At 39.3% G+C, this 129,698-nt stretch overlaps 3 protein-coding genes across 11 annotated transcripts; 1 reads left to right on the top strand and 2 right to left on the bottom strand.

The window, feature by feature from the left end:
• Positions 1–21,839: 21,839 nt before the first annotated feature.
• Positions 21,840–27,544, bottom strand: LOC115256765 (uncharacterized). Its single transcript, XM_062857779.1, has 2 exons — positions 27,346–27,544; positions 21,840–27,070 (listed from the first exon to the last, which is right to left on the bottom strand). The coding sequence occupies exons 1-2, from the start codon at positions 27,542–27,544 to the stop codon at positions 21,840–21,842; spliced, it is 5,430 nt and encodes a 1,809-aa protein (XP_062713763.1).
• Positions 27,545–29,679: 2,135 nt separating this feature from the next.
• Positions 29,680–75,266, top strand: LOC109406716 (tRNA (32-2'-O)-methyltransferase regulator THADA). The gene is made up of 14 exons (XM_029877154.2): positions 29,680–29,697; positions 32,948–33,200; positions 33,283–33,350; positions 33,410–33,522; positions 33,577–33,822; positions 62,723–64,574; positions 66,255–67,289; positions 67,366–67,490; positions 67,546–67,699; positions 67,757–68,124; positions 69,341–70,039; positions 74,362–74,546; positions 74,607–74,770; positions 74,832–75,266. The coding sequence occupies exons 2-14, from the start codon at positions 33,086–33,088 to the stop codon at positions 75,075–75,077; spliced, it is 5,370 nt and encodes a 1,789-aa protein (XP_029733014.2). The 5' UTR covers positions 29,680–29,697; positions 32,948–33,085; the 3' UTR covers positions 75,078–75,266.
• A 1,819-nt stretch (positions 75,267–77,085) lies between these two features.
• On the bottom strand, positions 77,086–117,592 carry LOC109406739 (uncharacterized). 9 transcript variants are annotated; one of them, XM_062858929.1, is made up of 6 exons: positions 117,437–117,577; positions 116,378–116,808; positions 102,246–102,449; positions 100,160–100,300; positions 97,011–100,099; positions 77,086–78,074 (listed from the first exon to the last, which is right to left on the bottom strand). In XM_062858929.1, the coding sequence occupies exons 2-6, from the start codon at positions 116,531–116,533 to the stop codon at positions 77,993–77,995; spliced, it is 3,672 nt and encodes a 1,223-aa protein (XP_062714913.1). In that variant the 5' UTR covers positions 116,534–116,808; positions 117,437–117,577; the 3' UTR covers positions 77,086–77,992. The 9 variants fall into 9 exon arrangements, with proteins under 9 accessions (XP_062714913.1, XP_029733047.2, XP_029733049.2 ...); XM_029877187.2 differs by having other exon boundaries at positions 116,378–116,944; positions 117,437–117,575; XM_029877189.2 differs by having other exon boundaries at positions 100,160–100,279; positions 116,378–117,027; positions 117,437–117,575.
• Positions 117,593–129,698: the final 12,106 nt, after the last annotated feature.

A 129,698-nucleotide genomic window follows, 5' to 3' on the forward strand; every position in this document is an offset into this window, starting at 1 on the left:
CATACAAGAAAAATGATTTTACTTTTAATGTGGTGGCGCCATCTCTGAGAAAAATAAGCTTTGATTTCTTACTATTTACTCATATTTTTCATCATATACACCCTAGTATACACCCTTAAACGAAAGTACACAGCGAATGAGTAACTTGCGAAAAGACAAAGGATTTTTCACTCATATGTGCGTACGACTGGATCAGCACAAAAAATGTGCTGATCCGGTATTACACAAATTTGCGTATAATTTCACACAAGTTTGCATGAAATCTTTTGTCTTTTCGATCGCTGCGTGAAAGTTACTCCACAGATAACAGATGTTTATGCTAGTACAAATTTTTCGCAGAATCCTGTGTAAATGTTCAAAACGATATACGTTGGCTCACTACCGTCATCTACTCAACTGATTGCGGCATTACATCTAACTTGAATGCAAGAATAGTTCAAAGTTCCAGTTTCATTCAAGATCGAATACAATCTTAAATGTAAAATTGCGTAGTGCATGCAATCTTGAAAGCGATCACTGACTATCGATCACTGCGCCATCTCTAAATGATTGCCACATGAGTTTCAGCTGCTCGTTACATACGAAATGGCTGTTGAGCATTTTTACACACATTGCCAATATAAGCATAAACGTCTGTTATCTGTGGTTACTCCTTGCTCTGTGTACATCGATCTTTCCGTGTAAGGCCGGAACAAATCTCATTTTCTTCTTTTGTCACAATACTCGTTGACTCGCCAAGGGGGAGGGCGATAAATAATAAATGTATTTGTTGAAAAAATACTCAAACAATTCGGCAAAATCTATAAACTCATCGGATTTGCTAAGAAATTTTCTGAGAATCTTTATTTTCACCTCAAAATTTTAAAATTTCTTGAATGATTTATTTGTGTCCCCCCTCAAGGGCTTGTTCACAAATGTCATAACGCTGGAGGGGGTGGGTGGGTGTCCTTCATGGTGTTACAGCCCGAATAAATAAAGTTTTTCCCCATATAAATAGTGTTACGAAGGGGTGGGTGGGTGTCAGGAAAGGCCAATTTTGGCGTTATGAAATTTGTGAATGAACCCCAAAATGTTGAATTTCGACCAAAATTTTCCAAGGGGGCGGTGACAAAAGAGAAAATTGAAATTTGTGTCAGCCTAACTTATTAAGTTGTTTAGTCGTTATTCTTGACATCATCAATCATCATCGGCTTAATCACACGGTCAGAAAATTCACTCATTTTAGAGCTAAAGTGGGACAACGCTAGCGCTGGCCCCAGAGCGAAAATCTCATCAGTTTAGGTCGTATATTCTTGCTGATGTGATTAAATTGGTTGGTAATGCAATTTACTCATTTTTTGAGCCGTTCCAGTTTAGCTCAGTTTTGTGTGAATTTAAGTCGTATTTCTTGTTGATTATACGGCTTAAATTGGTTGGATTTTTGCACTTGGGCCAGCAAATGCAGGAAATGCAAAAGGAAGTAAGTAGAAATCCTCTACATAGAGATAAGCGGAAGTTACATATGTCGATTCGGCAACGCTGTTCATTTTGTTTACATCAGCTGCCAACACTTGCTGCAAAGCTAGATGTTCAAACTTTGTGCGTGGCTTCGTAGTGGTTCAAGTTGTTTTGTTTACATTTTCTAATTATAATAGATTTTTTTTTTCAAAATTTTGAAAATAGCGGAGCAAAAGATGAAATCTGAAATTTATTGTAAAGTGTTAAGCTAAACATATCGGCAGAACTGAAGCAAGAAGCAGCAATGAAAGTTTTTTCGAGAAATGCAGCAACAAAAGTTTCGTCATAAGCTTGAGCTTTTGAAAGCAGAATTAATTAAATTCTATCTTTTGACGTAAACTACGTCTATGGGGAAGGTACGGTACTGTACCACGGCACCGGGTGTAAAATGAAAATCTAAATTTTGCGACCGTCACGAAATTATGAAAGATTTTGCACGCTAATAACTCAGCCATTTATTGACCGATTTTTAAAACTTTGCCATCAAACAATCGCAAAACTATGTCCCTTTCATGTCAAATAGAGAAAACTATTGATTTTCAACAGCAAACTATTGAAAATTGCGGAAATGTGAACCTATGTTTTAATTTTATCCAGCCAATCACGAGCGAGCACATTTTTTGGGTTTTCTCGCTTGGTATATAAGTTATTGTCTTCTTCTCATCTTCCATCATTCTTCCGCGACACCTCGAGGGGAACGCATCGGAGGACTGCTAGCCAGTTTCTCCGCTTGCTTCTCCCTTCAGTATGCTTTGGCTAGCCGAGCGTGGTGGTCGTCGGCTGTTGTCACTTGCTTTACCAGTCGTCGTCGCGTCGCCGTGCGCGGTACCAGTGGGGCCGCCAACCAGACCGGATCAGCTCTGCGAAAATTTTCTTCATTCTGGCTTCATCGGGCGTCCGGGCAGCGCAAGCCAACATTGGAATTAACACAATTATGGAACGCGCTTGCAGTAATACTGCAAGTAAATTAAAACAGCCCTTGAAAGGGCTACGAAAATGTCCCACGGGAGTGAACCGAATAATTTTCTCAGGAGGAAAGCCTCCTTCAGTATGTTCTGCCTAGGCGTGCGCGGTGGTCGTCGGCTGATACTAGTCGTCATGGCAACGCCGTGCGCGGTACCGGTGGGGCCGCCAACCAGTTCGCACCGGATCGGATCTGCGAAAATTTTCTTCATTCTGGCTTCATCGGGCGTCCGGGCAGCACAAGCCAACATCGGAATCAACAAAATTATGGAACGCGCTTGCAGAAATATTGCAAGTATATTAAAACAGCCCTTGAAAGGGCTACGAAAATGTCCCACGGGAGTGAACCGAATAATTTCAGTATGTTTTGTCTAGCCGTGCGCGGTGGTCGTCGGCTGGCTGATGCTAGTCGTCATGGCAACGCCGTGCTCGGTACCAGTGAACCCGGATAAAAAATTACCATTCTTTACATGGTAAATATTATTAACAAATGACTGGTTTTATTGTTCACAATAAAACACATAGTAGATATATTGTTACTTTTTACAATAGAAATCAAGCCCATATAGTTCGTACAATAAGTGAACATTAGCTTTATTAGTGACTGATTGATTCGATTGTTTTTCAATAGTTCTATAATAATTTTAAGTTACTATCAGTAAAAATTAATTTAAGTTGTTTTTAAATAGTTGCAAAAGTGCCTGCAAAGTTCTCATGGACTTTTTATTAAAAAAGAGTTTATTTCTCAATTACACCTAAAAACAATTTGTAACAAATGAATAACAATAAGTATTATTGTTGCTTGGATCATGTTTGTATAATCAAATACAAAATCACTTGACACATTTTTTATAGTTTTCGTTTTAAATTTGAGTACAGTAGATGTTTCGGTTATCGAATGTTATTCGCTTAAACTGACAGACGTCAAGCCTAGGGGCAGGACAGATCAAACGAGAGCAAATCTGTGTTCGAGGTGTTGCTCAGAATTCCTCACAGTTCATCAGAATTTCTCTTTTTTATGCCAAAGTGTGATCTGGCATCAATGTCAAACTGCAAAGTGTTGCATGTGCTGAATGAAAATTGCAGTTTTGGGGATGTCTTTCGACAAATTTCGTCGATCATTGCTAAAAAGAGTTACTCAGAAATTCTCAGAGTTGCACTCGTTTGCACAGTGTCTTGCCCCTAGCGTCAAGCCGTGTTGGCAGAGGAAGCTCTCAATGAATAACTGAGGAAGTACTTATAGAAAACTAGCTGAAAAGCAGGTTTAGCCAAGTGAGGATGTTAAGACAAGAAAAAGATGAACAATGATTTTTCTAATGTTTTCCAATAAATTAAAGGAATCTAGTAAATAGTAAACTGCCATTGATAACAATACAAATACAATTAGTTTAATGGGGTCAATTGAACCGATGTTAAAATAAACATGCAATAATATTTGTTGTTATGTAAACAGATTTCGCCTTTGAAAAACCAAAGAATTCATATTTCTCGGTAACATTTTTCTCCAGTATTTACAGATACTAATGGCCACATGAATTGTGAACGATTTATGGTATGGATCAAGGAGAATGACATATCCTTTTCTAACCGGAATATCCGCATTTATCCGTTTCTAACCGTCGTTAACCGCGTCTAACTTCTGCTCACTTAGCAGCTCGCTTAGCAACGGTTAGCGACGGTTAGAAACGGATAAATGCGGATATTCCGGTTAGAAAAGGATATGTCATTCCCCTTGGTATGGATCATACGACCTGAGGTCTGACTTGTGATATTTGGCAGTTATTTGAAAAGATTGAAGATAGATCTTATCAACAGCTGCCAAGCAATACATACCATACATACATCAGAGTGTTTGATTCTTATCATAAAATGTGCATATCATTCTGGCGGACGTTAGTGCTCGTAAATGCTGGATATAAATGTTAGCGGGAAATATAAATTCTATGGATTTTCAAAAGCGAAAACTGCTTACAAATAACAACATATATTATTGTATTTTTATTGTAACATCGATTCATTTGACGCCATTCAATTAATTGTATTTGTATTGTAAGAACAATGAAAAAACATTAAGATATATTGTTATCTTTTGAAAATTGCCCTAAAAATGTCTCATAAAAACACAATACATTCTATTGTTTTTCGCGAAAAAGTGTATGAAAATTTTCTCAAAATTTTATGGTTAAGATACATAACGACCACCATTTTTTTATTGTAAAAGTGCCATTTACCATTCGCCGAATGGTATAGAACAATAGGGGTGATGGTGAGTGTGTTGTGTAAATTACAATATGTTTAATGGTGAATATTTTTCGAAAAAATGGTGTTGTAACAATAAAATTTATCGTATTTTTATGATACTTTTTATCAGGGAAGCCGCCAGCCGGTTCACACCGGATCGGATCTCTGCTAAAATTTTCTTCATCGGGCGTCCGGGCAGCACAAGCCAACATCGGAATTAACATAATCATGAAACGCGCTTGCAGTAATACTGCAAGTAAATTAAAACAGCCATTGTAAAATGTCCCACGGGAGTGAACCAAATAATTTTCTCATGAGGAAAGCCCGGGACACATAAGTGTCAATCACTATGAGCGCTGTGTGAAAACAATGAGATATTCAATACAAAATTTAATGTGCGAAAACTGTGCTAGTTGTTTGGCAATTGCAAAACATTTTCTTCAACTCAGATGATGAAGAAATCGTCGGTTTCCTGCAATAGGGGCACAACTCAAAATTTGTCATTTTTGAGATTTTGATGGCTTATGATGAAAAACTATGTAAAATTTCATCTCACAAAGACCCGTTCCAAAATTCGTTGTGAAACGCGAGATTTGGGCATTTTCGCCAATTTTCCGCAGTAAGGGCACAACTCAAAATCAGTCAACTTTTTCAATAGTCGTTGAAAAATAGTTGTCAAAAATTCATGAAACAGATAGCCCTTCAGCCCCTTTCAATGATGCAACAATCAAAATTTGTTTACTTTTGTCAAATGATGAGAGAAATAAGTGAATTTGCAGAAGGTACTTCATGATTGCCAATTTTCAAAGGCTTATTCTGAAAATTCACATTTTTTGAGTTGTGCCCCTATTGCAGGAAACCGACGAAATTTTCATTTTGATGAAATGTATTACTCAGTGTTGCCATATTTCAATGTATGTAGGTCTACGCAAAATTCTTAAATGTTCTTTACAATTTTGCCGAAAAATTTACATGATTTATAGAAATTATTTGCTAAACATTATAATTGTGCTGATCGATTTGCAAAAGTTCAATGAGATAATTATAATTCGAAAGCAATTGGTAAGCATTGTGCAAAAATCTGTATGGCATCACTAATTTTCACCTCTCTTTCATCTAACCAATCACGTGCGAGAGGGGAATTTGAACTTCTTTGCCGTACAGCCGTCTAGTATATAAGTTATTGTCTTCTTCTCATCTTTCATCATTCTTTCGTGACACCTCGAGGGGAACGCATCGGAGGACAGCTAGCCAGTTTCTCCGTTTGCTTCTCTCTTCAGTATGCTTTGGATGGCCGAGCGCGGTGGTCGTCGACTGCCGCATCGCTGTGCGCGGTACCAGTGGGGCGCCAGCCAGTTCACGCCGGATTAGATCTCTGCAAAACTTTCTTCATCGGGCGTCCGGGCAGCACAAGCCAACATCGGAATTAACACAATTTTGGAACGCGCTTGCAGTAATACTGCAAGTAAATTAAATCAAAACAGCCCTTGTAAGGGCTACGAAAATGTCCTACGGGAGTGAACCGAATAATTTTACCTCATGTACGCAATAATTGAACAATTATTGTTCAGGATATAGATTTAAACAGCCCTTCTAAGGGCTTCGAAAATGTTTTCCACAAGAGAGAACCGAATATTTTCCAAGAAAGACGCCGGGTCACACAAACTTCTTCTAATCTTTCATCATTCTTTCACACCTCGAGCGGAACGCATCGGAAGACTGCTAGCCTGTTTCGCCGTTTGCTCCTCCCTTCAGTAAGCTTTGGCTAGCCGGGCGCGGTGGTCGTCGGCTGTTGCTAGTCGTCTTCGCATCGCTGTACGCTGTACCAGTGGGGCTGCTAACCAGTTCACACCGGATCAGATCTCTGGTGCGGCAAGAGCGGAAATTTTCTTCCTTCTGGCTTCATCGGGCGTCCGGGCAGCTTCGCAGAAGCCAACAAAATTACACCGCTGAATCGCGCTTTTAGTAAAACAGCCCTTGTAAGGGCTACGAAAATGTCCTACAGGAGTGAAAAAATAATTTTCTTATGACGAAATCCCGGGACACAAGTGTCAATCACTATGAGCGCTGTGTGAAAATTGAATAGCGCTCCGTCGCAACCATGAGATATTCAATACAAATTTGTTAAAACTGTGCTAGTTGATTGTCAGTTTCGAAAACATTGATGACACATGTAATATTTTGAACAAATTCTTGTTCAAACAGCCCTTTTGAGAGCAGTTCTAAGAACAAGTAAACGGTAGATTTTCTGACAAAGTGACGCTGGTCACATAAGTGTCAAAACCGCCGAATTTCGAAAACTACTACTAAACTAAATGCAACAGCTTGTCTTATCATCTGGTCGTGTCACCGAATCTGGCGAGTACGCTTTCTTCTTGTGTGTACAGTGTATAGCTATAAAGGAATTTTTTCAGGCTTTGCTTATGTTTCAAACTTTGTTATAAATATTTCCAACACAAATTCCCAGAATCCACCAAAATCTTGTAGAATTTACATTGTTTAAATTAACGATTTTCAAAACCATTAGGAGGAATTCCTGGAGAAACTCCTAATGGAATTCCTGGAGAAATTCTTGGAAAATTTCCCGGAGGAGTCCTCGGAGGAATTCCTGGAAGAATCCTCGGAGGAATCCTCAGTGAAATTCCTGGAGGAATCCTCGAAGGAATTCCCGGAGGAATTCCCGAAGAAATTCCCAGTGGAATCCTCGGAGGAATTCCCAGAGGAATTCTTGAAGGAATTCCCGGAGGATTCCTTGAAGGAATTCCCGATGGAATCCTTGGAGAAATTCCTGGAGGAATTCCCGGAGGAATTACTCGGAGGAATTCCCGGAGGAATTACTCGGAGGAATTCCCGGTGGTATTCCTGGAAAAATTCCCGGAGGTATTCCTGGAGGAATTCCCGGAGGTATTCCTGGAGGAATTCCCGGAGGTATTCCTGGAGGAATTCCCGGAGGTATTCCTGGAGGAATTCCCGGAGGTATTCCTGGAGGAATTCCCGGAGGTATTCCTGGAGGAATTCTCGGAGGTATTCCTGGAGGAATTCCCGGAGGTATTCCTGGAGGAATTCCCGAATGAATTCCTGGAGGAATCCTCGGAGGAATTTCCGGAGGAATTCCCGGAGGAATCGTCGGCGGAATTTCAGGAGGAATTCCCGGAGGATTCCTTGAAGGAATTTCCGATGGAATCCTCGGAGAAATTCCTGGAGGAATTCCCGGAGGAATTCCTGGAGGAATTCCCGGAGGAATTCCTGGAGGAATTCTCGGAGGAAATCCTGGAGGAATTCCCGGAGGAATTCTCGGAGGAGTCCTCGGCGGAATTCTTGGAGGAATCCTCGGAGGAATTCCCGGCGGAACTCTTGAGGGAATCCCCGGAGGAATTCCTGGGGGGATCCCTGGAGGAATCCCCGGAAGAATTTTTGGGGGAATCCCCGGAGGAATTCTTGGAAGGATCCTCGGAGGAATTCCTTGAGGAATCATCGGAGGAAATCCTTGAGGAATTCTGTGAGTAATCCCCGAAGGAATTCCTGGTAGAAATCCTGGAGAAATTCCTGAATGAATTCCATATAACTACGTGTATTGTGTAGACGGGGCAAGATAGGTCACCCTAATTTTTCGGTATGTTAGCATAGTTTTTGAAAATGTTTTATTTTTCCTGGAAAGGCTATTCTCTGACCTACATTATCAAAGCGATGAGAGCACTGAAAATTTGAGAACATATTTTTTAAATTTTCCTTCAAAAATATAGGTTTTCAAAGTCCGTTTATGGCTACCCGAACAAAAATCTTCTAGTTCTGAGAATAATCTACCGATATGCTTCAACACTTTCTTCATGTAATCTGTACGTCTATGAAGCTTAGATGTATAGAGAAAAACTAGAAGATATAGTATTTTTTGTTGGAGGAAAATCGAGTTTTCTTATAGCTGACCCATCTTGCCCCGTTAAAATGAGGTGGGGCAAGATGGGTAATGTTTTGAAAATTGTTTGTCAAGAAGCAGGTTTCAAACTTTATTACCTTTTTATACTCTTATATCATAGCTGACTAGTGTATCTGAGAGTCGTGGTAGAATACAGATAAATGCGATTTATATTCAGAAAGTTATAGGGATCCATTTCTTAGGTGACCCATCCTGCCCCCACTTACCATACGTATTGCTCGAGGATACTCAGTAAAAATTCATGCTAGTATATCAGAGGGAATTCCTGGGGAATCCCAGATATCTTCCAAAATAGGTTTCCAAAATATTTTGTTTATACCGCAACAGTATTTGGCAACGACCGGTACGCAATCCGGTAACTAAATATAGTAGCGACCGGTGTGGAAATGAGTAACTAAACTAAAATGACAACTCTGTGGGCAGTCATTTTACTCACCCAGATAGTAGCCCCCGGTAAACTTGCTCTTAATCACATCAGCAAGAATATTATACGACCTAAACTGATGAGATTTTCGCACTGGGGCCAGCGCTATAGGTACACCGAGAAAAATTTCTACTCAATGACTGAGTTGGCCTTACTCAGAAATCGAAAAATCTTTTGTTTTCTTACTCAGTTTCGGCTAAAAGTGGGACAACCCATTGGCAATGATTTTGTTTATTCCCGGTTTGAATGAATCTAATTTGCCTTTAATGTGGTGGATTTGATTTCTTACTATTGCATTTCCTGCATTTGCTGGCCCAAGTGCAAAAATCCAATCAATTTAAGCCGTATAATCAACAAGAAATACGACTTGAACTGATGAGATTTTCGCACTGGGGCCAGCGCTAGCATTGTCCCACTTTAGCACTAAAATGAGTGAATTTTCTGGCCGATGATGATTGATGATGAAGAATAACGACTAAACAACTTATGATGAAAAATATGAGTAAATTGCGCTGAAAATACAGCTGTTTTGTGTAGAGTTGAGTTTTGTGTGAGTAACTTTTTCTTAGCGTTTGAGGTGCGTGGAAACTTTCATGCAACTTGTTGTTCCAGATTGAAGCGTTGCAGTAATAATCTAACAATAGATGGCGCCACATTCACATAGTCCCGTGAAAAATATTTCTACACGCTAAGAAAATCTAACTCTAAATTGAGTTTTTACACGCTTAGATCAGTTTACCTTTTTTCCAAAAAGTGCACAACCGCAAATATGCGTAAATGATACTCAAATATAGGTTAACAAAACTCAAATATGGGTAATGTGGACACACATATGAGTAATTGTAAGCCAAATATGGGTTAATATTACCTATAAATGAGGTTGTGCACTTTTCCAAAATATGAGTTTTATTTACCCATATTTGCGTAAAGTTTACGCAAATTTGAATAAAATTTACCTATATTTTAGAAAAATAGGTAAACTGATCTTAGCGTGTAGAGCTTTTTCACACAACTCCGAGAGCTAAACAAAAAAAAAATATACACGCTAAGAAAAAGTAACTCTAAAGATGAGATGAAAAACAAAACTCAAAAAATGAGTAAATTGCATTTCCAGCGATAGCGCTCTCCCAAGTGCAAAAATCCAACTGGTATAGTGGTAATCACGTTCAAATGTATGCGTGTCTCTTTTGTAGATGTAGTAGTGAAACTTGGGGGAAAATATGTGCACTCTTACCCCGGTTGTTAGTTTTATCATCAGTTGGGTAATATTTTCATATGCAATCTGAATAGCCTTTGAATTGGCGTGCATTTTTGTGTATGGAAAAATTCAAGCTAGTGTTCGTGTGATGAAATGTCACTTATCTCTATACTTATACGGCTTAAACCAAGGGGACGGCAACCTATTTTTTCACTATGGACAGGTTGGATTGTGCCTCCTTACGTGGAGCATAAATTTATGCTCCAGCCAAAATATTCACCAGTCGTGGAATTCGAATGTTTACCTTTTTTTCCCGGTGCAAAACGCTTACATCACATTAGATCTCATAAAAGTGTTGATCATGAAAGAGCGGCATTAATGGATCACTAAAATAACTAAAACGGCCGCTATGAAATGAACAGATAGCGCCACCGTAGCCTTGTGTGTTTGACGTAACTCGACTGCTGTCACTGTGTTACCGTCCATATACGGTGGCGCTTTTGTTTTGATGCGGTGAGTAGCAGAAAAGTCGGCTTCAATGATCCATTGATGCTTTTCAATTTCAGAGTGTCAACGTTTAGGTAAATTTTCTATAGATATTTGCTTGTGAAAAGACACACAACACCTCTTTTCGCAAACTTTGTTCGCCAAAGTGCGTTTTCCTTATTTTCTCCCGCTGCTGTATTGAGTGAATGTTGGAATTTTTGGTAATTTTCTATAGATAATTGCTTGTGAAAAGACACACACCTCTTTTCGCAAACTTTGTTCGCCAAAGTGCGTTTTCCTTATTTTCTCCCGCTGCTGTATTGAGTGAATGTTGGTATTAGTGAGCACTGGTTGCGCATTCTAAGCGACAACAAAATCAGTTCACCGTAGCGTGGTGATAAGATTTTTGCACTCGGGCCACACGGAAAATTCACACACTTGGGCCAGCGCTATCGCTGGAAATGCAATTTACTTATTTTTTGAGCTGTTCCAGTTTTGGCGTGCAGCTCATTTTTTGAGCTCAGTTTTGTGTGAATTTTCTGACCGTGCATCTGGCGTGACTTATTGCATGCAACTTGCTAAGAAATTTGAGAATAGAGGGCGCCCCAGTCACATTGAAGCGTTGCAGGAATAAATAAATCCAGCAACAGATGCCGCCACATTCACATATCCAGCTTTCCACGCTCGCCATAATGGCGGATGCCATAAAAAGTTTGACAAGAACTGTGCCCAAAACACTGAACTGAAAATAGAAAAAAAATATTCTCAGCAAGCTTTGGTTTCTAGAAATAACCGTTGTGTTGTTTGCTGTCAAGGATGGGTTTTTCAAAAAGTGCCTCCAAATTGCGTTATTTAAGTTTATTTCTAACAATTTTAATTCTTATTTTAGGAAATGCTGCATGAGACAAGTTATTTGCATATGCCATTTATAATTCTTGAAAGCAAAACGGACTCGCTACATGCAGAATTCTCTCGAACTTGAGATCAATCCGCCCATGTTCAACCGTTCAACATCTTCACTTTTTCATAGTTCCCGTCATCGCACTGCGTCCATTTTCAACTACATCGTGTCCACTCCTTGGCTCTGTGATCCGAAAAAACCTCACTGGAAATGCAAACCTATACCAATAAACACTTGCTATTTGTATGAACCCCAGTTCTATCAGGTTCCCTAACAGTCCGCTACATTTCGGAAGTGATTGCGTGTGACTATTCCTGATGCGTGCTCGACCTATCAAATACAAGACCCGGTGACACAAGACCAATGCTACTGCCTGCATAAGATAACAAGACCTAGCTGCTCCACTGAGGTCCGCAATGTACCTATTCCAAAAATTTACACAAGTTCGTGTAGTAAATCAGTTTGTTATTGGTTCTCAAAACGTCGTCGACTCAGAACCACCTATCCACGTGTCAATTCCTATGCTATCTAACTAGACGGTTCACGACGTTACTTTGCAGAGAGCAATAAAAACGTACAAAAATAGATGGTGTCCTTAGGGAGGTTCCATGGACGTTAGGACATATTAAAGAAAAGCAAATAAATGAATAAAACTCTTTACCAACAGTTAGCAGAAAAACTACTTCTTCGTCTCGAAATTCTTTCCCGAGGCATCAACCTCTTGATTCATGTCTTAAAAAATTCTGTTAATTTATTTAAAATACAATGGTGGTTATTTGGAAAATTGGTTGAATGTTGGTATAAAACCAATGTGAACTTGCATTGAGGTTTCGAGGCCGGGAGCAGGAAAGTAAGAGGCAGTGTTTGATGACCAACCGATTTTTTGTTGAGATACCGAAACAGCTCAATCGAAGCAATCGGTTGAAATTCAAATGTAAAATATAGAATCGCAGCAACCTGTAAATATAGAATAATAAAAATTTTCATTCCACTGTTACTACTCGAAGAAGCAAGTTCTTTTCTTTCAAGCTCTGCTAACAGGTTATGAGCCTTTAGCACCGTGCCGTTTTTTCTCAAGAAGTTTCCGGAAATTCGAAGCTTGGAGCCTCTCCTGCGATAGGATGGATCTGAAGAATTCCACGAAGCTGAACAATTCCAATTTCGAAGCCTGGAAGCTCCGGACTGAAGCGCTCCTGATCCGGGAAAGTCTGTGGACCTACGTCAAGAACGACCCCCCGGCGGCAGGCAGAAGTCAAGCGGAAGTGGCTGCATCAGCGAAATGGGAAGAAGGTGATGAAAAAGCACGTGCCACGATTTTGCTGCTGCTGGAAGAGAACCAGTTCGGTGTGATTCGAGCGACGACGACGGCGAAGGAAGCTTGGGCGGCGTTGGCCAAGCATCACCAGAAGGCAACGCTGTCCACCAGGGTTTCGTTACTGCAGCGGATGTGCGAGACCCGGTACACGGAAGGTGAGGATATGGACGACTATCTCACGAAAATGGAGGAACTGTACACCAAGTTGTGCAGCGCAGGAAAGGACCTGGGAGAAGACACCATGGTGGCCTTTATCCTGCGAGGGCTACCCAAATCGTTTAACGCGTTGACAACCGCTCTGGAAACGCGTGCGGACGATGCCCTGACGTTGAACCTCATCCGGGAGAAGCTGCTGGACGAGGTAAGCAAGCAAAACCGAAATTCGACCGGCGGATCGGCACTGAAAGCTGCTGGTCGTAAATCAATTGTGTGCCATTTGTGCAAGCAACCTGGCCACAAGCAACGTGACTGCAAGCAGCAGAAAGAGACGAGAGGAGGCAAGAGGCAAAACGCGAAAGTTGCCCGGGGCGGCGGTATGTACGCTCTGACCATCGGGAGCGGAGCCACGGTGAACGACTGGATCATCGATTCCGGTGCAAGTTCGCACATGACGTCCAACAGGGATTTTTTCGACGAGCTGGAACCGGCGACAGGTGAGGTAGAGTTGGCCGACGGCCGCGTAGTGGCTATAGCTGGTACTGGGACCGGCGTGATTCAATGCGTGGACGGTTCTGGAAGGACGAACACAATTCGATTGCACCACGTGATGTTTGTGCCGAAGCTGTCAGCCAGCCTTTTGTCAGTGCTTACTATGACCAACCGGAAGGCGGAGGTGAAGTTTGACGGTGAAAAATGCAAAATCGTCGTCAATGGCAACGAGATCGCCATAGCAACGAAACGCAAAGGGCTGTATCGACTCGACAAACCGGAGCAAGCGTTCGCCTCGCAAGTGGCAGCATCTCACAAGCGAGATTGCCAACACACGTGGCACCGGCGGTTTGGGCATCGCGAGCCAGATGCATTAGACGTACTGCTGAAGAAGAAGCTGGTCAACGGAATGACGGTGGCTGATTGCGGAATACGCGAAGGCTGTGAATGCTGTGTCAGAGGAAAGCAGGCTCGAACTCCCTTCCCCAAGAACACCGAGAAGAAAACCAGCGCGCCGTTGGACCTCATCCACTCCGACGTGTATGGACCCCTGGAGACCCCCTCGGTGAGTGGATTTCGTTATTTTGTTTCCTTTGTTGACGACCACAGTCGCTACTGTACGATTTATTTTTTGAAGAAAAAATCCGAGGTCGCCGACCGTATCGAAGAATTCTGCAACTACGTTCGCACCCAGTTCGGAAGATATCCCAAGCGCATCCGGTCAGACAGGGGAGGGGAGTACTCGAGCGAAGCACTGATGGAGTTCTACCGCAAGCATGGCATCCACCCCGAATTCACTGCTGGATATTCGCCACAGCAGAATGGAGTGGCGGAACGACGAAACCGATACGTCATCGAAATGTGTCGGTGCATGCTGATGGATGCCAGGATGCCGTCAAGATATTGGGCCGAGGCAACCAGTACGGCCGTGTATCTCCAGAATCATCTTCCCTCTCGTGTGGTGGAGACGACACCGTATGAGCTCTGGTGGGGACGCAAACCGAACGTGTCGCATCTGAAGGTGTTTGGGTGCAAAGCGTTCGTCCACGTGCCAAAGGAAAAGCGAAGCAAGCTACAGGACAAGGCGAAGGAAATGACGTTCGTCGGCTATTCCAACAACCATAAGGCATACCGGTTCATCGATTTGGCCACTAACAAGTTGGTCATCAGCCGAGACGTCAAATTCGTTGAGGAGGAGTTGGTCCAAGCCGGTACCGACGTTCCAAATCTGGAGGAGGAGTCATACGCGGACATCCTAAATCCGTTGTCCCCTATTGCGGCATTGAATCAAGCACCGACCGAGGAACCCGCAAGCGATCCAGACGATGAAGAGGACGGATTGTCGGCTGCAACCGATACCGATTTTGACTCCTGCGATGAATTCGTTCACGAAGATCTGAACGAAACTATTGTCCGAAGATCCGAGCGGCCAAATAAGGGTGTCGCCCCACAGCGGTACCGCGAAATGAGCAACATGGCGCTCGTTGCAGAACCAACAACTTTCGATGAGGCAGTAAATGGACCCGAGAGCGATTCGTGGAAGGCAGCCATGGATGAGGAGATGATGTCACACCGTCAGAACTCGACCTGGACCGTTGGAGCCCTCCCGGAAGGACGAAAGGCAGTCGGATCGAAGTGGCTGTTCAAACGTAAGCTGGACGAGCACGGACGTGTCACTCGTTACAAGGCAAGACTGGTCGCTCAAGGCTTCAGTCAGAAGTTTGGCACTGACTACGACCAGGTGTTCGCGCCGGTGGCGAAACAGGTAACTTTTCGCACACTCTTAACCATTGCCACTAGGCGTCAATTTTTAGTGAAGCACGTTGACATCAAAACGGCCTATCTGTACGGGACTCTAACGGAGCCGGTATACATGCGTCAGCCGAAGGGATATGAAATCGGTTCACCCGGAGAAGTCTGCCACCTGAAGAAAAGCATCTACGGCTTGAAGCAATCCGGACGAATCTGGAACCGGACGATCGATAGCAGGCTGAAGGAACTCGGATTCATCCAGTCAACCGCCGACGCGTGTCTATACGTGCGTACTAGGGGAAACAAGCAAGTGTTTATCCTCCTGTACGTGGACGACATGCTCATCGTCTGTGAGACCGAAAGCGAGTATGAAGCGATATTGCGAGCCTTGTCGGAGCAATTCAACATAGTGCCTCTGGGTGACGTACGACAGTATCTTGGCATACAAGTGGAGCGGTCATCCGATGGAAACTTTTCGTTGAACCAGCGATGCTACATTCAGCGACTGGGGTCGCGATTCGGCCTTGACATGGCGAAGCCATCACTCATCCCGATGGATCCCGGCTACCTACAAGCAAAGGAGGAGGAGATCAGTAAGCTACCAAACAATGTATCGTACTCTAGCTTGGTTGGTGGTTTGCTCTACATAGCCGTCAATACGAGGCCAGATGTAGCGATCAGCGTGTCATTACTTGGACGGAAAGTGAGCGAGCCGAATACAAATGATTGGACTGAAGCGAAGCGCACGATGCGTTACCTCCTGGCGACGAAGCATTTCCGGCTCAAGTTGGGTGGCAACAATGCTGACCTGAAGGCTTTCGTGGACGCGGATTGGGCTGGAGATCACCGGGACAGAAAATCCAACAGCGGTTTCCTCATCACTTTTGGAGGTGGTACGATAAGTTGGGCAGCGAGAAAGCAGACCTGCGTCGCCTTGTCCTCAACCGAGGCGGAATTCATTGCAGCTGCTGAAGTTGGTCAAGAACTGCTTTGGATCCGGAAGCTTATGGCAGACGTAGGTGAACCGGCGAGTAAAATCCTGCTCTACGAGGATAATCAGAGTGCGATCCGGCAACTGGAGTCGGAACGGCTGGAACGAAGATCCAAACACGTTGATACCAAGTTCCAGTTCACCAAGGACCTCGTTCAACAAGGTGTGCTGACCGTAATCTATTGCCCCTCTGAGCATATGGTTGCGGACATGCTCACCAAGCCGTTGAATAAAATTAAGTTGACGCAGCATCGATCCACGGCTGGTGTACTTCCTGGGCGTTTCGAGGAGGAGTGTTGAGATACCGAAACAGCTCAATCGAAGCAATCGGTTGAAATTCAAATGTAAAATATAGAATCGCAGCAACCTGTAAATATAGAATAATAAAAATTTTCATTCCACTGTTACTACTCGAAGAAGCAAGTTCTTTTCTTTCAAGCTCTGCTAACATTTTTGCCGAGACCGATTAGCACCAAGAGGGCCACAAGACACAATTCCATCCGTGAATACCAAGTAGCGTTTCCGTTTCTCGTTCAAGCATAAATAATACATGCGAATAACTTGTCTCATGTGGCATTTCCTAAAATAAGAATTAAATTTATTAGTACCTAATAACCTGAAATAACGCAATTTGGAAGAAAAAGTGAAAAACCCAGCCTTGACAGCAAACAACAAAACGGTTATTATTAGAAACCAAAGCTTGCTGAGAATATTTTTTTCTATTCTCAGTTCAGTGTTTTGGGCACAGTTCTTGTCAAACTTTTTATGGCATCCGCCATTATGGCGAGCGTGGAAAGCTGGATTGTGTGACCGCGAAAAATATTTTTACAAAAAACTTGAAAAACTATTTTTTTCAGGGGACCGCGGGCCAACGGTCCGTTAAATTTACATCGATTTTGTTTTTCTCATTCCACTCAGAAACTCATCGGAAAAATACGAATACGGTTGGATCGTGGGTGCCGGGAATCATCAATTCAGCATTGCGATGTTGACTTTGAAGTTGAAAAGGCGTCGCAGGTCAGAAAATTCACTCTCTAAAATGGGACAACTCAAAAATGAGTAAATTGCATTTCCAGCGAGCTATCGCTAGCTGGCCCAAGTGCGAAAATCTTAGGTTTTTCGCAGAAGCACGCAAGAATTTTAAATTTTAATACGCTCATTTTTGTGTGAATCTTTCTCAGATTTTTTTTATTTACGGTCAGAAAAATCACACAAAACAGCTGAACAGCTGAAAAAATTTTTGCATTTGCATTTGCGCTGGAAAAGCGATAGCGCTGGCTCAAGTGCAAAAATCCAACTGGCCGTAATAGGAAGCAAGCAGCTGCGCCTATGCTAAAGTGCCGGTAGTGGCGCTTTTCTGATAAATGCGGTAAACGTGATAACAGTGTAAACAAGCAGAAAAGTTTGCGCTACGGAATCATAGACGGCGCTCGTGTTCCATGTGTTTTTCACATATACAGCGGCGCCGCCTGGCACCTATCCACTCGAAACATCATGCGCTACACGGGTGAAAAATGCCAGTCAGAAAAAAAGAAGTAAACAACTTGAAATTTGTATGGTGATGTAATCAATTCTCTGTTACTGCAATGAATCCAGAAGAAACGCGTAGGGATAATGATTTTGTTTCTAATTTGCAACTTTTTGCCCCAAGCCACAAATCGCTGCGATGCGGAACAAGTGCAAGCCAGCGATTTGTCCATACAAGAAAAATGATTTTACTTTTAATTTGGTGGCGCCATCTCTGAGAAAAGCAAGCTTTGATTTCCTACTATTCAACTTAACGGCTTAAACTGATGAGATATTGGCACTGGAAATGCAAATTACTCATTTTTTTAGCTGTTTTGTGTGAATTTCCTGACCGTGTGCGCTGGAAATACACGCTAAGAAAATGTTACTCTAAAATGAGTAAGATTCACACAAAACTGAGCTAAACTGGAACAGCTCAAAAAATGAGTAAATTGCATTTCCAGCGATAGCGCTGGCCCAAGTGCAAAAATCCAACTGGTTTAAGCCGTATAATATTCTTCGCATCATCAAGAATATTATACGGCTTAAACTGATGAGATTTTCGCACTTGGGCCAGCGCTATCGCTGGGAAAAAAATTTACTCAATTTTGAGTTGTCCCACTTTAGCTCGAAAATGAGTGAATTTTCTGACCGTGTAGAATTTACTCATTTTAAGAGTAGCGTGTTGCGTTTGTTTGGCGGCTCGCGATTCTATTAAATCTGCCAATAGATGGTGCTATCATCGAGTAACGGTCGATCAGCATATTCTCAAAGGTGGCGCCACAACCACTAGAAAATAATTAAAATCTACTATATCGACAAATTCCATCATCAAAGGAATCTAGCGACATCTGGCATTTCGCCACAAAACCACACGCTTAGAAATCTTTCACACACACGGTCAGGAAATTCACACAAAACTGCACGGAAAGATCGATGTACACAGAGCAAGGAGTAACTTTCACGCAGCGATCGAAAAGACAAAAGATTTCATGCAAACTTGTGTGAAATTTCACGCAAATTTGTGTAACACCGGATCAGCACATTTTTTGTGCTGATCCAGTCGTACGCAAATATTTATGAGTGAAAAATCCTTTGTCTTTTCGCAAGTTACTCATTCGCTGTGTACTTTCGTTTTAGGGTGTGAGCTAAACTGGAACAGCTCAAAAAATCAGAGGGTTGTGCAAGACACAACCGCATGACGTAAACTACGTAAAGCAGCTTGTTGTGAATCTTAAAGAACTTTTGTTTGCTGTTTTATTGAACAAATCATATTACAATTTGTCAAGATCAACTACCGTTTCAACTTCAATTCAACTTCAATTTGACTTTTTGTCAGCCAACCCCCCCCCCCCCCCTTCAAAAATTTTTACCAGGATTTTGCATATCAAAATATCGGGTCTAGCTAGAAATTCTTTAACAAATCCGATGAGTTTTTAATATTTTTCAGATTAAAACTTTTATCCTCCCCCCCCTCGACCAGGCCAAGAGTGGTGGGACAAAAAGTGCAATAAATATTTGTAACGGCCTTATGATGGCCCTGAAAAGGGATGTTTTGTTTGCCTGAGGGTTGCTTGCTCAAAACTCTAATACCGACAAAATCGGTCGATGGTGGTATTATGCTTTTGGTCGAAATACAAAGTGACCGAACATGCGAAAATTGATTTTTAACCTACTTAGTAATGTCGCAACTCAATTTGTATTAGTGCATATTGTTGCTCTTAATTAGCTTAATGATGCGCAACAGAAAAAATAGAGTCAAATTTACTTTGCAGCTGCATGTGCTTCTAGCGACGACTTTGATTTGGTGGTGCGACGATAATATTGGCACGAACCTTAGCTTCTGCTCTGCATTATATTATTGAACTTTTTCAAATCGAATCTTGAATATTCAGCCGCCAACTTGGATTTTGGACCGCCATCTTGGATATGCTGGTCTCCGTTTTGGACTTCCGACATCTTTCTCGCACCAAATATATCCATATTGCATGGTTTCAGGGCCTAAAACTACATTAAATAGCCGCCATATTGGATATTAGACCGCCATCTTAGATATTCTGGTTGCCATTTTTGGACTCCGGACATCTTCTCCATACCAAACATACCCATGTTGCGTGGTTTTAGGGCCTTAAACTCCATTAAACAACCGCCATCTTGAATGTTAAGCCGTCATCTTGGATTCTGAACCGCCATCTTGGATATTCTGACCGTCATTTTTGAACTCTGGACACCTTTCCCACACCAAATATACTCATATTGCATGGTTTAGGGCCTAAAACTCCTTCAAACGCTGCTAATCTTTAATTTCGAGCCGCCATCTTGGATTTTAGACCGCCAACTTGGATATTCTGGTCGCCACGTTTGGACTCCGGACTTCTCCATACCAAACGAGATACCAAATATACCCATAAAGGATGATACGGTCAAAATTTGGTCGCACAATTTGTTTCATAACTTGAGACTGCCTACACCAAAACAGCTGATTTTTTGACCAGTAATTTTACATTATATGTAGCTTATACCATAAATCCTGAAAACTGCAATTTTAAAATGTTGTACAAAGAGGATTAAAAAATAAGGAACACATTTTTACTCTTTTATTTATAGAACCAGAAATACTGAACCAATTTCAATGAAAATTTTTCTGTATGTAAAGTATACATATCAAAATGTTGTGTAAAAATATCATTCAATTTGATCCAGCCTTTACCAAGTTATATTTGTTTAGGTGGTCAAATTTTGTCAAATTGTGTCAAGTTAAGTCAAATTTTGGTCACACATTTTTTTTTCATAACTTTAGACTGCGTACACCAAACCAGCTGATTTTTGGATCAGTAATGGTCCATTATGTAGCTGGTACATAAAATTTTCATCAAAATAGGTCTAGTATTTGCGGAGATATTGTTGAACCCTGAGATCTGTAATTTTAATATTTTTTTTCACAAATAAGAACACATTTTTACTGTTTTATTTATAGAGTCAGAAATACTTAACCGATTTCAATGAAAATTTTTCTGTATGTGAAGTATGCATAATTTCATTCAATTTGATCCAGCCGTTACAAAGTTATATTTACTTAAGTGGCACCCGGTCAGTTTTTTTTTCATATTCAAACTGCTACAACTTTGAAAGTATTCATACAAAATAGCTCAAAATTTTACTACGAACATATTTTCATAATAGTATTATCACAGACAAACAGACGTAACACTTGCAAAATTTCCATCGACCACGCTTTTAACGATCATTTTAAATCTTTATGGTTGTGATTTTCACAACCAGAGGCGCGCGCATCGTTTTTCTATACATTTGACGTTTAACGCGAGCGCCTTCTGTTGACGATAATGCACAACACAGTGATTCGTGCAACTTTTCCACCAGATGATGGTAGTGTGAACTGGGCGATGGATTTCCATGAAAATCGTTCAAGGTGTTACGTCTGTTTGTCTGTGGTATTAAACTGTAAAATTTTGATAAAAATCGGAGCAGTATTTGTAGTTCTGTTGCGGTGGACGGGACAGAAAGGATTTTCGGACGCCTTTTAGCACACCCGGTATTTCTGGGATAATGCTTTAAGCTGCGGAAGTGTATTTCAATAAGTTTTGGACATATTTTACGCATTATTTCAATAATTACTTACGTTTATAGTTCCTTTTAATCTGTTTCCCTAACTGTCTGTCTGTCCGCAATAGTTTTTTAGATATAGGTTTAAGCTGTTAAGGTAATAAGTAGTTTAAATTATTTTTATTACAATTATAAACTAGGTGTAGTTCTTAAGTACTTACTCTGAATCGAATTCAATAAATGCGAGAAAAAACGTATTTTACAATAAAGATAATTTCTGCCAAATCACGGTGCAATTCAATTCGTTTCTGATCGTCGTTTTGTTTTGATCACCTACCGTTGTCAGCTACATAGGCCGTAGCGAATATGGAAGGTAATCCACTTGATTGATCGGAGTAGTTGTAGTGTGCACGGTGGGCTTACTCGCGCACATTCCCCGACCCGTATTGCTGCTGGCCTTCTTCAGCTATACCACCCACAGCCACGTCCAGCACAGCTACCTTCGTAACCGGCCGCTGCAACACTCCATTCGTAGTTTGCACGTCCACCTTCCTAATTCTGCCATCGTTACCGGGATATACCTTGACTACCTTTCCACGAGTCCAGCTGTTCCGAACACCTTCTTCGACAACCACTACCAAATCTCCAATTTCTACCGGCTTGGTATCGTCGAACCACTTGGAGCGGCGACATATCGTGGGCAAGTAACCCTTGATCCATTTAATCCAGAACTGATCCAGCATGATCCGTATTTGGTTCCAATTAGTCCTTAGTGTTCGTCCGCCATCCGCTACCGGTTCCTGTGGTGGTTGAACTACACCGTTGGAGCTCAACAGTAGGAAGTGGTTCGGCGTAAGAGCTTCATCGTCTTCAGATCCCAACGGCACGAATGTCAAGGGCCGAGAGTTGATAATACCTTCCACTTCGGTTAATAGGGTCTGGAACGTCTCCTCATCCGGTGTTCTGCTGGTTGATAACGTCCGCAACGAAGTTTTCACCGTCCGTACCATACGCTCCCACACTCCACCCATATGGGGCGCAGCTGGAGGGTTGAAACGCCACTGGGTGTCTCGGTTTGTAAATGTTCCGGCTAATGTGTGGTTCAACGCTGCTATTTCTTCCCGTAACTCCCTGCTAGCTCCAACGAAATTCGTGCCTTGGTCACTATAGATCTCCTGCGGTGCTCCTCTCCTCGCGACAAACCGCCTAATCGCCAACTTGCACGACTCGCTAGACATGCTGCAGGCAACCTCCAGATGGACGGCCCGTATAGTTAGGCAGGTAATCAGTACCACCCATCTCTTCACGTTACTGCGACCGATGCGAATCAGAAAAGGCCCACAGTAGTCGATGCCAATATATGTGAATGGCCGCACGTACGGGGTCACTCTCGCAGCTGGAAGAGGTGCCATTCGCGGGGTCCGAGGTGCAGCACGATACACGGTACACCATGAGCAACGCTTGGCTATCTGCCGGACAAGGGTTCTTAAACTGGGAATGTGGAAGATCTGTCGAAGCTCGTTGATCACAGTTTCTCCGTAACCGTGTGCGTACCGCCGATGAAAATGTTCGACGAGCAGTCGAGTAACGTGGTGCTGCTTTGGGAGCACCACAGGATACTTGGATTCGTATGAAATCAATTTTGCTGCCTCAATCCGTCCTTCGATACGCAGAACACCGTTATCGTCGAGAAACACTGTCAGCTTGCGTAACGGGCTACTTTTCATCAACCTTTTGACTTCTCCTGGCAGTCGTTCCTTGTTTTTGAGTATCGTCAACACTTCTTCGGGATATTCTTCGTTCTGCACCAGCCGCCACAGCACGAGTTCAGCCTTCAACAGTTCCTTTCTTGACAGTCCAGTATCGGAAGATTCGGTTGCATGCTTTCGACGACAACGATCGATGAAGCGCAGTACGTATCCTACCGTTCGTAGCAGTCGTTGATATTTGGAGAAGCGTTGATAGTCAAATACTGGTACTAAAGATGCACGATGGTGAGCGTGGATTGGTCGAATTTCTTCTTGGGTGTTTGGTGGCGAATATTCCTGTTCTGGCCACCCTGATTCATCCTCATAAAGGAATTCCGGACCTGTAAACCATCGGCTGTCGGAGTGGAAGCTAGGTCCTTTACCCCACTTCGTTGCTTCATCTGCTACGTTACTCCGTGTTGGGACCCATCGCCATTCTTCCAGACTCGTCTCGCTAAGAATTTCGCTGACTCTGAAAGCTACGAATTGGCGGTATTTCCGCTGGTCCGAACGAAGCCAGGACTGCACTGTCTTTGAGTCACCCCATATCACACGACGACTTATCGGGAGTGAGTGGTTGTCCTGTACCGCCTTCATTAGTCGGACACCGATAACTGCGGCCTGCAATTCCAGGCGAGGCACCGACATTGGATTTAGAGGAGCTACCTTTGTTTTGGCAGACACGAGAGCGCATCGTATCTGTCCTCGATCGACAATCCGGAAATAAGCGGTGCACGCGTACGCTTCCTCACTTGCGTCGACGAAAACGTGCAGATCTAAGCACTCCAAACTGCGGGGATCGTATCCAGGGAAATAGCAGCGTGGAATCTTCACCTGGTTAAGGTTTTGCAGCACATCCACCCAACGCCGCCACTTGCTGACCAATTCTTCTGGAATTTGCTCGTCCCAGTTCACCTTTGCTCTCCAAATGTCCTGGATTAAACATTTTCCGTGCACCACAAACGCTGCAACAAGCCCGAGAGGATCGAAGATGCTCATTACCACTCTTAGCACTTGACGCTTTGTCGGAATGAATTCCTCCGCCAACAGTTGAAAAACTTCATCACGTAGTTTGAGAGTGAACGTGAATTCGTCTGGTTCTGGTAACCACGTCATTCCTAGTACTCGTTCGGAGCCGGTGGACTTTTCTGCAATGAAGCTCTTTGATACTTGTGATGCTTCTTCCCCGACCCGTCGAAGAGCTTGTTTAGAACTTGACAACCAATTTCGGATCTCGAAACCAGCACTTGCGTGAACCTCCTTCACCTCGAGCGCTATACGAGCCGCTTCCTCAACGGAATCCGAACTGTTGGCGTAGTCATCTACGTAGGTGTTCTCCACAATAGCTGCAGCCGCGTCCGGGTATACCTGCTTCCACTCTTCGGCGTTTCTATTCTTCACGTACTGGGCAGAGCATGGCGAACATGTTGACCCAAACGTTGCAACATCCATCACATATTCCTGCATGGGTTCCCTGGAACTGTCCCGCCACAAGAAACGCTGAGCTTGTCGGTCCTCCGGTCGAATCAATATCTGGTGGAACATTTCCTTTATGTCACCCGTAATGGCAACCTCTCGCTGACGGAAACGGAATAGCACGGATGGCAGCGAAATGAGTAGATCCGGCCCCTTCAGTAGCATGGAGTTCAATGATACGCCACCGGTTTTCGCCGCAGCGTCCCACACAACCCGGACTTTTCCGGGCTTGTTCGGGTTCTGAACCACTCCTAACGGTAAGTACCAGACTCTTCTGGGGTCACTGCGGCTGGCCTCTTCATCCGTAAGCTTATGGACGTAGCCCTTCGACTGATAATCGAGGATCTGCTGTCGGACATTTGCGTACAGCTCCGGTTTCTTGCACAAACTCCGCTCCAAGCAAGTCAGTCGCTTTTCAGCCATTAACCGGCTTTCAGGAAACTCAATGCAGTCGAACTTCCAGAGTAGTCCTGTTTGGAACCGCCCAGATGATGTCCGGATAGTTGTTTGCTCGAGAATCTCACGTGATCGCCGATCTTCTTCAGCTTCGATTTGTGGAACTAGCGCCACACCAACGTTTTCGATGGAGAAGAAGTTTTTCACTGCGTCATGTAGCTGTTCGTCGGATGAGCGAGCGCAAATGTGCAGAATACGATGTTCTGGTGTGCTCGAAAGTCCTTCTGCTTTGCCGTAGATGGTCCAACCTAGCCTTGTTTTTGCTGCAACTGGTTCGAAGTACTTCCCTTCTCGCTTCTTCAAAGTCAGCAGCAATTTAGCGTTGTCCACACCGATCAGAATACGGGGTGTAGCGGTAGGATAACTGTCTACGGGAAGACCTTTGAGATAATCGTATCTGCGTGCCATCTCTTCGTACTGCAAAGACTGCGGGGGAAGATCCAAACTTTCAACTGTCCGCACGTATTCCAGTGTGTGCTGTTGACTGTTCCCGGCCGCCGAGATTCCCAACTGTACGTTCTGCGAATCCTTTTCGATTCGTTTGATACTGCCGGTCCACTGCAAACACAGGGGTTCGGCCTCACCTTCAACGCCAAGTTCATCAGCCAACTCCTTTTCCATTAGTGTGTAGGAAGATCCATCGTCGAGGAATGCCAGCGTGGTGACTGACTTCTTTTTCCCGTAAAGGGTAACGGGAAGAATCCGGAACAGTACCGGACACGGAAGTTGACGATGAACGTTCACTGTTGCTGATGTTGTGGGTGTGACCTGGCTTCTCGCTGACGACACTGCTTCGATAGTCGGCGCCTGAGGGTTTCCCGGGTGCAGTAGCTTGTGATGGCGTGCTTCACAGTTGCTTACACCACACACCGTAGCCTTGCACGGCCACTTGCCGTGAGGAATCAGGCAGCGGCGGCAGAGGCTTAGCTGCTGGGCCGTCTTCCAACGATTCTCCAGGGACAAGCTCTTGAAACTATTGCACTCGCGCACTTTGTGTCCGTCCTTCTTGCACAGTAGACACGGCTTCGGTTGGCGCACTTCACTAGCACCAGCATCTTCCGTCTTGACGTCCCGCTGGACTTTCCGTTCCGGCTCCGATGTATGCGCGTTCACAAAACCCTTCTCTTTACCCTTGAGTTTCTCCTGCTTTCGCACCGGCTCTGCGTAGAATGTGACGTTGCTGGCAGCAGATAGAATTGTTGTCATGTACGCGCTAAACGTCCGCAAATCTGCTACCGGAATCTGTCGTTGGTACAAGGCCCAGTCCAGCTTGATATTGGCCGGCAACTTGTCAACCAATTCCTGGAGAAGCGAAGGGTTTGAAAGATGGGCATCCATGCCCATGGACTGTAGCTGACTACACAGGTTCTGAACGACTAGTCCGAAGCTGATGAGGCTCTCCAACTTGTCCGCTTTCGGCGCCGGCGTTGAATACACTTTGTTCTTCAGGCACTTCACAATCAATTCCGGGCGACCGTAGAGTGTTTCCAAGGTTGACATGACTTGTGGCACTGATGACGGATGGTAGAGATGTCCCCGAACTGCCTCCTTCGCATTCCCTTTGAGACACCGTTGAAGACGCATGAGGTTCTCGTCATCGCTATATCCACACATACGCGTTGAGTTGTTGTAACTACTCACGAATAGCGGCCAGTCTATGGGATCGCCGGTGAACTCCGGTAGCTCCTTGGGCACCACGTGTCTTGCGGCGATTTGCTGTGAACTCGGTCCATACGCTGGGACTGGAAGATCACGAGCGGTTCTGCTTGACGGTAGTGGTGTGACGATCGGATTTGGAACACTCGATACACTCGCGACGAACGGGAAGGAAGGAGCACTAACCGAAAATGTCGGATACTGATTGAGAAGATTCGGTTGGTTTGGTGCGTATTGCCCCAACGAATGTCCGGTGGGAGCACCAGACGGAAAGCCGAATGCCGAATAGGAGGATGCACTGAACTTGGTTCGTGCTGCCGCGATGATTGACTGGCGGAAACTACCGGATAGAAACAGCCACCGGCATAGTTTGGAATCCCTAGCTCTGCGGCGTTTGACGAAACCATCGAGCCTCGATGAGGCAACGAATTTGAGTTCACTACAGTGTTCAGTATGTTTCCCTGTGCTACAAACCCCTGAGGAATACTAACATTTGGAGCCTGAGTCCTAACTGGGTAACTAAAGGGATAGTCTGCCTGTCTACCTAGTTCTCGGTCCGTTCGTAATAGAGCTTGCACGTTTGACATACCTGCACTTGTCGTAATACTTATGCTACTAGTCACTGCATCCAACTCGCTACTGCTGATCGCTGTGGGAAACGAATGGCGCTGACTAGATGTTTGATAAATGCTGGCCAACTGCTGCTTCAAATCTCGAATCTCTTGCTCTAAGTCCGCCCTAGACTTGTCGCCGGAGTGAGATGGAGATATGTCCATATCGAACACCATCGGCCCATCATGCTGTGTCGTCGTGGGGGGAGAGATAACTGCTGAGTGATTCGTTGTATGAGGAATTTGTCTCACTTGCTGCGGAGTACTGGATGTTGTTGGTTGCGACGAAGGGAGATTCTGAACAGAATTCGCTGGATGTTGGCCGGATCGAGGAACCAGTACGCCCCACGAAGAGATTTCGTTACGATCGAATGCTCTACTCGCCAATCCGGATTGGCTGGGAATGCCAACCTGGGCAGAAACTTGTTCTGGGGTCAACTTCGGGAATTAGCGTGGCGCTGACGGGGATATGACTTGTCCCGGGTCCGGCCGCCATGGCCAAATCTTGATTGTTCACCCACTTCTCGACATCAGCGAGCACACTCCGAGTACTGGAACGGCTTTTCCGACTCCCACCATCTTGGGATCTCTCCTCTTCCTGCAATACTTCGTATTTTTTACTTAAGTATCGCTTTGCAATCTCCAGCCTTCCCTGCATGATTCGTTGTCTTCGCTCCCGTTCCTCTTCTATCATCTTCTTCTGTAGAGCAGCTTCCTCTTCCACTTGTTCCGCCAATAGCTTCTCCTGGAGTTCCTTCTCTTCCTCTAACCGAAGAAGTTCCAGTCGTCGTCTAGCCGAATTGGTACTGGACGCGGTTGACCTTGTGGATTCCAGTCCATGTCTTAGCGCGCAAGTGACACAGGCAAAACTGCGATCCCTGACACTCTCGTCAACCCTGGCACATGAGAAGTGGAACCACCTCTCACACAGGTCGCATTGGACCATCCACTTATCTGCCACATCGGGGCGGTCACAGGAGGGACAACGGGCGGCTACTGAACATTCTTCGTCCGTAAGCTGCCGGACCACACCGCGACGTTTGCTCGTCGTCCTGTTCGAACCCGACATCTCAGAGATCGGTAGGTTTGAGGTAATAAACCTTAAAGATTGTTGCGGTGGACGGGACAGAAAGGATTTTCGGACGCCTTTTAGCACACCCGGTATTTCTGGGATAATGCTTTAAGCTGCGGAAGTGTATTTCAATAAGTTTTGGACATATTTTACGCATTATTTCAATAATTACTTACGTTTATAGTTCCTTTTAATCTGTTTCCCTAACTGTCTGTCTGTCCGCAATAGTTTTTTAGATATAGGTTTAAGCTGTTAAGGTAATAAGTAGTTTAAATTATTTTTATTACAATTATAAACTAGGTGTACTTCTTAAGTACTTACTCTGAATCGAATTCAATAAATGCGAGAAAAAACGTATTTTACAATAAAGATAATTTCTGCCAAATCACGGTGCAATTCAATTCGTTTCTGATCGTCGTTTTGTTTTGATCACCTACCGTTGTCAGCTACATAGGCCGTAGCGAATATGGAAGGTAATCCACTTGATTGATCGGAGTAGTTGTAGTGTGCACGGTGGGCTTACTCGCGCACAAGTTCTATAATCAAAATTGTGCTTTACTGACCTTAAATTTCCGAAAATTTACTATGGGACGCCTTTGTACAAAATTTTAAAAAAGTAGGTCGATGGTATTATCTATATATCAACCAATACTTAATCGATTTTGATGAAAATTGTATGGTATAAGCTACATATAATGTAGCATTACTGGTCCAAAAATTAGCTGTTTTGGTGTACGCAGTCTAAAGTTATGAAAAAAAATGTGTGACCAAATTTTGACCGTATCACCCTTTATTGCATGGTTTTAGGGCCTACACACTCAATCACGCTTCCACTGTTCGGTAATTTATTTTACGGTGTTTGATCAGTAAAGCGAAAAAAATACCGATACTTTAGTTATTTTACATAAAAATACTGACTCTCAGCAACACATGTCATTTGTTTGTTGAAGACGGTAATTGCTACTACCGGTAGCTCAGTAATACCGAGTATTCACTGAAAAGAGTGAAAAGTCAGCAAAAACAAGTGCCGGCTTTCCAGCATTTACTACGTTTTACCGAGTTTTCATCAAAATTCAATGAAAACAAACTTCGCGCGCATATTGGGCAGCTGTCAAACGAAAATGCTTTTTGCAATGAAGATGGTTGCGGCCATTGAAGGAAGAAACTTTTGCTGCAACTGCGCTGCTTTTAAAGAAGATTTGCCATTGGAGAAATTGCCCTTCCCCATATCTGATTCTTGCTAAGAAAATTCCACAAGGTAAGTAATTGGATATCTCCGCTGAGTAATGCGTTGGTTGTGAGTAAACGACAGCTATTATGGGGATGAAGTGCAAGATAAAGTGTTCGGTAATGTTGTTAGGCAAATTTACTTAGATTCACTTATAGCTTGCTCGCCGGCAAATCTTTTGCCGAAAAAGCGTCTGCCATGAGGAGACGACATGGACATATAAACTAGTAATTCCAGTTCCATGAAGCATGGAGGTTCGGAACAAGGCCGGACATAAATCAAAGCTGGAACAATAGTTAGGAATCTGGAATCAACGGGAGGGCTGGGGACCGCACTGCTGAAAAATCGTAATATCAATTTACCGAAAAAGTCCGTAATACATTGACAGCAGAATTTACTGACTAAATCAGTATTCATTTGACAGCTAGCAATTTAACGCTATACATACTGAGTTTTCGGTAACGAAGAAAATTACCGAGTTAACTCTGTTGTTCAAAAAACCCAGTAAAATTTTACCGACTCCGGTAATCGAATCTTAGTGTGTAAAACTCCATTAAACAGCCGCCATCTTAATTTGGAGCCTGCATCTTGGATATTTGACCGCCATCTTGGATATTCTGGTGGCCATTTTCAAGTTCCGGACATCTTCCTCATACCAAATATAGCCATATTACATGGTTTTTAGACCAAAATTTTCAACCGTCATCTTGGATTTTAGACCGTCATCTTGGATTTTAGATCGCCATCTTGGGTATTCTAGTCGCCATCTTCAATATTGGGCCAATATTGGGGATTTTCTGGTCTCCTATATTAATTTCCGCACAAAATTCGTCAACCATGCTAAAGATTACAAAAATCGGCGCAGCTTGATGTGTCATGGTTCAGTTTTATATATGACCAGTTCCACCGGTGCTGGTCCGGATCACTAAAATGGCATTAACTCCGGAACGCCTTGACCGATCATAATAATTTTCAATAGCAAACAATGCGGTAAAATTCCGGTTTGATTCGTGCTAAAATCCGTAAAATCGGTCAATGGGAAGTGCCTTAAAAGTGAGTGATCTTTTTTTGTACACCATACATACACACATACAGACATCATCTCAATTCGACGAACTGAGTTGATTGGTATATGTGACTTGACCCTCCGAGCCTTCTATCGAAAATTCGTTTTTTGAGTGAACATATAGCCTTTCAGAACACTTTGGTGAACGAGAAAGGCAAAAAATCAAATCTATAAGGAATTGGAATTGTTACTTGGGCAACCATCATGATTTACCGTGCATACAAGATATCAGATTCAAAAGCATGGCGGCGGCGCACCCGGTAGGCCGCAAACCTCAATTTTGACAAAAACAGTAACATGTGACAAATCAATGTATGCATTTGCTTACAAATGTTGAAAACAGCTATACACTGAGAAAAAAAATATAGTAAAGCTAATAATTCAACCATGTTCAATTTTACCATGCCTAAAAATAGTCGTAACGAACATGTTATTAGTAATGGCTACTATGTTTTCCTTGCAATTACCATGGTTTGACGATCAAGCGCATAGTAATCAATACCATCAAACGTAGTTATCTTGATAACGCTGTTCGTGATTGTCAGAACCATGCATTGACAAAAAATGATCACATATTTTGTTGTGTTTACTACATTTTAGTTGATATTACCATGACTTAGTGACACGACACATGGTAATCTTAACTACATGTTTTAGTCAAAATATCCTTAACACATCATCACGCGCCGCAAGTCTTGACTTGTTCTTGGATTGAACTGTATTTACATTTTTAATTTTACATTTAATCAAAATTACACTACTGGCTAAAACCGAGGATAGAATCATAGACTAATTTTATAGAACTGTGAAAAAGCATGGTAAGTCATCATTAACTTATCCGGGTTACAATATGGAGCATCCGGAAGTTTCGCCCTCGGTTTCGCCACCTCTCATGGCACCGATTCCAACAACAAACCACTTTTGGATTGATTATCGATTTCACCGTTTTCAGACGAACCCAAATGTTTCCCATCAGTTTTTCGGATACCACTTTCCGAGGAGAAATCTAGGTACTTCAAAATGGACCGAATCCCCACTTCCACCGGTGGCAACCGAAGCTATTCGCCAGTATGAATGATCCCCTCCTTCCATTTCATACCCACTGGAAAACCAGAAGCTCATGAAGCAGATCCAGATGCATATAATCCGCCAGAGCATGAAGCTCCTACAGTGGTTCCTGCCGGGAGAATGTTGCAGGGAGGATGTTCTCGATGCACATGCAAATAATTGCTTGACCAGCTAGGAAGATGCCCTCGGAACCCCCTTATGCAAGCGGTTCACCCGTCGTATTTTTTCCTCTCGGAAAACCTTCTTCCGCCAGTGCTGTATTCAGCACAAGACCCCGAACAACATCGCTCAACAAACAGCATTCCCGCGGAACTTGTGGCTGAATCCGAGATAAGGTGTCTAAGTTTGTTATTACTTATAAGTATATGGATGTTAATATTTTAAATCAATAAATTCAATTAAATTTGTTTCTCTGCATTTTTTTCCTCGACGTAAATAATGAAAATGACACAACCGTTTAACCACACGCATAGTAATTGGAACCATGCTACGATGGTCTAGTATACTATGCAGTTTACCATGCGCATAGTAAAACTGACTACGAAATGTGGGTTGAAAACACTATGGATTGTGAACAAAAAGCAACATAGTAAGTTGGACCCTGCACATGGTAATTTTAAGCAAAAATTATGGTCTACCAAAATCAAGTAGTAAAGTTGTTTTAATTTGAGCCTCGATACAGTCAGAATTACCATGTCCCTTTTTTCAGTGTAGCTACAGGTCGTGAAATGCTTCTCGTACTGGCTGCGTCTGTATTATAGATTATAGGGTATGTGTGCCATCAGTAATCTCATGCTCCCATTTTTATCATATTCGAAAATAAGCGATTACGGCACCGATTGACTCCGTTCTTTTTGTTTTCATGGGTGCTCACTTCTAACAAAAAATACAAAAATAAGAAACAAAACAAACAGCGCTTTAATCCTTTGTTTTTCGTGAGATGAAAATGGGAGCCACATGCTTAATAAGGGAACCAATACCCTATTATTCGATTATTATTCGATTCTATGTAACCACGGCACCACTCAAACGCCGAATTAAAGATCTCGTGCATAGGTCAGTTGACACTGACGTTAATATATGTGGCAAAAGTTTTGGCCCACAGTGAAACGAAGCTCAGCTTTTTGTTTTTCTATCATTATACAGATAAACGGTGTACACAGCAGGATCCACATGGACATACTTATCAAAAAGTTCTTTAAAACTGAGTCCTGAATGAAAGCAGTTTCGCACATTTAGTCACAATCGATACATAATTAACCACGCTGGAAATCTCCATTCAAAATGAACGGATTATCACTGCGAGTATCGTCCATTCGGGCGAATGAAAATGTGAAGAAAAATTCCGAAATGCGAATGGATCTATTCAAAGTGCCTTCATCATGTATCTATCAACCTGGTTCGTATATGCGTATGCATGTCATATAAAATGTCAATTTGTAATACGATTGAGAATGTAATTTTATGAATTAATTTTACAGAAAATAAATACATCAGCGGTTTAGCAGAAGCTTCAACAGTAGATGAGCAGATTAAATTACTGAAGGAGGTGATTCACAAGTAACTCGCTGCTTCACCAGATATTTTCAACCTTTGTTTTTGTTTCAGTATTCCGCCTATATTTTGGACATTGAAAAATCTCTCCTATCGAACATTCAAATTTTAGCGGAACTGTTCATGGAAGCTCCTCTGAAGCATGCAGTAAAAAACACGATAACTAAGTACTTAAATTATAATTTTTATTTAGAAAGACTTATGACATGGCACTTTTGTAGATTTCTGAGCCAAATTACAATTGGCAAGGAGGTGGTGGTGCTGGGTCTGTCAAACACGATCCGGAGCCGAATTCAAGGTTTCGACAAGCAACAGAAAAGCACTTTGGCCAGTCGTAATGCAATCGTCAACAGTATTGGTAGTTGTTTCGACAACTTCAAGGTTGGGGTGGATGCTATTCGCAGTTGTTTGCAGGATATCCTGTGCTTTTTCAACAAATCCCTTATGTTGTACACGGATCATTTAAGGTGCGTATTCTTCAACTATTTTGATTCCAGTGTAGTAAATCATTTCTGGAGCTCGATTTGAATAGGTCGTATGTGCTTTTGTCGATATAAAATTCGATCAGTTTATTTTAGTCATTGTAGTAATATGGCAGATATTTTGCAAACTTTCAATGATGGAACAGAAAGCCTGTTTTGTGAGGATTCTGCTGTATGTATCAACTTTGCTCAATTTCAACGGTTTTCGCCATAATAAGCGAATACAACTGATCGAATTTTTAATCGACAAACGCACATACGACCTATTCAAATCGAGCTCCAGATTTGCTTAATTAGTAATATTGATTGATACACCAAGCGAAAAGAAGCGAAAGTTTTGACATCCAAGCGGTGTGTCGTTTACATCCATCGACCAATCAGCGACGAGGATCTCATCAGCCGTGCACACCGCTCGGATGTCAAAACTGTTTCTACTTTTTCCTTTATGCATCGATCAATTATTTCATAGACAGTTGGGTCAATTTTTATTATTAAATTCCCATAAGATCAATCCTTTCCATACCCTTCCAGTCATTCCTTTCAGAATCTTATTCGATTCTGTTCGTTAGAATCGAACTCCGACACCGACACCTCTCTGATGCCCACAGATGTAAGCCCTGTGCATTTCATAAACTGGACAGACTTTTTTTTTAAGATATACACGGAACTACAAATCGACCCAAATTTAAGTTGTTTTGACGCAATCCCGGTCTTCCTTGAAATTAAATATACCGCATTTAGTTCACTACTGGACTGCGAACTGCGACATTATAAATGCGAAAGCGTAAATAAAAGTGCGCGATTGCATCAAATCAGGTTGATGTCTTCGGCGCACTATTTCTTCAATCTATGGAGAACAAGTGCTCTGAAGACACCGAGTTGATTTGATGCAATCGCGCACTTTTATTAGCGTTTTCGCACTCGTGAAAACTAGTGCGATAGTCCAGTGGTGAACTAAATGCGCTATACTCAAATTTGCATCAAATGAATGAATTAAGGGGCTGTCCATAAACCACGTGGTCATGAGGGGGGGGGGGGGGGGGGTTCGGCCAATGACCATTTTGTATGGACAAACAAAAATTTTTGTATGGACTAATGACCACGCGGGGGGGGGGGGGTTGAAAAGTCCCAAAAGAATGACCACGTGGTTTATGGACAGCCCCTAAAGATCAAACATCTGTACACTAATGAAAATTCGATCGTGTCAAACAAGATGTTGACACAGAAAAAAGATGACAAATATTTGACCATGTGTACTGGGATTCTAAGTAGTTCTCGTTTGCTACCAACCAGGGATAGAATTGGGCTCATAAAATGTGCACAGTGCAGCTCATTTTTATATCAAAACCGCGCACACTTATACATACACTGAGGAGCATGCCATCCCTGCCACCAACAAATACGCGTTGGTAAGTTACTTTCACCTAGCGGGGGCCTTATTTGACGCAAATTTGGGTTAAGATCCAAGTAACCACGAAGCTATATTTGAGTGCCTTATACATCTTTTATAGTATTGTATAAGAATATAATTTTAAAGCTGCATTACTATAAGCATCTCATTAAAGCAATATTAAAGTTGAAAAGGGCCCAATAAAAACACATTAATGATGCAGTGCAATATAAAGTGTTCGGTAATGTTGTTAGGCAAATTTACTTAGATTTACTTTTAGCTTGCTCGCTGGCAAATCTTTTGCCGAAAAAGCGTCTGCCATGAGGAGACGACATGGACATGTAAACTAGTAATTCCAGTTCCATGAAGCATGGAGGTTCGGAACAAGGCCGGATATAAATCAAAGCTGAAACAATAGTCAGGAATCTAGAATCAACGGGAGGGAGCTGCATTACTATAAGCATCTCATTAAAGCAATATTAAAGTTGAAAAGGGCCCCATAAAAACACATTAATGCCACACACATGTGGCTGCACGATGACAGCAGTTGCAAAAGCAACATAAATGCAAGGGCAACACAAAAAAAAACAAAAAAAAAACATTTTTTGTACCGTTTTCATTTCCAACGGTACTGCTACACTCATGTGATTAATGTTTTGATATTTTTTTGTTTTGTCTGCTGCTGCACGGAAAAAATCCATTCCCAAGACCATGAATATGACTCATAGTTTCCCGATATTTTTATGATTTTATGTTATAAATATACACCATGATTAAATTTTATGATCTTATGATTGATTTCACCATAACGCTATGCCGTTATTGTTTTGGCTTTCGACGACCAAAAATGGAAAATATAATCATGAAGCTATGATTAAATAAGCTGGGATCATGAGTAGCATTCATGAAGCCAAGAATAATTTTCATAAACCTGGATGCAGATCCTGATGCTTTACCACCAGATTCATAAAATTATGGTTTGGTGAGGTAGAGCCATGCATAGAATTCATGGAATCAAAAAATACTTTTATGATTCCGTCGTCGTCGGACCTCAATGTTTCTCAGTCAAATTCATAAAATCATGGTTGAGGGAAATGGAACCATGCATAGAATTCATGGAATTAAGAATTACTTTTATGATTCCGTCGTCGTCTGTCCTAAATGCTTTTAATTAGATTAATAAAACGATGCAAGCTAAAATCATAAGAAAATAAAATACGTGATATCAGAGCCCATTTCTACGATTTTGGGACCTATCCATCATTCTTTTTTCTATGAGCAAGCAGCACTTTTTAGTTGGTCTCTTGTTAGTGAAGATATGTAATGTTCAAATATAAAAGAGAACAACAATGATCGAACTCCCCGGATAATCATATTTAGCTGGTTTATTATTTTTGTCTTTGGCACCTACATCCAACAGGCTAAGGATGCCCTCCAAACCACATCAATTGTTCACATCACTTGCTGAGTCTCCGAACTCGTCGAACGATGGATAAACCGGAAAAATAGAGAGAATTACCGAAAATTAACGCGCGATTCTCACTTTGCTTCACCCTCCGTACATAAACTCGGAACTACGACGGATGGCACAACGAAAACGCGAACTAGGCACTGTTTACTTTTTGCGCGTTTACTTTTTAGTCAATCAACTCCCAACAACCTGCCGAATCTTACGGGCACACTGTTTCGATGTTCCATTTCCTCATATATGCACATTTATTACTCTAACCACATAAAAACTTTGCAAAAATAGCAGGTTCAACTTTTTCCACATGTCTGTTCTGGACGACCGCGCGATTTATATAATTGCATATGGCAGATAAAGTGTAACGCTAGGAAGCGACCATGAATATAATTTTTGAAAATGCTTGTTCCTATTCATATTTCTGGTCAACTCATTCATGATATTATGAATTTTAATTATGATATTATGAGTTGGCAGACATCATAAGAACATGATTTTTTATTCATGATTAGGGGAATGGATTTTTTTCCGTGTGGAGTCGAAACGAGACTTGTGACGATCGCCCGATGAGTGCTATTCGCGCCTGTACCCATGACTAAAGTTATTGCATCAATATAAAGCAAACTAGTTTATATCGTTAGGTCATTTCAGTAGAAGATAATTAATCTATTAACACTCCCACTGCCGTGCCTCCCAAACAGTGGGAACGGTAATTTCAACTTGATATAACTCAGCCGTTTTTCATCCGATTTGCAAAATTTTTGAAGCTATGAATTTTCCCAGCTTTCTAGATGAGTATAAAAATTTCAAATTATGGATTTGACCAAAGTTCTATTTTTGAGTACTCAAAAACTCGGAGCAAGTACCTTAAAAATGCTGTTTTTCTGGAGCCATTCCGAATGTAAATTAGTTTCCACGCATATTTTAATGTTGAATTGCCCATATTAATGAAGCAAAATTATTGCAAAGAAATATATGGAGATACTCATTATTTAAGACTATAAAATCTTCACAAAATTACGTATAATACAGAAAATTTGTATATTCGATTTGAACTTTGTACTCATCGCGACAACCCCTGTGTTTTATTGCTTGAAACCAATCACGTGCACATGAGAAATCTTTTTCCAAACGATTGTGAAAAGTGTGAATCTAAGAAACTACAAAATTTTCATAAAATCACGTATAATACAGGAAATTCGTATTTTCAGTTTGAACTTTACGTTCATCGCGACAATCCGCATGTTATATTGCTTGAAAACAATCACGTGTACATAAAAATACATTTACAGATCAATGGGGACAAGTGTGAATCATAAAAACTACAAAATCTTCACAAAATTACGTACAATACAGAAAATTTGTATATTCGGTTTGAACTTTGTATGTACCGCGAAAACCCTTGTGTTTTATTGCTTGAAACCAATCACGTGCACACGAGAAATCTTTTTCCAAATAATTGTGAAAAGTGTAAATCATAGAAGCTACAAAATTTTCATAAAATCACGTATAATACAGGAAATTCGTGTTTTCAGTTTGAACTCTACGTCCATCGCGACAATCCGCATGTTATATTGCTTGAAAACAATCACGTGTACATAAGAATACATTTACAGATAAATGGGGACAAGTGTGAATCATAAAAACTACAAAATCTTCACAAAACTACGTACAATACAGAAAATGCGTATATTCGGTTTGAACTTTACATTCATCGCGACAACCCCTGTGTTTTATTGCTTGAAAACAATCACATGTTCATGAGAAAACTTTTTCCGAACGATTATGAATAGTGTGTATCTTAGGAACTGCAACATTTTCACAAAATCACTTATAATACAGGAAATATGTATATTCGATTTGAACTTTGTATTCATCGCGACAACCCTAGTGTTTTATTGCTTGAAAACAATCACGTGTACATAGGAATACTTTTCAACGCGAAAGTGAGAAGTGTGAATCGTAAAAAAAACTAAATCTTCACAAAATTACGTATAATACAGAAAATAAGTATATTCGGTTCGAACTTCACATTTGCCGTAACAACCCCTGTGTTTTATTGCTTGAGAACAATCGCATGTGCATAAGAATACTTTATCAAAACGAATGTGAAATGTGTAAATCTTAGGAACTAAAAAAAACACAAAATTACGTGAAATACTGGAAATTCGTATTTTCAGTTTTACACTTCCCGTCCGTCGAAACAAGCCATGTCTCTCATTGCTTCAAAACAATCACATACATACATAAGAATACATTTCCACAGCGATAGGGAGAAGTATGAATCATAAAAACTGCACAGTTTTCACAATTTTACGTATAATACAGGAAGTTTGTACTTGTGGTTGGAACTCAACATTCATCGCGACAACCCCTGTGTATTATTTTTTTAAACAATTACATGCGTATGATAAGTATGATTCTTGAAAACTACAAAATCTTCAAAAAATTACGTGAAATACAGGGTTTTACTTACACATGTTTTATCTCTCGCTTCAGCTCTAGCGATTGCTAGCTCGACTTTATTTGTGATAGAAGACGTAAATTAGTGTCAAACGGGCCACTCCTTTTATGTGCATTCAAGTGAACTTAAATTTACATGATTTTTTCTGAGAGTGTACACTTACATTTTGACGACGATGATTCACGATACACTGAAAATTGTCAATGTTGAAAATTGTTTCTTCGTTCTTTAGATAAAATTATAAGATAATATTCTTGAATTGGCAATTCCCCGCATGAAAGAACGAAATTCCCCCCCTATAGGGGAATTCCCCCCTGGTTGAAAACCACTGGTATAATGCAAGATAAATTATTTTAAGTTCGAGCTCAGCATTGATCGTGACAACCTTATTGCTTTTTTGCATGAAAATAATAAAGAATACATTCTCAGAATGATTGTGAGAATGAGGAACTATTAGAACTACAATAACTTCACAAAATTACGTAAAATACAGATTTTGTTTTATTTTTGGTGAAAACACAACGTTCGTAGCGACATCCTCTTTGTATAATTATTTTGAAAAAACCTTCAGTTGAATTGTTCCGAGTACATCCTTGCTGGAATCTCTCTAAACGTGGCATTATATACCCATATACTGCATGCACTAATGTCAGAGCATAATCCTACAGAAATGTCAATGAACGTATTTCCAGAAGGATCCTTAGAATAATTTAAAAAATCCTAGAGTTTATTCAAAGAAAAATGTTTGGAAGAATTTGAGAAGAATTTCCTGGAGGAATTCCTGCTGCATTTTTGAGAGACATTTCGGGATGAATACATGGCAGAATTCCGAAAGAGTCTTTCCTGGGTGAATTCCTGAAGGATTCCCTGGAGAAATGTATGAAAGCACTTTTAGCATGTAAGTATCTAGATGTTTATAGTAAGTGACTGTGACTTCTGCATAATCTAAAATCTGCCCTGCCGTGACTTTTTTGTGGCATGTGTGTTGCTTGGAAGATTCCCTGGAGGACTAAGAGTCTCGCTTATTGAAAGAATTACTAATGGAATCGCTGAGTAAACTTCTGAAGAAACTGCTGGAGGAGTTACTGAAAGAATCCTTGGATAATTTCCTGGTTCTTGTATGCATCTTTATTAAATTATCTTCCAATACTATTCGCTGCATTAATTCCTCCAGAAATTGTTGAAATAATAAAAAAAATATCAAATAATCCTGGAGAAATTCATGGGTACATCCCTGCAAAAGATGACCGAAGAATTTCTGAAATTTCTGAAGGAACTTCTTACTACATTTTAGAAAAGAACCTGAGAGGAATTTCTAAAGATATCACTTGTAGAATTCCACGAGCAATCCCTGGAAGACTTCCAGGAAAAATGCCGTAAGAATTTCCGAAGGAATCCCTGGAGTATTATCTAAAACTATATCAAGAGGAATTATTGGATAAACTCTGGGAGGAGTCCTTCAAGAAATTTGTGAAGAAATCTCTTGAGGAATTCCTAGAAGAAGTCCTATATAAATTTCATGAGGGTTCCTTGGAGTAATTTCTTAAAAAAATCCTGAAGGAATTATGGGAGGGATCCCTAGAAAAGTTTTTGAAGAAATCTCTTAAGGAATTCCCAGAGAAAGTCTTGGAGAAATTACTGAAGGAACCTCTGAAGAAATTCTTGAAGTAATCCGTGAAGGAATTCCTGAAGGAATGTCTGAAGCAATTCCTGAAAAAATCTCTAGAGAGAATCCTGAAGGAATGCATGGAGCAACTTTTAAATGAATTCCTGGCGTAACCCCCTGAGGAATTCTTGGATGAGACCCAGTAGCAATTCCTGGATAAATACCTGATGGAGCTCTTGGAGCAACTCCTGGTGAAATATCCAGAGGAATTCTGGAAGGAATTTCTGGAGAAATTTCTAGAAAAATCCCTTGAGAAATTTCAGAAGGATTTCCTGGAAGAATCCGTAGAGGAATTTCTGGAGGATTTCCTGGATGAATTTTCGAAGAATTTCCCGGAAGAATCTCTGGAAAAAATCTGAAATCTGCAAGATGTCCAGGAGCATTTCCTGGAAGAATTCCTGAAGAAATTCTTGGAGTTATTCCCGGAGGAGTTCCTGGAGAAATTCCTTGATAAAATCCTGAAGGAATGCCTGGAGGAATTCCTAGAAGTATTCCTGTGGGAAGTGTTGGAGGAATCCTTGAAGGAATTCCTGGATGAATCTCTAGAGAAATTCTTGAAAGAATTACTGGATGAATTTTTGGAGATATCTCTAAAGGAAATCTGGAAAATTTATTTTTCTGAAAAAATCCCTTGAGAAATTCCTGAAAGATTTTCTGGAGGAATTTCTGAAGGGATTCCTGGAGAAATTTTCGAAGGAATTACTGAATTACTAGTTGAATCCTTAGAGAAATTTGTGAGAAATCCCAGGAGGAATTCCTGAAGCAACACCTAGAGGAATTTCTAGAGGAATTCCTGAAAGTATCCATGGAAAAAAATCCTGGAAGGATTTCTGAAGAAATCCCTAGAAGATTCTTAGAGGAATTTCTGAACGATTTCCTGGATGAATCTTTGAAGTATTTCTTGGAGGAATCTTCGAAGGATTTCCTGGAGGAATTCTTGAGAAACGCCCTGGAGAAATTTATGGAGAAATCCCAGGAGGAATCATTGAAACAATTCTTGAAACAATATTTGGAGTAATTCCTGGAGAAATGCCTGAAGGAATTCCTAAAAAATCTTAAGGTATTCCTGGAGAATTTCCCGCAAGAATTTTTGAAGAAATTCCTAAAGGATTTTCTGGAGAAATTCCTGGAGAAATTGCTGACATAATTTCTGAAGAATGTCCAGGAGTAATTTTTGTATCAACTTCTGAAGAAATTCCTGGGGCATTTCCTGAAGATTTTCCTGCAGGAGTTCCTGGAGCAATTCCTAGACTAAATCCTAGAGGAATTCCTGGAGATATTTATGTGAGAATTTCTGGAGGAATATCTGGAAGATTACCTGGAGGAACCCCCAAGAGGAATCATTGAAATAGTTATTGGATGAATTTCTGGAAGAATCTCTAAAGGAACTCTGGGAGATTTTTTTGTAAAAATTTGTATAAATCTTGAAAAGTTCATGGAGGAATTTCTAGAGAAATTTCTGGAGGAATTCATGAAGAAATCCTCAAGGGAATTTTTGAAAAATCCCTGGAGAAATCCTTAGAGAAATTCGTGCAGAAATCCCCGAAGAAGTTACTACTGGCAATTACTGGAGGAAAATCTGGAAGAATTCCTGAAGGAATCCCTGGAAAAATTTCAAAGGGTCTTCCTAGAGATAATCCTTGAAGAATTTTTGAAAGGATCCCTGAAGGATTTCATAGTGAAATTCTTGGATGAATTTATGACAGAATTTATGGAGGAATTTCTAGATCAATTCCTGGTGATTTTTTTGGAGAATTTTCCTATATTTAAGGAATGCCTGCATGAATTCCTGGAGGAATATCAGGAGCGATCCCAGAAGGAATCGCTGAAAAGAACCCTGGAAAATTTTCTTCATGAATCCAAGTTGGAATCCCTGGAAAATCCCTGAATAAATTCCTGAAGAATGCCGAGGAGAATTCGTAGTGGAATTCTTGGAGGAACCCTTGAATAAATTCCTGGAGAAATCTTTGGAGGAATTCCTGTAGGAGTATCTGGAAAAACTCTTGGAGGAATCCCCTGAATAATTACTGGAAAAAATCCTGTAGGAATTCCTAGGGAAATTCCTGATGGAATTCTTGGAGGAATCCCTATAACAGTTCCTGAAGAAAACTCTAGAGGAATTCCTGAAGAATCCCAAGGAATTCCCAAGAGAATCCCTAAACAGTTCCTGCAGGAAGTACAGAATTTATACCTGGAGGAGTTCCTTAAAGAATTCAAGGAGAAATTCCTGAAGGAATCCTAAGAAAAGTTCTGGGCGAGTTTTTAAAATAAGTTGTTCCAGAAAGAATCACAGAAGGAATTCCCGAGTGAAGCCTTGGAGAAATTCCTGGAGGAGTTTCTGGAAGATACCCTAGAGGAAAGCGTGTACGGATTTCCTGAGGAATCTCTGGAGAAACTCCTGGAGAAATCTCTACAAGAATTCCTGGAAGCATTTCTGAAGGAATTGCTAGAGGAATATGATAAAAAAAAATAGAGGCATTTCAGTAGGAATCCTTGGAGGAGTTTTTAGAGGAATCCTTGAAACAATCCCCAGAGAAATCACTGGAAGAATTCTTAGAGGAATTCCTGAACAAATTCGTGGAGAAATCCCATGATAAGTTCCTGAATAAATCACAGAAGCAGTTCCTGAAGGAATCCCTGCAGGCGTTCCTGTAGAAACCCCAGGATGAATCCTGGAAGCAATTCCAAGAGGCATTCCTAAGGGAATCCATAAAAAGTTCCTGGAGAAACTACTGGATTAATTCCTGGAGGAATTCCTGATAGAATTCCAAGAGGAAGTCTTAAAGAAATTCTTAAAAGAGTTCCTGGGGAATTCTTGGAGGAATTTTTAAAATTATTCCTGCAGTTCTTCCTGAAATAAACACAGAAGAAATAATCTCAGAATTAATTCCTGAAGAAATTCAATGAGGAATCTCATAAGCAATCCCATGAGGAATTATTTTTTTTATCTGTATTAACGAGATTTTTAGCCCTTGGCTAGTTCATCTCGGGACCCACGCTTAACTTCCCTTCCGAAGGAAGAACTCACATTGTGTGTGTTTTTTTCGGGAGAGGGATTTGATCCCAGGTCCTCGGGGTGAAATGCCTGTGCTTTAACTAACCATCACACCAGGTCCGAGGAATTACTTAGGAAATCCCAGGAAAGTTTTCTCAACAATTCTTGAAACAATTTCTGTAGGAATCCCTAGAAGAAAAAAAAATGTAGGAATCCATGTTTCCAGTGATCTGTAAATTTATTCTTATATACACGTGATTGCTTTGAAACAATATAACACAAGGATTGTCACGATGAGTGTAAAGTTCGAACCGAATATACAACATTTCTGTATTGTACGTAATTTTGTGAAGATTTTGTAGTTTTGATGATTCACACTTGTCACAAATGCTTTGAAAAAGTTTTTCCTATGTGCACGTGATTGTTTTCAAGCAATAAAACAAAAGGATTGTCGCGATGAACGCTGAACACTTTTTCACAATCGATTGGAAGAAGTTTTTCTAATGTACACGTGATTGTTTTCAAGCAATAAACCCAAGGGTTGTCGAGATGGACGTGAAGTTCAATCTGAAAAGACAAATTTCCTGTAATATACGTGATTTTGGGGCTGCAAAACGGTGAGTCGATAAGGAGAGCGTCCAATATAGCTCTGGTCCTCACAAGTTCCTACCTCATGCTTCCACGGGTCAAACGATGACAAAGACCGCCAGCTAAGAGTTGTGTGCTTAGCTGGTAGTGCAGCCTGGGCACTGTTGTCCTTCTGACTTCAGCTAGATTGAGGAGGTACGATCCGAGCGTCTGTTCACCAAGGAAGTGCGGCTCAAACAGCGTCTGTTCTGGCATCCAGCGGCTGAGTATGAAATGCTGTATTGCGTCAGCTATACCTAAGAAGGCAGCCCCTTCAACGCAATGTAGGCAGCGCGGCCCCGGTAAGGTAGCCTGCTGAAAACCTTCAAACACCCAGAAAAGCAATAGTAGAGTAAACGGATTGATTCAACGGCAACAGACCCGGCAACGAATAAAGGACAACGATTGGAAAGTCGGATCTTGGTACGGATTGCGTAGCCAGCTTAGGTCCCGTAACTTGCAAACGCAAACAAAATTCGCTCTGTATAAGACGCTGATTCTTCCGGTTGCCCTCTACGGTCACGAAGCGTGGACGTTAAAGGAGGTAGACCGAAAAGCTTTTGGAGTTTTTGAGCGCAAAGTGCTGCGGACAATTCTCGGTGGGAAACAAGAAAATGGAGTGTGGCGCAGACGCATGAATCACGAGTTGTACCAAGTGTACGAAGATGCGAATATTGTGAAACGTATAAAATACGGCAGACTTCAGTGGGCTGGACACGTAGTGCGAATGTCGGAAGAAAGAATAGCGAAAACAATATTCAGCAGAGAACCCGGTAGAGGTAGGCGACTTCGTGGGCGGCCGCGAACTCGCTGGCTGCACGCGGTTGAAGAAGATCTACGATCCCTACACGTTCGGGGAAACTGGAGGAACATCGCCCAAGACCGACGAAGATGGTGCTCTACTATACGCTCGGCATTGGAGTAAAGTTACTTTGTAGCCAACAAGGTAGGTAAGGTATACGTGATTTTGTGAAAATGTTGTAGTTCCTAAAATACACACTTTTCACAATCGTTCGGAAAAAGTTTTCTCATCTACACGTGATTGTTTTCAAGCAATAAAACATAGGGGTTGTCGCGATGAATGTAAAGTTCAAACCGAATGTGCAATTTTTCTGTGTTATACGTAATTTTGTGAAGAGTTTGTAATTTTATGATTCACACTTGTTCCCATTTATCTGTAGATGTATTCTTATGTACACGCGATTATTTTCAAGCAATATAACGTGGGGATTGCCGCGATGAACGTAAAGTTCAAACTGAAAATAAAAATTTCCTGTATTATACGTGATTTTATGAAACTTTTGTAGTTTATAAAATACACACTTTTCACAATCGTTTGGAAAAAGCTTTCTCATGTGCACGTGATTGTTTTCAAGCAATAAACACAATGGTTGTCGCGATGGACGTTAAGTTCAAACTGAAAAGACAAATTTTTTGTATTATACGTGATTTTGTGAAAATGTTGTAGTTCCTACAATACACACTTTTCATGATCGTTCTGAAAAAGTTTTCTCATGTACACGTGATTGTTTTTAAGCAATAAAACACAGGGGTTGTCGCGATGAATGTAAAGTTCAAACCGAATATACAAATTTTCTGTATTACACGTAATTTTGTGAAGATTTTGTAGTTTTTATGATTCACACTTGTCCTCATTTATCTGTTAATGTATTCTTATGTACACGTGATTGTTTTCAAGCAATATAACATGGAGATTGTCGCGATGAACGTGAAGTTCAAACTGGAAATACTAATTTCCTGTATTATACGTGATTTTATGAAAATTTTGTAGTTTCTGAGATTCATACTTTTCACAATCGTTTGGAAAAAGATTTCTCATGTGCACGTGATTGGTTTCAAGCAATAAAACACCGGGGTTGTCGCGATGAATACAAAGTTCAAATCGAATATACAAATTTTCTGTATTATACGTAATTTTGTGAAGATTTTATAGTCTTAAATAATGAGTATCTCCATATATTTCTTTGCAATAATTTTGCTTCATTAATATGGGCAATTCAACATTAAAATATGCGTGGAAACTAATTTACATTCGGAATGGCTCCAGAAAAACAGTATTTTTTAAGGTACTTGCTCCGAGTTTTTAAGTACTCAAAAATAGAACTTTGGTCAAATCCATAGTTTGAAAATTTTATATTCATCTAGAAGGCTGGGAAAATTCATTGCTTTAAAAATTTTGCAAATCGGATGAAAAACGACTGAGATAATAGCAGTTGAAAAATACCGTTCCCACTGTTTTGAGGCATGGCAGTTGGTGTAAGTGATTTATAGCATGGCAGTGGGAGTGTTAATCTATATATATAAAAGTCAATGTATATATGTATGTTTGTATGTTAATTTGTATGTTTGTATGTATGTATGTATGTATGTTCCAGCATAACTCTGGAATGCCTCAACCAATTCCAACCAAATTTGGTATACACATTTGTTAGGTTAAGGAGGTGGTTACAGGGGAATTGGAATTCAAGATGGCGGCTTGGGTTCCAAGATGGCGGCCAAAACGTCAGAATGCATGCTATTTAACGGTAAATCTGTTACGTATACTATGCAATATGGGTATCTATCGATCGGGCTTGATGAGTAGAAGTCAAAAATCAATACCCGACGCCATTTTGAACTCCAAGATGGCGGACCTTAATCCAAGATGGCCGCCATGGAATGCTGGTTTGAGCTACTATACCATGCAATATGGGTATCTATCGATCGGGCTTGATGAGTAGAAGTCAAAAATATATATTTGACGCCATTTTGAAATACAAAATAACGGACTATACATCCAGGATGGCGGACCATAATCCAATATGGCGGCTATGCAATGGTAGTTTGAGTTATGATACCATGCAGTATGGGTATCCATCGATCGGCTTTGATGAGTAGAAATCAAAAGTCTATATATGACGCTATTTTGAAATTCAAGATGGCGGATTATTAATACAAGATGGCGAACCTTAATCCAAGATGGCAGTCATGAGCTATGATACCATGCAATATGGATATCAATTCATTGGGCTGGATGCGTAGAAGTCAAAAATCGACATACGACGCCATTTTGAAATTCATGATGGCGGCCATGAGCTGATACCATGCAATATGGGTCGATCGGGCTTGATGAGTAGATGTCAAAAATAGATATTTTACGCCAATCTGATATTCTAGATGGCGGACCATAATTTATGATGGTGGCCATGGAATGATGGTTTGTGCTATGACACCATGTAATCCCAAGTAACACACATGTTATATAAAAGTTACGAAAGCGCAAGTTTTGGTTGTATAGAAGTTTATTTTACGTTATTTCAACACAATGTTAGAATTACGTAAAATAAACTTCTATACAACCAAAACTTGCGCTGTCGTAACTCTATTATAACATGTGTGTTGCTTGGGATGTGGGTATCAATCGATCGAGCTTGGTGAATGTAAGTCTAAAATCGAACGCTATTTTGAAGATCAAGATATCGAATCGTGAAAGATTCGTTTACCATAAAATATTTAACTACTTCTGGCAAATTTTTGCGTCGCAACTGTATGGAAGACTGAGGAACATCGGCGGCAGAAAGCCGCCGATGTACCAAAAGTCCGATGCGCCGTGTTTGCGTCGATTCACTTCTAGGCGAACAGCACATCCAAGCATTTGCCCGGTAGAATGCGAACAGAGGTGTTATCCCATTTTTAAGTCCGACGAGCGAAAGCGAGTCGGACAGCATACGTTTATACGTTGTAACGCAAACATATTTCTACTGATTGAGATTTAAAACAACGGCTCCGCAGTTCGATAGGTCATAGAGCACGCTACGAAAACTTATTTGAAACGTCCATGTTTTGTTTTCGTAACATTTATCTATGGAACCTGAGATCTACATGAACCTTTAACACTTTCTCAAAGTGTCGTTGAAAATGGTGAAAGCACATGATTTAGCTTTATTTTATTTTGACAGAGCAAAACATGAAGAATCATCATTTTCATTGAAATATATGAAACTAATAAACCTGTCAAATGCCATATGACAAAGATGAGAAACCAAAATAAAATTCAAGTTACTGACTTACCTCTCTTCAGCTTAGTGTTTTTCTTTTAAAGATAGCTACTGTTTTTATTTGAATGGCTTCTTTGTTTTTCTTTCCATAAATTTGTAGATTGTGTGGAAATTACAATGGCACTCTATGCCGTAGAAACGTATCAGTAGATTTAATGTTTAGTATACTAAGCATGCTTCGGAATTCTGAATTTTTGACAGTATTTTCATATGGCTTTCATGTCACCTGGAATCTCTTTATTTTCAGATGATCTTGCGGAACACCGGCATGTTTAGGCATTCAGCTATATGGGACTTCGCATTTGCTCCATAAATAAACCCGAGCAAAGCTGGGCAATTCAGCTAGTAATATATAAAATGGAAACTTTTTTTTGTAGATTATTAGATCAATGCGTTAATCTGGTACCGTATGCGTGATAATGTTTGCACCATCGTACAAATAAGGTACCCATATCACCTGTACACAATGTCTTGGTTTTTATTGCATGCACGTAAGCTCTAACTCATATCATAGTAGGTTGCGGGTAAAAAAATCCGATTTCTTAAGTTTAAAAATTGCACCATGAAGGGGTAGCAGCGGTAGTCGGGACTTGTCCACGCACAAATGTTAAAAAAGACACTTCAGGAGTGTTCAGGAGAACCGTAAAACAGTCTTAGACCGAAAAAAAAGCAAGGGCAACTATTCCCGAAGGTGTCCACTGCTCGTCCAAGGTTAACATGGATAAAGAAAGCTATCCCTGCCACCAAAAATAAGATTTGGGTGTATTATATGCGCTCAATGAGAAAAATGGCAAAGAATCACGAAATCAGCGACTTAACGGCATGGTATATCGAAAAGGAAAATTACGGTGGCCTTTATGATCCCTCGACCATAAAAAAAAATTTCATTATTACCAATGCCATCCAGGAGCTACGAGTAGCGCCATATAAGAAAGTCTTGAATTTGCCCGAACGCAACCTCCGTTTTTTTCGATTTCCGAAAAACTATCGATCCGTACCAAATTCCAGAATCAATAGTTATTATAACTTTTGTTTGTGTGTCAATATCTACACCATTAGGCAATGTCAAAATAAAAAAATAAATTCAAAAATTGTTAATCTTGACTTTGACACTACCACGGATGCTTTTCGACATTTGCGTGTGGACAAATCACGAGCTAGGTCCCCACTTAGTCATTATGCAAGTGTTAAACTAAGAAAATCAACACTTTTTATTCACAGCCTACTATGATATGAGTTATAGCTTAAATGCCTGCAAATAAAACCAATACATTGTCTTCACAAGTAAAATTGGAATTTTATTTAACGATGGTGCAAACATTATCACGCATACGGTATTGTATTGAACTGGATATCCATATCGTTGGGATTTTGTAGCCATCAGCAGAGAAAAAGAACAATTCTGTTGATTTATCTGCTTAATATAATCTAGCCGAAGGATTCACATAGAAAATTTGAAGGGGGAGTCAGCTTCTAATGTAAAGCTGTTCACTTCTTTGAGTTGTGATTTGATTTGTTTAGGTATCATAAGCGTCAAGCCATTGAGCTGGCTACTATGCATTTATTCAGATAATGCTGTGTTACATGATTTTCTCACCTTATATCACTTTTAAATGCACCATTGATTGGGTGTAAAAATAATGCAATGCATCGTTACATTCATAATGCCAATCTAATGCGTTATTGCTTGATAGCTGCGGAAATACTGCATAATGTATTTAAAAGGTTGATATCTTGTTAACCGTAGTGTGGCCAGCAAAAGCACACCCGTAGAATGCCGGCAGGGTACCCAGGTACTCACGAAACTGAAATGATCATATCTCCGTCAATTTTCCACTGATTTTTTTTGACTCATTCAACTCACAAATTCATTATCTATCAATATAATATTTGGTTTCTGAGATATGACAGCTAAAAAATCAGTTGTCTAAAAAATAGTGTTTTACATAAACGGTTCTAACTTTGCGAACGATTAATCAATCGAGCCCAAATTTGTACCAATGATGTACACATAATAGGTTGACAAACAGTCAAAATTTGAGATTTTTAATGCACTCTATGGAAAGTTACAGCATGTTGGTTTTTTTTTTGTGGGAGAAAAAAAGTTGCCTATCCCAAACATTTTGGCCATACCCTGTATTTCACACATTTATCATTACCAGTTTTTAAATTCGTGGATATAGAGTGATATAATTAAATTTGAAATGCAAGTGTCACTATAAAAAAGTATAGTAATGTAGAAATTCATTACTTCTCCCAAATACGATAAAACTGTAGCTATACAGCCATTCCATAGAAAAACGATATAGTGCATCTCCGATTGACGTGAAACTTGGTGGGCTTGTAGGGTTTTTCGCCAATTGTTGAACGGTTAGTACTGGCATTTTGGTTTTCGTTCGTTTTTCCGTGCATAATTCCACTTTAGTTGAAAAATATCCAGTGAACGTCTAGATCTACTCATCCCATGTACTGCCTATTGAATTTGTATTCCCTTAAATTCCATTTTCTAAGAGAAAATAGAACATTTGTATGAGAAGTCTGTAACCCAAATGTTGAACGCTTCCTTAACCTTCTAGGACGCGCGCCATCAAGCAACCGAAACTGCACCGCGCTTGCGCTGTATACGAAAAGCGAGGTTTTTTGGTGGTGTTGTACTTTTTACAACAGCGCGCGCGCTGAAGGGTTAAGCTAGCTCATCCTAATGTTGGACGGTTCTCGCCAATTGTTGAACGGTTGAAGCTTTGTTCGTAATTGATGACGTATAACTCGACATCAACCTATCATTCACCTGTTTTTATTTTGGCCACCAAACCCAACATAGACCCAACAGTTATCCGATGTGAGTCCAACAGTGGTCCAACATTTGATAAAATTTGACCCGACTTTCACCCGACATCCGATATTTTTTCACTCTGGCGGATTTTTTTTTTCCGGGTTTTTCGTGTTTTGTGCCCAGCTAGTCCGAGCTAGTGACAATTCATTTAAATGACAAGGAATCACTCATTTGAAGAGAGCTCTAGTGGACTGAAGTCGATTTAAACATGACTATAGATGCAAAAATGGCTGAAAAGATTTGATTAGAAGCGAAAACGACATAAGAAAAGTATACCTCTAAAAGCCCCTGAAACACTTCTGGAAACCCATGGGACCCACTCAACCCCCAAGAACACTCGTGGAACTACCCTGAAATCCCTTGAAAACACGTGGGTTGCTCCTGAACCTCCTGGAACGCCTTCAAATACTCCTGGGACCCCCTTAATACTCTGAATTCCTCTTGAACAACTCTGGAATGCCCTTGAAACCCATTTAAAACCACTGGAGTCTTTCTGAAGCCCACTGGAACACCCCTGGAACGCCCTTGGAATCCCATGAAATGCACGGTTAGGTAAAGTGAAAAAAAATTCTAGCAGTTATGCTAACATCGTAGGTTATGCCAGTGTTCAACAATTGGATCATGGATGCATAATGACAGTGTGATAAGAAAAATATTTTTTCAAATAAAATTACAATGAAAATGTGATTTTAAACAATGTTCAACTGTTAAGGACATCCTTCCAGTTCTTGTAACTATGGTGTGCCTTTGATATTTGTGGTTGATTTGCCCGCAAAGCTTATTTCGTAACAGCAATTTCTTAACATTATTCTTAAGAATTGCGTAGTTTTCGTGTCATCAGCGTTACTAAATTTTCAATCAATTTTTTTGACATAAAAGATGTATAATTTTGATTAATATATCAAGCAATATCGTGACCCACATGTATATGCATCTACATCATAGGTTTACGTTGCACAGTGGAGCACCTAGTACATCAAAACTGATCAAAATTATTTTGACGCATTTTCACAACCCAAATGCATCCCAAATTAGTAATGAAACGTAGGGTAGTGGAGGTATTTTGGACTGGGCAGGTATTTTGGCCACCTAGGGAGTTTTATGATATTTATCACATAATCTCTACTAAATCTTGGTAATTTTTTATTGGAACACGAAAAGTATTCAATTATGTTATGACCTTTATTCTGGATGTCAGTTAAATATGCTGTTCAGTATCAAAAATAGAGAAAATGTTTTCACTTCCAATGAAACGCACGGAAAAGCACCAAAAACAAAGAAGGTGACAAATTTGTAGTCGGCTTCGAAGAGGTATTAAATTTTATAAATAATTATTTATTATATGTGAATGTAGTAAGGGCCTTGTAAGATCTCAAAATAAACTGTTCTTAACCTCGGTGGAGCGATAATATTCACTAAAATGGTGGTTTAAGGTATGGCCAAAATATGTTCAACATAATCAGATGTGGACATATTTTGGACCACCTGTCAGATCCATCTCTCCAGTTCCTTCTTAAGGGACAAAATATTCATGCCAATGTAATGTACTCTAAAAACATATAAATAGAATAAGTTGGGACCCCCCGTGATCTGGGTTGTTATACGTTTATTTTACAATGAGATTGTTGTAGGTTCGATTTGTTCTAACAACTTTTCGCCAAGTTAAAAATTTCGATTCGGTTTGTGTCCTAGCAACTTGTCGACAAGTTGAAATTTTCAGGTGTTTAGTCATCCAGTGTAGAAAAGTTGTCCTTCTCGGCAATCAGTTGATGACTGCGACAATGTGTTATCTAATGTATGTTTGACAAATTCCATATCATTCAAATTACTTTATTTTTGATGGCCTTTCCACTCATTAAAATATGTGTGGAACGTCTTTATACTTAGCAAAATCACTAGACTTCCACACTTCCTATTAAGCGTTACGTAATTTATACATGGTGACTGACGTCATGCAATAATTAATAAATACACGTTTCGCGTCACATTTTTTTTTATAAAACATCATACTACAATGCGTAAAAACTGGCAATTGCAACAAAATTTCATCTTTTTTACCGTTACGTAATTTTTAAACGTTCCCTGCCTCAAAAAATGAATAGAAAAGATGTAAACTTCACGTAGTTCAATTTATTTTTAAATTTTTGCTGAGGTGGCTTTGATTTATGAATCAATTGAAGTTTTATTTGGTGGGCCAAAATATGTGCACTTGGTGGTCCAAAATAAAATCAGGTGGTCCAAAATAGAAGCCCGAGATCCTTCAGGAGTTTTGATATTTCTTGTATTTACTACACCAATTTTGAGTTCTGTTTGGCCTTTTTCGACAGAAAACTTGTTGCTCTACGTAATGCCTACTGAAATTATCCATATTTTGAAGTGGGAACCTTCTTTTTTCGCTGAATTGTTCATCCACTTCCTAAAGGGGTCCAAAATACCTCCCTTACCCTATTTCATAGTTTTCGTGTTTTTTTATTTCGTCATTAGGGTGACCAATTTTATGATTGTAAAAGTCAAGATTTTTCGAAACTATTTTTTTTTCAAAAAATCACAACTTTTGAACCAGTTGACCGATTTTAAACTTCTTTTTTTTGCTTGAAAGCTGTTGAGCTCTAGTTTTCAGGAAAAATACGTTCAGAGGGCCAAATGGTGTTTTAAGGCAAATAATATCATATAATAATATAATTATCACGATTTTTTCAAAGTGTTGCAACTTTTGAAATCGGAAACATCCGGAAGGTTTTCTTTCTGCATTTGAAAGAGGAACCATAGTTTTACCATACACTGAACGCAGATTTTCCGGAAACAGCCGGAAAATCAACTTATTTCATTTTGAATGTACGGTAAAGGATTCCATCAAATATTTTTTTCAATATTTTCATATATTGTATGTTAATTCAACGTCAATTTGTTTGGGTTTCAAATTAACAGAATGACAACATTAACCTTCTTTAACAAACTGCATTGTTGAATTGATTGACTATCAATTTCATTCACTTTGTACGGTCAAAACTAGCACGCGCTGTGAGTTATATCAAAGAAAACGGCTAAACTTCAGCTTCACTTAACCTCTTCTGATAAGCGTAAACAAAACATTTGTACACTGCTTAGCTGTCAAACGATTACACGATAACTACATTTGGCAAAAACACAACGGAAAACCCAATTACTTCATTTTGAGTTTTTCCACTTATGATCAGGTTTTGATGTGATTTACTCCAATGTGCGTTGGATGAAAATTACTTAAGTAAGATTTATAATAAAATATTCAGAAACTGTTCAACATTTGGGTAGTGTTCAACAATTAGCGAATTACCCTAGTTCTTCGGAAATAATTAGACCCGTATTTTTTTTATTTCGTCATCAGGGTGACCAATTTTCATATAGGGTGGCCCAAAAAATTAAGGTTTTTCAAAACTAAAAATTTTCAAAAAATCGTAACTTTTGAACCAGTTGACCGATTGTAAACTTCTTTTTTTTTTTTGTTTCAAAGCTATTGAATTGTAGTTTTCAGGAAAAATACGTTAAAGGGGCTAAAATGTAAAGAGTACTATAAAATATGCAAATATATTAGTTTTTTCACGGTTTTGTGGTCTCGGGACCAAAGAGGTACCCTGGTTTTATATTTTTATCAGAAAATTCAGGAAATTTGGCGTAACATATCAAAAATCAGAGATGTATGTTTTTTTAGTTTTTGAGATATATTTTTTTGAAAATAAAAGGTCAAATTTTCCCATACAAGACACTTTTTTAAATTTGATTATATTTTGATTCCTTATAATATTATGGATACCAAAACCACCAGGAATCACGCTAAAAAGCAATACTATGCATAGTTTTATGAGAATTTGCAATTTCAAGCAATTTTAGAGTAGCTAGTACTAAAATATATGACTCTCTATATTTAAAAAATCATATCTCAAAAACAAAACAACATACATTTCTGATTTTTTGATATGCTACGCAAAATTTCCTGAATTTTCTGGTAAAAATATAAAACCAGGGTACCTCTTTGGTCCCGAGACCATGAAAACGTGAAAAAACTAATATATTTGCATATTTTATAGTACTCTTTACATTTTAGCCCCTTTAACGTATTTTTCCTGAAAACTACAATTCAATAGCTTTCCTGTTTCGTTCCCACTGAATCATCGCAAAGTACGATGGTACTGATGAATTCATATTCTAGTGAATGTTTTTTGTCATTGCAAAAAATGTTGTATGTAAATCATTGCAAAACTCGACTTCTACTGCACTCGTGCTGTAAAAGTTATCATTTTGCTACTCGTTGCATAATTAACTATATCAGCAAATTAATCTATATAAATAAAAATGGAATGGTGTTTGTATGTCACGAATAGGCTCAGGAACGGGCCAACGCATCTACACCATTCTTTCAGTGTTTCATTCGTAAGGGCTCCGGCGTGTTCGTTCGTAAAAATAATTGGGATAATCAATCGAGAATGCACCGAAGACGAGAAGTTTTGAAATTTCATTTTGCGGTGCATTTTTATACAGACTGCATGCCAAAAACACAATAGGCAGGCAGTACGACGTTTGCCGGAACAGCTAGTACTTTATTAAATGTTTACAAATATTCATTGACTTTCATTCAGTTGACTAACGAGTATCGAGCAGCTGAATATGAATTTAGAATAGGTTTTGCAATATGCGTTTTACACAGTGCTTTTGTCCAAGAACCTTCCCTTCTTCGTAAGAGGAATTTTTATCTAGGTATCCTTGTGAGCCCGGTGTTTGCTACTAGAGCTGTTAGTAAACAGGGTCAAATATTTGTCCAAAAAGAAATCAATGCTCAAACCCTGTGTACTTCAGGCCTTACAGTAATAATGAAATGGCAAACTCGCGTGTCATGCCTCGAGCATGTATGCTTGTGCAAAATCGTTGCGTCACTCGTTTCAGAACTACCAGAAATGTATGTACTGTCACATTGATACTTAAGTAGTAGGGAAGGCAGGGTAATAAACACCTCCTCAACAATCGTGATCAAATAACTCAGATTAACCCTCTAATACCCATGTTTTACATTGTGATCTTAATACCATTTTTCGTCATCTAAAATCGATTTAGGCATGTTGTGGAAGGTGATTCTTTTCAGTTCGCATTTTAGTGAATTTTAGTTTTTGATTATATTGGAAAATTAAATCATATCGCACCATCTCGGAACAAAGCTTTTTCGGAACTATTTCGGAAAATCTTCAGTTATATTTATGTTTTCATTTCAGCAGAAACAGGGGAACTGAAGGCATAACGCCCCCCGGGGGCAAAACGCCTTCTGGCTATTTCATCATATAGTAGCGGGTTTCGTTAGATACAAGCAAACTGGATCAAACATTGAGCAGGTTAGGCCCAAGAATGGCTTATATGTATGCCTAGTAGCGTGGTTCAAAAAATCTTTTTTGCTCCACACCGCTTATTCAATTCGTAACCAGATTCTTAGCCTTCTCTTAAAAATTGAGCTGATTTGGTTGAAAATTGAGAATGCACAAGCCCTTCTATGGGAACTACTATGGGAAAACGGCGTTTTTCATTCAATTGACCGTAGCATTTCCCCAAGTGCCCTAGAGTTTTAGTTGACCCTTGTTACTCTTAGTCTACGCTATCAGCTACAACTTTGCCGAAGACCACATCCAAATCGGACGCCTCATTAATTAGTTATCGATTTTTATCCAGTATGAAAATCTTTGATCATGATGGTTACACTATTGGATGGGCATCACTGAAATTTGCCTTGAAACATAGTAGCCATATGTGCTATCTTTGGCGCCATATGCAGCAATGTTGCCTGCTGGGAAGCTGAATGATCACTGTTAAAGTGTCTCCAGATGGATAAAAATCGATAACTAATTAATGAGGCGTCCGATTTGGATGTGGTCTTCGGCAGAGTTGTAGCTGATAGAGCAGCCTGGGAGTACCAAGGATCAACTATTACACTCTAGGGCACTTGGGGAACGGCTACGGTCAATTGAATGAAAAACGCCGTTTTCCCATAGTAATTCCCATACAAACTTTGAAGGGCTTGTGCGCTCTCAATTTTCAACCAAATCAGCACATTTTTTGGGAGAAGGCTAAGAATCTGGTTACGAATCGAATAAGCGGTGTGGAGCAAAAACGATTTTTTGAACCACCTTAGTGCCTAGTCGAAAGAAAAGCATGGTAAACTATGATGTTCCACATTTGGAAAGATTCCCTAATTTGCAGCGCACTGAAATTAAGACATTGCGCGCTGGTTATATGGAACCCGGGTAGAGGTGAAATACTGACGATCAAAACGTGATGTTGGTTTGATTGATATAAGAGATAAAAGATCTGAAAATAATATCTGAAAAATGTTCCTGGAACATCTGAACAATATCAAAATTTGATATTTCAAGATCAAACGAATAGCTCGCTGCTATTGGTTAGATCTTACAAAATCTAAATATGATATTACAATGATGTTCCAGGAGTAAATTTTTGATTTTATTTTTAGATCTTTTATCTCTTATGTCAATCAAACCCATATCACTTTTTGATCTCCATATCAAAATATGCTATTATTGAGCTCTTTTCCTCTACTCGGGAATCAACTCATTAAACTACAACGCGCCTCCTACTCCTTTATTTGCTACTGGGAAGAGTTCGATAGAGCCCCTTGGTATTTCACAACAAGTCAAAGCGGTTGTGGCGTTTAGCCTCATCCGAAAAGGCGTCCTGCCTCCTGCAATTTTCCGTTACTTATAAAGCAACACTTTTTTTATTATTTTTTATTTGAATGGGAAATATTTTGCGCACGCGGGCCAAAAGTTGAAGTCTCTTAGGAGGAAATAGTTAATTATAACATTTAATTAGCTCCTAAAAGGTAATGAATCTAATTCAATTTACTTCAATTAACTTTGTAAACTACTCTCCAAAGCAGAATGCACCCTTAAAAACAGCATAATTTGAGGTTTATTGCCGCATATGCTTAGGCGAGGCGTTATACCCCTCTTTCCCATATAACCTTCCACTAGGGTAAGTGTACCAATTATGGCTATAGTACCAATTATTCGCCATACCCAAGTAACCATGGAGGTGTATATGGAACATTAAATTCACTTTATAGTGTATTATATGGTATGCAAGATAAAGTTGTTTTGTGGTAAAGGCAGCATTAAAGTAGGTTTAAAGTCGAAAGTGGCGCTACTATTGTTGATATAAAGCATGCTTTACTGTAGACATTGCTAAAATATATAAAAGGCTTGTGCCATATATAAGCTGTTAATCAACTATAGCTAATGTGATGAAACCATACAGAAAGTTTATTTAAGGTAAATAAGGAAAAAAAGAAAAACAATCTTCTTATACCATTTCCATCCAGCTCTCTTGTTCTGTTGAGTTTTTTTTTTCTATTTCGGGAATTGAACCTAGACTGCTGGGACTTGATCACGATGAAACCCGGACGCGCTAACGCTGTGTACTACGATTACCATGTATTTGCACATGGAAAAATGTGCAATATAAAGTAAGGTATACTCAGCTCGTGCCTTGTTGAGTTGTGTTTCCAGCAGCTCTAAAAAGTTGTGCTAGAATGCCATTAGTTATCTTACCCACCCAAATCCATCCCATTCGAAAACAAGTGATTACGGAACCGATTGATTCTGTTCTTTATGTTTTCATACGTGCTCACATCTAACAAAAAAAGATTCAATAATAAGGAACAATATAAACCGCGCTTCAATGTGTGTTGTTGTGTTTACCGAATGCTTGCCGTTTGCTCACAGTTGAACGCAAATTATTCAGTTTATGGAACCGTTTAATTCACTTTGAGACCGAAGGAGCATCTGTTTGTACACGTACTACGAGTATTCGACGGAGGATATCATTCACAAGCGAGCTGTGCCCTACAGTTTTAAGTTTTGCTGTACGGAGTTTAACTGCCATCATCCACTGCTTCATTGTTTCGCTGCTAACCATGGATTGTGTTAAGTGTTCGCAAGCCATCAACGAACGCGATATGTACACAGTGTGTGAAGGGAAATGCTCAAAACGCTTTCACGCATCATGTGCTGGTATAGACGTAGAACAATAGTAAGAAATCAAAGCTTGTTTTTATCAGAGATGGCGCCACCACATTAAAAGTAAAATCATTTTTCTTGTATGGACAAATCGCTGGCTTGCACTTGTTCCGCATCGCAGCGATTTGTACCCTGGGGCAAAAAGTTGCAAATTAGAAACAAAATCATTATACCTACGCGTTTCTTCCGGATTCATTACAGTAATAGAGAATTTATTACGCCACCATACAAATTGCAAGCTGTTTACTTCTTTTTTTCTGACTGGCATTTTCCACCCGTGCTGCGCATGATGTTTCCGAGTGGGTAGGTGTAGGCGGCGCCGCTGTATATGTTAAAAACACATGGAACACGAGCGCCGTCTATGATTCCGTAGCGCAAACTTTTGTGCTTGTTTACACTGTTATCACGTTTACCGCATTTATCAGAAAAGCGCCACTACCGGCACTTTAGCATAAGCGCAGCTGCTTACTTCCTATTGAACGCGTTAGCGAACAACGTCATTTGGTTGTGTGATGTCTGTATGGATGATTTTTGTAAATATCGCGATCGTCGAGAGCCGGTTCAAATGACTACAATTCGATCCGTCGATGAAGAGATTTTGGATTTGAAAACCAAAGTTGCGACTATATTGGAAACATTGGCCGTCATCGCCGTACCTGAGCCGCCTTCGTGCAACGAAAACAACCTACGTCATTCTACTCCTGTGTCGCCGCCTTGTGTTCATGGAGGAACAAGCTCTTCGCTTGAATGTACTGATGCAGTTGTATATAAGGAAAACGAACAACATTCGCAGAACGACGTCAACGGCACTTTTGATCTATTCTTATCAAATATTAATCCTGTTGTAACTGAACATGAAATCAGCTTAATGGTGTCTCGTTGTTTAGGAATTGATCCAAGTGATAGCTTAGAAGTTCATAAATTGGTATCTAGAGAGAAAGATGTTTCAAAACTAGATTATGTTTCCTTTAAAATTGTCATGAATAAGTATTACAGAACGCAAGCTTTGAGTAAAACTACTTGGCCAAGAAAAGTGAAATTCCGCGAATTTGAAAATCGACAGAACGATACATGGAAACCATAAATAATGCAAATTTTTCTTGTTTGTCATTTTGCTTCGTAAATTGTGTAAACTTTTTAGAATCTTGATATTTAGCTGTTATATGTAGTAACCAGTTTTGTGATAATTGTCATGGTTACGAATGAGTCGCGATGTTTCAATATGTGGCATTTTTATGTTCAGTGCTGTTATGATGCAATGTTCCTGATCTAGTTTCAAGAGTTCATTAAGACCAATAAGGTCAGATGAAGTACAATAAAATACAAATACAAATACAAATACAAATCCTTTATTTTGGGTATAATGAAACCGGGAGCCCTATGCTTAATAAGGAAACCAATACCCCATAACATTTTTGTTCCCTCAATACCTGGTTTGCTTCATGTCCCAATCAGAAACCGAAAAACCATACATAACATAAATTTTCATACAGCAATTTCTGAGCATAATCATCTGAGTGCGACGCAGCAATCCATGAAAACTTGGCTTTGGTTTTCTCTTGGGTTTTCTTTTGTTTTGATCGGTTCTGTTTCTTGAAGTATTTTCCGATTTTTTTTCGTTCTCAGGGTTTTTTTTTATTTACAACGATGCAAGCTTTAGTAAATGCATATATGAAGTTATAAATGCTTGCATTATTGGATGCCAGAAAGCTTTTAACATGGTAATGCAATGATGCATTAAACAACGGCCCTATAAAACTATATCGATCTGTCAAAAATCCATAATGCTTCAATGCATTCATAATGTAGATTAAACGCTTCATTACTTGACAGATGTAGAATAAAAGTTATCTTGCATTAGTTAATCTATAATACGACTGAATTAATGTAATGATATAATGCTTGTGGTTACTGGGGTAGATAATTTTCACCCTTTAACGATGTAAATCAACAAGAAAAAAATTGTGAACAGCAGATCACGTTCATAAAAGATAGTCGCACCCATTTAAACTCCACATTTTCCTCAAATCAAGGTAGAAATAAATTATTTTCCTTAAAATTTCGGCTTCCTTGCACCCTTTTTCGCCATAGTGTACAAGATATGGCTAACCCCATAAGGAATGCATGCAAACAGTGCGAAAAGGAACCGAAGTTAAAAAATGTAACCATAACTGGTACAGGGTTCCTATCATTGGCACACGCTGTAATCAAAACTAAAGGTAGTTTTGGCTTCGTTTCTATATTTTTCTTGTAAAGTATGGAAACTAAGCTGTATTTTAACTTATTGATGACATTCGTTGGTCTTCTCGTTATTTTTGTATAAAAAGCTTTCCTAAGGTAGTGCCATAACTGGTACACGCACCCTATATCACACCGATGAAATGCGTTTCCGTATGTTATGCGTGATTGTGCGTCCCCATGTGTATAACGAAGCGAAAAGACTTCAGCGCATATGTAAGTGACGAACCGGCAGCTCGAAGAAAAACAGTGATGAAGTGAAAAACCATGCGTCTCCTTTGACTCAGTGAAAGAGGAACCAGCGATTGAAAAAAAAAACAGCATTCATGCCTCACTTCTCTACCCCCGCACTCGGGCTAGGCAGATGGAGATTGCTGTCACTACATGCGGTTAAAATTTAGGGTAATCAGCGTGGACTAAGATAGCACAGCGGCACAAGTGGGGACGATCCAGGAAGGTCACATTTCTCTAGACTTCTTCTTATTTTTCTTCTTCTTCATTTTCTTCTTCTGCTTCTTCTTTTTCTTCTTCTTCTTCTTAATGGCTCTACGTCCCAACTGGTACTTGGGACTTGGCTTGCCTCGGATAGAGCAGCATAAGTTGTTAAAATATTACGTAATGCTATGGGGAATGGAGGGGGTCCACAATAGTGTTATGTAGTGTTGAATTTTAAAAATGATTTTAAGAAAATCGAAAATCAGCAACAACTACTGCAGTCAGATTCGAAACGAGAAGAATGACAAGCCAAATGTTGTGTCGTAGCCTGTGATTTTATCAGACTTAGGAAACTAGGGACGATTTCGCAACCATACTACTGGATCGCCACGACAACAATTGCACAAACAACTCTACATACAATTTGAAACTCTCGAAGGTACTCTTTGAGGACAGTAAGCTACTATGCATATTGATCACTCTGGTCAATCACGTATCAATTACGAACTTTCCGGTCATCTATACCTATGCTCTTGTTCAATTGTTAAACGTTTCTAATTTACTGTTAAATCATGAATTAAGGAAAATCGAACTAAATTATTTTATTTCGACTACAAACGTATTTTTTGTACTAAAAATATAATGTTTGCTTCTCATTTTTAGCCAGAATATATCGCCATCGGACAAAAGTGAAATCAGTCTCTACATCCATGTCACGATCCGCGTGGCGATATCCTGCTTTACTCAGTTCTCGGCATCAATCAGGAGCACATACGAAGGCGAAAAGAACGTGGAAAAGCTCATTCTCATTTGCTGGGATTTGCTGGAAAACCCGGAAATACCAATGGATACGAAAATAAACTGCGGCATTCTGATCACGATGAATGCCAACTTAGAGAAGCGATATTTACGATTGACAGAACGCATATTCTCGGAAGAAAACTCGACAAAAAAACTTTGCCTCTTGAATGGTGTCATATGCACCATTGAATCTGATTTCTTCAACGAGCCAGACTTTAACGGTTTCAATATATTTTCAAAAACTGCGAACGTGCTCAAGGAGATTTCTGAAGAGAATTCAATAGAACCTAGCATAATATTGGGTGTTTCGAGAGGCTTTTTGCAAATGACCAAAAGGCTTCTCTCTTTGCAGATTGTCGAATACTTAAAAAGAGATCATCGAGAGTTGATCGAAATTCTAGCAGTTAATTTAGGATACTCTTTGTCTCACTTGGACCATTACATGGACAGCGTACGTCATCTGTGCAAAGAACTACTTAAGCTGACAATTCAGCTAGGGGTGAAAGTTAATGACAAACTGAACCACATCATCTACGATTATATCAGAAACATAAGCATTAACATCAACACAAAATGTATTTTGATAGGTGCCATCTGTTCGATTGTTAAGGCCAAAGCCGTTCTACAAGCAGTTCCAAATGTGATAGAATTTTTACTCAAATCTCTGACGGCTAATGACCATGCAAATATCAATCTGCACATAAACAACTGCTATGAGACCCTAATGATGTCCTATGCATACGAAGACAACAAACAGGAATGGTTCAACAAGTGGATCAGCCCAATACTCTCAGAGATAGTTCGGAACGAGAACAACCCTGAGGTGAAGCAAACGCTTTTTGATCTAATTCGCAAGGCAATTAAAGCATACCCCGAAATTGCAATATGCATGATTGAGAGCAAAACTTCCGTCAATTTTGGGCTTATTTTGACTTCACTGGGAATAGCGAAAAAGACTGGCCTTTTTGACAAAATCAATTCGAATGAACAGAAGTGGAAAAATCTTCTTCCCTACAGGGAAATCAAACTTGCCATGGTTTCGGCGGACGACTCAACGCGTATGTCGGCCCTGCATTTACTAACGGAATGCCACAAAAGTACGGAACTTTTCACGAAACAAGACCTCGAGTGCATATTGTTCTTTCTAGAGACCAACATAAACGTGCAAGCTCCTTCGCTGCGACAGAAAATCACGTGTTATATGAAAAACGCGCTGAACCGGCTTAAATCCGGATTTCTCAGTATCATCAAAAAGTCCGACACCGATGGAAAGAGCCATTACTACTATGACTTTGTTAAAAGGCTGCATCATTTTTGCATTGATAATCTTTTTGTCGGCGCTAACTATAGTCGGCGGACGATTTCGTTCCAAGTGCTGATCCAGTTGCTGCAGATAGCTAGCTACATATTCTACGACGATGAAAACTCAAGCATGTGGAATGAGCAACAGGTACATTCACTCCTGAGTTCACTAAACGACAGTTACGAAGCCAATAAAGTGTACTGCATGAGTGTATTGTTCTACTGCCCGAAGTATTACTTCGACAATTTGACCCATGTGATCAACTACGATGTTGCCAAAGTTCTCATGACCAGTATCAAACCCAATGAAACACTATCAGCGGCATATTATTTGGAATATTTGTGCTTTGTAAACACGAGCATCGAGCCTCCAACTGTCGCTGGTGAACCCACATCAGGTATTCAACCCAAGGTAAGTATGTTTGATTGAAGGTACATTGGATCATGTACAAAGTAGGGTCTTTCTACTCGTGCTACATTTGTTGCAAGGACAAGGGTATCATTATTATTGCCAGCCTTTTCTTTCTTTTTTGAGCAATAAGGTGGGCTTCGATGCCCCCGAATTTAGTATTGGTTCTGCTCAACAAACAAAAAATCCTCAACTTTCAAAAAGTGGTATACCACTTTTAGGTTGAACTTTGACGCTCTGTTTTCAATATCTTCAAAGGTTATGAAAATCCGTTCTTTTGTAGAAATAACCTCGGCAATTAATAAAAATACATGCCCAATTTAAAAAAAAATGCGTATTTTTAACTCCATGTATTTTTTATTTGATTATTTGATGCTTTGGTGGAGCATCGAAAATAGGGGTTCCTCAAAAATGGCATTTTTTGCATGGATCAAAATGGCTGATTTTATTTTGTGCAGATGACTCAAAAAAATCATCGGAATCGGTAAAGTACTTCCATTTGATTTTGTCAAACTGTTAAAAAGTTCTGATCGTATGTGTGACCAAAAATCGCAATACGCAAAAATATTTAACCATATTGTGACACATCTGACATTTCTAACTTCCAAAATGGCTCAAAAGTTGACTAAAAACAGTTTATTATAATAGCTCAGCAATGTCAAATATTATTAAAAATCAGAGCAATATTGTCGGTTCTACAGTCAAAATAGTGCACACTGACCTTAGGGCATCCGTAAAGTACGTCACACTTAGTGGGGGGAGGGGGGTTTCTGAGAAGTGCGACAAGCAATGTATTAAGTATGGGAAAAACCCGTACGAAGGGGGGGGAGGGGTTGAAAATTCCCATTTTTAGGGTGACGTACTAAATGGATGCCCCCTTAAAATTGTAAAAAAATGCCTAAAATTTACTCTGAAGCGGTTTAAGTTGTAAATTCTAGAAAATTCAGTAATAAATCAATTTTTACATTCTTTTTATTAAGTTGTTAATTGATAGTCAAACTTTTAAATGTTTAAAAAACCTAACAGTAAAAAACCTAAAGTATGACTTCCAAATCTTTTTTGCAAAAAGTTATACATGCTCAAGCTTCTTCAAAATATACCTAGTTACGCCCCAAAACAAAATATTGAATTCGATTTCATTACAATTCCATTCCATGCGTTGGAAGGATCATCGCATAATACAATTTTTTGATCAAAAACCAACATTTTGTCATAACTTTTCGAAATATTGATTAATTTTCATAATTTTTGAAGTGAAAGTCTTTTTTTCAGAAAGGCTTCGAACAACCTTGACACCCGAGAGTAATAATTTGAAATGAGTTCGAAAACTTCAAAAGAAACTTTTGCCCCACTCGAACTTTTGCCCCACTTTACACTACAGTTATAGCCTAAACCATTTTCACAATGAGTATACAAGAGTTCCATAATCACATATTCTCGCGTCGGATCGGAGATATTTCCACGAATACTTTACCGATTCTGATGAAATGTGTATGGTATCATCTGCAAACGATGTTAGTTAAAGAAAGCATTCAATCAGTGTATAACTTCACTATTTTCTGTGGTGCAATTTGACTTCGTGTAGCTAAAGTCACCGTTCAGCAACAATGGAGACATCTCATTTTAATGAAAACAATGTAGTATCCCATATTCAACAATACACTTATCCCTATTTTTCATCAGGTTCATAAAACGCTCCTCTGGTGTGAACAAATTCTTCAACAAGATCTATTGGTGGCGAAAGCATCGCTACTTCGGGCAGCACGAGACAATCCAATGTTTGGTTGCCTGGCATGTATACGTCATTTGCTGAGCAAACTCGACTTCAAGGAAATAGCCAAGTGCAACTATTGGGCCGCATTTATCACGAAGCTAGTTCTAACATGTCAAGATCTTACTCAAGTAGTATCAATTGTGGTTAATAGCTCTTCTCCAGAGGGACATCTCCCAAATGACTTCAGTGCCATCGAAAACTATGGTTTCGACGAAGATGTAGAGATGCAATCGATTGATCCCACCGGTGATGAGGAAATAACTGATGAATGTGACCTCGATCTCAAAATCACCCCACAGATGGTTCTACTATGCTCTTGGCGAACAGTTAAAGAGGTTTCGTTGATACTAGGAGACATTGCATTCCGTAGCCCAATCATTAAAAGTCAACATTCCATAGTTGCCGAAACTCCAGTTGACTGCACCGGCTTGATGAGCTGTGAACGAATCATAGAGATTGGCTCTCACTTTACGAAGCTTCTGGCGGAAACGAAACATCGTGGAGCTTTTGAACAAGCGTACGTCGGTTTCTCCAAGCTTTGTATACGGCTTTGGGGTTCACAGCACTCCGAATTGCATCAATTGCCCATGAAATGGCTACAGGAGATGATTAGCGTGATCGACAGCGAAGGGTCCGGCGAAAACGGGGAATGTAACCTGAACGCTGACAAAATATGCTTAACTCGACGGAGTGCGGGCATTCCGTTCATGATGCAAGCGCTGATCACATCGGAACTCCAAGTGAGCTCGTCTAAGGGACTGCAGTTTTCGGTTAGGAAACTGATCGAGCTTTGCCGAGGAGGATCTACTGCTCAAACACGAACCCATTCCTTAAACATATTGCGCGCACTGTTCCGTTCTACGGATCTCGGTGAAGCCATCGGAGAATTTGTCTCGGATGGCATTGAGTGCGCTATAAATGGATACGACGCCGAATGTTGGTCGGTAAGTACATCATCGTGTTGTTGCGGTGCAGATGAACGTAGATAGTTATACCAAAACCCATTTCTTTATTTTACAGGAACGAAATTCTTCAACGCTTTTGTTCTCTTCGTTAATGATCCGTGTCTTTGGAGTGCAACGCACAAAAGATTCCGAAAATTTAAATATTAGAAATAAAATGACTGGACGTATATTTTTCTTGAGGTAAAAAACTATCATTTTGCTATTGGACATTCTTACTCTACTTGTTTTCTTATAGATATCCTCAGTTGTATGACTATTTCATTACGGAGCTCGAAAAGGCTAGTCAAATCATTGTTAAAGGTGCTCGAAGTAAGAAATTGCATCCTTTGTTATTATTGTTGAGCAGACTTTACCCTTCGGCTCTCGAGGGCAGTGAGTCAAACTTGAAGGTAATTTTGACAAATAATCAACACTGTGATATCATCATAATGCTTTTTAATCTGCAGTTGTCTCGATTCGTACCAATTGTATCAATCTGCTCAGGATGTTCGGAATTGCAGACGAGATATCTAGCTGCAAAGTTCATTGCGATTATCGTTTCTCCTGATCTGGTGTTCGATAGGATATTTCTGCTGCTCGAAAGTCTCAACCGATCAAACAACAAAGGAATCAATCCAAACTCTCTTCACGGTGCTCTTCTGCAAATACTTTACCTGGTAAAGACTAGAACATTAGGAGTTATGCCAGAGTCCAGCAATCAACTGAATAACTGGATAGAGTTGTATACTGCTATCTCAAACTACCTGTTTGAAGTGAAGCCCAACTTCGTTCTGTATGGTGCCATCATAGACATACTGATTGAAATTCTAGCCAGGTAAGTCATACGAGAAGAACACGATTGTAGTAAAAACGAAAGATATGCAAAAAACAATTGTTAACCCTCGTGTGATCGCGCTGTTATATTTTGTACAACACGTTGAAAAAATCTCGCTTTCTGTACTCAGCATTAGCGTGATGCTGACGCAGGTAGCCAACCTCGCGAGTTCTTCTTCTTCTTCTTCTTCTTCTTCTTCTTTATGGCTCGACGTCCCCACTGGGACTTGGCCTGCCTCGCTTCAACTTAGTGTTCTTTGAGCACTTCCACAGTTATTAATTGAAGGGCTTTCTTTGCCTGCCATTGCATGAATTTGTATATTGTGAGGCAAGTACAATGATACGCTATGCCCAGGGAGTCGAGAAAATTTTCCCGACCGGAACGGGAATCGAACCCGCCGTCTCCGGATTGGCGATCCATAGCCTTAACCAATAGGCTAACTGGAGACCCCTCGGAGTTACGGAAGGTTAATTCTCCACTGAAAAGTTAACCGTACTGTGGCCAGCAAAAAAACACCCGTAGAATGCCGGCAGGGTACCCGGGTATCCACGAAATTGAAATAATCATATCTCAGTTGATTGAATTAACTTAATTCTCCATCGATTTTAACAAATTTCTGCTTATTCAACTCAAAAACTCATTATCTATCAGGAGAGTATTCAGTTGGACCAGTCCGATTCGGATTTCCGGGCACATATTTTTATGCAATAGAATGCACGGCATTTTAGGTGAGCCAGCAGCAATATGGACATCAATAATCGTAAACCTGCCCCAGCAGAGACACTTAGGTACAGGATTCCTGTCAGACCATTGCTGTCAAAAAACACTCTTAGATATCCTAACTCCCATAATTTGGATAGGGGTGATGCACAAATTATGTCATACAAAAATCAACCTTTTTCAACACCCCCTCCCTCCCCACTATGTCATTATTTTTGTATGGGACCCCAATATTTTTTGTATGTGTCGTCACTTCCTGCAAAACCCCCCCTCCCCTTTTAAAGCGCGACGTAATTTGTTCACGGCCCCATATCAGTATGGTATAAGGACATGTTCCCGAAAATTCGGATTTTGCAAAACCTACGGTGACTGAACCGGTCCAAGCATATAATATCCCGATAGATGAAGGTTTCTGAATTGTCGCTTGTTTTCGAAAATGATGAATTTGGGAGCGTAATAAATGAAACTAAAACTTCAAAAAAATGTTTTTTTACAGATGCCAAAACATGATATTCGCCGAAGATGATCAGTTTCTGGACGATCTCAGCAACATTGTAGACTACCTCTTCAACCTAACGAAACAGAAGAGCTTCTATGGTACCGAATTGATAATGCGCAAACTTGTTCTTATCAAAGTAGTTATGTTCATGTACAATGATGACGAAAATTCCCCGAGCGGGTGCTTCCTCTGTGATATTGACCCGAACAAACATGACTACGATTATCTTGAAGCAGCAATGAATCTGATCCTGTTGATCCAGGACTTCCAGGAGTTGTCGTCGAATGCTGAACTATACGAATTGGACAGAATGGAGATCTTCTACATTCGCCATCTAAGCAACTGCAAACGAACAAAGATCAAAGCGCTGCAGAACGAGTTTGCCAAGTCCCCGACGTTTCACCACTTTCTAAAACAGATCATAGAGCGAAACGTACACTATAACTGCACGGTGAAAGCATACACGATTCTAAGTTATAGTATCATCGGCGTACAAAGTCTGGTGACGTCCAGCAGCAGTCGTGAAAATGTAAAAACCCTGTTTGATGGCGCGATTCGCAAACCAGATCAACTTAGAGCTAGCATTTTTAAATGTATCAAATGTATATATAGTGCTGAAATGAAGAATCCAGAGAGTACCCTAGACGTGAACATACTTCCAACGATGGCTTCAGCCATACAGTGCCACAGTATCAGGTAAAATTGTGTCTTATTATACCGCATTTAGTTCACCACTGGACAGCGCACTCAGTCTTCATAAGTGCGAAAACGTAAATAAAAGAGCGCTATTGCATCAAATTTAGTTGATGTCTTCGGCGCACTATTTCTTCGATCTATGCTGAATTAGTGCTTTAAAGACACCGAGTTGATTTGATGCAATCGCGCACCTTTAATTCCGTTTTCGCACTCGTGAAAACGAGTGCGATAGTCCAGTGGTGAACTAAATGCGCTATGTTTATTTGCTTTGCTCAACTACCTACTGGTTTCGTTTTTTTATTTTGAATTCTTAGTAGAGATCAACACCAATGTTCTAAATTTCACAGGTTAGGCACATCGGACAAAGTGGTGTTTGTGATATGATAATTTTGAAGTAGTAGTCGTGTAATGTCAACTTCGGCAAGCCGAAATCGCACGAAGTTGCCGAAGGTGACGTCACGTTACAGATGCTGCGAACTAGAAATCCTCTACATCCTCTTTCAAAATTTTTAGTTAAAAAATAAATAATAATAATAATAATAGAAATCCTCTACATAGAGATGAGCGGAAGTTACATACGTCGATTCGGCAACGCTGTTTGTTTTGTTTACAACAGCTGCCAACACTTGCTACAAAGCTAGATGTTCAAACTTTGTGCGTGACTTCGTTGTGGTTCAAGTTGTTTTGTTTACATTTTCTAACTATGGTAGATTTTTTTTCCATAATTTTGTTGAAATAGCGGAGTAATCGAAGAAATCTGAAATTTATTGCAAAAGTGTTACGCTAATCATATCGGCAGAAGTGAAGCAAGAAGCAGCAATGGAAGTTTTTTCGACAAGTTCAGCAACAAAAGTGTCGTCATAAGCATGAGCTTTTGAAAGCAGAATTAATAAATTTTTATCTTTTTCTACACATACATATGCCGCCAATATCTCGATATTAAAAATAAATATTTCTGGAGCTCGATTTGAATAGGTCGTATGTACATTTTTCGATATAAAATTCGATCAGTTTATTTAAGTTATTGTAGCAATATGGAAGATATTTTGGAGACTTTTAATGATGGAACGGAAAGCCTGTTTTGTGATGATTCTGCTGTATGTATCAACATTGTTCAATTTCAACGGTTTTTGATATAATAAGCGAATCCAACTGATCGAATTTTTAATCGACAAAAGCACATACGACCTTTTCAAATCGAGCTCCAGATTTTTTATTTATTTAGTTCCGATTGCAATACCGTTCAAACAACGCCTTCCTACGAACGATAAGCATGTTCATTTTTCTCACACTTTGACAGTTCTCTCTGCACGATTGGCTCACAATGGCCGCCTCCGCGGATCTCTATAATGTAGGATTACTACTGCGAACAAATTTTCTGGTGAACGTGACGTCGCGATCAGCTGATCGGTTTGTTTACATATTTTTGGCGGCAAACATATAGAACACCTCACAGCGATAATTTCACCTTTTTCGCTCTTTCAGAGAGTTTCAAAACAACAGGACCAGTACCTGTCAAATTTGACAGGTGTTGGTCCTGTTGTTTTCTAATGGGTGCCTCTTTTACGAAACATCAAACGTCAAGCGTTTAGCCGAGATTTCAGTAAATGAACTTTAACCGTGACTCGCACAACCGATCTCGGCATTAGAGGCTCTATGAAAAAAGTGATTTTGAAATTTGGTTCATTCAAGGGCGCTCCCCTTCTGCGCTACATACTTTACCCTCGAGTGATCGCGTTGTTGTATTTTGTAGGTAGAACATGTTGAAAAATCACGCTTTTTGCCTTTTTGTATTCAGCATTACATACATTAGTGTGGTGTAATCGAGGGAAATTACGTTTGAAATTGGTTACATCACCAGAAAGTACGCACCTGGATATTACAAAATTATTTGCTGCGCGCGCCAATCACAGAAGGTTTCTACACAGACAAACAGACGTAACACTCTGATGATTCCCATCGTACGTCGATTTAACGGTCTATTTAAAAATTTGATAGTTGGCCAACTGGCCATCCTTGGGGCTCGCATCGTTTTTGTTAGAGTTCGACGATTTCCCACTATCACCACCTGGTTGATGGTCGGCCAAACTCAGTCCTTTTAGCATTAGGCGAACATGTTGCCGTAACTATGATGTGAATCGAAAAACGTTCGAAGTGTTACGTCTATTTATCTGTGGTTTAAACAAAATGCCGCGATATTGGAATCTCGGATCAAGTTCACTTGCTGAAATCTCGGCTAAAAGCTTGACGTTTACTGTTTGATGTTAGCAGTACCCATATGTGCTGCTATTAATAAACTTTTTGCTGATATCTCAGAATGGGATTGCCAAGCGCTCGGCTGTGCGAATCTCGGCAAAATAATGGAAATTACCATGCTCCGACATTGTCTGCCAAGGCTTGTTTCCTTTTAATAAAGCTGCTTTGAAATCAACAAACACATAGTGAGTCTGCAAGTTGTACTCCCGGTGTTTGTCTAGAATCATCCACGTGCTGTTCCAGCCGATACGTCATTTTTCGGCCCTCGCAAAAACCAGCCTGATATTCGCCAACTAAGAACTGTTCAAGTGGTCGCGGTCTACTGTACAGGACACGCGACAGTATCTTGCACACCGAATTAACGTTGAACAATTCGTCATTGAAATCATCGTCATCATCAAATATTTGAAAGCAGTTTTTTCGTTCAAAACAAAAGTTTTTGCTATGAAAATATATTCACTGTACTCCACATGAGGAACAGAATGCAGTGAATATATTTTCATGGTCCTTGTTTTGGTTTACAGCGAGAAAACTGCTTTTTATTTCCCGAAAAATGATGACGGATGCTTGAGCCTTAAGGATATAGTAATCCCTTTGTAATTATAACGCATGTCCCTTCTCGTAGCTTGGGCATATGAGCGATCAGCTGAGGGAATACATTATCATTGATAATGAATCAAATGCTTTGGCTATTTTCTTACACTCCGCATCGACCAATGTGGCGCTAGATTCTATGCGCGAAAAATCTCTAAAAGTAAATAACAAAAAAATTGTATGGCGAATAGCATCTTAAGACGTATTTCTCAAAGTGGAACACATTATTCGAAAAAATATTTAGTAGCGGTTGTGTACAGTTATGACCGGTTTGGTGCCTACCAAATATTTTTTCGGTAAAAGCTTTTCATTTCGAGAAATTAGTGTTTAGATGCTTTTCGCCATACAAAATAAAATGATTTTACTCCTGCTGACCAGCATTGAACGCACTCCCTGCGGGCAATCTATTGATGCAGATGCTCGCTTCCGTACATAACAAATTTGATCGCAATGCCGTCCTTCAGCAGCATTATTGTCTTGTACCGACTTTTCGAACCCTCTAAGCAGAATACCCTCTTCGAGTGAGTGTAATCAGTTTCGTACCTTTCAATTCCACCCTAATGGCTTATCCTTTGACAGATACGCGTATTTCGACTACCACTTGTAATCTTCTTCAGTGTCAATTACACTTGAGTGGATAACTGACACTGAGGAAGATTACAAGTGGTAGTCGAAATACGCGAATCTGTCAAAGGATAAGCAATTAGGGCGGAATTGAAAGGTACGAAACTGATTACACTCATTCGAAGCATTATTGTGTTTCAGCTTATTGTGGACCTTCTTAAATACAAATATCTTAGGATCCAATTCAACATTACATTAGAACTTCAAAAGCACAAATCTCAAGAAGTGTATTATTGTATTTTATTATGTTCGTACTCACTTAGCTTTAAATATGAAGATCCAGAGTGCTGGTTAAGTTTATTATGAGACTTGTATACTTAAACTCATCCAGCTTCGGTGGTTCAAGTTGGATCACAACGTTCCAGTCCATTCTTTCCTGTGCTTCAGTTATCACACTCCCTTCGAGTTGCCTGTGATCAATTTTATACCCAGTGGTTGAATGCCAGAACAGACGCTGTTTGAACTGCACCTTCTTGGAGAACAGACGAACGACACCTCCTCAATCTAGCTCAAGTTTAAATGACAACTGTATCGAAGTGCATTATTGCTCTAAGCACAAATCTATTACCTGGCGGTCGTTACAGTTAAGCTTCTTCCATCATCTTCGCATCTCGCTTATTCTCCCCGGTTGTGAACCAAATATTAATTTCTAAAAAATCAAAAACAAATTCAAGGTCGCCATGAACATCGAACATGGCGACCGTGAATTTGTTTTTGGTTCTTAGAAACTAGCAAAATACTGATGTTTAAAATAAGGAGCAACTATTATACCTGTCTTACATTTGTTTTTCTAGTTTATTAATTCAAGGCTCAATCGATGTGTCTAACAATATAATATTGTCTTTTAGATCAACAACGGTGCAAATACTGAAGATAACGGCACGGCGGTTTAGTGAATCCAAATCCCTAGAATATCGTTTGAACTACAGCAAAACCTTGTTGGCCCTGCTGCGGGATGACGATTCCGACATACGAGAAGCCGCAGCTTCCATTGTGACGTACCTTTTCAACCATGCAGAAGAAACTAAGATTCGTAAGTCACTGAAGCGTGGTACTTATAAACGTTCTATTGACGATTCATTTCCCATTGCAGAGCCTACACTTTCGTCTTACGCTCAGAAGCTATTCCTTCGTAGCTTGTCCAAAACAATGCTTGCCAAGAAATTTTCGATTAGTCAGGCCATTGCCATGCTGCTGGTTCTCATGACAAATGAGTTAGATGAAGACGATGAAGAGTGTTCCAGTGAAGAATCCGAGGTAAGCCCCATAATGTGACATAGATAGGGATGAATTGCATTTTCATAACACTTCATTCCAGTTCAAAGTATTCGATAAAAATGAAGTCAACATCTACGGTGAATCTGAGTTGCTGAAGGAATTTTGCATGGTGGAAATACAGACGTTGATCGTCGACCATAATGTACATATCGACACAAACGCTGATAAAATCGTAAAAACAGCAGAAAAATTTTGCGCTGTAAAAAGTGCTTTCAGGAATATCCTGGTTGATGCTCAAAAACCTGCCAAGTTGGTCAACATAACCAATGACCAACTACAAATGTAAATAACAAAACAATATGTAAATAATTATAAGATTATTGGACAAGTGAAACATTGATTTCAAACATGGGAATCATTGTTTACGTAACTGCATTGAATGGTAATAGTAATTGTGTGTAGAAACAAAGTTTCTGACCTTTTTTATTAGATTATAATCAATTTGAAGAATGTGCAATAAACTCCTCCAAATATACGTCTATTATTTCATACATTGATAAAACATATCCAAATGCGTGTTTTGTTATAAACTGTTTCCAACTCAAATCATTAATCGACCTTTCCAAAACTGTCTGAGAACAAGTTCTAGGGGATGGCTTAGGCTTTATAGGAAAAATATTACACTGGTCCACAAAAAAAAAAACAAGGCGAAAAATCCAAAACAAATCTAAAATTTCAAATATCTCATAAACCCATTTTTTATTTTCATATTTTTTTTCTGCAAAAACTTGATGTCAAAACACACGTTTTAATGTAAGGGTGGCGATTGAGAAACAAATGTATGAAAAAGTTTCTGAAGACCTAAAAATTGGGGGGCAGAGATGCAAATGATGAAGATTGCAGCTGAACAGACACAAACCAAAACAAACATACTCGTGAACAACAGGGGCCCGAGAATACTCGCACTTCTTTATTCGTGAGTAAACGAAGCTGGCAAGCACTCGCATGTGATTCGCGAAGCTTCGTGAGTTTTTTGCATTTTGACGAAAAACGCATTTTAGACTGGAAGGGCTGCTTTTCAGGAACAATGAAGCATAAAGCATTAGTTTAAGTTGGATAATCACTGGATTTGCTATTATAACCACAATAAAATGCACTTCCCGCACCTGCACTAGTTCTTCACGAATAAAATTTCATGAGTGTTTCTGTTTTTGTTTTGCTTCTCGCGAAGCAGGCGGGTGCGAATAAACTCACACACTGTTTACTCTCGGAATCGTAAGTAAGCCTTGTGTTGGCTTTACACTCGCAAATTGCTTCATGATGAGAGTAATTCCATCACTGTTCTTAAGTTTATTTTGAATAAAAAATGGGAATTTGAGTCAGCAGGTTCGATGTTGATTGGGTCGTGACAAGGGGATGCCAGGAATGCCCAGATGGTTCGGCACCCCAATCAAATGTTGAAATTTGAAAAGACCCAGCTATGCAGCAAATGCAACGTATTTTATTTTCTTGGAACTTTAAATTAAACTTTTAAACTAAAAAAAAAACGCGAACACATCAAATGCTTCCAGTGAGCACTTCGTTCTTTGAAGGAAGCACGACACTATACGACGAATTAGCATGCAACGCCCAGAGAGCACAGTTGGAAACGTTTCCTGACGAAGCCACACGATCATTTATTATAATTTCATTTTTTTCTTGTTTGATCGCATACACCTGAATATTGAATCAGTTACTGCTATTGTTTATAAACATAAACACTTTACACTTAAAGATTACTAACGAGTGTGTGTTGCCACAGACAAACAGATGTAACACTGACAAAATTCCCATCGGCCACGCTTTTGACAATCATTTTAAACCATCTAAGTTCTGACCTTTACAACCAGAGGCGCGCACATTGTATTTCTTCGCGTTTGACCTTACGCACTAGCGCCTTCTGCTGGTATTGTTGCACAACGCAGTATTTCGTGAAACATGTTCACCAGGCGGTGACAGAGTAAACTGTGCGATGGATTTTAAAGAAAATTGTTCTTGGTGTTACGTCTGTTTGTCTGTGGTGTTGCCCTCGTCATGCAGTGTTCGTGATCGAAAACCGTCCTCTTTCTGCTGGAAAAATGACAATAATACGATGATTTTTCCATTTGTGGAGACCTCATGCTGTGAGTTGGGAAGGGACGTGATCATATGCTCCATTTGAGTAAGTTAAGATGGTAGTCTATTGATTAGTAAAGCAATTTTACATTTCGTTATGTTTATTAAACCTATAAAAGCTCAAAAACAAATAAAATATTTGTCAACGATTTTTCATTTGCTCAATGCGATGCCATGTAGTCTACAACGACGGGTAAAAATCAAATATTCCGTAAAACTAACCTAACGAATTAAATATCTCATGAAGCTTGGCATTACTACTTTTATTTATTCATACTTGTGGTCGTTTAACCGTTATGCGACCAACAAACTTCTTGCTTTTTTTCTACACCGTGCTTTTTAAATGGGCGTTGGGTACCCGGGTACCCTGTCGGCCACATAAGGGTTAAACATGAGTCCATCACTTGTAACTTTTTGAGAGTCTTTGAACAAAGCGTATTTTCATTCTAAAAAGAATGCACTGCCAATGAGCATCTGGGATACTCAGCAATTATATAAAAAAATAGTTTCATATTGTTTGTTTTTCAATCACAAGTAAGAAAAAAAAAACAAAACACTGGAGTTATAGAACTACTATTATCTATACTATGTAATCAGTTTTACTCACAAGTAGATCATATTCAATTCCGTGTCACTAGAAAATCAAACGATCGAACACAGTGTATCTGCAACGTCTTCATGATATATTAAATTAGGTGTAAAGCTATTCACAAACATTTTATTCGTAAAACATTGAAATTGCAACATATTAACACAACCCAACCAAATTAACAATCGATAGTAAAACAAACAGGCATGTTGAACATCTTGCTTAATCTACAGATGAAATTTTGTATTTAGTATGGTATTTTGAATATGATTCTAGAGCTTAATAGCATTTCTCGCCAGCTATCAGGAAAAATATATACTTTTAACATTGTTTATATTTAACAAACTATTTTGAGCTAATATTTCTGGTTTAGCCTACATACAACTTTGATCGTTTTGTTATGTGATGATGAAAAGAGGAAAGTTACTGCTTGATTAAGTTATCTCGACGATTTATGTTTGACTTATCTTAAACGGTGCAAGATGCTTGTCTATGCTCAGAACAGATTAAATTTGCCGTTAGAGTTGTTTTTGACTCGTATTAGCTTCATTCATGTGATGCCTATCGAAAGATCCTCGCTGAAGATGTTCATCTCTGCCGCTGAAATAAAAGATTTCATATTAGTCACCGTGAAAAGGTCATTATGTTAGGAACCACTACTGCATTCAATCTACTGATTTTTGAAGGTTGTCGATCATGTTACGAATCCACCGCAGCGAGAAGAGGCAGTACAAAGAGAATATAATAAGTGATGACAGAAGCTGAAAAAGCATGAATCGGGAGGATATGTGGGGATTTACGCTACTAAAAGGCGCTCACTCCCCCCATTGTGCACCGGAAAGCAAATTTTCTTACAGACAATGAAATGGTGGCAAACGGGTGCAAGAAGACAAACAGACATGGTACTCAAAACTTCTTCTTCTTCCTTATTACTCCTCCTTCTTCTTCCACTTCGTCTACTTAACTGAGAGCTTCCTCTGCCAATGACCATTTTGCATGTGTATATCGTGTGGCAGGTACGGCGATAGTCTATGCCCAAAGGAAGTCAATGAAATTTCCTTTTCGAAAAGTTCCTGGACCGACCGGGAATCGAAACCGTCACCCACCACGTCACATGTGAATGCCCACGCCTTTACAGCAGTGGCTATCGGGGCTCTCAACCTCAGGGACCCCAGAACATTTCCCTCAAAATTCCATCGTTGACACTATTTCCATCTGATGACCATATTTTACCTAAGTATTTGAATATTTTCCATACTACTATTCATTATATAAATACTATTTTAAGTCAAAATACGTTCCATACTAAATGCATAGAAAATTTTTCGCCGATAAAATATTTTCTTGGTTTCCATCTAGGTATCTATGAACAAATACTGATCATTACCGAAGTGAAATCCGAGGTACATGAAAGTTCAATAATAATCGTGATATTGACACCGTGCGATTCTGCTTGTGAGGCAACTAAGGAGATTCGAAAAGATGCTATCATTTGAAAGCATGGTTGATGGAATTTTTATTTGTGTTACGGCTGCTGGCATTTCGTCTTCATCCGATTTTTTTGAAGTCACCCTCAATCGATCATAAATTGGTACTAGTTTATTATACTCAAGTGGCCATGTAATATCCGGAATCATTCCGGAGTTTTTTTCCGGATTGTACTGTGGTCATGAAGTGTGGGACGGGTAAAAGTCATGAAGTGTGGGACGGGTAAAAGTGATTATTTTGTGTGTTATTGTGTTTGAGAGGCCCACGCGGAACATGTTCCAGGTGTTCCGGAGCGGCCATATCAGTTGATACATACTTCAGTCAATTTTCCATGCCCCATTCTCTCGAAATCATACACACTTAAATTTGATTCTTGAGCTCGGCAAAAAATTTTGCTGATCTAGAACGGCAACGTACGATTATGCCGGTATTTCGGCAATCAAAACAGCTTTACTGAGATTTACCAAACAAATTTGCCGAGATATCAGCAAACCATCTTCAAGTTGCAAAGTTTGACAGAACTATTTGCTGAGAAAATCAGTAAACAAAGAAAATGCTGAAATCAGTAATGTTCTTTACCGAGATCTCGGCATTTATTTCATGCATTGCCGAATTTCAGTAATAAATAGAGCTGTCAATTTCGATTGCACCATTGGAACCAAATTCTGCAGAACTTGAAGTGGCAGAATCAAATATGTCTTCGCCAAGATTTTCACTTAGTTTATTTGCGGAAATATACGGCTGCCTTTACCAACCAGTTAAAGGAAACGGGAAATTGTAAGAAAGGAAGAAATAGTTTATACGTAAGTAGATGAATGTTTTAATCTGATTTTTTTTATTGCAGAACGAAAGAAGTTGTTTTGAGAGACCTGGTGCACGTACCCGAGCAAAGTCTAACAACAAAATGATAGCAAATCGAAAACATTGATATCATATTTTGATATCATATTATCTTGATTAATTTCGATTTCAAATTTTGATATCATTTTGCTGTCATTCAAAATTATTATAAATATTGAAGTTTTTAAGTCATTTCAAAACTCTAGGCGACCTTGCATAAACCATCTAGTGATATACCATCAGTGCAATTAACGTATTGCATTTAGGTTTCCATATTATTGGAAAAAAACTCTACATTTAACGATTTATCCATTTTTTCACAGTGATAGCAAAAGCAGTAATCAATTTGCCATCACTGATAGCAGGAATTGTTTTCAACTTGCTCTCACAGGAACATTTTTCTGCTTTCATTTTTGATGTTTTAACCGTTAAAACGACCAAAACGACATTAACCTGAGTAATCATAATTTGCAATATCACAACATCAAAATTTGTTTTCGATTTGCTGTCAGACTTTGCTCGGGTAGTGATACCTTTGGACAATGATGACGAATTCCGGTGTGGTACAGTGGCAATAAAACAATAAATTTCACAATTTATGCCTTAGTCAAGCAATAAATATGATGAAAACTTTTGATTTTCTCACTTTTTCATTTAATCTAATATTGTTCATGTTCTTTTTCTTCTTTTTCTAAACGCAATCAAAACAAATAAAAAATGCCGAGATTCAGTAATTTGGATTACTGAGAATCTCGACAAAAAAGTGAGAGCTACCAGTTTTGCGATCGCCGAGATCCCGGTAAATTCATATTTTGCTGAGATGATTGCCGAGCACTCGGCGGTTCCAATCTCGGCAAATTATTTGCCGAGATTCGGCGAAAAAATCTTAGTGTATAAAGCTCACGTCGCACGGCATGTTTTGTTTGCAAATCAGAAATATCTCCGATGGCATCCCCGTGGAACCTATGCTAGATGTTCCGGGGTGGCCATATTAGTTGATACAGACTTCAGTCTATCGTTTCTGACTTAGTCATTCGAAATCATGGAGATTGATATGTAGCACGGCATGTTTAGGTTGAAACCCAGAAGTGTCCCCAATGAAGCCCCGCGGAACCTGTCACGGGGATCCGGATGGGTCAACCTGCTCAAATCTGGTTATCCACGCAAAAAATTTTAAGCTATTCAAAGCAACAAAGTTAAGGGCCCATATAGCCGAGGCGGTAAACGCACGGGTATTCAGCATGACCATGCTGAGGGTGACGGGTTCGATTCCCGGTCGGTCCAGGATCTTTTCGTAAAGGAAATTTCCTTGACTTCCTTGGGCATAGAGTATCTTCGTGCCTGCCACACGATATACACATGCAAAATGGTCATTGGCAGAGGAAGCTCTCAGTTAAAAACTGTGGAAGTGCTCATTGAACACTAAGCTGAGAAGCAGGCTTTGTCCCAGTGAGAACGTTACGCCAACAAGAGGAGAGGAAAGCAACAAAGTTGTTTTTTGCAATAAAATATGAATCTTTATTAAGCTAATAATAATATTTATTGAAATGGCCCTGCTTTGTTTTTAAAATAAAACCAAATTTTGTTGAAAATGACATAAGGAAAACAAATCTACCATTTTGGAAAGGACGCGTAATTGTAATTTTTGCATCAACCAATACTTCAATGAGATTCAGCAGTTTTATTTTAAATCTCCTTATTTGTCAAATTTACTGAAAATTTGATCTACAATTGAGCTGTTTTTCGGTAAGTTGAGCCATTCAATATGCTCAATGTTTTTAATCTGTTTTTGTTCTTCCAGTGAACAATAAGCATATTAAAATACGTTCATGCATACGGAATAGAGTATTGAAAGCTATTAGTTTAGGACACATTCTACGGGCCCCGTATCATCAATACCAATTTTTCAAAGTTGTGTTATGGCATATTTGACATTTTTATCACATTCTACATTACTTTTGCCATCCAAAAATGTATTCGACATGATATTATTATGACAATAAATATAAATTGAACGACGATTAAGATTAACATTAAAATCGTGATTTTAAGTCATTTAGGCACACTTTTCATCCAAACTGTCGTATTTTAAACACCAACACATTGATTTTTCAAAAGTCTTCCATCATTTATAGACAAATGTATGTGGATTTTTAAGCATAAAAAGATTTTTAATCGGAAGACATTACAACTCTGAAATATGGCTGATCATAGTATGGGTTTTTATTGCGTTGTAACGTCACGAAAAATCAACATTTTTAAATTTTATTCTAAAACGGAAAACGTTACAAATTTGAAATTTTGTATGCTCTTTGTACTCGAAAAGATCTTCCAAATGAGACTAAAAGAAAGAAAATCGGTTCACGGAAGCCTGAGTTTCACCTGGTTGAAGTTTGCGTTGTAACGTCACGAAAAAAAAGTTCTGTGGAAAAGACCAAATCTTTGTAGCTTGGACGGCTTCTGAATTGGACAAACGTAGTTCTATATTCAAAACAGTTTCGTTCTCGTTGTGTATGAGCTCTTTTTCAAGATATCGTTTATAAATTGCGTACCATTGCCCGTTTATAAACAACGCAGACTTTTGAAGGACGAGGGAGATGGTGTTTGGCCAAAATCTACGATGTAATTGTACTGTGATATTGTAATTTTTTTTAATCGTAAACAAATACCACTCAAACCGAAAATTTCTGTGATATCAGTAGCCAACAGACGAAACACTGACGAAATTACAAAGTTATTGAGTTGGTCATAGACTTACACTTGATGGATAGTTGGATTTAAAGATCCAGCGCTCCATATTTGTGTAGAGCTAACCAATCAAGACCATATTTGTAGAAATTACAGATAACAAGATGAGGAACTATCAGTCAAAATTTGAGCATTTTTGATATATTTTATAAACAGTTACGGCTTGTTGAATGTGTTTTGGGTAATTAATAAAATTGGCATGCTTTTGAAAATTTGCAACTACCACCACTGTGTGGCAGAAATTAATACCATACGGCTATTAAACTGAAAGTCCTTGATCTACCAAACAACTTTAATGAAGCAACCATCTTTCCAATTAATCACGATCCTGAGATAAGTAAAACTAAAAATGTGTATGCTCTCTAGCGCCTCCTAGTGGAAGGATTTGAAATTATACGGCCCATCAATTGAAAGTTCTTGGCCAGCCAAACAATTTTGTCGAGGACACCAACTGTCTAAATAGTTAGGATCTTGAAATATATGGAATGGATATTACATCAGTGTTACATCTATTCTTGATATAACAAGAATCACCGACAAACAGACGTAACAACTACGAAATTGAAACTCATATATCTCAGGACTCTAATTATTTAGACTTTAGACTTTTAGAATGTTGATGTCTTTGGAAAAGTTGTTTATCTTGTCAAGAATTTTCAGTTTAAAAGCCGTTTGGTTCAAGTTTCTAGCTGACTAGTGGTAGTTGAAATTTTGAAAAATCATGCACTTTATATTTAGGGTAAGTGTACCAGTTATCGCCATAGCAATTCCCTATTTGGCCTTAGTGTTAATTTTAACTTTTTATAAAGTGCCCAAAAATTTTGCCAAAAAATAGTTTCTCAATTAGTCAAAATTTTGTTTGTTGAAAACTTTTTGAGAAATTCTAATCGTTTGTAAACTAATGTAAACTTTTAATTAGCGTCGCCCGGTGTGTCAGAATCCCACATCCAATAGTGAATCAGCTGTAAGTTTTTGACTTATCAAACAAATTTGCCAAAGACACTTACTCTCCAAGTAATTATGACTCTGACATAAACAGGATGTGTTTTTTTTTGTCAGAATTAGGTCTATTCTCACTGGAATCACAGAAATTGATGCTGTTACCACCGGTCATGAAAGGGTCAACGAGCGACCGTCGTTGTCGTCGTCGTCGAAGAAGCGGTGAACGTGCTCCGTTTTGTTGTCGTCTACACGACAGCATAAATGTGAATAACAGCGATCGTGAGAAAAAGCAACGATTATTATTGTTCATTGCAGTAGGCACTTTGAGAAGATGGTGTTTATCTCCATTGCCATGGAAAGTGGAAGTGAATTGTTTTTCTGTGTTAACCGAAGTGTTAACTAGTTTATTTGCCTATTGTATGTTTCTTTTATTGTTAAATAACGTGATGTTTATTTCTGTAATATTGTGAAATTGTAGATTTGCCATCGTCTAGTAGTCGTCCCGCACAGTAGGTGTGTTGATCCACTACTGTTGCTCATTGTAAGAAGTGAATCGCGTTTAACTGAATGTTGTTTAGTAACTTGTAAATCACCCAATTAGGTCGTTTTGTAATTCCGGAGATAACTGTTTGTATGTTTGTAGCCGAAAGGGAAAACTAGATTGTAAGTAGTATATGAATATTTGTTTAGTCATAGTTTATTAATGTAAATATATTTTTAGTTGAGTTTGTGACCAACATACTTCGAGATCGTTTTCCTTCGCACCCGGAGGGCGCGAACAGATGCCCCTAAGTGGTTTGCAGATCCTCAGGTATGTCTTTGGTTCAATAACTGCTCGCACATCTTAAAGCGTTTTTAATTGAATCAATGTCATTGCATAAATTATTGAAAAAATGTTTAATTCGACGACATAATTAGTTTTATGCTGGAAAATCTAAATATCTGGCGGTGCGAAGTAATGAATATCAACAGTTTAGTCTTTGGGACAAAATTAGATGAATATGGGTCGTACTAGGCCGAAGATGGGTACCATTAACCTTCATGAAGGAGTTTTCATACTGCTGATAGCAATAACTTGGCGCTCCGAGCCATTTATCAAAAAACGGATTTTCTATAGAATAAAGTTGCGCTTGGAGCAGTGAAAATAATGCAATAATGTATTTACAAATTCGGGCAGTTTTGGCTGATTATTCTGATTCTAAAATGATGCGCATTTTCGTGACGTTACAACGCGAGCAGAACCCTGTTTGAAACTGAACGGGCGTTGTAACGTCACGAAATGTAAAAATCCAAAAACGAATCCGAAATGTATCCAGCTTTCCACGCTCGCCATAATGGCGGATGCCATAAAAAGTTTGACAAGAACTGTGCCCAAAACACTGAACTGAGAATAGAAAAAAATATTCTCAGCAAGCTTTGGTTTCTAATAATAACCGTTTTGTTGTTTGCTGTCAAGGCTGGGTTTTTCACTTTTTCTTCCAAATTGCGTTATTTCAGGTTATTAGGTACTAATAAATTTAATTCTTATTTTAGGAAATGCCGCATGAGACAAGTTATTCGCATGTATTATTTATGCTTGAACGAGAAACGGAAACGCTACTTGGTATTCACGGATGGAATTGTGTCTTGTGGCCCTCTTGGTGCTAATCGGTCTCGGCAAAAATCGGTTGGTCATCAAACACTGCCTCTTACTTTCCTGCTCCCGGCCTCGAAACCTCAATGCAAGTTCACATTGGTTTTATACCAACATTCAACCAATTTTCCAAATAACCACCATTGTATTTTAAATAAATTAACAGAATTTTTTAAGACATGAATCAAGAGGTTGATGCCTCGGGAAAGAATTTCGAGACGAAGAAGTAGTTTTTCTGCTAACTGTTGGTAAAGAGTTTTATTCATTTATTTGCTTTTCTTTAATATGTCCTAACGTCCATGGAACCTCCCTAAGGACACCATCTATTTTTGTACGTTTTTATTGCTCTCTGCAAAGTAACGTCGTGAACCGTCTAGTTAGATAGCATAGGAATTGACACGTGGATAGGTGGTTCTGAGTCGACGACGTTTTGAGAACCAATAACAAACTGATTTACTACACGAACTTGTGTAAATTTTTGGAATAGGTACATTGCGGACCTCAGTGGAGCAGCTAGGTCTTGTTATCTTATGCAGGCAGTAGCATTGGTCTTGTGTCACCGGGTCTTGTATTTGATAGGTCGAGCACGCATCAGGAATAGTCACACGCAATCACTTCCGAAATGTAGCGGACTGTTAGGGAACCTGATAGAACTGGGGTTCATACAAATAGCAAGTGTTTATTGGTATAGGTTTGCATTTCCAGTGAGGTTTTTTCGGATCACAGAGCCAAGGAGTGGACACGATGTAGTTGAAAATGGACGCAGTGCGATGACGGGAACTATGAAAAAGTGAAGATGTTGAACGGTTGAACATGGGCGGATTGATCTCAAGTTCGAGAGAATTCTGCATGTAGCGAGTCCGTTTTGCTTTCAAGAATTATAAATGGCATATGCAAATAACTTGTCTCATGCAGCATTTCCTAAAATAAGAATTAAAATTGTTAGAAATAAACTTAAATAACGCAATTTGGAGGCACTTTTTGAAAAACCCATCCTTGACAGCAAACAACACAACGGTTATTTCTAGAAACCAAAGCTTGCTGAGAATATTTTTTTTCTATTTTCAGTTCAGTGTTTTGGGCACAGTTCTTGTCAAACTTTTTATGGCATCCGCCATTATGGCGAGCGTGGAAAGCTGGATATGTTTTATTTCACTGTATTGAAGAACAAACCAATAAACTTCAATAGTGGGAGAAATTTTCAGTTTAAAATAAAAAACCGAGCAAATTTTTCAAGATGTTGGTTACGTGGTAGAAGGGGCCAAATTCTAGCGCGTTGTAACGTCACGCTACAAATACGCATTTTAAACAAGTTTTTCTAATGAAAACTTTATGTTAAACAGGTTAAACATATCGGAAGTTTTATAAGGAATCTGAATTTGACAAGTGGAAATGACAGTGGAAAATCTGACTACGAATACGTAGAAACGTTGTAACGTCACGGTAGAATGTGTCTTATCTCGATGGCGTGATTTTAAATAGCTGGCGGTGTAAAATAATGGATCTCAGCGCGCTAGTCTTTGGAACAAAACTAGAAGAATATGGGTGATACTAAAGCTGAAGATGGGTGCCGGTGTCAATAACCTTCATGAAGGAGTATTCATACTACTGATAGCAATAACTTGACCCTCCGAGACATTTATCAAAAAACGGATTTTCAATAGAATAAAGTCCCCCTTGAAGCAGTGAAGATAATGCAATGATGTATTCACAAATTCTGGTAAAATTGACTGATTATTCTGATTCTAACATGATGTGCATTTTCGTGACGTTACAACGCGAGCAGAACCCTGTTTGAAACTGAACGGGCGTTGTAACGTCACGAAATGTAAAAGTCGATTATTGAAAAACAAATCCGAAATTTAAATGTCTTATTCCATTGAATTGAAGAACAAACCAATTAATTTCAATGGTAGAAAAAAAATCCGAATATCATAAAAATCCGAGCAGATTTTTTAAGATGTTGGCAGCGCGTTAGAGAGGGTCGGATTCTAGCGCGTTGTAACGTCACGCTACAAATGCGCATTTTGAACACGTTTTTCTAATGTAAACTAAATGTTCAACAGGTTAAATATATCAGAAATTTTACAAGGAATCCGAATATGAAAAAATATTTTAAGGTTTACGCTCGTTTTCATGAGTTATAGTGGAAAACCTGACTACGAATGCGTCAAAACGTTGTAACGTCACGGTAGAATGTGTCTTAGGTAATTTTGAGCTTTATATTTATTTTTTTTTATTTATTTATTATATTTATTTATTTTTGCCAATAAAAAGATAGATTTTCTTCCAGGGCCTGCTAAAAGAGGTGAATTCTAAACACGACAGATACATCGCTCACACTCAGATTTGATTACCGAACTCGGTAAAATTTTACTGGGTTTATGATCAGCAGAGAAAACTCAGTAATTTTTGTTGCTACCGAAAACTCAGTAATGCGAAAGATTTCAGATCTGTCAAAAATAAATTTTCGCGCCATAATTCTTACTGTCTTTTTCGGTAAAGCGATTTTTGTTTACTTCTGAATTGCTGAGTTTTTCAGCTGTTTAAGCAGAACCCCGCTTGCTGGAATACAAATTTATTTCTTATTTTATTCTATTTAGCATTGCTAGATTAAAGCCATCTCATCGGAATCATGCTGCTTTGCGTTTCAAGCACTTTCCTGCGGGAGGCTTCCCACTTTTAATATTCTATTTCAGCGCCTTGCACAGTGGTTGAAATCGCGAAAAACACGATCGTGGGCATTTTGAGTGTGATAATGTGAAAATAATATAATGTGATGTTCTGCAAAGTTGTTACATATTTTAAGGAGCAACTTTTGATAACTTTTGATTTTTGATAAATTTACCCAAAAGTTAGATGAAAAATCTATTTTCTACAAAAGCAAAGAAAACTAAATGGTGTCTTCGGCAAAGTTATAGATAATATCATGCAGAAAAATATTGCCGAAGAGACTTTTGCTCTATCTTTTGAAATGAGCGATATATAATAAATTTAGTATAAAAACCCCTTAAAACCTTGAAAAGCCGCTAAATGCTTTATATCTCTTTTGGATTAGGTTTTCGAGGCTTCCGATGTTCTGAAGACTTTTTCATTATGTTATTGTGCATCTTTTTTCTTAAGACAGTGTTGCCATATTTTCATTGTTTCTATGTGATTTTTTAATTTTCATTTAAAAAATGACTGTTTTTAATAATGAGATAACTCGAAAAGTTGCAAAAAGTTGCAAAAAAATCAAAGCATGATGAAAAGTTGAATAAAATTGCTATCTTGTACAGGTCAACTGATGAGTTGCTCTCTGTCTCTTCGATGCTTAAAATCTGTTTGAAAACTGTCACTTTCACACTTTTAAATGTTGAAATAAATACTTTTTCCATGTGATAATCTAAAAATTGTGCTATACAATGTTCAGCAAAGTTGTTGCATATTTTTAGAGCAAACTTTTGACAAAATTTAAAAACAAATTTAAAAAAAAATGCCTTAAAGTTAGATAAAAAAATATTTTTCTTGGGAATCCGCAAATCAAAATGGCGTCTTTAGGAAAGTTGTTCTAAATGGTAAATGGAAAAACTTTGTCGAAGACACCATGACTCTATCTTCAAAAATGACCATTTTAGAGCTGATTTTATGAAAAAAAAACCCTTAAAACTTTAGAAAAACATGAAAATTTCACTTAACTTTTTTATATTTGATTTCCTTGACATGGAATGTTTTAGGAACTATTTTGTATTCAATAAATGCACAATTTTGTCGAAGACACTAAGAAGTTATCTTGAATATTTCTCTTGATAACATGCGTTTTCAAAGAAAAAAAGCACATTTTTGAACCAAAATATTTTTTTATCTAACTTTAAGGCAATTTTTTTAAATAAGTAATTTTGTCAAAAGTTTGCTCTAAAAATATGCAACAACTTTGCTGAACATTGTATAGCACAATTTTTAGATTATCACATGGAAAAAGTATTTATTTCAACATTTAAAAGTGTGAAAGTGACAATTTTCAAACAGATTTTAAGCATCGAAGAAACAGAGAGCAACTCATCAGTTGACCTGTATAAGATAGCAATTTTATTCAACTTTTCATCATGCTTCGAATTTTTTGCAACTTTTTGCAACTTTTCGAGATATCTCATTATTAAAAACAGTCATTTTTTATAGGAAAATTAAAAAATCACATAGAAACAATGAAAATATGGCAACACTGTCTTAAGAAAAAAGATGCACAATAACATATTGAAAAAGTCTTCAGAACATCGGAAGCCTCGAAAACCTAATCCAAAAGAGATATAAATCATTTAGTGGCTTTTCAAGGTTTTAAGGGGTTTTTATACTAAATTTATTATATATCGCTCATTTCAAAAGATAGAGCAAAAGTCTCTTCGGCAATATTTTTCTGCATGATATTATCTATAACTTTGCCGAAGACACTATTTAGTTTTCTTTGCTTTTGTAGAAAATAAATTTTTCATCTAACTTTTGGGTAAATTTATCAAAAAACAAAAGTTATCAAAAGTTGCTCCTTAAAATATGTAACAACTTTGCAGAACATCACATTATATTATTTTCACATTATCACACTCAAAATGCCCACGATCGTGTTTTTCGCGATTTCAACCACTGTGCCTTGGTCAGCTTTGAAAATTCTGCCTCATGAGACGCTGTCACATAAAGAAGAATCGGCAATATTTACCGAGCTTTTTTGTCAGAACTGGATCATCTTTCTTTTTGCCTGTTTGCTTGAATGGCAATAGTCTCGTCCGAAGGCAGACCTACCTTTGCCACTGGCCAGGGCGCTGAATTTTGGATTAAAAAGTACCTTTCCCGCAGGATGCTGAAGTAGCAAAATTTGGATGATGACTCCGGTGCTGGCTGATCCAAAGTTTTCGATTGACGTCTGCGACCGCGCTCTGATGTGTTGACGTTTTGTGCTTACTGGCAGTTCAGTAAAATTAGTTTTAACCGATAGTTCGGTACTTGTTTTCACTGAGTTTTTTCGTTTCACTGTTCATGTCCGGTAAAGTATCAGTGTTACGGTTTGCTCAGCAATAAAAATTACCGAATTCAGCAAAAAGAGAAATCGTTTACTGATCATAAGCAAGATTTAGAATTGAAAGCTGAAATTTCAGTATTTTTGCTGTTTTACGGTTCAAGAACCGTATTTTTTTTTACCGAACAGCGAATAGAAGATTGAGTGTGTATTGAGTATACTTCATATCTTGATGCCAAAAAAACAGCATTTTTGTATCGTCAATGCGGAAAACAACAAAAATTTCCATGTTATTGATTATTAGGCAATAAAAAACAGAAAAACAAATGAAAATTAAATTTATCTAAACAAATAAAACATTATTTGATGCAAAAACCGAAATGCATTATGTTAAAAATAAGTTTTGTTACTTTAAATCAAAGAAAATTGTTATTTCAAAAAATAAACATTGTTATTTCAATACATAAAATTTGTTGTTTTAAAAAAATGTTTTGTAGAGCTGCTAATAACCCAGCTGTCAAGCTCAAAAATTGTTTTTTGTTGATTTAAACCCTGATAAAAATTTCCAATAGAATCACCCATAAACTACCATTAAATAATGATAAATTTGACTGTTCAACAACAAATTATATTGTGTACTTATTTTCCTGCTGAAAATTCTCTACTGAAACTACAATACATGAACAATAAAATCTATGGCACTAGAGATTTCAATAATAAAAACACTAAATTGTATGGTAGTTGACTCAATTTGCTCCAGAAAATTTGGATTTTTTTATGGTAAAGATACATAACAACCCCCATTTTCTATTGTAAAAGTGACATTTACAATACATGCTATGGTGGAAAACAATAGAGCCTGTTGTTACTCTATCGTTTTAAACAATTGAATTAATGGAAACTACCATTCATTTCAGCGTATTGTAACAATACATTCTGTTGTATCTCTATGATCTTTTTATCAGGGAAGTCATGATGTGCATAGAATCTATAAAAGCGCATTAGGCCGGAAAATAATGCAGAATTTTTTTTTGCAACAATACATAGTTCATTTAAGGCAAAACTGGAACACTGCAAAAACTGCAAATATTTATTTTATGTTTCGTACACATATAGTTTTGCATTTTGTCTGGACAAATGATGTTTATGTGTGACACACATAACGAATTATTTTTTGGTATTTATTGTTATGTTGTGTGATCACACATGAAAACAGTTCAATATGACACATAATATCAATAACATTGCTTATATATTTGATAGATGTGCTCAAATGGTTTTTATATTAGATAATATAAGTTCATCGGGGATTAATGTTAAAATATTGATCCAGATAGCCTAACATGATTTTAAAATATTTTTCGTTTTTGCAAAAACCATTTTTGAACAAAACTTCACAAAAAAATGGTTTCTGCAAAAGTGGAAAACATTTTCCACCTCAAAAAAAATCAGAAGATACCTTGATCCATACTCTACATGTGTACGAAAGCCGATTTTGAAAATATTGCTTCGTTATTTAATAAAAAAATCAAAAACCAAAAAAAAATGAGGAAATGCTTTCAGTTTCGCCTTAAGTTCAGAATTCTTTTCTCTGCGTGTCGCAGGTGTGGTTCACTGTTCGCTGAAAATCGATGGCTCAAACACAATAACAAACGAAATAATCACTTTTAGCCATTTTGGCAACTTCCTGACCCCAGCACAATCCGGAATATCCCCGGAATAGTTCCGGATATTGCATTTCAAAGGCGACATTCAAAAAAAAAAAATCGGATAGAAACTGACGAAATGACAGCATTTTGTAAATTAGTTGTCGGGGGTCGGGTACGTGAAGGTTAATGTCAAAAAGTGCACACTTAAAAACTTAGAAATTTACACGGGACGTAAACTATCAACGTACCTAAAAATTTCAGGACTGAATAGCAAATATCACTTAATTTTACAGGTGGAAAGGAGTCGACGGAACGAATGGTTTGCTGAGTAGTGCAGAATGATTTTGGAGAAGAAAAACAACAAAGTGAGGGCGGTAATGCTGCAGCAAGGAAACCAGCAGAACGTGGAACGAGACGAGTAGTAGAGCACTCGACATACAAGAAGTATGTAAGTCTCAGACTGACGTAATCTTCTTCATCGTCTATCTTTGCATAGGTATGCCTTATGAGTAGAAGTAATGGTACTAAACGAAAGTTACTTATTATTACTATTTTTTTTTTTTTTATTTAAACTTCATTTCTAATTTTTCTTTTGTAAAAATAAAGCGAAGTGAAGTATTTTTTGTGTGTCTAGTGTCTCAAGTGAAACAAGTTCTGCTAACCAGCTCTCAAAGTGATAGTGAAGAGAAAAAGAAGTGGAAACAGCACACCTTCCTCTTTCGGGAATGAAAACGCTACCTAGAAGAAGTATAGTGCGAGGAAATGGAAGTGCTGTACCGTTCCTAAGGAAGTTCTGCAAGTAAAAAAAAAAGCATAAGCTGTAACAAATGAACCCCGTCATATCGCACATATTTTCCATCTCTTTATTATTGTGGATTTACCGGCTACTTGCACACTTATTTTAGAGTCACTTGTTCGGCTGTTCTATTTTCGGTAAAAGTTCGGATTACCGAAGTTCAGCACAGTTTTACCGAACGTTCGGTAAACATTACCGATGATTCAGTAGAGTTTACCGAACGTTCGGTAATTTTTTGACGAACTTCGGTAATATGTTGCTGAACATTCGGTAATCTGAACTTTTACCGAAAATAGAACAGCTGAATACGGTAATTTATTTTAAGTGTGTGTATTATACCGGTCGCTTCAATGTGGCCTCCAAAGTAGCCGTTTTATAAAAAGAGTAACTTTAAAATTATTTTAAACATTTTTATTGTATGCGCTATTCCTCGTTGCCACTAGCTACTCAGCGACAATCATTTTTTGATAATCAACCCAAGTAACCATGGCGTTGAAGCCTTATTGCATGCAGATATATGGTGTATTTAGTGCAATCATTACTTTATATGCAAACTTAAGGTTAATTTAAAGTAGAAATGGGCAATTATAGAATCAAATTAAGATTATATTGGTATAATCTTGAAGCAGTCGCATAATTGCCCATTTCCACTTTAAATAAATTTTAAGTTTGCATGTAAAGTAATGATTGCTCTAAATACACCGTATATCTGCATGCAATAAGGCTTCAGCGCCGTGGTTACTTGGGAAGTTGATTTTTATATGAAAACGGCTACTTTGTAACGGCTACTTAAGTAACCGGTAGAAAACAAGTAGCCGGTAAATCCACAATATCGTGGTACCGCCAAATCGAAGTCGTCGCTTGAAGCAACTGTGAAGTTGCAGCTGCGAAGTATATTTGAATCTTTTTTTTCTGTTGCGCATCATTAAGCAAATTAAGTGCTACAGTGTTCACTATTCCAAATTAAGTTGCGACATTTCTAAGTAGGTTAAAAATCAATTTTCGCACCGCCGGTCACTTCGAATTTCAACCAAAAGCATAATATTAATTTACAGCTTGCTCTCAGTATGAATCTTGTATTCAACATGGCATACAAAAAATTCTTTAATGTAAAGTTTAGTGAAATAAAAAAAAAATATATATATATATGCAAAATTAAGCAACTCAAAACCGACAAAGTAGCTGATAAGGATGGTATCACAGCATAGCTCACTAATACCCCGGACAGGCATGTGATTCCTGTACAACAGTACGCAGTGTCAAGAAAATTTTAACAAGACTCTGACTTGAACTGAGAGAACTTTCAGTATGGCACTCATTTCAAGCGCAATTGTACAGTGATTCTTGTATCACATGTGTGTCATAAGTATAAGATGGGCTCGAATCAGTTCGCCACCTGTCAGTACTGGTTGATAGACAGGATTTGAGAAAACGAGCAGCTAGCGGAGAAGTAGAGGGAAGGGGTGAACTGTGGCATTTTCAAGACAGGCGACCATTTAGGATGTGTTAACTTCTGAACTATCACCATTTTGAATGCCGACTACAAAGTGTTACACCAGATCATCTTCTGCCGTCTGCCACCTAAAACAAGTGAGTTCGTGGGAGGTGATCAAGCCTGCTTCATTAACAGCCGGATGAGAACGGACCTGATCTTCACCGTGCGGCAAATCTTCCAGAAATGTCGTTAATAACAGGTCCCAACGCATCACCTGTTCATCTGCTTCTAGGCGGCACAAGGCAGTATCGACCGCACAGAGCTATGGAAAATCATGTATGAGAACGGTTTTCCTGGTAAACTGACAAGACGGTGGTATCACATTTCCCGGAATGCCACTTCCCGGAATGCCATTTCCCGGAGTGACATTTCCCGGAATGACATTTCCCGGAATGACACATTTCCCGGAATGATAATTTTCCCGGAATGATCATTTTCCCGGAAAGCCATTTTCCGGAATGCCATTTGCCGGAGTGACATTTCCCGGAATTACTAATTTCGAGAAATGAAGTATCAAGTCATTAGGGAGCTAGCGTGCTAGGTTATTGAATGTAATGGCTTATTGGCTTCTAAGGACGGACATAGGGCAACCTAGTCGAATAGTTTGATTTTGATATGTGCTCGAGGTATGAGCACCTTGAAAGAACAGCCTATTTTCAAAAGAAGGAAAAATATCTGATGGGAGAGTTTGTGATGTGGTCAATATTACAGTATCATTGCATCCTAAATAAATGAATTGCTAATGTTGTATACATATACTTCGAAAGAACAGCCTATTTTTAAAAGATGGAAAAATCTCTGATGAGAGAGTTAGTAGTATGTACCTTGCGGTACCCATATTCTGAACGGTTAAGGGAATCTCACAACAAACACTAAAATAAATGGAGTTCTTGTTGCTAGAGATAATGCTTCACATTACCATCAAGTGTGTTTGTTGTCTAGCTAAATGTATAAAATAAATTGAATCTCATAATAACTTCCAGTCTCTGATCTAGACATATTTTTGTTTGTTGACGACGTGTTCCTAATTATGGACACCATAAGAAGCCGTGGTCCTAATTCTGAACACATAGTGTTACTTACTTACTATGTACAAACACATTCTTTACGTTCGCAGTTCAGTCAAAAACGGCATGTTTTGTAATGATTGGATAATAGAGGGGCTTAATAAAATCAACACCTCAACTCTCGATTCAATATATGCTTCATAAAAGGAAAATTTATTTTGCGTTAGCCGACTGTTCAGAATATGGATCTGTCTATAATATGGTGCTCGCACGGTATATGCATTTATGATAATCAAGCCATTCAACTCGGCTGCTATACTGTACTATTGGCGCCACTCTACTAACGTTCCCATCAGAGATTTTTCCTTCTTTTAAAAATAGGCTGTTCTTTCGAGGTGTATGCTGCCTATAATCGCATAACTGTCCCATACGAATAGGAAACCCAGCTAATATGGGACTGATATGCGATCATAGGCAGTATGTGTTTCATAATAATACCATTCCATTAGACTGCCCAGTGGCCATCCCATGGACCATCCTTTTAAAGCTGTGGTAGTTTGCTTCAAAATGAAGTACAGGCTGATAGGTTGGTTGCATTTGTTGTTTTTTTGGTATGTACTTTGCTATGGTGGATGAGAAGGTCTAAGGGCTTTCGACTAAAACACCTTCGATTTATCACAGACAACCGGCTGGTTGGTCCGATGAGAGCACGACATACGAAGTCCTTCACGGACAACTGAATGGTTGGTCCGATGAGGACATTCCAATCAAGTTCCCTCACGGACAACCATGAGGGCACGATAAAATCAAATTCCATCATTTTATATATTAAAGGCTTGATAAAAAGCTCTTCCAATTATAAAGAAAAGGAGATGTGGTATTTTTGTGCTAATTAAAGCTGAGGATTATGATTGAATTCACTACCAGTTTAACTGCCAAGAAGATAACACGCAACCCACCAAAAAGTCATTCGACCTGTAATATCCTATTCGGCCTATTGACACTTTCGTTCTGAAGTAACATAGTTCAGCCTCAATGATCCAGCATCATTCCGGGAAATGTCACTCCGAGAAATGGCATTCCGCGAAATGTGTCATTTCGGGAAATGGCATTCCGCGAAATGTGTCATTCCGGGAAATGGCATTCCGGATAATGTGTCGTTCCGGGAAATGTCACTCCGGGAAATGGCATTCCGGGAAATGTCATACCACCGACAAGACTGATTAAAGCAACAATGGACGGAGTGCAAAACTGCGTAAGAGTTACTGGCAAACTATCGTGTTCATTCGGGTCTCACCGGATCTCACCACTAGGTGACGGATTCTCTTGGAAACACAATCTAAAGATACACAATCTATACGTTGACTGACAAGCAGCGTGCAAATTAGAGAAAAGATATGGGCTTTGGCATATACTGCCAGATCGTGGTTTTCTGATAAAACTGGTTGGGCTGCAACATACAACGATAGGTACCTCGAAAAACAGTGTTCGGACCGTGGACAAAGTGTCTGCAGCGTTTGTGACTTGATATGGTTCACCCTCTTTGTGTAAGGGTCATTTTTTGACTCAAACTGTACACTACGTCAGCGTACACTACAGTCACTTGATGCAATAGGAAGGATAAGCAGAGTGGTTTACTATTCAATATTGCAATCAAAAGAGCAACTAGGAAACACGACTGCAAATACGAGCACATATGTTCTTTGGTGTGCTGGACGATATTCATACCTTTTGCTCCTTTCAAGAAAGAAAAGCCCAGGATGAACTCAACCAAGACAAATTACATGGCTGTGGGTAGAAGGCAGGCCTATTTGTGTTTGTGATGATGTAGTGATTGCTGAGAATGTTAATAAATTATGGAAAAACGTGTGGTTTTCTTCAACAGTAGAAACAGCAATTAACCAAGAAAGTACTACTAAGCCAATTGGGGCAATGCTAATGCAACACATACCTCATGTTAGATTCGTCCGACAAGTCTTGCTGCAGAAGTGGTTGTTCGTCTTCAATTTCATGATCGTGCATCGACTGCTGCGTCTGCTTTCCACCTTCCCGTTCGCTTTCATGACACTCGCATTGACATTCCTCCGGTTTAACGTAGTTGTACACCACCCCGGCCATTGGGGCTTTGTCATCTACTGACTCTGCTTGCGGTAAAGTAGTAATGCGCTTAGGTGGTTTCCTTTTCTCCGGAATACTTTCAAAATCTATCCACTGCTGTGTCGAGCCTTTGCGTGGTGGTAGAGGAGGCGGCTCCTCTTCTACATTAGACGATTGGCTGGTGAATGTTCTCTCTTCCCCATTGTTGGATGTTTGTGCCTGGCTGGTACTACTTATTCCCTGTTCGGCGAATTCGAACCAATTCTTGCCGGACGAAATTGAAGCCTTTCGAGGCGATCTTGATTTGGGTGCTTTATCCATTGCTATGTCATGCTTTTTTGGTAGGCTTATTCTAAGTTTTTCGCCACGAACTAGATGCCCATCGGTATCGTCTGTTATTTGTGTAATACCACAATAGTTTTCTAGTGAGGCAGGGTGAATTGGTGTTGTAGATCTAGGCCTTTCAAGTGGGCATGTCTTCATTTCCATCTGTGCCCGCTCTTTCATCGGTACCAGTTTGACACCAACGGAACGTTCTTCTGGTAACGTTGTCGGTATGTACGGCAGTTCATCGTCGAATGACTCTTGCAACACTAATCCCGCACTCTCGTGGTCTTCAATAGCCAACATGTTGGGATGCATGTGCTTACTCGTGGTCGTGGAGTCCACTTCGGAATCCTTTTCGCTCTCTGATGACACACCTTGTTCGTCGTTGGAAGCAGTAGACTTTCTATCTGGTACATTTAGAGCACTCTTGGTCTTTGAAGACATCTTAACTGTGCTGTCATCTCGACTAGTATCTTGAGAAACAGAAGATTCTTCGCTTACTGTGGGATTCAGCTCATTCTTGCGTCTAGCCATTTCGGATTTTTGTTGCATGTTAAGTATTTCTTCCGGATTTTCTATGTAGCGTGAATGACGATGAAAATCTATGGAATCGCCGGATGTGCTGTCTGACCTACTGAACCGCTCTTTTGGACTTCGTCTTTTTACACTATCTATTTGTTTATTACGATATACAACAGGTGGTGTTTCACTCGCTGACAACTCCGTTTTGCCAGCTGCTTCTCCGTTTACTGACCCAGCCTGAACTGCTTCCGATAGCTGACTACACTGGCTTTCGGTTTTCGAAATGCTGAACTGAGTAGTGAAAGTTTGCTCTTGGCTGCCGGAACCTACTTTCATTGAAAAAAGAAGTTGTTTCCTCTCTTTGGCGGTCATATTGGCAATCGCTGCGGCTTGTTTCATTTCCTGGTGTTCAATATTCACTTCAGTTACAACTGGGACAACGGCTTCATTTTCGTTGGACTTTGGACTAGGGACGACACCATTCTGGTTCGATTGATTGGCTGAAGGTAAGGCATTTGCTGTATTGGTTGGTAACGTATTGCTAGGTTGGTGTGCTGCTGCTGAAATAACTGTGTCTTGGCTATCTTGTGAACTGTTGCGTTGCACTTCCATGCTCCATAAACTATCACGTTCCTTCTCCTCAGTTGGAGATCTCAATGGTATTGTTATGGTACCATCAGGGTTTTCTATTCGATAGCACTTCAAGGGTGGCATTGGCTTAGGTCTATTGTGAATAGTAACGATACAATTATTGCTTAGCTTCACAGATTGGGTCGAAGGAGAGACTTTGTCAGGAACTATCTCCGGTTCTGGCTTTAAAGGCGGTGCTGGATTAGTGGATAACAATGGTTTCATTTGCTTTTCTTCTGGCGGGGTGTGCAGAGGAATATGTATGCTCTTACCATCTAATGGTGTATCGTAATATCTCAAGTTAGGGCGAGGGTTTGCAGTAGATGGAGATTCATGTTTGAACTTAAACTCAACGTTTGCTACATTAGATAGTGTACCATGAGGATTAGCATCAATAGGAGAAGGGGATTTTGATTTTGTACCATTTTTCTTGGGTTTGAAGATGGCTAACACAGACTTTTGTTTGCTTGGAGTAGTGTTTAAAGAAGCCGTATCCCTTTCTCTGCTCTTACTACGCGATCGTTCCCTAAACTCGTGGGAAATGTTTGATCCACTCTTCTTTCGCATATGGCTACCACCGGGAGAATCAGGGCTAGCTGAATCTTTCAGCTTGAATATAGAGCAGAAGGAACTTTTTCTTGAGAATGTTGTATTCGCGGGAGATGGTGATCGGCTGCCGTTCTCACGTGATAATTTGGCATGACGAGTTGGTTTGGGGCTAACGCTAGTGCCAGCACGAGACGATCCCTCTCTTTTGTCTCGTGAACTTTCAAGATTCAACGAGCGGGGTTTCTTCTGATCATCTTCCATTATTCTTTCGTTATCAGCTATTCCATTATCGCTATAGCAGTGGTCTGGCTTTAACTTTATTCTTATGTATTCAGTTCCACTTGGCATTACACCTACTATCGGCTTATTTAAATCAGTTGGTGGAATGTAACGCTTATTTGAAATACTTCTACTGGTTTGCGGTGGTTGAATCAGTTCCTCCTTTCGAGTTATGTTTGCATTGCTGTCTGATTTCCGTCGGATCAATTCAGTTTCTGGTACATTATTGCTTTTCACCGCTGTGAATGTGGTATCCATGTTGACACCTTCTGCTATAACGGCCTCAGTAGGATCCTTTTTTCTTGATAGGATAACTTGCTCGAGCATTTTGGCAGTTGACGGTTCAATACTACTTGGAATGCTTCCATCGGTGATCCCATGTAAGGGTTTAGGACCGCAGAACGATGTTTCCAGCAGCATACGATGAGGGGAAGGTGAACGAGATATTCCAGACACTCCGGACACAGCAGATAGTTTACTGTTGGCTGACCCTTGACTTCCAACGCTAGATATACGACTAGTACGACCAGAAATACACAAAAATGCAGCAACTTCCGAACTTGCAGAATCTTTGCGCTGATGATGAAGTGAAATTGATTGTGGTTCATCAAATTTAAACATCACGGGGGAGTATCGCTGAAATATAAATTATGCTAAAAATTAAGGATTTAAAACTAGGGTGAAGGAGCCTCTTACCGGTGCTTGTGGTTTTTCTCTTTCGGTTCTTCCTTTTTCTGGTTCCATGAACTGCAATTCTTCGGTAGAGCTTCGTAAGTCCATTGTTCCCTCCTCTCTGTATCCAAGAACACCAGAATCCTGCAATGTGCCAGTCCCAACCTATTAAGAGACGATAGGATTTACACCTAATATGTTGTAAAGTGTAGATAGTTTCCTCATCAGTGAACATTGTGACTTTAATGCCCAACTAATTTAAAATGGCAATTCAATCATGATGTTGCTGTGTAAGTGTTAATTAGTACTACCAAAATATTCGAGTGGCTAAGTGTAAACCGTGTGTACTGCATTGGGATTACACATGCTGTGTTACATTGCACCAACAATTAAAAAACTAAATTATACTATGATTTATTGCCACAAGAATTTCTTTCGAAAATCATAGTTACGAACTATGATTTTTGATTCAAAGCACCAACTATTATTGCCATACTGTTACTGTACAAATTTCATAACACTCACGTATGAAAATCATACGAATAACGTATAAAATTTTAAATTATGTCTTATGACTATCATGAAAAATTTTTAAAATATTTTGCACAGAATAAAAAAAATCGCAACCTGGAATTGAACCAGGGACATTAGGGTGATAGAGCAGATGCTTTACTAGTGCGCCAATTAATGGTTTGTTGTTTTCTGGCAACGACGCACATTGGGCAGAATCAAGCCCAAAGGTGGAAAAAATTAATAACTTTCTTAATACAAGGCCCCATGTGACCATCGATGGCTTATCCGAAAGCAAATTTTCTCAAGAATTGATTGGTGAATGATTCATGTACGGGCAATTACTCTGAAGCGAGTTATAGAGCCCGTTTTACCCCAGTTTCTCCTATAATTTGGGAATTTCTGCTATTTTACGGCATGTGTTATGATTTTAATGGTTTTTTCGCTGGGGTGCCATCGCCCTAACTCCATTGAGTATCATTACATACAGAAAGTAAATAAAGTATTGGAATTTTAGGGTATTGTGGGGTTAATTGGGAAGTGGTATATTTTCAAGGTAAAAATTCATTTCATTTTGTTAATGATTTTTTTACGTAACAATAACTAAATAAATGATCGAATACACATGGATTATTTCTAAAGAAACCATTTTTGGCGAGTTTGATGTCAAAGTATTGGTAATATTTGAGTTTTCACGCATACAAATATGAGAAGTTCTCATTCTAATACCACCGATTCCAAACATTTCCAAACGATTACCCATTGCTTATATACTCCAAAAATATCCTAAATGTTGTTTGCGCATAGCCATAGCATTGTACCCTAAACTTCTAAATTGTATAGGAAGCAGAAATATTACTGCTTGGCTTTTCATCAATATTAAGTCACATCATGCACAGAAATTTCAAGTTGTTTAAATTTGAAAACATTAAAAAATAAGTTTGTAGGGGAATTTGGGTAAACTAAGCTCTAAATCTATATGCTGCCGCAATCTCCCGTCTATGAGGATATGCGCTAACAAAAAAAATAGGGGGAACTGGTGTAAAACGGGCTCTATAGCTCGCTCCAGAGTAGTGGCCCGTACATCAATCATCCACCAACCAATTCTTGAGAAAATTTGCTTTCGGATAAGCCATCGATGGTCACATAGGGTATTGTATTAAGAAAGTAATTATTTTTTTCCACCTTTGGGCTTGATTTTGCCCAATGTGCGACGTTTCATGATATATCGTATGATTTTCATAAGAGTCTTCTTATGTGGTTTTCATATGTCAAGTCTTATGCATTTCACTGCCTTTATGTATGAAAAGCATACAAAAACTATGAAATAACGAAAAAAATATAAATATTTGATTCATGACATGCAAACTATGAAAAACATACGTAAGCTGGTATTCTAAACGGAGTTTGCGGTGGGCTTAAGGTGCATAGGTAATAAAACTGCACTTCGAATTTTTATTAGCATATAAATCAAAAACATCATGCTATTCAAAATTCTAGATGTGGCTTGTGATTCATTAACTTAAACGTGGGTGGCACCGTGTTATAGTATGTAGTCCCAACAGCATATCCTAACATGCCTTCCAAAGTCTAACAGTACCTGGTCGAACACATTTTCCGGGCTGCTGTCCCTGCTGTCGTGGTGTGACGAGTGAGACGAAGCTCTGCTAATGTCGATTCTGGGCGTCGAAGGAGCTAGTGCACTTGTGCTACCAACTGCACTCGGAGGCGACTGCCTCTTTGGCGATTCGCATTCCTTGGCGCTATACCAACGAGATTTGTGACTTTGGCCTGTAGCTTCCATCTGGGGAAATTGGGAAAGCAACCATTCGTTAGTTTTTTAAACTTAAGCATAGTCACGATGAATGAAGCTTCTTTTAAAAAAACGACAACACAGTATTATTAACCTTCTTCAAAGAATAAACTCTATCTCGTTATTGATAGAGTAAGAACCTAAAAAAAAGAAGTAGATTAAAATAAATCCTAGGGCTGATTTTTTTAAATATAGATAAATTTTCAAGTATGTAAATAAGCGTGATATCTACACAGTGCTTTCACATTGATTTGGGAAATTGTTGAAAAAGAAGAAATATTGAAGAGAGTTTACTATGTACATTGTGATGTGAAACAACTAATAATCTATGTACAAATGTAGTCTAGGTGTAGTAAAGGGAGAGAAATAGCATCACATTCATTCAAGGATCGGTATATTTGCCTCACTCCATTCATATTCACTCCTCTTTACTGAAGCAAATCGAGAAAGAAGCAGCAAACGGATCGTCGTGATCAAACACGCAACCCCATCACCAGTGGGAAGCGATGAGCCAGCTGCTTGACATGAATATTCGTTGCCATTCGTCGCAGTCTGGATCGCACGCGAATGAATGAATGGCGAATGGTGAAGAATGCTGGTGAGCGATCAAAGCGGCTATTATCATAAGTAGAAGAGAATTTTTGCATGTAATGCATACATTTTTACTGTATTGTTGCTGAAATGCTAGATTAGCAAAGAAAATAATTCGAAAACATCAAAAATTCGTATGCACAATATCAATCGCATCACTCACGAATCGTATTCGCTTGCGATGCGAATGTGGACGAATGAGTAATTTCCAAGTGTGGCTTCCCACCGTTCGCCGGAGTTTGCTGTCGTCGCTGACAAGCATACACACGAACTAAAGCGACAACCGTTCGCTGCTGACTGTCTTCGAATGTGGGAGAAGATAAAAAGTGGAAATCAGGAACCCTGCATTCATTCATTCTAAAACAAGAAATGCTCAGAACAATCGACTCTAGTTTTCTAAAACTATGAATGATTGCTCCGCGCTAAGGAGTAAATCACCTTTTCACCTTTATTGCCAGCTCCTGAAAGCCTTCTTCGAACTTTACTTAAACTTAATAAATATTGAAGTCACATAAATAGTAGCAAGGCACGGTGAAAGCTGGGTGTCGCATAATACAGACACAGACCCCATCTCTTTCCAGCAACTCCCATCTCTATCTCCCAGTGATACTAGCCGAAAACTGTGAGCAACCTTAGGGGAGATCGGGTAACTAACTAAGGTGGGAACTTTGGTCGTAGGCTGACAGGGTTGGGGAAGGGTTTTGCTTCTGCAGTCTGAGCATCTGTTCTTCAGGAGGAACGGCTCAAAACATTGTCCAACATTATCGATGTCAGGACCAATCGTGAGGCTAATCAAACTACGCCCAAAACTCTCCGTAATACACTAGATATGGTACCGGTAGTCGCCTTGGTACGACCTAGGGCAAAGTCCAAATTAAGTCGTAGCAGTCGGGCGCAGACTGGGTACCATTTCTAGTATTACATTTAGTCCCCGGTACCCAAGTTTGGCGTTTGGCTGACAACCTCATTTTTTTCTAACTTTGTGCACAGTAGCTCACGATGATGTAGTAGCTCATGACAACAAACTAATTTCAATGTTATATGATTATCTCGCAGAAAAGCGTTTCGAATCAGACGATACACGCTGAGTTCCGGTTTGTACATTGGGTTGTGGGTACGTTTTCGTCTGGCTCTGCAGCGTTCCGAACCTTTTTTTTCAAATTTGTTCGGATTTCCTGGCGGAAACCATCTTTAAACTACACACCGTAGTTGTAAAACCCACCACCAGAGGGACTGGTTGCCACCCATTGGGCGGCCATGAGGGGCGGCGCACGCTATGTCCAAAGGAAAGTATTGTGCGTTGCATGAAAAACACATTTATGGCGACTACTTTTCCAGGCCTTGGAAGACGGAAGAAATTCAATCGCAGTGCAAATACCACGTGCAATCACAGCAGTCATCACATCACCCGACCACGTGGTCAACTTTTTTCATGAAATATCAAAGATCACTATGATGAAAAATTTGAAAACCAGGTCTGTTGCCTTAGCCGACTATCTCGCTCGTATCTTTGGCTGCGACCAAAAGTAGTCGCCGAAGTAGATTTTATTTTGATTTTTATAATATTATGAAAATTGAATGTACTTCAAATTTTATTCGATAGAACCGCATTTTTGGACCACTGGATTTAGAATATGTGCGGTTTAAAATCTATATTTAATCTTGGGTTTTTTTTTATGGGATGAAATGGTCCTCGTCTCCGTGTCCATCTGCGTGCGTTCCGGCACAGAACTTGCCGAAGGCCGATCCGTAACCACATCGGCAGAACCAAGACGCGTAGGGGATTCAGGAACGCGTGCGGTGCCACCCCAAGCCACCCAAACCCGGAGGACGTTGCCATCGCTTATAGTGGTGTAAAGTACCGTGCGCCGCCATCGCGTACGCCAGCACCAGGAAGCTGTACGAAGGCCTGCGTACCGCCATCACGCACAGTCCAGGACACGTGGAGGACAGGTGTGATGGATTGTTGCAGACAAAGAGCCCGCAAACGTGAAAGGACAGGTAAGCTGAGAAAGTGGGAAATAGAGGGAGAGAGCAGTAGTGCCAGCATCCTGGAAATTAAAAGACAAAAGACAATTACACCGTCTTCGACCTTACGGCCTCTACAGACTGAACATTACTAACATTCGACAATGGACAACACATAAAACACCCAGTGGCCCAGTGGAGAAATTCCCGTTTGACGAAAATTTTTCCCCGACTGGACCGGGAATCGAACCCACACTCCGAGGCTTACCAGACACCTAAACGACTGACGCCGCTAACCGCTGTAATTGCCTCCATCCAATAAAACAGGAAATATCGCCATTTGAAAATCGGTGACATTTTTTTTATTTGTTTTAAACATATTTTTTCAGCATTTAGAAACATTCAAACTAATAAACTTCACAAACTTTGCTGAAATAATAACATTTTAGAGTAAAAACATCAACTTTTCATAACTAACGCAGTTGTGTTGGTGAGTCTCGTTATTGACATTTGCAGGAATCTCTTACCTTGGTATTTAGATACGTTGGAATATGCCTGCAAAAGGCCAAGCATGGCGATAATGGTATTGTCAAAGGTAATGTCAAATAGCTCGGCAATAGCCTCGAGTAAGCGTAAGCTGCTCACTACAGTAGCGGTCTCCATACTATGGTATGGTGGTCAATCGAAACGTGAAACGACTCAAGTGTACCCACAGGCTGATGTGCCTAAGGGTTGTCACCGGCCAGCGCATACCGCACGGTCTCAAAATACGCGATATGGCGCTGTCCATAAACTACGTAGACTTTTTTTGGGCCATCGCAGACCCCCCCCCCCTCCCCCCTCGTAGACTTTTGTCCAAACAAAATTTTCGAAATTTGTATGGAGCGTAGACTTTGGCCAGACTCCCCCCTCCCCCCTAAGAGTCTACGTAGTTTATGGATAGGCCCTATGTGTGCTAGTGGGCATGATACCCATAGCACTAATGGTGGCAGAGGATGAAGAGTGCTTCGAGCAACGCAGCATAAAAGGCGCGAAGCGGATCGCCAGATCATCGTCTATGCTGAAGTGACAGAGGGAATGGGATTCCTGCAACAAGAGTAGATGAACACACAGCCTTATACCGAGCGTATCTAAATGGACAAGCAGGCCACATGGCGAGGTGAATTTTCACTTGACACAATTTCTGTCAAGCCATCAGTGCTTTAGGCGGTATCTGCACAGATTCGGACATGCAGGCTCCCCGCGTCTTCGGAATGCGCAGACTAAGTTTAGAGCGATGAGCACGTGCTCTTTGAATGCCCACATTTCGTGGAGCAAAGGTCGAGTATGCAGGAAATATGCGGTAGAGATATCACTCCGTACAACATTGTTGAAAGGATGTGTACGGAGGCAGACAAGTGGGATTCCACGGTCTCCCGAATCGTTCTTGAAATACAGAGAAAATGGCGGGCCGACCAACAGCCAGTTGAGTTGGCCCTCCTTCCCATCCGGAAGCTTGAATCCAACGTGCAGTCTACAGAACTAGCCAGGACTGAAGCTTCTAGGGGAGGGAGGACAACTTAGGGCGGTAGCTGGTGGAACGTTTACATTGTAAAACAAAAATTAACTATTGGTATGTCTCAAGAGCAAACTTATGTGTCTACGAAGGATTTTGGGCCGCTGAATCCGAATCCGGGGCGGATTTGCTCCAACACGTCACAATTTTGGGCTATACCTCTATTTATAGGGTAAACTATACGATTTTGGCCTTTTTTGACTGCAAGCCATTAAGCATGAAGAGTGAAAAATTAGCAAACGTAAAAATACACAAAAAAAAAAATTTAAAAAAATTAAAAAACATTAAGCATGAAAATATTTTTGGGCAATCAAAGGGTCAATTAGTCAATTAACATCTAAATTAACGACTTATGCACAATATTTAGTTTTACAAAATCAGATTTGATAGTTTTGAGCGATTTATGTTGTAACACTGCAATTTTATTTTTTTGCCGGTATTCAGCAAACTTTTTTGATTTAGTTTTTGTGCTAATTGCATTTAGCAATGCGAATTACTGAGTATCAGCAATTATTCTCCAACTTTCTTAACCCTCCTGAAATTTTGACAGTTGATCAGCATCGTTGTGCTGAGATTCAGAAAAAATGTTGCTGAAATTCAGCAATTTATTTTGCTGAATTTTTGTGCTGGTAGCATTTCCAAAATTTCGGTGTATAGGTACGATATTTCACATACCCAAATCACCCTCTAAAAGTTGCATGAAAGTTTGCCCTCTAACATAAAATGCTTAAATCTACCAAATTCGATTTGGTAAAACGAAATATTTTGCATGAGTCATTAATTTAGATGTTAATTCACCAATTTACCCTTCGATTGCTCAAAAAAAAAAATATTTCCATACTTAATGGATTACAATCAAAAAGCCAAAAATCGCATACTTCGACCTATAAATTGGGGTACAACTCAAAATTGAGACGTGCTGGAGCAAATCTGAGCCCGGATTCTGATTCAGCGGCCCAAATTCTGTCAGAGACACATAAGTTAGCTCTTGAGACAAAAAAAATGTAACACTCACATACTTGCGCAAAAGTTCTGTATACAGGAGCTGTGATGCGACGGCGGTCAAAGTCAAACTCGTTTTGACATCTATTTTGACATTGACAGTGCTTTTCAGTTGGGTTTTGCCCCAACCAGTGAACATTCAACCATCGAGACAGCCCAACTAACGAGCTCTCAACGAACGAATCGTCACTGTAGTGTGGATGGGCGATGGATTTTCACGAAAATTGCTCTAGGTGTTACGTCTGTTTGTCTGTGGTATTTGTTTTTTCACAAGTGTCGGATCACTTTGTAGTCTTTGGCAAATTTTGCGACATATCCTAGACTATACTTCAACGTGATTGATTAGTTAGATCGTTTTAGACAAAAAAAATATGAGAAAAATGCAAAAATGCACATATTTTCATACTAATTTCCATACTAATTTCAATCTCAATGCGGAATACGGAGATACAACCGGTCGCTCCCAAATTTTGCACAGTTTTTGGACGCTGAAAGGCATCGAATAAGCTTTGATCCAAAAACTCGACTTTGTTGACCCAGTCTAGACTCATGTACCCCCTCCCCTTTTCGAAGTCATCGCTAACGGACGTACCGGAAGGAAAGGATGAGAGAGAATGAGTTTTAGTGGATCGATCCCCACATAACCCGAGGAACCACCTCTGATCAGCTGATTTTCTCATTCTATCACCAACAGCTCTGTGAGAGAATTGCTGCCCAATACACCATAAAAGCTACTACAGTTACTTTTCACTTCATTGCACCTTCTTTGCCACAAAATAGAGAGCTGTCAAAAGGTAAAGGCGCGCAAGTTTTCTACAGTTTTCTATTGGTAAAAACTTAAATTCGCAAATCTCATGGTTGAGTTGTTTCTCGTGCGATTCTTGATTCGCCAAACTCACCGCCGAAAAAAAATCAAGCATGAGTTGTGTGATTTACAAACAATACTAGTTATGTTGTACTACATTTAAAAATCAGGCCAAACATGTCTAAAGGTCCAATCTGCAGAAGAGAGGCTCTCTTTGGTTTCCCTCTCTTTCGTTAATATCTCAGCTGTTTATTTGTATTTTGATTATCTCCTTGCATTGAACGATGGTCAAAACAATCGTCTTTTGATTTGTACTGCAAAAATAGTTGAAAAATGTACCATTACATTGCAATAATTGAAAGAGAAGGAGAACAAAGAGAGCCTCTCAAATGCAGATAGGACCTATTGAAATGTTTGGCCTGAAATATCATCCTGGTAAGTCTTCATTTTGCCCGTGTAGCTGCCAGCTTAGAATAGCACTACGGAATGCTACGGACCACCTGTTCCGGGGGTAAAAGTCCACCAAACAGGTAACCCCAATCCAAGGTGTCAGGCGACCCGTGCTGATGAATGAATGGTTGAGGGGGTTTAAAAGATGCTCGATCTTTAACGGAGCCCGTAGCATGGGTAGATCACCTTTCCCGAGCAAAATCTGAAAGAAAATTGAAAACATATTTTGATGTTGTGATATCGCAAATTATGATAACCAGGTTGTTGTCAACTATGTATGGCAACTATCTTCTTGCTGTTTGGATGTTCTATGATATCCAAACTATCCTGGAGTTACGACCTCTAGATCTACCACAGTCACCAGTCAATCTACGTTTGCGGTTATTGTCCGCTGGTATCCATGGTGCTCCGAAATGCAACGAGAAGTCCTATCTGAGGTCGTATGACATTGTAAGGTTTACAAAATGTCCTGGAGATCACAACTTTCAAGTTCTACAGAATCTACCTCCATTGCCATTCAATCTACGTTTGCGGTTACTGTTCGTTGATATCCATGGTGCTCCAAAATGCAACGAGAAGTCCTTTCTGAAGTCGTACGACATTGTAAGGTTTTCAAAATGTCCTGGAGTTCAGGACTTTCAAGTTCTACACAATCTACCTCAATTGCCAATCAATCTACGTTTGCGGTTACTGTCCGCTGATATCCATGGTGATCCGTAATCCAGCGAGAAGTCTTTTCTGAGGTCGTACGACATTGTAAGGTTTACAAAATGTCCTGGAGTTCACCATTGACAAGGTCTGCAGAATCTACATCAACCACTACTCAATCTACCACTGTGTTTATTGTAAAATATCCAGCAGTTCAGAATTTACCAGGTCTTCTGAATCAACATAATTTGTCATTCAATCTTCGATTGTGGTTATTTTCCACTGATATCCAGGGTACTCCATATTCCGACGAGAAGTCACGGCGGCGCAGGTTTATGTTGTGCAATAGTTCCTGTGGCTTACTTCTAGCAAGCAAGTATTTATTTGTTAAATGTAAGTCACAGTGACATCTGCACAACAAAAACCTGCACAATCAATCTTCGCTGACGGTTTATGGTCGTTGTAATCCATCGTACTATCTGTCACAATGGAACGAAAAAATCTGTTTGAAGTTGTACAACATTGTAAAGTTAGCAAGATATCGTGAAGCTCAGGATTCTACATAATCTATAGCTCAGGAGGTCTACATATTCTACATCAATCGCCATTCAATCTACGTATTTGTTAGCTGATATTCACGGTGCTACTCAATCTTCCTCGAAAGACAAGTCTTTCGCAAGGCTGTTAGACATAGTAGGGACCACAAAATGTCTTTGAGTCTACGGCTTCTATGTTCTATAGAATCTACACAGATAAAAATAATGAGATTTACACGTCATGTAAACTTCATTTTAGTCATGTAAATTAGTGTTATGATGGTTTACATGATATATCATGTAAATTTGTGTTATATGTCATTCAAACATTCAGAGTCATGCAGATTTACATGACATATAATGGAAATTTACATGATTTTTTATGACTTTTACTTGATATGTCATGTAAACTTCTGTGATATCCCACGCTCCAAATATATGCATCATATGCAGAATTTTACACTCTTTTTTCGATCTGTGTATCGCAGTTGCCATGCAATATATGTTCGCGGTTTTTGGTCATTGTTATTTATGATACTTTGCAAAACAATGAGAAAATCTTTTTGAGGTTGTACGATATTGTAATGTTTGCAAAATGTCTTGGAGTTCTGGATATTTGGCCGAATGACTAATTGGTTGAACAAATATTACGTTGAAGGAAAATCCATTATTGTTTTTGTGATCCTAAAGAAGAAGTAGATATCTAACAGAGTTATTGTGAACCATGTTGCTGGTAGGGAATGGCAGGGAAAATTCAGGTAACTGTTGTATTTTTGTTGATATGGCATAACATTATTTAGCAGTAACACGATACAAATTGATACAAATACAGTTTTATATTTTTTCATGATTTTTAGATAAACACAGTCGCTGAATTGAAAGTAGTTTGTTATGATTTTTTTTTTCAAAAGATGTACAAATTTCAAAAATAAACAAAAAGTCTATTGAGCAGTAATATGCGGTTTTGCATAATATAATCTGCAACATGTGTTCGATTAGCATTGACAAATATGGTACATACTAGTCATATAAATACGATCAGATGTAAACAAAGCGTTCCTCACAAATACACAATAAGATATCGATGCTTTCAACAAAATGTTGAATTGACATCTTTTAGTAAACTTGGCATTGTGGATACTATTGTGCACCAGTATTAGAACTATACGAAAAATGACTGAATAAAACAGAATCATGTCACAACACAAAATTGTAATAGTGTTTGTGAAATCGTTCGGCGGATGTGCTTGAAATCTGACAGGAAGATATTGATCATAAGTTTGAATTGTAATAGGTAAATCCAACGGAAGCTAACGATCCCTCCGCATCTGGTGGCAGGAATGAGTAACCTATGAAAAGAGGGGCTTCGCCAAAATTTGCCATTGCGCAGCATAGGAAAACTGCACTTTTTTCACTTTTTCATATCGAATTCCACATCGTAGAGAAACAAACGAGCACTTTTTGAAAAGAAAATCTAATTCTTTTTCAGATGCGCTTAGATCCGGTAGGTACTTACGAACAACAATGTGATTAATTTGAGGAGCTCTTGCTATGCCTCCGGCAGGCAATCTTCCGGATTTTTTGTTAGCTGGTCAATCCAGTGTCTGTCGCCGTGGGCGTCAAGATTGATGATAATAGAAGCCATTACCAATGGAAAATAGCAACCACCAAGGCAAAATATGAGTTAATTTTGAAAACGAAAAATTGAATTTTTGATGTAAACAAACGATTTTCACCTTATCTCACTTAGCGCCTCTACAATTGAGGCACAGAACAGATGTGTATCTTCGAACAAATTTGAAGTTTAGAGGTGGAAGTCGAAAAATTTTCACTTGGAAAACTAGATTGGAATGAATTTCCTTGAAGAAATAAAAAACCATCAAAGCGTGCCTCGCTCCCGCCCTATGCTCGCTGTACAAAAAAGCTTGCTTTCCACCACCAGGTTCGCTAGTGTGCAGCAGTTGAACGAGCGGCTCTTTTCGTGATGAAGATTCACCCCCGTGATTGAGGGTCATCTGAATTCACCTATTGACAGCCATTTCGCGTAAATCTCGTATTCATATTTCGTGCAAATCATACAAAATGAGTGGTACTGAGGACGAATTCGAACTTAGCGATGAAGATGACGGTGATGTGTCAGATTGTACGATATCCGATCTCGACAGCAGCTCAGGGGAAACAGATGATGATTATGAAAGGTAAGATTGCGACAATATTATGGAAAAGAAATTACAGTTTACATCTCCTGAAGTACTGAAACTGCCTCTCATGTGTATTGCGGGAAAGACGGCATGAAGTGGACCTGTAAACCCAAACCGAATCGTACAACCAGCGGAAAATTCGACGAAACAAGTGTTGGACCTGCTTCTCATATGGTAAATTTGAAAACACCAAGAGAAATGTTTGAGCAGTTCATCACAGTAGATATGATCAAAGAAATCGTTCGGTGCACCAATATTTATGGGAAAAACTATTTTGAAAAGAAAAACAGGAAGGAAGTATGGAGGCCAATTACAGTGAACGAGAGGTGGAGCTTCATTGCAATACTCATTGCCACCGATCGTAACAAGCAAAATCATATGAGCATCGAACAATTATGGAGTAGCCACAAACCGTTGAGAATCGACTTTTATTCATACTGCATGGAACAACGGCGCTTCAAATTAATTTATGATTGTCTTCGGTTTGATGACAAAACAACCCGCGCTGAAAGAATCCAGGCTTCCGGGGACAAACTTGAACCAATCAAAATAGTTACTGATCTATTTGTTTAAAATAGGGTCCTAATAGGTCCTAATATGAAAAATATTTTCCCGGTTTTGCTGCATAATACGAAAGAGCATGCTTTTCTGATCTCAATGGTATTTTTTCCGAACTTAAACAGTGACAGAATAGTTAATAAATCGAAAATAAAATATTTATAAGCAGGTCTTGTTTGACATTCGAGCTCAACCTTGACGTAACGAAAGTGAAACGGCGTGTTGCAAAAGACATCACATTGGCTCACTTTTGACAACAAATCTGGAGGTCGATTTGAATAGGTCGTATGTGCTTTTGTCGATTAAAAATTAGATCAGTTGGATTTACTTATTCTAGCGAAAACCGTTGAAATTTAACAAAGTTGATACATACAGCAGAATCCTCACAAAATAAGCTTTCCTTTCCATCATTAAAAGTCTCAAAAATATCTTCCATATTGATACAATAACTAAAATAAACTGATCGAATTTTATATCGACAAAAGCACATACGACCTATTTAAATCGAGCTCCAGAAATGTTCCTGTTTGACATACACGGTAAACAAAATTTACCCAAAATTGAGTGCTAAACAAGGAGTGTTGCCAAAAATCTTAAAATTTTTGAAAATATATTTTATGGGTTTTACCTAATAGGAATACTTAAAAAATGAGTAAACATGTCGTTTTAATCAATGCTTGATCGAATTATGCAGAAATTGAGATAGGCCTTTTGGAGCCTATTGTCAACGAAATTACATCCCACCTAAGGTTCTAACTGTGGATGAAAGGCTGTGTTTATTCAGAGGTATATAATATACATATTTATATATATAGGGGATAGACAAAATGATCGGGACAGGCAAAATTTTCACTTTCCGAAAAATGTTCAACTAACTGTAACTTTTCGAAAAGTGCATCGAATATTCTCAAATTTTAACTAGTTGTGAATCAGTGGACAAAATTTGGAAAAGATCGGACAATTATTCACGAAGTTATAAAGATTTTTGAAAAAGATAAAATTATCCGATAGCCAACTTTGAGCTGTTATACCTCCGGATTCAATGAACCGATTGCAATGAAATTTTGACCATTCATGACTTATATAATGAACTCTGGAAAACATTTGGCTTAACTTAAAATTTTTAACAAGCGAAAAAGTTATAGCGATTTTATTTTTTTCACGATTTTTTAGTTATTTGGTCTATTTTTAATATGCATCCCATTAATTTTTTAATTTATTGGCGGCTATGTTGTTACTTCCCTACAAAACGCATTTATATATAAGTCAATTAGAGAGAAACTAAATGAACTATAATTTGCATCTTGAATTTTGAAACGATGTTGATGTTTTGGATAATTTGGTGTTTTATTAGAAAAATAATCTAATCGTTATAATTTTCTTCCGTGTTAAGAATATTAAGTTAAGTCGATGGTTTTTCATAGTTCATTATATAAGTCATTAATGGTCAAAATTTCATTACATTCGGTTAATTGAATCCGGAGATATAACAGCTCAAAGTTGGCTATCGGATAATTTTATCATTTTCAAAAATCTTTATAACTTCGTGAAGAATTCTCCGATTTTTTCCAAATTTTGTCCACTGATACACACCTAGTTGAAGAACTTACAGTAAAAATTTGAGAATATTTGATGCACTTTTCGAAAAGTTACAGCTAATTGAACATTTTTTGAAAAGTGAAAATTTTGCCTGTCCCGATCATTTTGTCTATCCCCTGTATATATCTATATAAAAAGCTCTTTCAAGTTATGATTTTTATTTTTGCGTATAGGAAGATGTTTGTTCAAGGTGTACATCCCTAGCAAACCTGGAAAATATGGGATTAAAATTTGGGTTTGTGCTGCGGTTGACGGATATATTTGTAACCTGCAAATTTACTCCGGCAAAAAGAACAACTGTGTGGAAAAAGGCCAGGCCTTATGCCGTTTTTCTTTTTTAACCTGGATTGAAACTGGATTGGCGGAAAATGTGTAAACAAACAAACGTCAAACAAATTGCAGCGCAAGCGAACCCATGTTGGGTTGTGGTTGAAACTGTGATCTGAAAAAACGATTACAGTAGGTCATTTTTCTCCTAGATATATGACAGATATATATATACAGGGGATGGCCAAAATGTTTGGGATAGGCAACTTTTTTTCTCTCACAAAAAAGTTGAACATGCTATAACTTTTCATAGAGCGCATCAAAAAATCTCAAATTTTGACTGTTTGTCAACCTATTATATGTGCATCAATGGTACAAATTTGGGCTCGATTGATTAATCTTTCGCGAAGTTAGAACCGTTCGGGTAAAACACTATTTTTCAGACAACTCATTTTTGAGCTGTCATATCTCGGAAACCAGTGAACCGAATTAAATGAAATTTTGAACGTACACTAACAATATGTAAATGCTTTACAAACTATTAAAACATAGGTACTTTTTAAACGTTGAAAAAAGTTATCATGGATTGACACTTTTTGGGGTTTTTCTCGAAAAAATGTAATTTTTTTACATCAATGTTAAAAAATAGTGTTGATATCCAAATATTTTCCACTTCTGTTCTCAAATTATCTCTAGTCAGATATATTAGAGCCTATTTAGAATGAAGGAAGAACATATTTGATAATTTTTGTGTGTTATTGTAAATTTGATTTGTTTTTCTCTATATGGGTAAACATTGAAACCCGGTATAACTTAATTCGCCGTGAGGAAATATTACATTTTATAACGTCGTATTAAGTATCAATATATTGTTGATAAACGTTAAAAAATCGTTCACTTCGGTACACTGGTTTCCGAGACATGACAGTTCGAAAATTAGTTGTCAAAAAAATAGTGTTTTACCCGAACGGTTCTAACTTTGCGAAATATTAATCAATCAGGCCCAAATTTGTACCAATGATGCACATATAATAGGTTGACAAACAGTCAAAATTTGAGATTTTTTGATGTACTCTATGAAAAGTTATAGCATGTTGAATTTTTTTGTGGGAGAAAACAACTTGCCTATCCCAAACATTTTGGCCATCCCCTGTATATTCATTCATTCGATACTCTTTTATATTTACCATTATGGACACATAGTTAACTACCTATTATTTTCAATAAAAATATGTGTTTAATTGAATAAATAATATATCTCATATGAAGATACTATTCATATATTCACTGTTAACCCTCCTTTGGCATTAGGGTCATTTTTTGACCCAAACCGTACGTATTCTTAAGAAAACTCATTCTTTCAATAAAACGTACGTCAACTTACGTGCTGTTCAAATTAAATTTAAATTTCTTGGAAGAATAAAGATGCATGGTTGAACATAGTATTTTGACTGTCATTATTTTGTTTTTATGAATCCAGCTTTTTCTACAACTTTTTTTTTTAATAAAGCAACAACTTCGCTACATATATAACTCTAGTCTACAAAATCAAACTCAACGCACACTATGGTTGGACAACACGTTGAACACAAGTATGTAAGCTAAATGTTTTTTGTGTGTTTTTATGCGCAGTGTTTCTACAATTTCATCCCTGAAACTGTTTTCCGCTGGGGATTTTTTGTGTAGTCTAAAAGCAACTTTTTTCTATTCCATAGAACAAACAAAACATTAATACGCACTCTATGCTTATCTTCGTGGGTCGTATCCTCAATTGATGCAATCGGCGCGGGACCAAGTCGCTTTTGCTTTCTGGTTGGGTGTGAGGGTGATGATACATGATCGGGAGGGAGTATCGTTGGGTTTTGGTGCTTTCGGTCTCCATTAGCGTTATCCATAGCGGTAGTTTCGTTCGATTGTTTTCCCGCAGCTATTTCGCACACTATATTTATGTAACGACGATATGCCCCTATCCTATAATAGTCGGGTGCAACCTATTTTCAGGTCTGCTACGGTAATTATTAGGAGGTCAACGGAAGAGGCGTTTGCAGCTCGATATTATGTGGGGGGAATATTGTCTGGTTGCTGCTTATGTATCATCTTCAAACACTGTTATCACAACAAAAGTGCTGGTTTAATAGGTCATATCTTGGTGACCTGTTCCACTTTCATCCTGAATCAACATTTCCGTCAAATAGTTGAGATATCCGCACATTTTCCCATCGCAATACTATGGTACTTTTTTATCAAACACTTTTTTTTATCAACCACCTTAAATCAAGTGTACATAGATTACGATGTAATCCATGCTATTTCCACATGCAACAGAAAGAAAATCGATAGATATCCCTCAGCACATGGTAAAAAGCTTCCCGATTTCTAACGCAAATATCTATACCATCCGATTGAGAAGAAGGTGAACATCTTGAGTCATTCAGGCTAATTAATGAACGTAAATCGATATATAGAAAGAATAGAAACTCAAACCGTTACGAAATATTGAAAAGTTTGATCCAAGATGGAGAGCGCAGAGTAAGGACATAATTTGCAACTGTTTTGAAGTTCCCTAAATAGTTTTCATACATTGCAACACAATTTTCCTATGCATAATTATTCAAACTAGTTAGAGCACTTCCACACGATTTCCAACACATTAATCCATTCCGTAATTCCAGAGCTCATGAAAACCAATGGTAGGCGTCCAAACAGTTGCAAACTTTTCGTTAAAACATGCATTTCAAAGCCATTTTAGTAACTAATAACATCAGCACAGGTTCTTCTGCCACAAGCTTAATAAACACCTTATTTTGCGACCGAAATTAGTGCACTTTTCAAAACAAATTTTAATTTTCTTCACTCGACAGACACATTTTATTTCGCACGAACGAACGAGGAAAAAGATTTTACTCTTCGCATGACGATAAGCGCATGTCCTGCATATAGGATATAACTAAAAGGAATGGACCTGTGATCGGCAAATACGAACGATGAACAGCTGTGCGCATGACCATGTTTTAGTACTACTGATAACGGATTCCATAAACTATTTGAATGTCGAACCGTTAGGAAACGAATATTGATAAATGTATATTATTTTATAAAATATTGACTGGTGCGCTAAATATGATATACCGGCCGTTCTAATGCTTTTTCACAAAGCTCCACGTTTCAAATGGTTGTTGAAAGCAACAGCTGTGCTTGAGGAAACGTCTTACGAATACAGAAGATGAGGAGCAAGTACGAGGTATTCCTTTCCTCGGTAGGAACCAGGTAGGATCCCGATAGGATCCCGATAGGATCCAGATAGGATCCCGATATCGTCCTGATAGGATCCTGGTAGGATTGGTTACTACCACAAAAGTCTGAAAAGAGCTTGGGAAAGGAAAGCGATTCGATTTCCTTTCCGATCGGGAAAAATTCCTCGACTTCCTGGGAATGGTATATCGTTGTACTTGCCACACAATGTCCAAATTCATACAATAACAGGCAAAGATAGCTTTTCAATCAATAACTGTGAAAGTGCTCTAAGAACATTAAGTTGAAGAGAGGCAGGCCAAGTTCCAATGCGAACATCGAGCCATAAATAAGAAGAAGAAGAAAAAGAAGAAGCGATTAACGAGGTTGTGCATAAATGAGAATCATTTCCAATTTCGTGGAAAATTCTTCAAGCAGACCAAAGGTGCCCCATAGGAAATCTCCTAATCCCCATTTATATGCGAACTTTTCATGGCAAATTTAGAGACCAAGTTAAAGGAGTAAGGTTTACTTTCGGAGAAATAGTGGCAGTACAATGTGCATAAGGATATCAGGTACACTCATCAGGAGGGAGAGCTTTAAAAAATAAGGATCCTGGTAGGATCCCCATAGGATCCCCTCCAGCGCACGTGCATATGCTACCCAAGGCTTCGAAAAATCTGCCAATTTTAAGAAAAAGTAAAAAGTTCAGAAGAATGGATAATTAGTTGGCCTAATATAAAAAGGAGAACAATCTATGGAGTTAGCTGTATTGCGCTTAGCAAGAAAAATTTTAGTTTCACACTTTTACCGATCTGTCAGTCAGTTGTGTGCAAGGGTGAATCTCTTATTATGGGCAGTATCCATATTTGCATTACTTAAAACATACCCAACCGGTATCAACCGCGATCGATCAGTACAATACTGAATGCAACAAATAATGACACAACCAATCGAATCAGTAACAATTCCAGAAAATATTGTTTTACTTCCATTTCATTAAAACAATCTCGAAAGGGACCATAATGAGTTAACTTACCTTTCCACGAAAGTTATCAACAACAACAACCAGCCGGTGGGCGAGCGTCGATGTTTGTTTTGGTCGCAGACAATAGAAACGTGCTGCGAGTAGCTTTGGCGCGCAACGACGTCGTCTGCTTCCTTGCTCCTGATTGGCTGCACGCAACTGGAGTGGAGCTGCGCGTAACTGACCGGCGCGCAAACTGCGCAACGAAAGAAAAACTATACAAAATATTCGCAATATATAATCAACAAATACCACACTAATACCAAACTCTGCTCAAATACCTCCAATTGGGTTTTTAAATTAAGAAAAATATATTGATTTTTCGATTTTGTACGAAAGAGCACCTTTTTCTGAGCCACTATGATTTTTTTCAGATTTTTAGAACCTTATTTTGGTACCTAAAATCAATTTCAAAGAAATTTTTTGAAATCACCTTTTGACAGCTGGGTAACTGTTTGACAGCTCCGCCCAGTACAAACTGCAACAAGGGGTGATTCGACAAATCGCTCCCATACAAACTTCAAATTGATTTTTAAATAGGTTCCCGGGCTCCGAAATTCATGAAAATTTGTATTTCGGCTCAGTTTGACATGCAGATTCAGAATATCGAATTATCTCAACACCGTTAAAAAAGCCAATTGTTATTGCGCTTAGCAAGAAAAATTTTAGTTTCACACTTTTACCGATCTGTCAGTCAGTTGTGTGCAAGGGTGAATCTCTTATTATGGGCAGTATCCATATTTGCATTACTTAAAACATACCCAACCGGTATCAACCGCGATCGATCAGTACAATACTGAATGCAACAAATAATGACACAACCAATCGAATCAGTAACAATTCCAGAAAATATTGTTTTATTTCCATTTCATTAAAACAATCTCGAAAGGGACCATAATGAGTTAACTTACCTTTCCACGAAAGTTATCAACAACAACAATCAGCCGGTGGGTGAGCGTCGATGTTTGTTTTGGTCGCAGACAATAGAAACGTGCTGCGAGTAGCTTTGGCGCGCAACGACGTCGTCTGCTTCCTTGCTCCTGATTGGCTGCGCGCAACTGGATTGGAGCTGCGCGTAACTGACCGGCGCGCAAACTGCGCAACGAAAGAAAAACTATACAAAATATTCGCAATATTGTGATATTCACATAACATTTTGTAGAATAATATAAAAATAACAAATTTAGGTATTAGAGCACAGGTTGTTCTTTGCATGGTATTGCTGACTGCACTCCAAATTGGACTGACACAATAGTGTGCACACACCTTCAAAGTGTGATTGCAGCGCAGGGACACGTCGGATCGTTGAGGTCTTCGGTGCACTTATTCCTTGTAAATGGAGGAATAAGTGCACCGAAGACGTCGAGACGATCCGAGGCAAATGTGCACTTTTATCACACTTTTTAGGCGTACCAAAAAAAAGTGTGATAGGGTCTTGAACCATTTGGGCAGGTGTACCTATTTTGGGCACTTGCCGCTATAACTAAGCCAATTTACAACCGATTGATTTGAATTTTTGTACAGAGTTAGATATTGTGCGTGCCCAACTCTGAACAAAAAATCAAATCAATCGGTTGTAAATTGACTTAGTTATAGCGGCAAATGCCCAAAATAGGTACACCTGCCCAAATGGTACAAGACCCTAGTCCAATTTGGGATGTAGTCTGCAATATTTGTAAGGTATTCCCTTCTGCTCGTGTAGTATTAAATGTGGTCTGAGCTTATGTTAATGTTTACTGTTCATCAGGGTACCAAGAACTAGTAACACTGCCGATAGCAACTCATGTGGAATCTGTCTATTGTCCTATTATCCGTGCATCAGGTTACTGTCAAGAATGCGATTTGATGTACCGCAGGCATGGGTTTGGTTCACTTTTATATTTGTCCTCTTCCGGTGGGACACCCTAAACCGTTCATCAGGTAATCGAAAAAGCCGCGATTTTGGGGTTCGGTTCCCTTCTACATTTGACCACTTTCTGAGGGACACCCGTAACCGATTCCAGTTTTCCCAAGTATGATCTGAGATTTTTTTCTTGTTAACTGTTCACCTAAAAAGTCATTTGAAGGGTCGCAAATATTGGTTAAGTTCTCTTTTACATTCGGCCACATTCGGCGAGACACCCGGAACCGGTTCCAGAACACTACTAGTTGTCCCAAATATGGTCTATTTTCTTGCTATTTCATTAGCCCAGTGCTTCCCAAACTGTGCGCCGCGGCACCCTGGTGCGCCGCAAGCTTTTGAGCCAAAACAAAAAGAATAAAGTTTTACTATTTGAAACACGAAACATCTTAGTAATAATTGTCGCCTTACACTCATGCCTTTTTATGAAGACTTCTAAAAAAACCACTCTAAGGTGTTTTTCCTTGGTCGAAATTTTTATCAAATTTTTATATTTCCGAGGTTCTGCATATTTTCGCTTAGATTTTGATTTGTTTTGGTCTTTTGATGATAGCTTAGTTTTCGATCAAGGGGGGGCTGAAGTCCGGCTTGCAATAGAAAGTAAATATTTCAAGGACCTTTTAGAATCATTGCTTCAATCTCCCCGTCATCATGCTGTCACAAACACTTCGTGATACATTTTTACTAACATCACTATCGTAAAACAATTCTGCGAAAAATTGTAGGGTAAATGTACCAATAGTGGTGCTATTAGTAGCTCCTTGTAGAAAAATAATTGAATTAAATCGATAATACCGCAAAATAAAAAGTCTGAAAACGTTAATCGGTAGTTTTTCACTTAAATTTGCTAGGAAAAATGTAAAAACCATTGTTTATTTCAGTTTTTGCTAATAAATCACTTGCACCAACTATAGGTACACGGTTCCTATTATGGAGGTAAAATTTAACATTGGTTCCTATAATGGCGCATCCCATTGAATTCCTATGGGACCCACCACTATAGGAACACTACCGCCACTATAAGTGCAAAGGAGTAAAAAATTTAAGAAAAATAATTGTTTATTTGTTTTTACTACCAACAGGCTAACTTATGCCCTAATGATGTTGGATCTACATAAAATCAATTTTAAATTATTCGTAAATACTGCCCCTGACAGGTGAAAGTCGAAACCGTCAGCAACCCTATTAAAAAGTCTAAGAAGGCCACCAAGGGACCCGTAAGCGGCATAGTTCGTGCGACGGACAGGAATTCCCAAAAACCGGTGGTTTCGTAGAACTCTACTTTGCACATGCAGTTGGATATTGGTCAGCAAAACCGGGCAATCGATCCTTGATGTTAACACATCTGAGATGAACAGAGCTCGGGTTACATTCCGACGAATCGCTAAACTGTCCAAATGGGTGAGTTGACAACGACTCTCGTAACTGGGTAGACCAAACGGGTCTCTCCATGGAAGACGTCGGAGAGCGAAACGGATGAACCTTCGTTGTACAGCTTCAATTCTATCCACTCCGTTACAGTAGTAAGGATTCCATACCGGCGAACAATACTCTGAAGTTGAGCGCACCAGAGAGCACCAGAGAGCAATACAACTGCTTCAGGCAATAGATGTCGGTGAATTCTTTCCCGACACGGAACAGGAAGCCGAGGTTTCTGGACGCCTTTCCGACAGCATACGATATGTGCTGCTGAAAAGACAACTCACTATCCAGCTGCACGCCTAGATCCTTAATGCAATTAGTCCTTTCAATGGAAGTGCCGAAGAGATCGTAATTGAACTGCAAAGATTCCTTCTCTTCGGGGAAGTTATAACGGTACACTTGTTGGGGTTTACTTTCATCCGGCCGGTTTGTAGCGCACCACTCTGCAAAATTGATTAGCTGCTGCTGGAGAAAGCGGGTATCGGCAGGCGAACTAATTTGAAAATAAATTTTCATATCGTCGGCGAAGGACTAGCGAGGAACCTTCAATTTCTTATTAACATCATTGAAGTATATAAGAAAGATCAGGGGACCAAGGTGGCTACCTTGGGGAATCCCAGAAGGAGCATCAAAAATACGTGAAGTTACATCTCCAATTCTTTGCTAATTGGGCAATGGCAATTTCATGATTTATGCTATCGAAAGCGGCTTTACAGAAGCCATCAATTATATACGACGTAAACGACAGCAGATTGGTTGTAGTAGATTGCTTTGGCATAAACCCATGTTGATTTTCATCGATGTAGTGACGACAATGGCTAAAGGAAAATGCTTTGACATCCATGTGCACAACAGAACATGTGCTCGATGGACAAATTGAGATTTGAAATTATGAAAAGAAATCCACGTACTCCGGTGAGACTCGAACTCACGACTCCCAATTCGCTAGACGGGCGCTTCTATTCCTTCAAGCTACGGAGTCACTCGACTATCTCCGTCGCCAGCAGGCCTAGAACTGAACTCGATTCCACAATCGCACATGGTTATCTTCTTTTCACAATCCAAACCCCCTTCGGATGGGATTAGATGAACATCTAACACATTGTCTGTTGTGCACATGTATGTCAAAGCGGGAGAGGAAGTTATTTTTTAATTGTCGAGAGCTTCGGGCACTGCCTTCCAATCACTTATTGGTATGGCAATTAGTGTGCAGTCGGACTCTCGACGGGTCGGTCCTCGGCCGACCGAATACGGTAAGGGTGACCGTAGCACCTTACAAATGTCAATTTCTTGATTTTGCTTTGGCTGACCAAGCCATGTGGGAAATTACACTGTTGAAAATGCTTTGACATCCATGTGCACAACAGAACATGTGCTCGATGAACAAATTGAGATTTGAAATTATGAAAAGAAATCCACGTACTCCGGTGAGACTCGAACTCACGACTCCCAATTCGCTAGACGGGCGCTTCTATTCCTTCAAGCTACGGAGTCACTCGACTATCTCCGTCGCCAGCAGGCCTAGAACTGAACTCGATTCCACAATCGCACATGGTTATCTTCTTTTCACAATCCAAACCCCCTTCGGATGGGATTAGATGAACATCTAACACATTGTCTGTTGTGCACATGTATGTCAAAGCGGGAGAGGAAGTTATTTTTTAATTGTCGAGAGCTTCGGGCACTGCCTTCCAATCACTTATTGGTATGGCAATTAGTGTGCAGTCGGACTCTCGACGGGTCGGTCCTCGGCCGACCGAATACGGTAAGGGTGACCGTAGCACCTTACAAATGTCAATTTCTTGATTTTGCTTTGGCTGACCAAGCCATGTGGGAAATTACACTGTTGAAAATGCTTTGACATCCATGTGCACAACAGAACATGTGCTCGATGAACAAATTGAGATTTGAAATTATGAAAAGAAATCCACGTACTCCGGTGAGACTCGAACTCACGACTCCCAATTCGCTAGACGGGCGCTTCTATTCCTTCAAGCTACGGAGTCACTCGACTATCTCCGTCGCCAGCAGGCCTAGAACTGAACTCGATTCCACAATCGCACATGGTTATCTTCTTTTCACAATCCAAACCCCCTTCGGATGGGATTAGATGAACATCTAACACATTGTCTGTTGTGCACATGTATGTCAAAGCGGGAGAGGAAGTTATTTTTTAATTGTCGAGAGCTTCGGGCACTGCCTTCCAATCACTTATTGGTATGGCAATTAGTGTGCAGTCGGACTCTCGACGGGTCGGTCCTCGGCCGACCGAATACGGTAAGGGTGACCGTAGCACCTTACAAATGTCAATTTCTTGATTTTGCTTTGGCTGACCAAGCCATGTGGGAAATTACACTGTTGAAAATGCTTTGACATCCATGTGCACAACAGAACATGTGCTCGATGAACAAATTGAGATTTGAAATTATGAAAAGAAATCCACGTACTCCGGTGAGACTCGAACTCACGACTCCCAATTCGCTAGACGGGCGCTTCTATTCCTTCAAGCTACGGAGTCACTCGACTATCTCCGTCGCCAGCAGGCCTAGAACTGAACTCGATTCCACAATCGCACATGGTTATCTTCTTTTCACAATCCAAACCCCCTTCGGATGGGATTAGATGAACATCTAACACATTGTCTGTTGTGCACATGTATGTCAAAGCGGGAGAGGAAGTTATTTTTTAATTGTCGAGAGCTTCGGGCACTGCCTTCCAATCACTTATTGGTATGGCAATTAGTGTGCAGTCGGACTCTCGACGGGTCGGTCCTCGGCCGACCGAATACGGTAAGGGTGACCGTAGCACCTTACAAATGTCAATTTCTTGATTTTGCTTTGGCTGACCAAGCCATGTGGGAAATTACACTGTTGAAAATGCTTTGACATCCATGTGCACAACAGAACATGTGCTCGATGAACAAATTGAGATTTGAAATTATGAAAAGAAATCCACGTACTCCGGTGAGACTCGAACTCACGACTCCCAATTCGCTAGACGGGCGGAGATAGTCGAGTGACTCCGTAGCTTGAAGGAATAGAAGCGCCCGTCTAGCGAATTGGGAGTCGTGAGTTCGAGTCTCACCGGAGTACGTGGATTTCTTTTCATAATTTCAAATCTCAATTTGTTCATCGAGCACATGTTCTGTTGTGCACATGGATGTCAAAGCATTTTCAACAGTGTAATTTCCCACATGGCTTGGTCAGCCAAAGCAAAATCAAGAAATTGACATTTGTAAGGTGCTACGGTCACCCTTACCGTATTCGGTCGGCCGAGGACCGACCCGTCGAGAGTCCGACTGCACACTAATTGCCATACCAATAAGTGATTGGAAGGCAGTGCCCGAAGCTCTCGACAATTAAAAAATAACTTCCTCTCCCGCTTTGACATACATGTGCACAACAGACAATGTGTTAGATGTTCATCTAATCCCATCCGAAGGGGGTTTGGATTGTGAAAAGAAGATAACCATGTGCGATTGTGGAATCGAGTTCAGTTCTAGGCCTGCTGGCGACGGAGATAGTCGAGTGACTCCGTAGCTTGAAGGAATAGAAGCGCCCGTCTAGCGAATTGGGAGTCGTGAGTTCGAGTCTCACCGGAGTACGTGGATTTCTTTTCATAATTTCAAATCTCAATTTGTTCATCGAGCACATGTTCTGTTGTGCACATGGATGTCAAAGCATTTTCAACAGTGTAATTTCCCACATGGCTTGGTCAGCCAAAGCAAAATCAAGAAATTGACACAATGGCTAAAGGTTTAAAATAGGTTTTTCGGCAAATCCTGAACACAAAACTGAATTAATGTTATTAATTAGTTATGATGCATCTATTAAAAATGTCATTTGCAAGCTTTTTGTTCGAAATAGTGCTAAATTGGCACTACCACCACTATTGGTACTACCTCCACTAAGGGAGCTTTTACCCTATGTCAATTTCGTGCTTGATTCTGAAAACCTCTATTTTTAATTTCGCCCTTCTTGCACGAAAACGGAAAAATAACCTATCACCAGTGAAAGTGACCACAAATTCGATAAAATCAATAATTATATTTTTTTTTACAAATTTGGCAAACTTGCTTATTTAAGAAATTTGGAAGTTTTGCAATTGTCCATAAATTTATTTATTTTTAAAGTTCTGTGAATCGTCAAGCCTTTTTTAATGGAATGCATTTTAAGAACCCAAGACCTAAGAGTAGACTTGGCGAGTTTTTGGACAGACGAAGATAAGCAAAGAAATTCGACAACTCTGAAAATTTCTCCGCTGTTTTGATGCAGATATTTCATTACATAGAAGAATTATAGCTGGTATTTGATAAAACAACGTACTTGATTTGATATCATAAATGCTTGCATTGAAAAACGCATGGTCTAGTCTAAATTAACGCCGTCCAAGTGTTGTAAATTCGAAGTCAAAATGATAGAAGGTCTTTGAAAAAGTTGTTTCAAAAGGCGCCGCGGTATCAAAAAGTTTGGGAACATCTGCATAAGCTTTTCAAAACAGCAGCGCTTTGATGCATGGCTTCGGTTCAATTTTATAATTCGCCTCTTTCAGAGGGACAGCCGAAGCAGGCTGTGGCACTACCGGCAGTCCCTAATGTGGTCTTAGCCTACTTCCTTCATAATCGGTCATTAGATTATTCGAAAAGCCGTGAATTGATGTGTCGCATGCATGGGTTTGGTTCACTATTATATTTGGCCACATTCGGCGGGACATCCGGAACCGGTTCTGGAACGTTACCGGTTCAAATATGGTCTGAGACTATTTTCTAGCTAACCATTCATTAGGTTATCAAAAACGCCGCGCTTCGATGTATCGTATGCATGGGGTTTGGTTCACTATTATATTTGGCCACATCCACCCGGTGGGACATCCGAAACCGGTTCTGGAACACTTGTAACGGGACAGAGAAGGGAAGATAAGGTTCGGAAGGAACAATCTCCACTTAAGCGCCAGGTGGATTCGAGGTTCCATCGTGTGCGTGTCCAAAATCTCTAGAAATGTCCCGCACCCGGCCAGGAATCCTCAGGGCGAGTCCTTTCTTCAAACCTAAACCCGCTTTCGAAACCTCAGCACGACCAAACACCAAACCGAAAGAATAACTATTAGAAAAATATTTACAATTCACAGGGTGGGTTGGTTACCATGTGGATTTCCTTCCCAGAGCCTATTCTACCTTACGAAGTTAACTACCGATCTGAGTTGAACTCCCTCTTTCACTAAAACCGTCAGAAACTCTACTAGATTCAGAACCACTGCTCATTTACGTTCATGGCATGCGTTTATTTTCTCATCCTATGCATTGCTTCACTAAAACTCGAGTTCAATTGTTCCATTAGACCATCATTGTACATTTGGGGGATTAGGATTAGGTTAGTAGTTTACAATTGGGCAGATCTTACTTGTAGGTTCACTTCCGGAAGTCGCACCCGTATGGCAAGAGGGATTGACTTCAAAAACAGCTTTAGAACTACGAGCAATCTCCTCTTTGCGTCTCGAAGAACCGGCCCAGGGCATCAGGGTAACATGTCATTAAATCATTATGCTTTTAAAATAATTCCTTAATTTATTATTATTGATATGAAGGAAGCTAAATTATAAGCTAAATTTAACTAAAATTTATACGTAAAATGCATAAAAATTAAAAACGATTACCGTCTACCCCCCTTGGTTTGACCTCATCTAATCTGAACACTTTTTAATTTGACCCCCTCTAATCTGCACATCGTTCAAACTAAAAATGGTTCAAACGTCATTCTGCTCATGGAACGGGGTGAAACGGAACGCAGAATCAAAACAAAACAGCAAAACGGGTTACCATCAGTGTGTTTTTCGATGCCCACAGGGTTACTAGAAGTTCAAATTAAAAAATGAACCCCGTTGGTTTGCATGAGGTATCGTTCAAACCAACGGGGGTAGACGGTATTATAATCTAAGTGCCATATTATATTCACTGCAATGGAACATCTTGATTATACTTTTAGGAGAATTGGGGTGAAACAGGCTTTACACTACGCTAAAGAGATGTAGTAAGTACGCTGAAGAGATGTAGAAAGTACGCTGAAGAGATGTAGTAAGTACATTCGTTTAGAAATTATATATCAAACAAGCTATTTGTCAACTTATATGGTCATTTAAGCTTTTATTTTTTTATTTATTTATTTTGGGATATTTTTTGAAAAAATACTAAAAAGTATGCATTCTGCAAACTAATTCCTACTAATTTAACTTTGATGGCAATGTCATCATCCTGCAAAATCAGAATGTAGTAATTGTAGGAAAACTTCGCACTCGGCACCGATGAGGGAACGACAGCATTGTAATTTTCACTCAAATTGCTTCGTATGCCTTCTTTCACAACATCATTACCTAACTCCGCCGGTGGGCAGGACGTCCATATCCCAGCCGCATCCTCGACCGATAGCCAATAGAATCTTCAAACTTGTGGGACGAAGTTGAAAAAAACTTATGGTTCGAAGATGAAGAAGATCACAAATGTAGGTGGTTAAGCTACATTTAGCATGGAAGCAAGACAACGATATAACGCCCATAACCCAATAAAATGAATCGAACTGTCAGGTTTTAGGCATTTGTAACCGTTCAGTTACAAGATCCCCAGATTTATTTTAATTTTGTGCATTTTGTTAGGGAAACTGTAGTGTTTGTTTGATTAGTGTTTGGTTTTAATAATAGGTTTTGTTAGTTAAATGAAAAAATGTAATTTTGTATTAGTTTGTTCGAATGTGGAAATCTGAATGTTAAATGTATTTTAAATCAACTGTGGTCAAAATGGGCGGCGAGCGAAAACTCAGCTGTGAATACAAATGTAGGCAACCAGGTAGCATAATGGGTGGTTGTTTGCTACCAAGGATAGGCAATATGGAGTAAGGACGAAGGAACAGATGGAAAGGATGGAATGGAGGGCATTTTAAGGCTTGAGGCGATCGCCATGATCACTTTGAAAACTGCGTTCGTGTGTGATAGAAGTGAGTTTCTTTGAAAAGTGACTTTGGATAGTTTTTCGTTCTGTGAACCTGCGTAATTGGAAAAAGCAGCCTACGTTCATTCAGGTATGTCCTAACTACTGGCCTTGGTAACACTAGTGCCTAATTCCTGGTTACCTTACCTATCAGGACCTTTTTGACCTACCTTTTGGTACCGCCACCTCACTATCCACACGATTCGGCCTAGATTGGTTTACCGGTCTACGCCTAAATGTAAAAGACCTGACTCTCTGGTCACCACAACCGGCCTTGTGAGAGTTCCTCGGACTATAAGCCCTAAACGTCAAGGAGGACCCTTCTCGGCGTGGCCAATACGGTTTCGTCCGTGGTCCGTCGATCTTGCCAACGAAGGAAGACGCCGTATCCAAGCCCAGGTCACGAAAGTGGCCCTACAGCAGTGGAACGTCATCCCACTTGCCAACCAGACCGCCAGACCCGCCATTCCAGTGGGCACGAAACAATAGGGACCGACACCGCCA

The sequence above is a fragment of the Aedes albopictus genome, chromosome 3, assembly GCF_035046485.1.
Source record: "Aedes albopictus strain Foshan chromosome 3, AalbF5, whole genome shotgun sequence".
NCBI classification, from domain to species: domain Eukaryota; kingdom Metazoa; phylum Arthropoda; class Insecta; order Diptera; family Culicidae; genus Aedes; species Aedes albopictus.

Coding starts and splice junctions, on each gene's coding strand:
- LOC115256765 (XM_062857779.1), bottom strand. CDS start 27,544: ATGGTGTTCGATATGGACATATCTCCATCTCACTCCGGCGACAAGTCT. Junction 27,071..27,345: donor AAGTATTACGACAAGTGCAG/GTATGTCAAACG, acceptor TCATCGCGGCAG/CACGAACCAAGTTCAGTGCA.
- LOC109406716 (XM_029877154.2), top strand. CDS start 33,086: ATGAACGGATTATCACTGCGAGTATCGTCCATTCGGGCGAATGAAAAT. Junction 33,351..33,409: donor AGATTAAATTACTGAAGGAG/GTGATTCACAAG, acceptor TTTTTGTTTCAG/TATTCCGCCTATATTTTGGA. Junction 67,290..67,365: donor ACGACGCCGAATGTTGGTCG/GTAAGTACATCA, acceptor TTTATTTTACAG/GAACGAAATTCTTCAACGCT.
- LOC109406739 (XM_062858929.1), bottom strand. CDS start 116,533: ATGGATAACGCTAATGGAGACCGAAAGCACCAAAACCCAACGATACTC. Junction 102,450..116,377: donor CCCACGAAGATAAGCATAGA/GTGCGTATTAAT, acceptor CAATTTCCCCAG/ATGGAAGCTACAGGCCAAAG. Junction 78,075..97,010: donor TCGGACGAATCTAACATGAG/GTATGTGTTGCA, acceptor CTTTTATTTCAG/CGGCAGAGATGAACATCTTC.